Consider the following 117,948-nt stretch of genomic DNA (forward strand, 5'->3'; position numbering starts at 1 on the left):
TTTTTTAGTAGAGACAGGAGTTTCTCCATGTTGGTCAGGCCGGTCTCGAACTCCGACCTCTGGTGATCCGCCTGCCTCGGCCTCCCAAAGTGCTGGGATTACAGGCGTGAGCCACTGTGCCCAGCCAACATATCTAGATTTTAAGGTTATTTAAGCAGGGCTATATCTTCTATTTATTTTAGCATTTCTATTGTCTATTATTTCCTACCCTCCTTCCCCCCTTCACCCTTCTACCATGGCAGCATATAGAATGACCAGTTCTCTGCACATAGTAAGCACTCTTCACATGTTTGATCAATGATAATGTCACAATGGGTCTATTGTGACATCAACAGGACTGGAATATCATGGTAGCCACCAATTAGCAGCAGAGTATGCCACAACTTCTGGGAGCAGGAAAGACCTCTCCTAGCTTCCTACTGGATATCTTTATTAGCGTTTTCGTAGATTCTGTGAAAAAGAAGAAATAAAAGGATATCACCCACATCTTCGAAATGTTTTTCAAAATGAAAAATGAGATAGACGATGACCCCGAATCAGAAAAATACATCAAGGATTCCACCATCATGAGAAGAGAGCCCCAAAATGTCCTTAGTCCTTTGGTGCTCCCTAACCTTGAGATCCCATTCTCAGTAAAGGATATCATCTCTAAGATTGAGCGCGCACAGCTCCATCGAGCAAGAGAGGTAGGTAGTGAATCTGAAGTTTACAAACTGCAATTTTCTTTTCAAACTTTCTGTGACCGAATACATTTTTGTTTATTTAAGAAATCACTTTCATGATATTTGACTGTATTTAGGGTTGCTTTGACTTCAAATGACAATTTCACCTGACACCGACTGTGGATATAACAAGCTCCAATTTGACATTATATCAGGTTTAATAAAGCCATTTATTAAATCTTTATATCAGGTTTAATAAAGCCATTTAAGAAATAAATCAAGGCAGGCATGGTGGCCCATGCCTGTAATCCCAGCACTTTGGGAGGCCAAGGTGGGCGGATTGCCTGAGGTCGGGAGTTTGAGATCAGCCTGACCAACATGGAGAAACCCGTCTCTACTAAAAATACAAAAAGTTAGCTGAGCGTGATTGCACGTGCCTGTAATCCCAGGTGCTCGGGAGGCTGAGGTAGGAGAATCACTTGAACCCAGGAGGCGGAGGTTGTGGTGAGCTGAGAATGCACCATTGCACTCAAGTCTGGGCAACAAGAACGAAACTCTGTCTCAAAAAAAAAAAAAAGTTTTCATTTGTTCCCTGTGGAGGTTTTATCAAACAGCTATTAACCAGATAGAATTTAGATTGCTTTGAATTCTAGCTTCTTTTATTTTCCCTGTACACTTCAAGGAGAAATTAGGAGACATTCAAGGACAATAAGAAGAGTGTTTAAATAATGTCAGCTGGGTGCGGTGGCTTATGCCTGTAATCCCAACACTTTGGGAGGCTGAGATGGGAGGATCCCTTGAAGTCAGGAGTTAAGAGACCAGCCTGATCAATATAGAGAGACCCAATTTATATTTTTAGAAAAATAAATAAATAAATAACATAGGAATCGAATAGACCCCAAACAATTAAGGTTATGCTGCGTTTTATTCTCTTGAAGCACAACAAAGTCAGGCCAGGCACAGCGACTCATGCCTGTAATCCCAACTCTTTGGGAGGCCAAGGCAGGAGGATCTCTTGAGTCCATGAGTTCTAGACCAGCTTGGCCAACATAAGGAGACCTCCTGTCTACTAAAAATAAAAAAATTAGCCAGGCATGGTGGCTCCAGTCTGTAGTCCCAGCTCCTTGGGAGGCTGAGGCCAGAGGATTCCCTGAACCCAGGAGACTGCACTGAGCACCATGCTTGCATTACTGCACCCCACTCAGCATGAGTGACAGAGCGAGACCCTGTCTCAAAAACAAACAAACAAACAAAAATCAGTCATGTTTCAAAATGACTCAATCAGAAATTGATTAAGGGGGAGTTCTTTCCTATATTTAAGGAAAGCTAAAGTGGTCACAATGGCTCATGCCTGTAATCCCAGCACTTTAGGAGGTCATAGTGAAAGGCTCACTTGAGGCCAGGAGTTTGAGACCATCCCAGGCAACAAAGCAAGACCCTGTCTCTACAAAAAATTTAAAAATTAGCCAGGAGGTGGTGGTATGCACTTGCAGTCCCAGCTACTCGGGAGGGCAGAGGGAGACTCTATCTCAAAAAAAAAAAAAAAAAAAAAAAAAAGGCCGGGCGTGGTGGCTCATGCCTGTGATCCCAGCACTTTGGGAGGCCGAGACGGGCGGATCACGAGGTCAGGAGATCGAGACCATCCTGGCTAACACGGTGAAACCCCATCTCTACTAAAAATACAAAAAATTAGCCGGGTGCAGTGGTGGGCGCCTGTAGTCCTAGCTACTCGGGAGGCTGAGGCAGGAGAATGGCATGAACCCGGGAGGTGGAGCTTGCAGTGAGCCAAGATTGCGCCACTGCACTCCAGCCTGGGCAACAGAGTAAGACTCCGTCTCAAAAAAAAAAAAAAAAAAAAAAAAAAAAAAAAAATGGAGTGTTAGCCAGGCACAGTGGCTCACTCCTATAATCCCAGCAATTTGGAGGCCAAGACAGGAGGATTGCTTGGGCCTTGGAGTTCAAGACCAGTCTGGGCAACATAGTGAGACCCCTGTCTCTCTCTCTCCATAGACAGATAGATGATAGATAGATGACTGATTGATAGATAGATAGATAGACAGATAGATTGATCAATTTTTTTTTTTTTTTTCTGAGACAGACTCTCATGCTGTTGTTCAGGCTGAGCGCAGTGGCGCGATCTCGGCTCACTGCAACCTCCATCTCCTAGGTTAAAATGATTCTCCTGCCTCGGCCTCCCAAGTAGCTGAGATTACAGGCCTGCACCACCCCACCCAACTTATATATATATATATATATATATATATATATATATATTTTTTTTTTTTTTCTTTGAGACCGAGTCTTGCTCTGTCCCCCAGGCTGGAGTGCAATGTCACCATCTCGGCTTACTACAACCTCCACCTCCTAGGTTCAAGCGATTCTCCTGCCTCAGCCTCCCAAGTAACTGGGACTACAGGCACCAGCTACCACGCCTGGCTAATTGTTTTTGTATTTTTAGTAGAGACAGTGTTTTACCATGTTAGCCAGGATGGTCTTGATCTCCTGACCTCGTGATCCGCCCCCCTCCCAAAGTGCTGAGATTACAGGTGTGAGCCACCATGCCCAGCCCATTTTATATATTCTTTAAAAAACAAAAAACAAAACAAAACAAAAAAACACAGAGAGCTTGGCCAGGTGCGGTAGCTCACGCCTGTAATCCTAGCATCTTGGGAGGCAGAGGCAGGCGGATCACTTGAGCTCAGGATTTCAAGACCAACCTGGCCAATATAGTGAAACCCTGTCTCTACTAAAAATACAAAAGATTAGCTTGGTATGGTGGCTCCTGCCTGTAGTCCCAGCTACTCCGGAGGCTGAGGCAAGAGAATCACTTGAGCCAGAAAGGTGGAGGTTGCAGTGAGCCGAGATCATGCCAATGTACTCCAGCCTGGGTGACAGAGCAAGACTCCGCCTCACAGAAAAAAAGAGTGCTAAATATCGATAAGTTCCCACTCTCCACACACTCTCCACTCTCTCCTGTTCCAACTTCTGGCAACTAGCAACAATAACAGTGTTTTATTTTAACAGCTTTATTGAGGTACAGTTAGCATATAATAAAATGTATGCAACTTCTGCCTTCAGGGCTCAAGCCACCCTCCCACTTCAGCCTCCCAAGTAGCTGAAACTACAGGCACACACATCACCGCGCCCGGTTAATTTTTGTGTTTTTTGTAGAAATGGGGGTTCACCATATTGCCCAGGCTGGTCTTGGACCCCGAGCTAAAGCAATCTACCTGCCTCAGCCTCCCAGAGTGCTAAGATTACAGGATTGAGCCACCATGCCTGGCCTAAAATATACATTTGTTTTTGTTTTTGTTTTTGAGATAAGAGTCTGGCTCTGTGGCCCAGGCTGGAGTGCAATGACCCCACGTCAGCTCACTGCAACTTTGGGAGCTGCATGGTCCCGAATGCTCAAGCAATTCTCCTGCCTCAGCCTCCCGAGTAGCTGAGACTACAGGCACTCACCATCATGCCCGACTAAGTTTTGTATTTTAGTAGAGACAGGGTTTCACCACGTTGAAGGTGAAGGTTTTACCATGTTGGCCAGTCTGGTCTTGAACTCCTGACCTCAGGTGATCTGCCCACCTCCGAGTCGCAAAGTGCTAGGATTACAGAGGTGAGCCACCTCGCCCAGCCAAAATGTACATTTTAAAAGCATGCAAGTATTGAGCCTGGCGCGGTGGCTCACGGATGTAATCCTAGCACTTTGGGAGACCGAGGCGGGCGGATCACGAGGTCGGGAGATCGAGACCATCTTGGATAACACAGTGAAACCCCGTCTCTACTAAAAAATACAAAAAAATTAGCCAGGCATGGTGGTGGGCGCCTGTAGTCCCAGAGGCTGAGGTAGGAGAATGGTGTGAACCCGGGAGGCGGAGCTTGCAGTGAGCCAAGATTATGCCACTGCACTCCAGCCTGGGCTAAAGGGCGAGACTCCGTCTCAAAAAAAAAAAAAAAAAAAAGTATACAAGTATTGATACAGGCTGGGCGCGGTGGCTCACGCCTGTAATCCTAGAATTTGGGGAGGCTGAGGCAGGCGGATTACGAGCTCAGGAGATCGAGACCATTTTGGCTAACATGGTGAAACCCCGTCGCTACTAAAACTACCAAAAACAAAATTAGCCGGGCGTGGTGGCAGACGCCTGTAGTCCCAGCTACTCGGGAGGCTGAGGTAGGAGAATTGCTTGAACTCAGGAGGCGGAGGTTGCAGTGAGCCAAGACCGCGCCATTGTTCTCCAGCCTGGGAGCAGAGCGAGACTCCGTGTTAAAAAAAAAAAAAAAAAAAAAAAAAGTACTGGCCGGGCGCGGTGGCTCAAGCCTGTAATCCCAGCACTTTGGGAGGCCGAGACGGGCGGATCACGAGCTCAGGAGATCGAGACCATCCTGGCTAACACGGGCGAAACCCCGTCTCTACTAAAAAAAATACAAAAAAACTAGCTGGGCGAGGTAGCGGGTGCCTGTAGTCCCAGCTACTCGGGAGGCTGAGCCAGGAGAATGGCGTAAACCCGGGAGGCGGAGCTTGCAGTGAGCTGAGATCGGGCCACTGCACTCCAGCCTGGGCGACGGAGCGAGACTCCGTCTCAAAAAAAAAAAAAAAAGTACTGATATACATAAATACCTGTAAAACCGGCCGGGCGCAGTGGCTCACACCTGTAATCCCAGCACTCTGGGAGGCCAGAGGCGGGCAGATCACGAGGTCAGGAGATCAAGACCATCCTGCTAACACAGTGAAAATCCCCGTCTCCACTAAAAATACAAAAAATTAGCAGTGCGTGGTGGCAGGCTCCTGTAGTCCCAGCTACTTGGGAGGCTGAGGCAGGAGAATGGCGTGAACCCGGGAAGGTGGAGCTTGCAGGGAGCCTAGATAGTGCCACAGGACTGCAGCCTGGGCAACAGAGCAAGACTCCATCTCAAAAAACCACAACAATCCTGTGAAACCTTCACCACATCAACATGATGAATTTACCCATTTCCCCCAAAAGTTTCCTCATGCCGCTTCCTCAAGCTGTTCCCCGCCTCCCACTTCAATCCCCAACTAACCACCAATGTGCTCCTGTCACTGTATATTAATTTGCATATTTTAGATTTTATTTAAGTAGAGCCATACAGTATCTACTTTCTTCTGCCTCACGTCTTTCACTTAGCATTATTTTGAGATTCATCCACACTTTTGCATATATGAATAGTTGATTCCGTTTTATTGTTGAGTGTTTTTCCATGGCATGGCATGGCATGGGCTGTTTCTGGTTTGGGGTTATTACAAATAAGCTGCTAGAAACATTCATGTACAAGGCATTACACAGATATATGCTTTCATTTATCCAGAATAAATACCTAGGCTTGGAATGGCTAAGTCTAAAGGTAGTAAATGTTCAATTTTAAAAATAAACTACCAGGCCAGGTGCAGTGGCCCAGGCCTGTAATCCCAGCTACTTGGGAGGCTGAGGCATGAGAATCTGCCTAGGAGACAGAGGCTGCAGTGAGCTAAGATGGTGCCACTGCACTCCAGCCTAGGTGACTGGAGAGTGAGACTGCCTCAAAAAAATAAAATAGGCCAGGCGTGGTGGCTCACGCCTGTAATCTCAGCCCTTTGGGAGGCTGAGGCAGGCGGATCACAAGGTCAGGAGTTCGAGACCAGCCTGGCCAACATGGTAAAACCCTGTATCTACTAAAAAGACAAAAATTAGCCACGCATGGTGGCGGGTGCCTGTAGTCCCAGCTACTCGGGAGACTGAGGCAGGAGAATTGCTTGAACCCAGGAGGCAGAGGTTTCAGTGAGCCAAGATCGCACCACTACACTCCATCCTAGGTGACAGAGCAAGACTCCGTATCAAAAAATATGTATAAAAATAAAAAATAAAATACAAAAATAAAATAAGGCCAGGCGTGGTGGCTCATGCCTGTAATCCCAGCACTTTGGGAGGCCGACAAGGGTGGATCAGACCACCTGAGGTCAGGAGTTTGAGACCAGCCTGGCCAATATGGTGAAATCCCATCTCTACTAAAAATATAAAAATCTGCCAGGTGTAGTTACAGCTCCCAAGTAGCTGTACAAAATCTGCCAGGTGTGATTACAGCTCCCAAGTAGCTGTAATCCCAGCTACTTGGGAGGCTGAGGCAGGAAAATTGCTTGAACCTGGGAGGCGGAGCTTGCAGTGAGCCGCAATTGCACCACTACACTCCAACCCGGGTGACGGAGCAAGACTCCATCTCGGCCGGGCGCGGTGGCTCAAGCCTGTAATCCCAGCACTTTGGGAGGCCGAGGCGGGCGGATCACAAGGTCAGGAGATCGAGACCATCCTGGCTAACACGGTGAAACCCCGTCTCTACTAAAAAATACAAAAAACTAGCCGGGCGAGGTGGCGGGCGCCTGTAGTCCCAGCTACTCGAGAGGCTGAGGCAGGAGAATGGCGTGAACCCGGGAGGCGGAGGCTGCAGTGAGCTGAGATCCGGCCACTGCACTCCAGCCTGGGTGACAGAGCAAGACTCTGTCTCAAAAAAAAAAAAAAAAAAAAAAAAGACTCCATCTCAAAAAAAAAAAAAAGAGATAGGGCATGGTAGCTCATGGCTGTAATCCTAGCACTTTGGGAGTCCAAAGTGGGAGGATTGCTTGAGCTAGGAGTTTGAGACCAACCTGGGCAACATGGCGAGACCCTGCTTCTACAAAACATACAACAATTAGCCAGGTGTGGTGGCTGCCTCAGCCTCCCAAAATGCTGGGATTATAGACATGAGCCACTGTGCTGGCTTTCACCAATAGTATGAGAAAAAAATACAGCGAAGGAAGCCCCAGCATCCTTGAAGAGCTCTGTGATCACTCTTCTCTACAGTTCAGACCTTAACAGTGGGAATTGTAGTCACTGAATTTGTAAACCTAACTGGGACGCAGTGGTGGCACCCAACCATCAAAGGCAAGGTGGATATGATTCCTGTAATGGACAGCAGCATCAAAGCAGCAATCAAAATAGTCTGACTCATACTGACCTATGGCATTGGCTAGTTGATCATAGTGTTCCCAGAAATGGATAGGAAGCCTACTAAATTCTTACTTAATCTAAACAAGTAGAAAATTCCTAGATTGAATGAACATAAATATCTGAATCATGAAAACAGAGTCCCAGTCCATCAGTCAATTCTCAGACTTGAGCCAGTTGACAGACTCAGAGCTCCTTGAGTGAACAGGACTTCAAGTTCCTTGAAGAAGGGCCCTACCTTTATACTATTACTTTTTCTCCTGACCTTCCCCAAGGGGACCTATGACCTTGTATCAGAGTGTGCATTGGGAAAAAGGAAATAATCAGACCTTTTGGGGGACTGCTGGACACTGGCTCTGAGCTGACATTAATTCCAGGAGATCCAAAATGTTATTGTGGTCTACCCATTAATCAAAAGAGCTTTAGCTCAGGCCCATCTCACAGTGAACCCAGTGTGTGGGTCATCCCACACACTCATCCTGTGGTTATTTCACAAGTTCCAAAATGTATAATTGGAATATACATACTCAGCAGATGGCAGAATCCCCACACTGGCTCCCTTACCTGTGGAATGGGGGCTACTATGGTGGAAAAGGCCAAATAGGAGCCACTAGTGCCTCTACTTAGGAAAACAGTAAAAACAAAACAAATATCCCATTCCTGGAGGAATTAGTGCCATCACTAAGGACTTCAAAGATGCCTTAGTGATGATTTCAACCATATCCTCATTCAGCCTTCCTGTTTGGCCTGTAAAGAATACAGATGGATTTTGGAGAACGACAGTGGATTATTGTAAGCTTAACTAGGTATTAACTCCAGTCATAGCTTCTGTACCAGATTTGGTTTCATTGCTTGAACAAATTAACACATCCCCTGGTTCCTGGTATGCCGCTATGATCTGGCAAATGATTATTTCTTCGAATCTATCTATAAGGCCCACCAAAAGTAGTTTGCTTTCATCTGAGAAGGCCAGCAATACAGCTTCACTCTTCTATCTCAGGAGTATATTAACTTGCCAGTTGGGTAGAATTTACCTGCAAAACCATCTGGCCCAAGGAAGTTTCTTTTTTGAGATGGCGTTTCGCTCTTTCTGCCCAGGCTGGAGTTCAATGGTGCAATCTCGGCTCACCACAACCTCTGCCTCCCGGGTTCAAGTGATTCTCCTACCTCAGCCCCCCGAGTAGCTGGGATTACAGGCATGCACCACCACCCCAGCTAATTTTTGTATTTTTAGTAGAGACGGGGTTTCTCCATGTGGGTCAGGCTGGTCTTGAACTCCCGACCTCAGGTGATCCACCCACCTCGACCTCCCAAAGGGCTGGGATTGCAGGGTGAGCCACAGTGCCCAGCCTATTTTTTTGTTTTTAGTAGAGATAAGGTCTTGTTATTTTGCTCAAGCTAGTCTTAAACTCTTGAACTCAAGCATTCCTCCCACCTCAGTCTCCCAAAGTGCTGAGATCACAGGCATGAGCCATCACACCTGAATTTTTTTTTTTTTTTTTAAACGACAGAGTCTCCCTCTGCCGTTGCCCAGGCTGGAGTGTAGTGGAGCAATCTCGGGTCACGGCAACCTGCGCCTCCCAGGCCCGAGTGATCCTCGCACCTCAGCCTTCCAAGTAGCTGCGACTTCAGGCATGCGCCACGCCCAGCTAATTTTTGTATTTTTGGTAGAAATGGGGTTTCTCCGTGTTGGCCAGGCTGGTCTCAAACTCCTGATCTCAAGTGATCTGCTCGCTTCGACCTCCCAAAGTGCTAGGATTACAGGCGTGAGCCACTGTGCCCAGGCACTGAATTTTAAGAAATTAATTTTTTCTAGGGAGAAACTATTGCCCCTCCCTACGTGAGGTCTGTGAATTGTTCTCATTAATCCTTTTAGGTAACTGTCAACTGTCACTTAGTTGTTTTGGATGAGAAGATACATCTTTTTTTTTTTTTTGAGACGGAGTTTCGCCCTTGTTGCCCACGCTGGAGTGCAATGGCGCAATCTCAGCTCACCGCAACCTCCACCTCCCAGGTTCAAGCGATTCTCCTGCCTCAGTCTCCCAAGTAGCTGAGATTACGGGCGCGTGCCACCTGCCTGGCTAAATTTTGTATTTTTAGTAGAGACAGTGTTTGACTGTGTTGCCCAGGCTAGTCTCGAACTCCTGACTTCAGGCGATCCACCCGCCTCTGCCTCCCAAAGTACTGGGCTTACAGGTGTGAGCCACTGCGCCCGGCTGAGAGGATAAATCTTGACCCTGTTATTCCATTGGGATATTGTGAAATATAACAATTCTTAAAATCTTTGGAATCTCCAAAGTGATGTCTTTTTGTATGCTAATGATTGACAGATAGCTTCAGGATGGGACCGGTCATTAGAAAGTCAAAGGCCTGATTAGAGGGTTGGGACTTTCAATCCCACCCCCCAACCTTCAGGGTTGGGAAAAGCCACTGAAGGTCAAGCTGCTTATCTATGGCCAATGGTTTAATCAACTTTGCCTATGTAATCAAACCTCCATACAAAGCCAAAAGGACAGGGTTTGGAGAGCTTACAGAGAGTTGAACACGTGGAGGTTCCTGAAGAGTGGTGTTCCCAGGGAGAATATGAAAGTGATATACGAGTTAAGAAGAAACCACTTGGGCAGATAGTAAGGGTATGGGAGTCCTTGGTAAGGTTTTTCTTTTTAATGAAAAGCAGCCCCAAATCACTTTCTAACAAAGAGCAGCCTGTGAAGTCGAGCTGCAGACAGACCAGCAAGCTGGGAGCTTGCAGGGGTGAATGCCGGCAGAAACTAGGGACTAGACATGTTCAAGAGGGCGGTTCCATCTTTCCTTCTCTGCCAGCCTTGTGTACAGTAAGGAGCAGACAAGGTGGTGCTGGCCAAGGAGAGTTCACTTGCATAGTAATATTAGGGAGGAGCAACCAGCCTTCCATATGCGCTATGTAAATGTCATATCTGATTGAACCAATCTGTGAGCCCCATACACCAGCTCCTCAAGCCAGACTGTAAAATCTAGCACATCCACCACCAGCCGGTCTTTTCCTCCGGGAAGACCTCCCTCTCTTTATTGAGAGTGCTGTTTTTCTTTCTCTTCTGCCTATTAAACGTCCACTCCTAAACTCCTAGTGTGTATTCGTGTCCTAAATTTTCCTGGCACGAGACGATGAACCCCAGTATATACCGGAGACACTGTAGCTGCTTCAGAAGCTCCATTCCTCTTCCACAATACCTTGCCCTATGCATCTCTTCAATAAACCAGTTCTGTGAGCTGCTCCAGCAAATTAATCCAACCAAAAGAGGGGGTCTTAGGAACCCCAACTTGAAATTGATTGATCAGAAGTTCTGGAGGCCTGGACTTCTGACTGGTGTCTGAGTAGGGGGCATTTCTGGGGACTGAGGCTTCGACCTATGGGATCTGACACTATATCTAGGTAGATAGTGTCCGAATTGAAATAAAGGACACCCACCTGATGTCCATTGCAGAAATGGTTACCTGCTTGGTGGTGGGGAGAATCTGCTCCTCCGACCCCACATTTGGTCTGATCATGGAAGTCTTCTGTGTTGATGAGTTGATAACCGTTTTGCTGAATAGAAAAAAATAGAATAGAACACAAACTGAAAGTTTTTTCCAATATCCATCTGGGCTGAAATCATAAGTTGAATTTTTTTTTTTTTTTTTTTTTTTTTTTTGAGGCAGAGTCTCATTCTGCTGCCCAGGCTGGAGTGCAGTGGTGCAATCTCGGTTCACTGCAACCTCCCCCTACCCCCAGCCCCACCTCCACTCCCCCACCGGGTTCAAGCTATTCTCCTGCCTCAGCCTCCCAAGTAGCTGGGATTACAGGCACGCACCACCATGCCTGGCTAATTTTTGTATTTTTAGCAAAGAAGGTTTTACAATGTTGGCCAAGCTGGTCTCAAACTCCCAAACGCAGGTGACCTGCCTCAGCCTTCCAAAGTGCTGGGATTACAGGCGTGAGCCACTACATGGGCCTAGTTGAATTCTTTTTGTTAGCTTAAAAAAAATTAGAATATATAGAATGAAAATTCAAAGTGAAAAGCTCAAATAATTATCTCAAAGAATCACAGAAGCCTCTGGTTCGTCACAAAACAACCACTATTGTGACTGTTAACACTGTAGGTCAGCTTTGCCTGATAAATGGAATCATATGATATGTATTTATTAATGTCTGGCTTCTTTTGCTTCATTCTAAGTTCATGTGATTGACACACACTGTTGTACACTGCAACCTCTACCTCCCAGGTTCAAGCGATTATCCTGCCTCCCTAGTAGCTGGGATTACAGGTGGGCGCCACCATGCCCGGCTAATTGTTGTATTTTTAGTAGAGACAGGGTTTCACCATGTTGGTGAGGCTGATCTCGATCTCCTGACTTCAGGTGATCCACCCACCTTGGCCTCCCAAAGTGCTGGGATTGTAAGCATGAGCCACCATGCCCAGCCACCTCGCATTTCTTTTTGTGATGAGAACACTTAAAATCTACTCTCAGCAATCTTCAAGTATACAATGTATTGTTATTAACTATAGTTATCATGATGTATAATAATCTCTTGAACTTATTTCTCCTGTCTAACTGAAAAAAATCTCCACAATCTGCCCATCCCCAGCCTCTGCTAACCACCATTCTACACTTTCTGCTTCTATGAGTTTGACTTCTTTTTTATTTTTGAGATGGAGTCTCATTCTGTCGCCCAGACTGGAGTGCAGTGGTGTGATCTCGGCTCACTGCAAGCTCCGCCTCCCGGGTTCACACCATTCTCCTGCCTCAGCCTCCTGAGTAGCTGGGACTACAGGCGCCCACCACCACGCCCGGCTAATTTTTTGTATTTTTGGTAGAGACGGGGTTTCACCATGTTAATCAGGATGGTCTCAATCTCCTGACCTTGTGATCAGCCCGCCTCAGCCTCCAAAGTGCTGGGATTACAAGCGTGAGCCACTGTGCCTGGCAAGTTTGACTTCTTTAGATTCCACATATGAGTGAAATCATGAAGAAGCCTTTTAGTTTGATGTAACACCATTTGCCTATTTTTGCTTTTGTTGCCTGTACTTTTGGAACCATACACAAAAATCATTGTCTTTTTGTTTTTATTTTTGTTTTTGAGACGGAGTCTCGCTCTATCACCCAGGCTGGAGTGCAGTGGCACGATCTCGGCTCACTGCAAACTCTGCCTCCTGGATTCACGCCATTCTCCTGTCTCAGCCTCCTGAGTAGCTGGGACTACAGGCGCCCGCCACTACGCCCGGCTAATTTTTTGTATTTTTAGTAGAGACAGGGTTTCATCGTGTTAGCCAGGATGGTCTTGATCTCCTGACCTCATGATCTGCCTGCCTCGGCCTCCCAAAGTGCTGGGATTACAGGCGTGAGCCACTGCACCCGGCCACAAAAATCATTGTCTAGAAAAATGTCATGGAACTTTTCCCCTGTTTCCTTCTAATAGTTTTATAATTTCACCTTATTTATTTATTTATTTATTTATTTATTTTGAGACAGAGTCTCACTCTGTCGCCCAGGTTGGAGTGCTGTGGCGCAATCTCAGCTCGCTGCAACCTCTGCCTCCCGGGTTCAAGCAATTCTCCTGCCTCAGCCTCCTGAGTAGCTGAGACTACAGGTGCGCACGACCACGCCCAGCTAAATTTTGTATTTTTAGTAGAGATGAGGTTTTACCATGTTGGCCAGGTCTTGAATTGCTGACCTTGTGATCCCCCACCTCGGCCTCCCAAAGTGCTGGGATTACAGGTGTGAGCCACAGTGCCCGGCCATAATTTCACATTTTATGTTTAAATCTAATCCAGGCCGGGCATGGTGGCTCATGCCTGTAATCCCAGCACTTTGGGAGGCCAAGGTAGGTGGATCACCTGAGGTCAGGAGGTCAAGACCAGCCTAGCCAACATGGTGAAACCCCGTCTCTACTAAAAATACAAAAATTAACTGGGCATAGTGGCAGGCACTTGTAATCCCAGTTACTTGGGAGGCTGAGGCAGGAGAATCACTTGAACCTGGGAGGCAGAGGTTGCAGTGAGCCAAGATCATACCAATGCACTCCGGCCTGGGCAATAGAGCAAGACTCAGTCTCAAAAAAAAAAAAAAATCTAATCCATTTTAAGTAGATTTTTGTATATGGTATAAGTTGAGGGTCTAATTTCATTCTTCTGTATGTGGATATCCAATTTTTCTAACACCATTTATTGAAGAGACTCTCCTTTCCACATTTTTGGCATCTTTGCTGAAAATCAATTGACTGAAGTGTGTGAATTTATTTCTGGGCCCTCTACTCTGTTCCGTTGGTCTAATGTATCTGCTTTTATGCTAGTACCATGCTGTTTTGATTATTATGGCTTTGTATTGGATTTTGAAATCAGGTACGGTGATGCCTCCTGCTTTGTTCTTTTTACTCAAGATTGCTTTGGATATTCAGGGTCTGTTGTGGCTCCATACATGTTTTAGTTTATTTATTTATTTTTGTTTAGAGACATGGTCTGGCTCTGTCACCCAGGCTAAAGTGCAGTGGTGCAATAATAGCTCAATGAAACCTTGGACTCCTGGGCTCAAGGGATCCTCCAGCCTCAGCTTTCCAAGCATCTAGGACTACTACACCCAGTTAATTTTTTATTGAATTTTTGTAGAGACAGGGTCTCCTATGTTGCCCAGTCTGGTCTTGAACTCTTGGCCAAAAGTAACCTTTTCACCTCAGCTTCTCAAAATGCAGGGATTCCAGATGTGCGCCCCCACACCTGGCCTCCATACATATCTTAGGATTTCTTTCTTTCTTTCTTTCTTTCTTTTTTTTTGAGACAGAGTCTCACTTGTCGCCCAGGCTGGAATGCAGTGGCTTGATCTCGACTCACTGCAACCTCCGCATCCCGGGTTCAAGCAATTCTCTTGCCTAAGCCTCCCGAGTAGCTGGGAATACAGGCACACGTCGCCACACCTGGCTAATTTTTTGTATTTTAGTAGAGACGAGGTTTCACCATGTTGCCCAGGATGGTCTCGAACTCCTGAGCTCAGGCAATCCACCTGCCTCGGCCTCCCGAAGTGCTAGGATTACAAGCGTGAGCCACCGTGCCCGGTCTATTTCTTTCTTTTTTACATTAGGCTGGTTTATAAGTGCTGCTCTGGGCAGTTACATAGTTTGCTTACAATGAGGAGTTACCTGACTTTGAACATACTGTACATGGTAATTAGAAGTTTTCATGGCAAGAGAAAAAACACAGCCAGCCTGCTGCAGCCAACATAAAAACAATCACAGACCAGTAGGGGGAAAGTAGGGATAAAGGTGGAGTTTATTTGTTTGTTTGTTTCTTTTTTTTTTTTTTTTTTTTTGAGACAAAGTCTCACTCTGTTGCCCAGGCTGGAGTGCAGTGGCGCGATCTTGGCTCACCGCAACTTCTGCCTCCCAGGTTCCAGCGATTCTTCTGCCTCAGCCTCATGAGTTGCTGGGACTATAGCTGCGTGCCACCACGCCTAGCTAATTTTTGTGTTTTTAGTAGAGACGGGGTTTCGCCATGCTGGCCAGGTTGGTCTCAGACTCCCGACCTCATGATCCACCGGCTTCGGCCTCCCAAAGTGCTAGGATTACAGTTTGCAGGCATGAGCCACCGCTCCCAGCCATTTCTTTTCTTTCTCTCTTTTCTTTCTTTTTTTTTTTTTTGTTTTTTTGAGATGGAGTCTTGCTCTGTCACCCAAGCTGGTGTGCAGTGGCTGCAATCTCAGGTCACTGCAGCCATCACCTCCCAAGCTCAAGCGATCCTCCCGCCTTAGCCTCCAGAGTAGCGAGTAGCTGGGATCACGGGCACACGCCACCACACTGGGGGCGATTGTTTTTTGTTTCGTTGTTGTCGTTGTTTTCCTTTTTGTATTTTTGGTAGAGACAGGGTTTCTCCATGTCGTCCAGGCTGGTCTTGAGTTCCACCAGCCTTGGCCATTCATAGTTCTGGGATTACAGGCATGAGCCACCATGCCCAGCCTTGTTTCTTACTATAAAAGAAAAAAATAGGCCGGGCGCGGTGGCTCAAGCCTGTAATCCCAGCACTTTGGGAGGCCGAGACGGGCGGATCACGAGGTCAGGAGATCGAGACCATCCTGGCTAACACAATGAAACCCCGTCTCCACTAAAAATACAAAAAAATTAGCCGGGCGTGGTGGCGGCGCCTGTAGTCCCAGCTACTCGGGAGGCTGAGGCAGGAGAATGGCGGGAACCCGGGAGGCGGAGCTTGCAGTGAGCCGAGATCGCGCCACTGCACTCCAGCTTGGGCGACAGAGCGAGACTCCGCCTCAAAAAAAAAAAAAAAAAAAAAAAAAAAGAAAAAAATAACTCCTCAGCAAAAGAAAGAGATCAAAGAGAGATCAAGATACAAAATTACAAGTATTTTAAATCCAGGCCTGTCCTCATCTCCTTCAAGAGCCGAGGTATAAGGAGACAGTTGAAGCAAACAAGTAAATTCTGTAAAAATTACTTGGAAACCCTACAAATTTTATTAAAATCTAAACTTCTATTTTGCTATTTACTTATTTATTTATTTCGAGACAGAGTCTCGCTCTGTTGCCCAGGCTGGAGTGCAGTGGTGCAATCTCAGCTCACTACAACCTCTGCCTCCTGGGTTCAAGTGATTCTCCTGCCTCAGCCTCCTGCATAGCTGGGATTACAGGTGTGAGCCACCACACTTGGCTAATTTTTGTATTTTTAGTAGAGAAAGGGTTCCACCATGTTGGCCAGGCAGGTCTTGAACTCCTGGCCTCAAGTGATCTGCTCACTTCAGCCTCCCAAAGTGCTGGGATTACAGGTATGAGCCACTGTGCCTGGCTGTATTTGCTTTAAAAAAAAAAAAAATTAATATATTAAAAGGCATACTGAAGTGACATGCTATTCCCCCTAGAAAATAACCCCAATACCCCCTCTGCCAGTAACATTCTTAAGTTGACCAGCCCACTCGTATCTCTAAGCATGTGTGGACAAGCGTATGTGTCTTTTTTTTTTGAGATGGAGTTTCGCTCTTGTTGCCCAGGCTGGAGTGCAGTGGCACAATATGTGTATGTGTCTTTAAAACCAAAGCCATGGGCATCAAGTGACTGCTCATCAAGTAACATGTCATCTGTTAACTGACCAGTGTCCACCTTCTCCAGAGGGTGGGCAGAGCAGAGAAATCCTAAAGTGGTTTTTAGGGACTAACCCCAAATCACCAACTTTCCAAGCAATTCTTCCCTCACTCGCTACTCAGAAGGGGATACTTGATTTCTGTTTGCCTCAAATTTGGTGCCCTTTGACCTGGATGGTTTTCTCCTTGTCAGCCACGCTGGAGTGCAGTGGCACGATCATGGCTCATCAGGAGCCTCAACTTCCTGGGCTCAAGTGATTCTCCCACCTCAGCCCCTTCAGTAGCTCAGACTACAGGTGCAAGCCACCATGCTGTCTAATTTTTTTTTTTGTTTGTTTGTTTGTTTGTTTTTTTGAGACGGAGTCTCGCTCTGCCGCCCAGGCTGGAGTACAGTGGCCGCATCTCAGCTCACTGCAAGCTCCGCCTCTCGGGTTCATGCCATTCTGCTGCCTCAACCTCCCGAGTAGCTGGGACTACAGGCGCCCGCCACCACGCCCGGCTAGTTTTTTGTATTTTTTAGTAGAGACGGGGTTTCACCGTGTTAGCCAGGATGGTCTCGATCTCCTGACCTCGTGATCCGCCCGTCTCGGCCTCCCAAAGTTCTGGGATTACAGGTTTGAGCCACCGTGCCTGGCGCTGGCTAATTTTTTGTAGAAACAGGGTCTTGCAATATTGCCCAAGCTGGTCTCGAACTCCTGTCCTCAAGTGATCTTCCCACCTTGGCCTCCCAAAGTTCCAAGATTACAAGCATGTAATCCTTCCTGGCTCTATTAGTTTTTGACTTAAAGTTTCTGTTCTGTTATATAAGTATAGCTGCTCCTGTTCTTTTTTGGTTTCCATTTACATAGGATATCTTTCCATCTCTTCATTATATTTAATTAATTAACCAATCAATTTATTTATTTTTTTTTTGCAACGGAATCTCGCTCTGTTGCCCAGGCTGGAGTGCAGTGGTGCAACCTTGGCCCACTGCTAGCCACTGTGGGTCTCCTCTCTGTGGAGAGCCGGACATTCATTGGGATGAGCTACCTGTGGAGAGGAGCTACCCACTGAGAGTCTCCTCTGAGCTGTTCTGTCACTCAATAAAGCCCCTCTTCACCTTGCTCACCCTCCACTTGTCTGCATAGCTCATTCTTTCTGAATGCAAGACAAGAACTTGGGACCTGCCAAATGGTGGGACTGAAAGAGCCGTAACACAAACAGGGCTGAAACACGCCCCTTGCTCACCATGTTGCAGGTGATGAGAAGGAGAGTAGAGAGAAGGAAAGAAGAGAGAAACAGAGAAGAGCTGTGACCCTTCAGGGAGCCCAGACCTAGGAACTCCCTAAGTCAGGGCTGTGACTCCCTTTTTGGGGCTCTGTGGTTCCTGGTGTCTCCAAGCTTCTGGGTGCCACCACATTGCCCAGTGCTAGCTGTGGAAGCTGCTTGCAGTATGCCTGGTCCAGCTGCAGCCTCACAGGGAGCCGGCGCCCGTGCCTGTGCCTGGAGATGCCCACTCTGCTGCAGATAGCATGCCTGGCTGTGCACAGTGGCCGGGCTCCATGCTCACTTGCTCACATACCCCTCACCACTCCACACCTGGCTCACCCTTGGCAGGCATGGGATCCAAGCCAGTAGCATGAGCTGAGTGCAGCCTGCATTGCTGAATGGGCGAAATGAACCCAGTGGGCCTGAGTAAAACTTGGGCAAAAGTTGGCCACAGAGGTTTCTGGCCAGAAAAGTGACACCCCAAAGATCCCATGACACCAGTTCTTTTGTTTTTTAGACGGAGTCTTACTCTGTCGCCTAGGGTGGAGTGCAGTGGCGTGATCTCAGCTCACTGCAACCTCCACCTCCCAGGTTCAAGCGATCCTCCTGCCTCAGCCTCCTGAGTAGCTAGGATTACAGGCGCGCACCAGCATGCCCAGCTAATTTTTTTTTTTTTTTTTTTTGGTATTTTTAGTAGAGGCAGGGTTTCATCATGTTGGCCAGGCCAGTCTTGAACTCCTGACCTCAGGTGATCCACCAGCCTCGGCCTCCTAAAGTGCAGGGATTACAGATGTGAGCCACCACACCCGGCCAACACCAGTTCTTATTATATACAATATATTTATTAGTTGATTTCCAGTACACACATAATGTAATTTCAGAATTACTAATACATAAGCATATAAGAAGCACATTTACTAAGTAGTACTGCATTTACGTCCTACTGTTTTATATTTAACCTTACATTGTCCACTCAATATACTGTTTTCAAAGTTGCCACCTATTTATTTTCTTCTAAGTGAAGTTATGTTATTCATTTGTATACAATTAATTTCAGTTGTTAGTATTCGTATTCCATTTTGGGTCAGCCCAAACACAGGTTGGCTTTAACAGTTTATTATTGAGTATATGAAAGGTATGTGAAACATTACTGTGCTGCTAAAAGTCAGAGCTATATGCAGAAAAATGTCACTCCTTTCTTATCTTTGCTACCCTATTTTCATTCCTCTTTTCTTTCCACCTTTTCCCCACCTACACCCTATATGTAATCAATCTCTCTAGCCTCCGGCTTATCCTTCTTGTATTTATTTTGCACAAATGAGTAGATTCGTGCAGAGTTTTTCATATCTCATTTTTTCTTACATGAAGGGTAACATACAATAGATATATTCTTTTGTGCTTTACTTTTTTTTTTTTTTTTTGAGATGGAGTTTCACTGTGGTTGCCCAGACTGGAGTGCAATGGCGTGATCTTGGCTCACCGCAACCTCCACCTCCCAGGTTCAAGCGATTCTCCTGCCTCAGCCTCCTAAGCAGCTGGGATGACAGGCGTGCTCCACTATGCCCGGCTAATTTTCTTTTCTTTTCTTTTTTTTTTGAGATGGAGTCTCGCTTTGTCACCCAGGCTGGATTGCAGTGGCGCGATCTCGGCTCACTGCAAGCTCCGCCTCCTGGGTTCACACCATTCTCCTGCCTCAGTCTCCCGAGTAGCTGGGACTACAGGCGCCCGCCACCACACCCTGCTAATTTTTTGTATTTTTAGTACAGACGGGGTTTCACCGTGTTAGCCAGGAAGGTCTTGATCTCCTGACCTTGTGATCTGCCCGCCTCGGCCTCCCAAAGTGCAGGGATTACAGGTGTGAGCCACTGCACCTGGCTGTGCTTTACTTTTTTTTTTTTTTTTTTTTTTACTTACTGTGTGTCTTGGAGATTACTTTATATCAGTTCACAGAGATCTTTATACTTTTTGTTTTGTTTTCTTTTTTTGAGATGGAATCCCGGTCTGTCACCCAGGCTGGAGTGCAGTGGTGCGATCTCTGCACACTGCAACCTCCGCCTCCCAGGTTCAAGCGATTCTTGTGTTTCAGCTTCCCAAGCAGCTGGGATTACAGGCGTGCGCTACCATGCCCAGCTAATTTTTGTATTTTTAGTAGAAATGGGGTTTCACCATGTTGGCCAGGCTGGTCTCAAACTCGTAACCTCAGGTGATCCGCCTGCCTTGGCCTCTCAAAGTGCTGTGATTACAGGCATGAGCCACTGCACCCAGCCTTCATTATTCTTTTAAATAATCCACTGTGTAGTTATACCATAGTTAATTCAACCACTCTCCTATGTATGGACATTTAAGTTATTTCCAATACTTCATAATTACAAACAATGCTGCAGTAAGTAACCTTATACGTAGGCATTTTCATATGGTTGAAGGTGCACCCCCAGGGTATATTCCTAGAAATGGGATTGCTGGGTTAAAATGTAAGTGTACCTGAAGTTCTTTTAAACACTGACACATTTTCTTCCAGAATAATTGTGCCAATTTGTATTCCCATTAGCTATATGATTTGTAAATTTTTACTCCCAGACTGTGACTTGACTTTTCATTTTTTTAATTTAGTTTTTTGTATGTATATATTTTTGAGATGGAGTCTCACTCTGTCACCCAGGCTGGAGTGCAGTGGTGCAATCTCGGCTCACTGTATCCTCGCCCCTGGGGTTCAAATAATTCTCCTCCCTCAGCCTCCTGAGTAGCTGGGATTATAGGCGCCTGCCACTGCATCCGGCTAATTTTTGTAGTTTTGAGTAGATGCAGGGTTTCACTATCTTGGCCAGGCTAGTCTTCTGACCTTGTGATCCACCCACCTCGGCCTCCCAAAGTGTTGGGATTACAGGCGTGACCTTGCTCACCTGACTTTTCATTTTCTTTTTTTTTTTTTTTTGAGACAGAGTTTCCCTCTTGTTGCCCAGGCTGGAGTGCAATGTTGCAATCTCTGCTCACTGCAACCTCCACCTCCCGCCTCCCGGTTCAAGCGATTCTCCTACCTCAGCCTCCAGAGTAGCTGGGATTACAGGCATGTGCCACCACACTGGCTAATTTTGTATTTTTGGTATGTTGGTTTGGTATTTTTGGTTTGTAGGTTGGTCAGCCTGGTCTCAAACTCCTGACCCCAGGTGATCTACCCACCTTGGCCTCCCAAAGTGCTGGGATTACAGGCGTGAGCCACTGTGCCTGGCCCACTTTTCATTTTCTTAACAGTATCTTTCATATTGCAGAAGTCTTTTTTTTTTTTTTTTTTTTTTTTTTGAGACGGAGTCTGGCTCTGTCACCCAGGCTGGAGTGCAGTGGCGCGATCTCGGCTCACTGCAAGCTCTGCCTCCCGGGTTTACGCCATTCTCCTGCCTCAGCCTCCCGAGTAGCTGGGACTACAGGCGCCCGCCACCTCGCCCGGCTAGTTTTTTGTATTTTTTAGTAGAGACGGGGTTTCACCGTGTTAGCCAGGATGGTCTCGATCTCCTGACCTCGTGATCCGCCCGTCTCGGCCTCCCAAAGTGCTGGGATTACAGGCTTGAGCCACCGCGCCCGGCCAGAAGTCTTATGTTTTTGTGAAATCTAATATATCATGTTGTACTTTCTTTTCTTTTCTTTTTTTTTTGAGACAGAGTTTTGTTCTTTTGCCCAGGCAAAAGAAGTGGTGCGATCTTGGCTCACTGCAACCTCTGCCCCCACCGGCTTCAAGCAATTCCCTTGCCTCAGCCTCCCGAGTAGCTGGGATTATAGGTGCCTGCCACCACGCCCAGCTAATTTTTGTATTTTTAGTAGAGATGGGGTTTTGCCATGTTGGCTAGGCTAGTCTCCAACTCCTGACCTCAGGTGATTCACCTGCCTTGGCCTCCCAAAGTGCTAGGATTACAGGCGTGAGCCACCACACCTGGCCTTATGTTGTATTTTCATTGGTTGTGACTTTGTTATCATATCAAATAAATCACTGCCTTAACCCGAGGTCATAAGTATTTTCTCCTATGTTTTCTTCTAGGAGGTTTATAGTGTTAAATTTTATATTTAGCTTGTAGAATCATTTGACTAAATTTTTGAAATATTGTGCAAGACGTTAATAAAAGCTTGTTTTTCTCTTCTGGCTTGTGGATATTCAATTATTTGAATACCACTTGTTAAAAAGACTGTCCTTTCTCTACTGAGTTGCATTTGCACCTCTGTCAAAAATCAATTGACCACATATATGTGAGTCCTTTTCTAGGCACTCTAGTCTATTCCACTCATGTATTTGTCTGTCATTACACTAATAACGTACCGTCCTGGTGATTGTAGCTCTCTTTTTCCCCCCTTTTTAGTACCTAATTGCCAAATGGTGTTTCTTCCTGTCTGTGTTTCTTCCACTGCCAGAAGATTGCCCCTTTCAATTGTGCATCTTTAAACAGAGCTCTGCTGGGCACAGGGGCTCATGCCTATACTCCCAAGCTCTCAGGAAGCTGAGGTGGGAGGATCATTTGAGCCCAGGAGTTTCAGACCAGCTTGAGCAACATAGTGAGATCCCATCTCTAAAAATAAAAATAAAAAGCAAAATAATTAGCTGACCATGGTAGCACTTGTCTGTAGTCCCAGCTACTTGGGAGGTGAAGGTGGAAGGATCTCTGGAGCCCAGGAGTCCTAGGCTGCAGTGAGCTATGACTGCATCACTGAACTCCAGCCTGGGCAACAGGATAAGACCTTGTCTAAAAAAAAAAAAAAAAAAAAAAAGAGAGAGAGAGAGATTGAGAGAGACAGAAGTAAAAGGAGGTTCAACCCACAATGCCAGTTTAGGGTGGAGTCCAGGACCAGAGTGAAAGCTTCCTTGATGCCTTTCGGCCAATCAGATGGTACTTTTTCCAGGCCCACCAGGGCTGCCCATGGACCAATCAGCATGCACTTCCTCCCTTTTGAGCCCATAAAAACCCCAAACCTAGCCAGACTCAGAGCCTCCTAGGGACTACCTGCCTGAAGACAGGAGCTATCCACTTTGAGTGGCCTACACTCATCAGGCCTACCTGCCTTCGGATAGCAGCTACCCACTTCAAGTCTCCTCTACACTTGTTGGGATGACTTGACTGCAGATAGGAGCTACTCACTTCAGGTATCCTCTCTGCTGAGAGCTGTTCTGTTACTCAGTAAAGCTCCTCTCCACCTTGCTCACCCTTCAGTTGCCCATGTAACCTCATTCTTCCTAGACAGGGGTAGGAACTTGGGACTAAATGGCGGGAACTAAAGGAGCTGTCACACATCCCCAGCTGGCTCACTGAGCTACGGTTGTGACATGCCCCCGGACCGTATGAATGAAAAGTGGTGATCCTCCTGAGGGCCCAGACCTCTGAGCTTTTGGGCACCACTGAGTTTTCCTCATCCGGACACTGGTGCCTGCAGCAGAACCCGCTTGTGGTATGTCTGGTCCAGCCACAGCCTCTCCCAGAGCCAGTGCTTGTGCCAGCACCTGGAGATGCCTGCCCTGCTGCTACAGCGGGGGTGCACAGTGGCCAAACCCTGCACTTGTTTGCTCACACACCCCTCTCTGCTCCATGCCTGGCTCACCCTTGGCAGGCATAGGATTCGGGCCGGTATCATGATCTGAGGGCAGCCTGCTGGGCCTAGTAGGTGGAATGAGCCCAGCGGGCATGAGCAAAACTCAAGCAGAGGCTTCGCTGGCCGCAGAGGTTTCTGGATGGCAAAGTGACACCCATAGGCTCCTGTGACACTGTTTTATTAAATTTCAATTTCTTTTTCTTTTTTTTTTTTTGAGACGGAGTCTCTCTCTGTCGCCCAGGCTGGAGTGCAGTAGCACAGTCTCGGCTCACTGCAATCTCTGCCTCTCAGGTTCAGGCGATTCTCCTACCTCAGCCTCCTGAGTAGCTGAGGTTACAGGTATGCACCACCACACCTGGCTACTTTTTTTTTTTGGAACAGAGTTTTGCACTTGTTGCCCAGCCTGGAGTGCAATGGTGTAATCTCAGCTAGCTGTAACCTCCACTTCCCAGGTTCAAGTGATTCTTTTGCCTCAGTCTCCTGAGTAGCTGGGATTACAGGTGTGCATCAACATGTCCAGCTAATTTTTTGTGTTTTTAGTAGAGACAGGGTTTCACCATGTTGGCCATGCTGGTCTCAAACTCCTGACCTCAGGTGATTCACACGCCTCGGCCTCTCAAAGTGCTGGGATTACAGGCATGAGCCACCATGCTCGGCCAAATTTCAATTTCTAATTGTATATTGCTAGTGTAAATAAATGGTTTTTGGTTTATTTTATTTTATTTTATTTTTTTATTTTTATTTATTAATTTTTTTTTGAGATGGAGTGTCGCTCTGTGGCCCAGGCTGGAGTGCAGTGGAGTGATCTTGGCTCACTGCAACCTCTGCCTCCCGGGTTCAAGCGATTCTCCTGCGTCAGCCTCCCAAGTAGATGGGACTACAGGCACATGCCACCACGCCCGGCTAATTTTTGTATTTTTGGTAGAGAGAGAGTTGCATGATATTGGCCAGTCTGGTCCTGAACTTCTGGACTCAAGTGACCTGCCAGCCTTGGCCTCCCAAAGTGCTGGGTTTACAGGTGTGAGACGCTGCTCCTGGCCTCTTTGGTAAATTCTTTGGAAGTTTTTACATGGACAAACTTTTTTTTTTTTTTTTTTTTTTTGAGACGGAGTCTCGCTCTGTCGCCCAGGCTGGAGTGCAGTGGCGCGATCTCGGCTCACTGCAAGCTCCGCCTCCTGGGTTTACGCCATTCTCCTGCCTCAGCCTCCTGAGTAGCTGGGACTACAGGCGCCCGCCACCGCGCCCGGCTAATTTTTTGTATTTTTAGTAGAGACGGGGTTTCACCGTATTCTCGATCTCCTGACCTTGTGATCCGCCCGCCTCGGCCTCCCAAAGTGCTGGGATTACAGGCGTGAGCCACCGCGCCCAGCCCATGGACAAACTTTTTGTCGTAAATAGAAACCATGTTGCTTCTTTCTTTCCAATCCATTTTCTTGTATTTCTTTTTTTGACCTTATTGAATTGGTTAGGACATTTATCCAATGTTGAGTACAAATGATTAGAACAGAACCTTTAGAGCGCTTAAAACTTTCACCATTAAGTATGATGCTAGCTGTAAATGTTTAGTAAATGGTCTTTATCAGGTTGAGGAAATTACACTCTAGTCCTCGTTTATTATCGAGCTTCTTTTAGAAATCATGAATGAATGTTGAATTTTGTCAACTACTTTTTCTGTGTATACTGAGGCAATAAATTGTTCTTCTTTAATCCATAGACCTAGTGAGTTACATTTAGAAATTATCAAATTTTGAATCAGCCTTGCATACCACGGTAAATCCCACTTGTTCACGATACTATTTTTTTTTTTTTTTTGAGACAGAGTCTCGCTCTGCCGCCCAGGCTGGAGTGCAGTGGCGTGATCTTGGCTCACTGCAAGCTCTGCCTCCCGGGTTCACGCCATTCTCCTGCCTCAGCCTCCCGAGTAGCTGGGACTACAGGCGCCCGCCACCTCGCCCGGCTAGTTTTTTTGTATTTTTTAGTAGAGACGGGGTTTCACCGTGTCAGCCAGGATGGTCTCGATCTCCTGACCTCGTGATCCGCCCGTCTCGGCCTCCCAAAGTGCTGGGATTACAGGCTTGAGCCACCGCGCCCGGCCCACGATACTATTTTTTAAGGATATTGTTTGTTTCTATTTTCTGTTTTATTTTATTGGTCACCTATCTGTCCCAGAATTTTTGAAAATCTTATGAAGCATTTTTTGTGACTGTTTTCATGAGGTGAGGGATATTGGTTTGTAATTTTCTTCTTTTACATCTGTCTGATTTTAATATCAGGGTAATGCTGACATCAAATAATGAATTAGGAATTGCTCCTTTCTCTTCAACTTTTTGGAAAAGTTTGTGAGCAATTAGTATTATTTCTTTTTTTGTTTTGTTTTACTTTTTTGAGATGGAGCCTCACTCTGTCACCCAGGCTGGAGTGCAATGGTGTGGTCTCAGCTCACTGCAACCTCTGCCTCCCAGGTTTGAGCAATTCTCCTGCCTCAGCCTACCGAGTAGCTGGGACTGCAGGGGCATGCCACCACACCTGGCTAATTTTTGTATTTTTAGTAGAGACGGGGTTTCACGATGTTGACCAGGCTGGTCTTGAATTCCTGACCTCGTGATACGCCCGCCTCGGCCTCCCAAAGTGCTGCAATTACAGGTGTGAGCCACCACTGCCCAGCCTAGTATTATTTCTTTCTTTCTTTTTTTTCTTTTTTTCTTTTTTTTAGACAGAGTCTTGCTCTGTCACCCAGGAGGCTGGAGTGCAGTGGCACGATCTCGGCTCACAGTAACCTCCGCCTCCCAGGTTCAAGCAATTCTCTGCCTCAGCCTCCCACATACCTGGGATTACAGGCACCCACCACTATACCTGGCTAATTTTTCGTATTTTTAGTAGAGACGGGGTTTCACCATCTTGGGCAGGTTGGTCTCCAACTCCTGACCTCAAGTGATTCGCCCGCCTTGGCCTCCCAAAGTGCTAGGATTACACAAGTGTGAACTACCGTGCCTGGCCTCGTATTATCTAGTATTATTTCTTTCTTTCTTTTTTTTTTTTTGGAGACGGAGTCTCACACTGTCACCCGGGCTGGCATGCAGTGGCACAGTCTTGGCTCACTGCAACCTCTGCCTCCTAGGTTCAAGCAATTCTCCTGCATCAGCCTCCCGAGTAGCTGGCATTACAGGTGCGTGCCACCATGCCCAGCTAATTTTTTGTATTTTTAGTAGAAATGGGGTTTCACTATGTTGCCCAGGCCTGTCTCGAACGCCTGACCTCATGATCTACTTGCTTCAGCCTCCCAAAGTGCTGGGATTACGGGCTTGAGCCACCGCACCCAGCATATTTATTTTTTAACTACCATACTATGCATTAGTTATGATGTTATTCTTTATCACTCAGCTTGGCCAACTTTGTCTCCTGTCTCCTGTGTTCTTAAGTTAGATTTGTTACAACTGCATCACCTCTCTTTCTGCATCCAATATTTCCATCACTTAACATTTGATTACTCCTCTTTAAATTAAAAAAAAAATTAATTAGGCCAGGTGTGATGGCTCACTCCTGTAATCCCAACGCTTTGGGAGGCCAAGGCAGGCAGATCACTTGAGGTCAGGAGTTTGAGACCAGCCTGACCAACATGGTAAAACACCGTCTCTACTAAAAATACAAAATTAACTGGGTGTGGTGGCGCATGCCTGTAATCCCAGCTACTTGGGAGGCTGTGGCAGGATAATCGCTTGAACCTGGGAGGTCGATGTTGCAGTGAGCCAAGATCATGCCATTGTGCTCCAACCTGGGCAACAAGAGCGAAACTCCATCTCAGGAAAAAAAAAAAAAAAAAAAAAAACTGTGGTAAAATATACATAAAATTTACTGCCTTAATTATTTTTAAGTATATAGTACAATAGTTTTAAGTGTGAATATGTATTGCTATACATTATTTTGCAACCAAAGTCAGAAGTATTTCACCTTTGAAAACTGAAGTTCTGTATCCATTAAACAACAGCATCCATTTCCCTTTCTCCTTATCCCCTGAAAACCACAACTGTACTTAGTTTCTATGAATTCAGCTATTCTAGATGCCTCATTTAAGTGGAATCATAAAGTATTTGTCTTTTTATGACTGGCTTATTCACTTAGCATAGTATGTTCAAGGCTCATCCATATTGTAGTGCATGTCAAAATATCCTTCAATTTTAAGGCTGAACAACATTCTATTATGTATATTTTAAAATTAAATTAAGTCGGCCAGGCACAGTGGTTCACGCCTGTAGTCCCAGCACTTTGGGAGGCAGAGGCAGGTGGATCATGAGGTCAGGAGTTCCAGACCAGCCTGGCCAAGATAGTGAAACCCTGTCTGTACCGAAAAATGCAAAAATTAGCTGGGCGTGGTGGTGGGCACCTGTAATCCCACTACTCGGGAGGCTAAGGCAGGAGAATCACTTGAACCCAGAAGGCAGAGTTTGCAGTGAGCTGAGATCATGCCACTGCACTCTAGGCTGGGTAAAAGAGTAAGACTCTGCTTCGGCCGGGCGCGGTGGCTCAAGCCTGTAATCCCAGCACTTTGGGAGGCCGAGACGGGCGGATCACGAGGTCAGGAGATCGAGACCATCCTGGCTAACACAGTGAAACCCCGTCTCTACTAAAAATACAAAAAAAAAAAAAACTAGCCGGGCGTGGTGGCGGGCGCCTGTAGTCCCAGCTACTCGGGAGGCTGAGGCCGGAGAATGGCGTAAACCCGGGAGGCGGAGCTTGCAGTGAGCTGAGATCTGGCCACTGCACTCCAGCCTGGGCGGCAGAGCGAGACTCCGTCTCAAAAAAAAAAAAAAAAAAAAAAAAAAGAGTAAGACTCTGCCTCAAAAAAAAAAAAAAAAAAAAAAATTAAATTACATTAAATTTTTTGAGACGAAGTCTCCCTCTGTTGCTCAGGCTGGAGTGCTATGGCACAATCTTGGCTCACTGTAACCTACATCTCCCGGGTTCAAGCGATTCTCCTGCCTCAGCCTCCCAAGTAGCTGGGATTACGGGCACCCGCCTCCATGCCCGATTAATTTTTGTGTTTTTTAGTGCAACACGAGGTTTCACCATGTTGGCCAGGGTGGCCTCAAACTGCTGACCTCAAGTGACCCGCCCACCTCAGCCTCCCAAAGTGCTGGGATTACAGGCATGAGCCACTGTGCCCAGCCTCCATTGTGTATATATAAAATTATACACCACATTTTGTTTATCCATTTATCTGTTAATGGACACTTGGGTTACTTCTACCTCTTGGTTATTGTGAATAATGACATTATGAGCATGAGTGTACAGATATTTCTTAGGGATCCTGCTTATAATTCTTTTGGATGTATACACAGAGAACAATTGCTAGATCATATGGTGATTCTATTTTTAATATCTGGAGGAATTGTCATCCTTTTCTCCACAGCAGGTGCACAATATTACATTCCCACCAGCAGTGCACAGGCCTCCAATTTTGCACAGCCTCACCCACACTTGTTATTTTCTGTTTTTTTCATAGTAGCCATCTTAACGGGTATGAACTAGTATATTATTGTGATTTTGATTTACGTTTTCCTAATGACTAGTTATGTTGAACACATTTTCATATATTTTTGGGCCATTTATATACCTTTTTTGGATCCTTTGCCCATTTTAAAATTGGTTTATTTGGGTTTTTGTTTTTGTTTTTTTGGGGGTATGGAGTGTCTCTCTGTCGCCTAGGCTGAAGTGCACTGGCATAATCTCAGCTCACTGCAACCTCTACCTCCCAGGCTCAAGTGATTCCTGTGCCTCAGCCGCCCGAGTAGCTGGGATTACAGGAGTGTGCCACCATGCCTGGCTGATTTTTGCATTCTTAGTAGGTACAGGGTTTCACCATGTTGGCCAGGCTGGTCTCAAACTCCTGACTTCAACTGATCTGCCCACCTCGGCCTCCCAAAGTCCTGGGATTACAGGGGTGAGCCACCAGTGTGCAGCCTATTTGGGTTTTGTGTTTTTTTTTGACATTGATTTTGTACACATTATATGTTGTGGATATTAACCCTTACTGGATATACAATTTGCAAATATTTTCTCCCATTTCCCAGGTTGACTTTTCAATCTGTTGATTTTGTCCTTTGACAAACAAATGTTTTTAACTTTGTTACAGTTCATTTATCTTTTTTTTTTTTTTTTTTTTTTTTTGAGATGGAGTCTCGCTCTGTTGCCCAGGCTGGCGTGCAGTGGCGGGATCTCAGCTCACTGCAACCTCTGCCTCCCAAGTTCAAGTAATTCTCTTGCCTCAGCCTCCCGAGTAGCTGGGTCTATAGGCACCTGCCACCATGCCTGGCTAAATTTTTTTGTATTTTTACTAGAGATGGGGTTTCACCATGTTAGCCAGGATGGTCTTGATCTCCTGACCTTGTGATCCGCCTGCCTCAGCTTCCCAAAGTGCTGGGATTACAGGCGTGAGCCACTGTGCCCAGCCCATTTATCTATTTTTACTTTTATTGCATGTGATTTTGTGTCATGTCCAAGAAATCATTGCCAAATCCAATGCCATGAAGCCTTTCTCCTATGTTTTCTTCTAAGTGTTTTATAAGTATTAGGTCTTTAATCTATTTTGAGTTAAAATTTTTTTTTATTATACTTTAAGTTCTAGGGTACATGTGCACAATGTGCAGGTTTGTTACATATGCATACTTGTGCCATGTTGGTGTGCTGCACCCATCAAATCATCAGCACCAATCAACTCATCATTTACATCAGGTGTAACTCCCAATGCCATCCCTCTCCCCTCCCCCTTCCCCATAATGTGTGATTTCCCCTGGTGTGTGATTTCCCCCTTCCAGAATCCAAGTGATCTCATTGTTCAATTCCCACCTATGAGTGAGAACATGCAGTGTTGGGTTTTCTGTTCTTGTGATAGTTTGCTGAGAATGATGGTTTCCAGCTGCATCCATGTCCCTACAAAGGACATGAACTCATCCTTTTTTATGGCTGCATAGTATTCCATGGTGTATATGTGCCACATTTTCTTAATCCAGTCTGTCACTGGTGACATTTGGGTTGATTCTAACACTTTGCTATTGTGAATAGTGACACAATAAACATACATGTGCATGTGTCTTTATAGCAGCATGATTTATAATCCTTTGGGTATACACCCAGTAATGGGATGGCTGGGTCATATGGTATTTCTAGTTCTAGATCCTTGAGGAATTGCCATACTGTTTTCCACAATGGTTGAACCAGTTTACAATCCCACCAACGGTGTAAAAGTGTTCCTATTTCTCCACATCCTCTCCAGCACCTGTTGTTTCCTGACTTTCTAATGATTGCCATTCTAACTGGTGTGAGATGGTATCTCATTGTGGTTTTGATTTGCATTTCTCTGATGGCCAGTGATGACGAGCATTTTTTCATGTGTCTGTGGGCTGTATGCATGTCTTCTTTTGAGAAATGTCTGTTCATATCCTTTGCCCACTTTTTGATGGGGCTGTTTGTTTTTTTCTCGTAAATTTGTTTGAGTTCTTTGTAGGTTCTGGATATTAGCCCTTTGCCAGATGAGTAGATTGCAAAAATTTTCTCCCATTCTGTAGGTTGCCTGTTCACTCTGATGGTAGTTTCTTTTGCTGTGCAGAAGCTCTTTAGTTTAATTAGATCCCATTTGTCAATTTTGGCTTTTGTTGCCATTGCTTTTGGTGTTTTAGACATGAAGTCCTTGCCCATGCCTATGTCCTGAATGGTATTACCTAGGTTTTCTTCTAGGGTTTTTATGGTTTTAGGTCTAACATTTAAGTCTCTAATCCATCTTGAATTAATTTTCGTATAAGGAGTAAGGAAAGGATCCAGTTTCAGCTTTCTACTTATGGCTAGCCAATTTTCCCAGCACCATTTATTAAATAGGGAATCCTTTCCCCATTTCTTGTTTTTGTCAGGTTTGTCAAAGATCAGATGGCTGTAGATGTGTGGTATTATTTCTGAGGACTCTGTTCTGTTCCATTGATCTATATCTCTGTTTTGGTACCAGTACCATGCTGTTTTGGTTACTGTAGCCTTGTAGTATAGTTTGAAGTCAGGTAGCATGATGCCTCCAGCTTTGTTCTTTTGGCTTAGGATTGTCTTGGCAATGCAGGGTCTTTTTTGATTCCATATGAACTTTAAAGCAGTTTTTTCCAATTCTGTGAAGGAAGTCATTGGTAGCTTGATGGGAATGGCATTGAATCTATAAATTACCTTGGGCAGTATGGCCATTTTCACAATATCGATTCTTCCCATCCATGAGCATGGTATGTTCTTCCATTTGTTTGTGTCCTCGTGTCCTCTTTTATTTCACTGAGCAGTGGTTTGTAGTTCTCCTTGAAGATGTCCTTTACATCTTTTGTAAGTTGGATTGCTAGGTATTTTATTCTCTTTGAAGCAATTGTGAATGGAAGTTCATTCATGATTTGGCTCTCTGTTTGTCTGTTACTGGTGTATAAGAATGCTTGTGATTTTTGCACATTAATTTTGTATCCTGAGACTTTGCTGAAGTTGCTTATCAGCTTAAGGAGATTTTGGGCTGAGATGATGGGATTTTCTAAATATACAATCATGTCATCTGCAAACAGGGACAATTTGACTTCTTCTTTTCCTAACTGAATACCCTTTATTTCTTTCTCTTGCCTGATTGCCCTAGCCAGAACTTCCAACACTATGTTGAATAGAAGTGGTGAGAGAGGGCATCCCTGTCTTGTGCCGGTTTTCAAAGGGAATGCTTCCAGTTTTTGCCCATTCAGGATGATATTGGCTGTGGGTTTGTCATAAATAGCTCTTATTATTTTGAGATACGTTCCATCAATACCGAATTTATTGAGAGTTTTTAGCATGAAGTGCTGTTGAATTTTGTCAAAGGCCATTTCTGCATCTATTGAGATAATCATGTGGTTTTTGTCTTTGGTTTTGTTTATATGCTGGATTACGTTTATTGATTTTTGTATGTTGAACCAGCCTTGCATCCCACGGATGAGGCCCACTTGATCATGGTGGATAAGCTTTTTGATGTGCTGCTGGATTCGGATTGCTAGTATTTTACTGAGGATTTCTGCATCAATGTTCATCAGGGATATTGGTCTAAAATTATCTTTTTTTTGTTGTGTCTCTGCCAGGCTTTGGTATCAGGATGATGTTGGCCTCATAAAATGAGTTAGGGAGGATTCCCTCTTTTTCTATTGATTGGAATAGTTTCAGAAGGAATGGTCCCAGCTCCTCCTTGTACCTCTGGTAGAATTCGGCTGTGAATCCGTCTGGTCCTGGACTTTTTTTGGTTGGTAGGCTATTAATGATTGCCTCAATTTCAGAGCCTGCTATTGGTCTATTCAGGGATTCAACTTCTTCCTGGTTTAGTCTTGGGAGAGTGTAAGTGTCCAGGAAATTATCCATTTCTTCTAGGTTTTCTAGTTTATTTGTGTAGAAGTGTTTATAGTATTCTCTGATGGTAGTTTGTATTTCTGTGGGGTCGGTGGTGATATCCCCTTTATCATTTTTTATTGCGTCTATTTGATTCTTCTCTCTTTTCTTCTTTATTAGTCTTGCTAGCAGTCTATCAACTTTGTTGATCTTTTCAAAAAACTAGCTCCTGGATTCATTGATTTTTTGGAGGGTTTTTTGTATCTCTATCTCCTTCAGTTCTGCTCTGATCTTAGTTATTTCTTGCTTTCTGCTAGCTTTTGAATGTATTTGCTCTTGCTTCTCTAGTTCTTTTAATTGTGATGTTAGGGTGTCAGTTTTAGATCTTTCCAGCTTTCTCTTGTGGGCATTTAGTGCTATAAATTTCCCTCTACACACTGCTTTAAATGTGTCCCAGAGATTCTGGTATGTTGTATCTTTGTTCTCATTGGTTTCAAAGAACATCTTTATTTCTGTCTTCATTTCGTTATGTACTCAGTAGTCATTCAGGAGCAGGTTGTTCAGTTTCCATGTAGTTAAGTGGTTTTGATTGAGTTTCTTAGTCCTGAGTTCTAGTTTGATTGCACTGTGGTCTGAGAGACAGCTTGTTATAATTTCTGTTCTTTTACATTTGCTGAGGAGTGCTTTACTTCCAACTGTGTGGTCAATTTTGGAATAAGTGCGATGTGGTGCTGAGAAGAATGTATATTCTGTTGATTTGGGGTGGAGAGTTCTGTAGATGTCTATTAGGTCCCCTTGGTGCAGAGTTGAGTTCAATTCCTGGATATCCTTGTTAACTTTCTGTCTCGTTGATCTGTCTAATGTTGACAGTGGGGTGTTGAAGTCTCCCATTATTATTGTATGGGAGTCTAAGTCTCTTTGTAAGTCTCTAAGGACTTGGTTTATGAATCTGGGTGCTCCTGTATTGGGTGCATATATATTTAGGATAGTTAGCTATTCCTGTTGAATTGATCCCTTTACCATTATGTAATGGCCTTCCTTGTCTCCTTTGATCTTTGATGGTTTAAAGTCTGTTTTATCAGAGACTAGGATTGCAACCCCTGCTTTTTTTTGTTCTCCATTTGCTTGGTAGATCTTCCTCCATCCCTTTATTTTGAGCCTATGTGTGTCTCTGCATGTGAGATGGGTCTCCTGAATACAGCAAACTGATGAGTCTTCAACTAACGAGCAAAATAACCAGCTGATATCACCATGACAGGATCAAGTTCATACATAACAATATTAACCTTAAATGTAAATGGACTAAATGGTCCAATTAAAAGACACAGACTGGCAAATTAGAGTTAAATTTTTTATATAATATAAGGTAAGGATCCAACTTCATTCTTTCATATGTAGATATTCAGTTTTCCCACCAACATTTGTGTGTGTGTTTTTTTTTTTTTAGAAGACTGTCCTTTCCTCATTGGGTGGCCTTAGCAACCTTCTGGAAAATAATTTGACCTTATGCTATGAATACACTATACTATACACATACTGTTAACTTGGTGTTTATTTATGTGCTCTCTATTCTATTCTATCAGGTTATAAGTCTGTCTTTATGCCTGTACCACATTATTTTGATTAATGTAGCTTTGGAATAAGTTTGAAATCAGAAAATGTGGGATCTCCAACTTCATTTTTCTTTTTCAAGATTGTTTCAGCCATTCAGGGTCCCTTGAGATTCCATGTAAATTTTAGGATGAATTTTTGTATTGCTGCAAAAACAAAACAAAACAAAACAAAAGCCATTGGGATTTTGATAGAGGTTGTATTAATATGTAGATTGGTTTGGGTAGTATTGACATCTTAACAGCATTAAATATTCCAATCCATAAATATGGGATATCTTTCAATTTACTTGTGTTTAATTTCTCTCAGTAACATTTTGTAGTGAAAACAACAAGTATACAAGTCTTTTACCTCCTTGGATAAGTTTATTTCTAAATTTATTATTATTATTATTTTAAATTTTTATTTATTTATTTATTTTTGAGATGGAGTCTTGCTCTGCTGCCCTGGCTGGAGTGCGGTGGTGCGATCGTAGCTCACTGCAAGCTCCGCCTCCTGGGTGCAAGCATTTCTGCCTCAGCCTCCTGAGTAGCTGGGATTACAGGTGCCTGCCACCGTGCTGGCTAATTTTTGTATTTTTAGTAAAGACGGGGTTTCACCATGTTGGCCAGGCTGGTCCCGAACTTCTGACCTCAAGTGATCCACCTGTCTTGGCCTCTCAGTATTATTATTTTTGAGACAGAGTCTCTCTCTGTTACCCAGGCTGGAGTGCAGTGGCGCAATCTCAGCTCACTGCAACCTCTGCCTCCCAGGTTCAAGTGATTCTCCCACCTCAGCCTCCCAAGTAGCTGGGACTACAAGCACCCATCATCATACCTGAATAATTTTTGTATTTTTGTAGAGACAGGGTTTCACCATGTTGGCCAGACTGGTCTTAAACTCCCAACCTCAGGTGATCCACCTGTCTCGGCCTTCCAAAGTGCTGGGATTACAGGTGTGAGCTGCAATTTCTAAATACATTATTATTTTTGATGCTATTATAAATGGCATTGTTTTCTTAATTTCTTTTTCATATTGCTCAGTGTTAGTGTAGTTAGCAATGTGACTGATCTGTATTTTTTACCCTGCAACTTTGCTGAATTTATTGTTCTAGTAGTGTGTTTGTGTGTGTGTGTGTGCGTGCGCGTGCATATGAGCACAGGGGGGTAAGCCTTAGGGCTTTCTACGTATATAGAGCTTTCTACATATGTAGGGTTTCTACAATTTAAGATCATGTTATCTGTGAACAGAGATAATTTTACTTTTTCCTTTCTAAATTGTGTGCCTTTTATTTCTTTTTCTTGCCTAGTTGTGGTGTCTAGGACTTCCAGTACTAGGTTAGATAGATGGTGAAAGTGGGCCTCCTTGCCTTGTTCCTAATCTTGGAGAAAAACTTGCAGTCTTTCACTATTGAGTATATTATAATCTGTGGGCTTTTCGTATATGGCCTTTATTATGTTGAAGAAGTTTTCTTTTATTTCTAGTTTCTTTAGTGTGTGTTTTTTGTTCTTGTTAAGACAAGGGCTCACTCTGTCACCAAGGCTGGAGTGCAGTGGCACAATCATGGCTCACTGCAGCCTTGACTTCCCAGGTTCAAGCAATCCTCACACCTCAGCCTCCTGACTAGCTGTAACTATAAGCACACGCCACCATACCTGGCTGATATTTTTTATTTTTTGTGGAGCCAGGGTTTCACCATGTTGCTCAGGCTGGTCTCGAACTCCTGGACTAAAGCGAAACTTCTGCCTTGGCCTCTCAAAGTGCTGGGGTTACAGGCATGAGCTACTGTGCCCAGCCTCTTTTGTATTTTTTTCTTTTTTTATCATGAAAGGGTGTTAAATTTTGTCAAATGCTTTTTCTAAATCAATTGTGATGATCATATGTGTTTTTTTTCCTGTCATTCTGTTAATTTGGCACATTGCATTGATTGATTTACGTATATTTAACCATCCTTGCATTCTAGAAATAAATCTCACTTGATCATGGTGTATAATCCTTTTAATGTGCTGTTGAATTCTGTTTGCTAGTATTTTGGTAAGGTTTTCTGTATCAATATTCATCGGGTATGTTTGTATTTAGTTTTCTTATTTTGTAGTGCCTTTGTCTGTCTTCAGTATACATTGATCTCAAAGGATGAGTTGGGAAGTATTTTTTCCTCTTCATTTTTCTGGGAGAATTTATGAGGAGTTGGTAGTATTTTTTCCTTGATCACTGTGCTATGTGTTAGCTTGTAATGTTATTCTTCATCATTTGGCTTAGCAAACTTTGCCTTGGCTCTCCTGTGTTCCTGACTTAAATTATTATTATTATTATTATTATTTTTTTTTTTTTTTTGAGACGGAGTCTCGCTCTGTAGCCCAGGCTGGAGTGCAGTGGCCGGATCTCAGCTCACTGCAAGCTCCGCCTCCCGGGTTCACGCCATTCTCCTGCCTCAGCCTCCCGAGTAGCTGGGACTACAGGCACCCACCACCTCGCCCGGCTAGTTTTTTGTATTTCTTAGTAGAGACGGGGTTTCACCGTGTTATCCAGGATGGTCTCGATCTCCTGACCTCGTGATCCACCCGTCTCGGCCTCCCAAAGTGCTGGGATTACAGGCTTGAGCCACCGCGCCCGGCCTGACTTAAATTATTATTGGCTGTAACAGCAGATACACCTAACATCAGAATACTCATTTTGCATGATGATTTGGTTGGCAAAATCCAAATCTTACTCTTTTTTTTGGTTTTAAATTTTAATCAAAGCACGTATATAAGATTACTTTATTCCTGCATCTTCTCAATTGTTTCTTCCTTGTATTTGCTCTTTTCCTTTCCTAGTTGGTGAGATTTAGCTTTTTGTTCAAGGATCATTTTGCCGTCTTTGTCCAGTTTTAGCCTAGTGAGAACTACCTTGCTTTGGCGAGTGCCCACATGGACGGTTGTGCCATTAGCCTTTTCCCGCTGCACCCGTTCAGTGCAGATAACATATTTCTTCCTGTAAACCTGGACTACTTTGCCCATTTGCTGACCTTTATAGTGTCCTCATACAACCTGAACTTCGGATGGGCATGGATCGCACATTGTACTTCTGTCTCAGCTCTTTGGAAAGAGGGGAAGACATAATCTTCCTGCGAATGTGGGAAGGTGCATTGAAATGCCTTTTGTGATTCTTGCTTCGGTCGGAAGTCACAAAGGGATTGAACTTCATTTCGGCCACCCTGGCTTCAATGATGGCCACAAAAGGGAAGAGAACTACATGCTCATCTTACTCTTATTATAAGGAGTGTAGAGAGAGTTCAGTTTGTCTGAAGCCAAAATGAAAGAATAATAAAGTTGGAAGGGCTGAACCAGTGTCTTAACTGTCAGATTTACTATGCCTTTAAAAAATATTTTTAACATTTTTTTATTGCTGTAAGATGATATTCATAAACTACCTATACTTTAAAAATTAATATGTGTGAGAATAAGTAAAAGGAAAACAATTTATAATAACATGCATTTCAGTGTGTAAATCCTAGGTCAAACTTCACTAGAAGTAGACAGAGGCTTGCATCTATATGTAAAATTAAAATAAATATGAAAGATACAAATGGAGGCTGATACAAATTCAGCTTTATTGTACTGGCACTAAATATTCTTATCGGCTGGGCGCAGTGGCTCAAGCCTGTAATCCCAGCACTTTGGGAGGCCAAGACGGGTGGATCACGAGGTCAGAAGATCGAGACCATCCTGGCTAACACGGTGAAACCCTGTCTCTACTAAAAAATACAAAAACTAGCCGGGCGAGGTGGCGGGCGCCTGTAGTCCCAGCTACTCGGGAGGCTGAGGCAGGAAAATGGCGTAAACCCAGGAGGCGGAGCTTGCAGTGAGCTGAGATCCCGCCACTGCGCTCCAGCCTGGGCGACAGAGCGAGACTCCATCTCAAAAAAAAAAAAAAAAAAAAAAATTCTTATCACTAGTGCATTGCTGTTGGTATTGTGGTGTTCCAGAATGGTGAAAATTTCTTGGAGAAATTTTAAATAACATTTTTTTATTGATTTACATAATATTTGTATTTGTGGAAATTGCAGTGTATCATTAAATTGGGCAAAAAACACTTTGTGTTAATTTTTTTTTTTTTTTTTTGAGATGGAGTTTCACTCTTGTTGCCCAGGCTGGAGTGCAGTAGTGCGGCGATCTTGGCTCACTGCAACCTTCACCTCCTGAGTTCAAGACATTCTCCTGCCTCAGCTTCCCGAGTAGCTGGAATTACAGGCATCCTCCACCATGCCCAGCTCATTTATTGTATTTTTAGGACAGACGGGGTTTCACCATGTTGGCCAGGCTGGTCTTGAACTCCTGACCACAAGTGATCCACCCACCTCAGCCTCCCAGAGTGCTGGGATTACAGGCGTGAGCCACCATGACCCGTCAAAAAAAATTTTTTTTTCAGAGGCAGGATCTCACTTTGTCACCCAGGCTGGTTTTGAATGCATGGCCTCCAGAGATCCTCCCACTTTGGTCTCCCAAAGCACTCGGATTACAGGTGTGAGACACTGATCTTGGTCTGTGTTTAGATTTGGAGTTTGGTTTTAGGCTTGGATAATTATAAATAGATTTTTTTTTCCTACATGAATGTCCTGTGAAATATTCACAAGACACACAGGATTTGAGACAGTTCTTCATTGTGTGATACTGTCCGTTGCACTGTAGAATGGGCTAGCATTCCTTAGTACCCTCTACTAAATGCCAGTAGTCCACCCTCACAATTATTATGACAACCAAAAATGACTTCAAAAATTTCCAAATGCCGTATATGAGGTGGTCATTACATCCATAAAAAATTTCTAGGATAGAGTGAGGAAGAAAAGAGATTTGCTGATAAAATTCTTTTTCTTCCCCATATACTCAATGTACTAAGCTAATAAGTGATAAGATTCTTGAGCAAAGGAGATAATGAAAGAAAAGTATGTTTGAGGCATATTCTGATAACTGTTTTCCAGGTAAGAAAGGAAAAAAGAAGCAACTTGCATTTTTTTCTGTTTTCTTTTATTTTCTTTCTTTTCTTTTCTTTTTCTTTTTTTTTTTAGCAGTTACAGTTTATAAAGCATTTTCACAAATTTTATACACTTCACATCAACTGTGTATTTAGTATCTCCATCATTTTACAGAGGTTGCAGAGGGAGCTCAGAAATGCTGTGATTTATTAAAAGTCATTTTAATGAAAGACCTAGAGTTAAGATCCAGATATGGCTTCAAACCCAATGTTCTTTCCATTATATTATAGCATTGCTAGGATGATGAGGGCAGAAAAAGGAATTTTTTTTAAGAGGGAAAATTTGAGACTCACAATAAAGCTAGAATTAGCAAGACTTTAATTGGATAGCTTTAAATTAACTGTCACTGACATTCTGAGAAGAAAGGTGACCAAAGCTTCTTTTCAAACTGAGCATTAATACATACCCCCTTCTTATTCTTACAGGACATTGATATGCAGCTGAGTGAAATAATGAACAATGTGCATCGGATAATGACTCGCTATACTCTTGTTTTTACCTCGTCCTCTGAAAGGAATGTCTCCCTTACAGAACAAAAGAAAAAACAGAGAACCAATTTTCTTGAGAAAATGGCTACTTATGCTAAGACTCTTGAAATTAGAGAAAAGACTCTTGCCAACATTCTGATCTGGTTGGAAGAATGGAGTAAGTTTACAGAAGCGGTTCAGAGTAAAACCATAAAGTTAATGAAAAAGATAGAGAAGAGAATGTATAAGTAAATTTTGAAGGATTAATCAGACTAAAGAAGAAAAGACTAAGGAGGTTATTCAGAGAATGGTTATCCTCTATTCCAGTAGGAATAAAATAGGAAAAATATAGACTTGTTCACTAAGCGCCAGCTATGCTGGCCTCCTTTTTTTTTTAAAGCATGCCAGCAGTGTCTTTATGCATACTATTCCCTTATCTGGAGCATCTTCCACCAGATGGACACATGGCTCATTCCCTGCTTAAATTCCACTTTAAAATGAGATGTTCTCTGACCATCCCCAATCCCTACCACCTGGCACTTTTTCTTACACTTTACCTTTTTTTTTTTTTCCCCCAAGACAGGGTCTCACTCTGTCACCCAGACTGGAGTGCAGTGGTGCGATTCCGGCTCACTGCAACTCCCGCCTCCCAGGCTCAAGCGATTCTTCTGCCTCAACCTCCTTAGTAGCTGGGACCAGAGGCATGCACCACCACACCCAGCTAATTTTTGTATTTTTAGTAGAGACAGGGTTTCACCATGTTGGCCAGGCTGGTCTTGAACTCCTACCTCAAACGATCCACCTGCCTTGGCCTCCCAAAGTGCTGGGATTACAGGCATGAACCACTGCGCCCAGCCTACATTTCTTTATTTTTGTCTATAGCATTAGTATCTATATAATTAACTTTTTCTCTGTCTCCTTTCACCAGAAGGTAAGCAGTATGAAGTCAGGGAACTTGTTTTACTTAATGTTGTATCTACAGCATCTAGAATAGCACACGTCAGAGTAGACACTGGTTGAATGAAACAATGAATAAACTGGTCAGGTGTGGTGGCTAACGCTTGTAATCCTAGCACTTTGGGAGACTGAGACAGGTGGATTGCCTGAGCTCAGGAGTTCGAGACCAGCCTGGGTAACACGGTGAAACCTCGTCTCTACTAAAATACAAAAAATTAGCCAGGTGTGGCGGCATGTGCTTGTATTCCCAGCTACTATGGAGGTTGAGGCAGGAGAATTGTTTGAACCTGGGAGGTGGAGGCTGCAGTGAGCCGAGGTCGCGCCACTGTACTCCAGCCTGGGTGACAGAGTGAGACTCCATTTCCAAAAAAAAAAAAAAAAAAAGAATGAATAAACTAAGAATACCAAACAAGGGAATTAATTTTATTTTGTTGCTAGAAATTTCATGCAACGAGGGTTATAAATACTGGATAATGGCCGGGTGCGGTGGCTCATGCTGGTAATCCCAGCACTTTGGGAGGCCGAGGCTGGCAGATCACCCCAGGTCAGGAGTTTGAGATCAGCCTGGCCAACATGGTGAAACCCCATCTCTACTAAAAATTCAAAAATTAGCTGGGCGTGGTGGCTCATGCCTCTGGTCCCAGCTACTAGGGAGGTTGAGGCAGGAGAATCGCTTGAACCTGGGAGGTAGAGGTTGCACTGAGCTGAGATTGCGCCACTGCACTCCAACCTGGGTGAGAGTGAGACTCAGTCTTAAAAAAAAAAAAAAAAAAAAAACTGGATAACTTGCCAAATGAGTTAATTAGGGCTTAGATCTCCAATATTAAAACACATACACATAGGCCGGGTGTGGGGGCTCATGCCTATAATCCCAGCACTTTGGGAGGCTGAGGTGGGTGGATCACCTGAGGTCAGGAGTTCAAGACCAGCCTGGCCAACATGGTGAAACCCCGTCTTTACTAAAAATACAAAAATTAGCTGGGCATGGTGGCACATGCATGTAATCCCAGCTACTCGGGAGGCTGAGACAGGAGAATTGCTTGAACCCGGGAGGCAGAGGTTGCAGTAAGTTGAGATAGCGCCACTGCACTCCAGCCTGGACAGAGCAAGATTCTGTCTCAAAACAAAACACACACATACACACACACATAATTTTAGGTACCAAACCAGACATTTTTTAACCTGATTAATGTATTTATGTCTAAGACTTACTGTTTAGCCTTCTATTCCAAGTTTCTTCCTTTTTAATTTCTTCATAGAGAAAAGCCTCAGAATGGCAGTAAGTGTGAGATACCTATATTCCCCAATTTACTATATTGAGTAGTTACCCAATATTATAAGCCTATGTAGCTATAGATTTTTATTTTTCTGCATAAAAACGATTTTTTTTTTACTCTCTTCAAGATGCCGTTTTGTCTGAGATGACTCTAATGGATGTTGATGAACACTACCACTGGATAGCACGAATGGAGATGTTACCAGATACGTTAAAAGCTATTGAGAAAAATGTCAAGATACTAAGCAGATTTAGTACAGCTTTCCTTGATGAAAAGAAGAAACAAAAGAAAAAAATATGTAAGCATGCTTTATGATTTTGGAGTTGGAGTAGATGGAGTTGTATTTTTTTTTTTTTTTTTTTCCAGACAGTCTCGCTCTATCACTCAGGCTGGAGTGCAGTGGCCTGATCTCAGCTCAATGCAACCTCTGCCTCCAGGTTTCAAGCGATTCTCCTGCCTCCACCTCCAGAGTAGCTGGAACTACAGACATGTACTACCACGCCTGGCTAATTTTTGAATTCTAATAGAGACAGGGTTTCACCATGTTGGCCAGGCTAGTGTCAGACTCCTGACCTCAAGTTATCCACCTGACTCGGCCTTCCAAAATGCTGGGATTACAGGCATGAGCCACTGCACCTGGCCAAAAAAACCCCAGCTTTATTAAGGCATAATTTGCATACATGTTAAGTATACAATTAAATGATTTTCCATGTATTTACAGAGTTATGCAGTTATCACCACAATCTAATTTTATTTTTATTTATTTTAAATTTATTAATTTTAATTTTTTTTTTTTTTTTTTTTTTTGAGACAGGGTCTCACCCTGTCACCTAGGCTGGAGTGCAGTGGTGAGATCTTGGCTCACTGCAACCTCCGCCTCTTGGGTTCAAGCGATTCTTGTACCTCAGCCCCTGGAGTAGCTGGGATTACAGGCACTTGCCACCATGCCTGGCTAGTTTTTTTGTATTTTTAGTAGAGACAGGGGTTTTACCATGTTGGCCAGACTGATTTCAAACTCCTGACCTCAAATAATCCACCAGCCTTGGCCTCCCAAAGTGCTGGGATTACAGGTGTGAGTCACCGCACCCGGCCAACAATCTAATTTTAGAACATTTCCATTATCCCAAAAAATCCCTCATACTAATTTATAGTCAATCCTTATACCCATCGGCAGCACCAGACAGTCACTAATGTATTTTCTTTTATACTACATTTGTTTTATCTGGATATTTCACACAAACAGAATCATATTATATGTAGTATTTTCTGTTTATTTTCTTTCAACTAGTATAATGTTTTCTAAATTCAGTCATGTTATAGGACATTTTGGTAATTTCTTTTCATTGTTAGTTTACACATGTTTGGATATACCACATTTTGTTTACCCATTCACTAGTTGATGTACATTTGAATTGTTTCCACTTTGGGGCTTTTATGAATAATGCCATTATTTACCTACTTATTTTGGGTAGATAGCTAGGAATTGAATTGCTAGGACATATGGTAAGTTTATGTTTAACTTTTAAAGAAACTCATAACTATTTACCAAAGTGACTGTACCATTTTACACTCTTATCAGCAATGTATGCAGGTTCCAATTTCTCCATTTCCTCAACAACACTTGTTATTGTCTGTCTTTTTTTTTTTTTTTTTTTTTGACGGAGTTTCACTCTTGTTGCCCAGGCTGGAGTGCAATGGCGCAATCTCAGCTCACTGCAACCTCCGCCTCCTGGGTTCAAGCGATTCTCCTGCCTCAGCCTCCTGAGTAGCTGGGATTACAAGCATGTGCCACCGTGCCCTGCTAATTTTGTATGTTTAGTGGAGATGGGTTTTCTCCATGTTGGTCAGGCTGGTCTCAAACTCCTGACCTCAGGCGATCCACCCACCTCTGCCTCCCAAAGTGCTGAGATTACAGGTACCCGGCCTCTGTCTGTCTGTTTTTTTATTATGGCCATCCTAGTACATGTGAAGTGGTATCTCACTGTGGTTTTAGTTTGCATTTTCCTAATGGCAAATGATGCTGAGCGTGTTTCACGTACTTATTAAGACATTTCCATATATTTTTTGGTGAAATATCTATTCAAATACTTGCCCATTTTTAAAATTGAGTTTTAACATTTCTTTTTTTTTTTTTTTTTTTTTGATATGGAGTCTCACTCTGTCACCCAGGCTGGAGTGCAGTGGCATGATCTCAGCTCACTACAACCTCCACCTCCCGGCTTCAAGTGATTCTCCTGCCTCAGCCTCCCGAGAGCTGGGATTACAGGCGCATGCCACCACACCTGGCTGATTTTTGTATTTTTAGAAGAGATGGAGTTTCACCATCTTGGCCAGGCTGGTCTTGAACTCCTGACCTTGTGATCCACCCTCCTCGGCCTCCCAAAGTGCTGGGATTACAGGCATGAGCCACCGTGCCTGGTGGAGTTTTAACGTTTCTTTGCAGCTTCTGGATATAGGGTTTGTTTTTTTTTCTTTTTGACAGGGTCTTGCCCTGTTGCCCAAGCTGGGGTGCATTGGTATAATAATAGTACACTGCCGCCTGGAGTTCCTGGGCTCAAGGGATCCTCCTGCCTCAGTCTCCTGAGTAGCTGGGACTACAGGTGTGTGCTACCACACCCAGCTAATTTTTAAAAACTTCTTGTAGAGACAGAGTCTCATCGTATTGTCCAGGCTAGTCTCAAACTCCTGAGCTCAAATGATCCTCCTGCCTCAGCCTCCCAAAGTTCTGGGATTATAGGCATGAGTCACCACGCCTGGCTGGATATAAGTCCTTTATCAGACAAGTGATTTGCAAGTATTTTCTCCCTGCCTATGACTTGTCTTTTCATTTTCTTATGGTGTTTTTGAAGCCTAAAAATGTTTAATTTTGATGAAATACAATAAGTGTATCAATTTTTTTTTTTATGAATCATGATTTTAGTATTGTGCTAAGAACTCGTATCACTCAGGGTTCAATAAGAGAACTAGTATGACATTATATATAATCCTTACATATACGTAGATTCCATTGCAATTGGGAAACATACTTTGTATGATTTATTTTTATTTATTTATTTATTTATTTACTTTTGAGACAGTCTCACTCTGTCACCCAGGCTGGATGCAGTGGCGTGATCTCGGCTCACTGCAACGTCTGCCTCTTTGGTTCAAGCGATTCTCCTGCCTCAGCCGACAATGCCACTAGGCATGGGTTTTTCCAGGCTTTGCTCAAGTCAAATCATCCCCGTAGGCAGTAGAGTTGTCAGTCCTCACAGCCTGCCTCACTCTGGTAGAAGTTCCAGGCCATGGATCTGGCGGTTGAGGATGGACGCAACTCCAAGTTTGCAAACTTTCACCGTTTGTTACTGAGGTTCAGTAGTTTTTTGTGAATAAATGCTTCTCAATGTGTTGTATACCTTTGGTCAATTTCAAAGTCTTAAAATTGTTGTTTTGGCAGTTTTGCCCAGTTTTGTCTTTGCTTTTTGGGAAAAAAAAGATTTCAAATCTTTTCAAATGTGTGTCTCACTGTTGCCCAGGCTGAAGTGCAGTGGTGTGATCTCGGCTCACCACAACCTCTGCTTCTCAGGTTCAAGCAATTCTCCTGCCTCAGCCTCCCAAGTAGCTGGGACTACAGGCACCTGCCACCATGCCTGGCTAATTTTTGTATTTTTAGTAGAGACGGGGTTTCACCATGTTGGCCAGGCTGGTCATGAACTCCTGGCCTCAAGTGATCCACCTGCCTTGGCCTCCCAAAGTGCTTGGATTACAGGCATGAGCCATTGTGCCTGGCCAAATGTGTGTCTTTTTTATCTGTTGATTTATGACACTTTTGAAAGAACCAAGGCTAGCTTTGATTTAGAAAAAAGAGAAAAGAGACACGAATCTGAGAAAGAAAATGGAAAGCGCTAGAATAACCAAAGCCAGATAAAAGTTTTGTCTTGAATTACATCTTTTATTTTATGTACGTATGTATGTATTTTGAGACGGAGTCTCTCTCTCTCACCCAGGCTTGAGTGCAGTGGCGCAATCTTGGCTCACTGCAACCTCTGCCTCCTGGGTTCAAGCGATTCTCCTGCCTCAGCCTCTTGAGTGGCTGGGATTGCAGGCACGCACCACCACCCCGGCTAATATTTGTATTTTCAGTAGAGACAGGGTTTCACCATGTTGGCCAGGCTCGTCTTGAACTCCTGACCTCAGGTGATCTGCCTGCCCCGGCCTCCCAAAGTGCTGGGATTATGGGTGTGAACCACCAAGCCCTGGCCTTGTCTTAGATACATTATATCTAACCCCAAACTTGTAACTAAAATTAAGTTGAGGTCACAGCTGAATTCATGTCCTAAACTCTGGAGGTAGAAGTTCTAGGTGATTGCCAGGCGCTGTGGCTTGCACCTGTAACACCAGCAACTCAGGCAGGGAGGCTGAGGTGAGAGGATTGTTTGAGCCCAGGAAGTTGAGGCTGCAGTAATCATGCCACCGCACTCCAGCCTGAGAAATAAGGAGATCCCCTCTCAACAAAAAAGAAAGAAAAAGTTCTAGGTGATTGTGTGAAAAGAGTCATTCCTTTAAAAATAATACTGTTTATTTTAGAGCTAAAGTTTTCAGATTAATCTTTATCTTATATTTAATTAGTTATAGTTAATCTAGGCTAAATTCCTTAGGTTTAAACATAGATAGAACACAATGCAAAAGAAAAAAATGCAATCTCACTGTTTTATGTTTTTTTCTTCAGTATCTAGAGGTACTCTATGGAAATCTTGGAAAGAAAGAGTTATAAAACGACCTTCGACAGCCCATGCTTTAAGACCAGATCAGATGATTAGTGATCAATTTGCAACAAATACAAAGGTTTCAGAAATCCAAGGTATGCTACAGGAACTCAAAGGCACCACAATGTTCAGTACATTGGAAAACAGTGCTATTAAATATATATCATCAACAATAGTAAACCTTTCTAAAGCTTTGAGTATGCTAAATGATGAATTAAAAGGTGTTAACTTCCAAAGTTCCACTGTGTGTGTACAAGAGACAAGTGAGGCAGAAAAGGAGCTCTCTCTGAAGGTAATACAAGATCTCAGTAACGAAAATGAAATGCTTCAGCAGAAACTTCATGATGCAGAAGAAAAATGTGAACAACTTATTCGATCCAAAATTGTTACAGAACAAGCATATGCAATATTGTCCACATCATCAACCTTGAAAGTGTTACCTGGACCTTCTCCACAGTCATCCAGGGCCATTATTGGTGATATTGAGGACAATATGGACAATATTTTAGACAAGGACCTTGAAAATATTGTAGATGAAGTCCAAAGAAAAGAGACCAAGGACTCTGGGATAAAATGGAAGTCCAGTATTTCATATATAGCCCAAGCTGAAAGAACTCCAGATTTAACTGAACTGCAACAGCAACCTGTTGCTTCTGAAGATATTTCTGAAGATAGCACTAAAGATAACGTATCACTGAAGGAAGGTGATGTCTATCAGGAAGATGAGATTGACGAGTATCAGTCATGGAAAAGAAAGCACACAAAAGGCACACATGTATCTGAGACCTCTGGACCAAATCTGAGTGATAATAAAGGTGGACAGAGAGTCTCAGAGGCCAAACTTAGTCAATACTATGAGTTACAAGCACTGAAAAAGAAAAGAAAAGAAATGAAATCCTTTCCTGAAGACAAATCAAAGTCACCCACTGAAGCAAAAAGAAAACATCTCTTTTTAACTGAAACAAAGAGCCAAGGCGGCAAAAGTGGAACAAGTATGATGTTGGAGCAATTTAGGATGGTCAAACGTGAATCTCCATTTGACAAACGCCCAACTGCAGCAGAGTTTAAAGTGGAACCCACCATTGAGTCGTTGGACAAAGAGGGCGAAGGTGAAATTAGCAGCCTAGTGGAGCCACTCAATATGATCCAATTTGATGATACCGCTGAGCCACAGAAAGGAAAAATAAAAGGAAAGAAACACCGTATCTCTTCAGGAACTACCACAAGCAAAGAAGAAACAACTGAAGAGAAGGAAGTGTTGACCAAACAAGCCAAGTCTCACCGACTTGTCAAATCACTCTCAAGAGTGGCTAAAGAGACTTCAGAATCTACTAGAGTTCTAGAAAGTCCAGATGGCGAAAGTGAACAGAGTAACCTCGAAGAATTTCAGAAAGCCATAATGGCTTTCCTAAAACAGAAAATTGATAACACAGGAAAGCCTTTTGACAAAAAGACTGTTCCGAAAGAAGAGGCGTTATTAAAAAGAACAGAAGCTGAAAAATTAGGAATCATAAAGGCAAAAATGGAGGAATATTTCCAAAAAGTGGCTGAAACTGTGACTAAAATCTTGAGAAAATACAAAGAGATAAAAAAGGAAGAACGAGTTGGAGAGAAACCTATAAAACAAAAAAAGGTAGTCTCATTTATGCCAGGATTGCATTTTCAGAAGTCACCAATTAGTGCAAAGTCTGAAAGCAGCACCTTCCTCTCACATGAGAGCACAGATCCAGTAATTAACAATTTAATGCAAATGATCTTGGCTGAAATAGAAAGTGAAAGAGATATTCCAACAGTCTCAGCAGTACAGAAAGACCACAAGGAGACGGAAAAACAAAGGTGGGAGCAATATTCGCAAGAGGGTCAAGAACAAATGTCTGGCATGAGTCTCAAACAGCAGTTCCTAGAAGAAAGAAATCTCTTGAAGGAGCGCTACGAGAAGATAAGTGAGAACTGGGAAGAGAAAAAGGCGCAGCTCCAGATGAAGGAGGGAAAGCAAGAACAACAGAAACAGAAACAGTGGCAGAAAGAAGAGATGTGGAAGAAAGAGCAAAAACAGACAACTCCAAAGCAGGCTGAGCGAGAGGAGAAGCAAAAGCAAAGAGGACAGGAGGAAGAAGAGCTTTCAAAGTCAAGTCTGCAGCGACTGGAAGAAGGCACCCGAAAAATGAAAGCACAAGGGTTGCTCTTGGAAAAGGAGAATGGACAGATGAGGCAGATTGAGAAGGAAGTGAAACATCTGGGGCCAAACATGAGAAGGGAGAAAGGGAAGGAAAAGCAGAAGCCTGAGAGGGGGCTGGAGGATCTCAGAAGGCAGACCAAAACAAAGGAGCAGATGCAGATGAAGGAAACACAACCTAAAGAGCTAGAAAAACTGGTCACCCAAACTCCAATGACATTATCTCCCAGGTGGAAGAGTGTATTGAAAGATGTACCGTGGTTATATGAAGGAAAAGAGTCTCATAGGAATCTGAAGACATTAGAGAATCTTCCTGATGAAAAGGAGCCCGTATCAATCACACCTCCCCACTCCCCACAGCCCTCCTTGCCTGGAGCTCTTCCTATTTCCGGACAGCCTCTCACTAGATGCATTCATCTCACACCACAGCAGGCCCAGGAAGTGGGGATCACGCTCACCCCTCAGCAGGCCCAGGCTCAGGGGATCATGCTCACCATTCAGCAGGCCCAGGAACTAGGGATCCCTCTCACCCCTCAGCAGGCTCAGGAACTAGGGATCCGTCTCACCCCTCAGCAGGCCCAGGAATTGGGGATCCCTCTCACCCCTCAGCAGGCCCAGGAATTGGGGATCCCTCTCACCCCTCAGCAGGCTCAGGAACTAGGGATCCGTCTCACCCCTCAGCAGGCCCAGGAATTGGGGATCCCTCTCACCCCTCAGCAGGCCCAGGAATTGGGGATCACTCTCACCCCTCAGCAGGCTCAGGAATTGGGGATCCCTCTCACCCCTCAGCAGGCCCAGGCCCTGGGGATCCCTCTCACCCCTCAGCAGGCCCAGGAATTGGAGATCCCTCTCACCCCTCAGCAGGCTCAGGAATTGGGGATACCTCTCACCCGTCAGCAGACTCAGGCCCTGGGGTTCCCTCTTACCCCTCAGCAGGCCCAGGCCCTGGGGATCCCTCTCACCCCTCAGCAGGCTCAGGCCCTGGGGATCCCTCTCACCCCTCAGCAGGCCCAGGAATTGGGGATCCCTCTCACCCCTCAGCAGGCCCAGGCCCTGGGGATCCCTCTCACCCCTCAGCAGGCTCAGGCCCTGGGGATCCCTCTCACCCCTCAGCAGGCCCAGGAATTGGGGATCCCTCTCACCCGTCAGCAGACTCAGGCCCTGGGGTTCCCTCTCACCCCTCAGCAGGCTCAGGCCCTGGGGTTCCCTCTCACCCCTCAGCAGGCTCAGGAATTGGGGATCCCTCTCACCCCTCAGCAGGCTCAGGAACTGGGGATCCCTCTCACCCCTCAGCAGGCTCAGGAATTGGGGATCACTCTCACCCGTCAGCAGACTCAGGCCCTGGGGTTCCCTCTCACCCCTCAGCAGGCTCAGGCCCTGGGGTTCCCTCTCACCCCTCAGCAGGCCCAGGAATTGGGGATCCCTCTCACCCCTCAGCAGGCTCAGGAACTGGGGATCCCTCTCACCCCTCAGCAGGCTCAGGCCCTGGGGATCCCTCTCACCCCTCAGCAGGCCCAGGAATTGGGGATCCCTCTCACCCGTCAGCAGACTCAGGCCCTGGGGTTCCCTCTCACCCCTCAGCAGGCTCAGGCCCGGGGGTTCCCTCTCACCCCTCAGCAGGTCCAGGAATTGGGGATCCCTCTCACCCCTCAGCAGGCCCAGGCTCGGGGGATTCCTCTCACCCCTCAGCAGGCCCAGGCCCTGGGGATCCCTCTCACCCCTCAGCAGGCCCAGGAATTGGGGATCCCTCTCACCCCTCAGCAGGCTCAGGAACTGGGGATCCCTCTCACCCCTCAGCAGGCTCAGGCCCTGGGGATCCCTCTCACCCCTCAGCAGGTCCAGGAATTGGGGATCCCTCTCACCCCTCAGCAGGCTCAGGAATTGGGGATCCCTCTCACCCCTCAGCAGGCTCAGGAATTGGGGATCCCTCTCACCCCTCAGCAGGCCCAGACCCTGGGGATCACTCTAACCCCTCAGCAGACCCAGGAATTGGGGATCCCTCTCACCCCTCAGCAGGCTCAGGAATTGGGGATCCCTCTCACCCCTCAGCAGGCTCAGGAATTGGGGATCCCTCTCACCCCTCAGCAGGCTCAGGAATTGGGGATCCCTCTCACCCCTCAGCAGGTTCAGGAATTGGGGATCCCTCTCACCCCTCAGCAGGCTCAGGAATTGGGGATCCCTCTCACCCCTCAGCAGGCCCAGGAATTGGGGATCCCTCTCACCCCTCAGCAGGCCCAGGAATTGGGGATCCCTCTCACCCCTCAGCAGGCTCAGGAATTGGGGATCCCTCTCACCCCTCAGCAAGCTCAGGAATTGGGGATCCCTCTCACCCCTCAGCAGGCTCAGGAATTGGGGATCCCTCTCACCCCTCAGCAGGCTCAGGAATTGGGGATCACTCTCACCCCTCAGCAGGCCCAGGCCCTGGGGATACCTCTCACCCCTCAGCAGGCTCAGGAATTGGGGATCCCTCTCACCCCTCAGCAGGCTCAGGCCCTGGGGATCCCTCTTACCCCTCAGCAGGCCCAGGAATTGGGGATCCCTCTCACCCCTCAGCAGGCACAGTCTCAGGGGATCCCTCTCACCCCTCAGCAGGCTCAGGAATTGGGGATCCCTCTCTCCCCTCAGAAGGCTCAGGAATTGGGGATCCCTCTCACCCCTCAGCAGGCTCAGGAATTGGGGATCCCTCTCACCCCTCAGCAGGCCCAGGCCCTGGGGATCACTCTAACCCCTCAGCAGGCCCAGGCCCTGGGGATCCCTCTCACCCCTCAGCAGGCTCAGGAATTGGGGATCACTCTCACCCCTCAGCAGGCCCAGGCCCTGGGGATCCCTCTCACCCCTCAGCAGGCTCAGGAATTGGGGATCCCTCTCACCCCTCAGCAGGCTCAGGCCCTGGGGATCCCTCTTACCCCTCAGCAGGCCCAGGAATTGGGGATCCCTCTCACCCCTCAGCAGGCACAGTCTCAGGGGATCCCTCTCACCCCTCAGCAGGCTCAGGAATTGGGGATCCCTCTCACCCCTCAGCAGGCTCAGGAATTGGGGATCCCTCTCACCCCTCAGCAGGCCCAGGAATTGGGGATCCCTCTCACCCCTCAGCAGGCCCAGGAATTGGGGATCCCTCTCACCCCTCAGCAGGCCCAGGCCCTGGGGATCACTCTAACCCCTCAGCAGGCTCAGGCCCTGGGGATCCCTCTCACCCCTCAGCAGGCTCAGGAATTGGGGATCCCTCTCACCCCTCAGCAGGCCCAGGCCCTGGGGATCCCTCTCACCCCTCAGCAGGCTCAGGAATTGGGGATCCCTCTCACCCCTCAGCAGGCCCAGGCTCAGGGAATCACTGTCACCCCTCAGCAGGCCCAGGCCCTGGGGATCCCTCTTACTCCTCAGCAGATGCAGGCTCAGGGGATCCCTCTCACCCCTCAGCAGGCTCAGGAATTGGGGATCCCTCTTACCCCTCAGCAGGCCCAGGCCCTGGGGATCCCTCTCACCCCTCAGCAGGCTCAGGAATTGGGGATCCCTCTCACCCGTCAGCAGGCCCAGGCTCAGGGAATCACTGTCACCCCTCAGCAGGCCCAGGCCCTGGGGATCCCTCTCACCCCTCAGCAGGTGCAGGCTCAGGGGATCACTCTCACCCCTCAGCAGGCCCAGGCCCTGGGGATCCCTCTCACTCCTCAGCAGATGCAGGCTCAGGGGATCACTCTCACCCCTCAGCAGGCCCAGGCCCTGGGGATCCCTCTCACCCCTCAGCAGGTGCAGGCTCAGGGGATCACTCTCACCCCTCAGCAGGCCCAGGCACTGGGAGTCCCCATCACCCCAGTAAATGCCTGGGTGTCAGCTGTCACTCTTACCCCTGAGCAAACCCAGGTTTTGGAGTCCCCTATCAACTTAGAACAGGCTCAAGAACAGTTATCGAAGTTAGGGGTTCCTCTCACCTTAGATAAAGCCCATACCTTGGGATCGCCCCTCACCCTTAAGGAAGTCCAGTGGTCCCATAAACCATTTCAGAAACCGAAGGCTTCTCTCCCCACTGGGCAATCCATCATATCAAGATTGTCTCCAAGCCTTAGGCTGTCCCTGGCATCATCAGTTCCTACTCCTGAGAAGTCCTCTATATTGCCGATATCAAGGGTTCCCCTCAACCAAGGTCCCTTTCCCCCTGGGAAGCCCCTAGAAATGGGGATTCTTTCTGAGCCTGGGAAGCTTGGGGCACCACAGACTCTTCGTTCCTCTGGACAGACCCTGGTATACGGAGGTCAATCCACTTCTGCGCAGTTCCCGGCACCACAGGCCCCTCCCACCCCTGGGCAGCTCCCAATATTTGGGGCCCCTCCCACTCCAGGGCAGCCCTTTGAACTGGAGGCCTTTAGCTCTAGGGAGCTTTTCATAACTAGGGCCTCTCTGACTCCTCCGCCACCTCAGATGTCAAACGCCCCTCTTGCCCCCAGGCAGCGTCTTATAGCTGGAGTCCCACCCACTTCTGGACAGATTCCAAGTCTCTGGGCTCCTCTTTCTCCTGGGCAGCGCTTAGTTCCTGAAGCCTCTTCCATCCCTGGGGACCTCCTGGAATCTGGACCCTTAACCTTCTCTGAGCAGCTCCAGGAATTCCAGCCTCCTGCCACTGTTGAACAATCTCCCTATCTGCAGGCTCCTACCTCTGGGCAGCATCTGGCACCATGGACCCTTCCTGGGCTAGCTTCTTCATTATGGATCCCTCCCACCTCTAGACATCCTCCCACACTCTGGCCGTCCCCAGCCCCTGGAAAGCCCCAGAAAGGTTGGTCCCCTTCTGTTGCTAAGAAAAGATCGGCAATTATTTCTTCTCTGACATCTAAATCAGCACTGATCCATCCTCGTGCTCCAGCTTTCAAGGTAGCTCAAGTACCTTTCACCACTAAGAAGTTCCAAATGCCGGAGGTCTCTGACACTTCTGAAGAAACCCAGATACTTCGAGATCCTTTTGCTATGGAATCATTTAGAACATTTCAGTCCCATCTCACCAAATACAGGACCCCAGTATCCCAAACCCCTTACACTGGTGAAGGGGCCCTTCCCACTCTCATGAAGCCTACATCACTATCTTCTCTCACTACTCTACTCAAAACATCACAGATTTCACCTTTGGAATGGTACCAGAAATCCCGATTCCCTCCTATAGACAAGCCCTGGATACTGAGTTCAGTTTCAGGTACCAAGAAACCCAAAATAATGGTGCCCCCTTCCTCTCCTCAAGAACTTGAAGAAAAGAGGTATTTTGTTGATGTGGAGGCTCAGAAGAAGAACCTGATACTATTAAATCAGGCTATAAAAACTTGTGGGCTCCCTTCACAGCTGCACACAACGGCTAGGACTCTCATAATTGAGATACTTCATACGGACACGGTTCAGTTGGGATACCTATTCCGCAAGTACATTGCCTATAGGCTGATCCAGTATGCCAGGTAGACACAATTATTATATGTCTAGTTTTCTGGTTTAGTTCTGATTGCAAATATTTTCTGTCATTGTCCCAGAAGTATATTCATATTTGTCAGACCATATGTTCTAAAAGACTGTCTTATATAAGGTCTATGAGAAGGAAGCCTGTTTAAGATAGCAAAAGGAGATATATTTTTTGGAAAATAAGAAATGACATATAACATGATCCATTTCATCCATATATATCTCCAGCAGAGAAGCCAAGTATATTTTGTGGATCATGGTTGGTCTCCAAAATATCAACTTCAAAAGTTTAGAGATGCTTTCCACTTATTCTGAATTTCTTCCATCATTTTTGGTTCACCAGAAATGTATGATTTTTAAAATGGGAAATAGCATAAAAAAGAATGAGACCAGGAATGGTGGCTCATGCCTGTAATCCCAGCACTTTGGGAGGCTGAGGCAGGTGGATCATTTGAGGTCAGAAGTTCGAGACCAGCCTGGCCAACATGGTGAAATCCTGTCTCTGCAAAAAATACAAAAATTAGACAGGCATGGTTGCGTGCACCTGTAATCCCAGGATTACTTGGGAGGCTGGGGCAGGAGAATCACTTGAAGCCGGGAGGTGGAGGTTGCAATGAGCTGATCGTGCCACTGCACTCCAGCCTGGGTGAGAGAGTCAGATTCTGCCTCAAAATAAAAATAAAAATAATAATAATAAAAAGAGATCCTGCCATTTGCAACAACATGGATGGAACTAGAGGTCATTATGTTAAGTGAAATAAGCCGGGCACAGAAAGACAAACTTCACATGTTCTCACTTATTTGTGGGAGCTAAAAATTAAAACAATTGAACTAATGGACATAAAGAGTAGAAGGATGGAACAGGTGCAGTGACTCACATCTGTAATCCCAGCATTTTGGAAGGCTGAGGGGGGAGGATCACTTGAGCCCAGGAGTTTGAGACCAGCTTGGACAACAAATTGAGACCCTGTCTCTACAAAAAAATACAAAAAATTAGCTGGGCATGACGGTGCATGCTTGTAATCCCAGCTACTCAGGAAGCTCAGCTTGGAGGATCACTCAAGCCCCAGGAGGTCGAGACTGCAGTAAACCAAGATCGCGCCACTGCACTCCAGCCTGGGTGACAGAGTGAGACCCAGTCTCAAGAAAAAAAAAAGAGAAGGATGGTTACCAGAGGCTAGAAAGGGTAGTGGGGTTGGGGGGAAAGTAGAGATGGTTAATGGATACAAAAAAATAGAATGAATAAGATCTAGCAATTGAAAGCACAACGGGGTGACTATAGTCAATAATAATGTAATTGTACATTTAAAAATAACAAAGAATATAATTGGATTATTGGATTGTCTGTAACACAAAGGATAAATGCTTGAGGCAATGGATACCCCATTTACCCTGATGATTATTATACATTGCATGCCTGTATCAAAACATCTCCTGTACCCCCAAAATATATATACCTACTATGTACCCACAAAAAAATTTTTAATGAAAAAAAAAAAAGGCTCACATCTGTAATCCCAGCACTTTGGGAGGCCGAGGCGGGCAGATCACGAGGCCAGGAGATTGAGACCATCCTGGCTAACACGGTGAAACCCAGTCTCTACTAAAAATACGAAAATTAGTCGGGCATGGTGGCACGTGTCTGGAATCTCAGCTACTTGGGAGGCTGGGGCAAGAGAATTGCTTGAACCCAGGAGGCGGAAGTTGCAGTGAGCCATGATTGAGCCACTGAACTCCAGCCAGGGGGGCAGAGCAAGACTCCATCTCAGGAAAAAATAAAAAAAAAACAGAAAAGAAAAATTTAAAAATGCAAGTAAATACAAGCAGGGTGCAGTGGCTGATGCCTGTAATCCCAGCACTTTGGGAGGCCAAGGCAGATGGGTCACTTGAGGTCAGGAGTTCGAGACCACCCTAGCCAACACAGTGAAACCTCATCTCTATTTAAAAAAAAAAAATACAGGCCGGGCGGCTCAAGCCTGTAATCCCAGCACTTTGGGAGGCCGAGACGGGCGGATCACAAGGTCAGGAGATCGAGACCATCCTGGCTAACACGGCGAAACCCCGTCTCTACTAAAAACACAAAAAATTAGCCGGGCGAGGTGGCGGCGCCTGCGGTCCCAGCTACTCGGGAGGCTGAGGCAGGAGAATGGCGGGAACCCGGGAGGCGGAGCTTGCAGTGAGCTGAGATCCAGCCACTGCACTCCAGCCTGGGCTACAGAGCAAGACTCCGTCTCAAAAAAAAAAAACAAAAAAAACCAAAAAATCAGCCTGGCTAACATGGTGAAACCCATCTCTACTAAAAATACAAAAATTAGCTGGGCGTGGTGGTGGGTGCCTGTAATCCTAGCTACTCAGGAGGCTGAGGCAAGAGAATCGTTTGAACCCAGGAGGCGGAGGTTGCAGTGAACTGAGATCGCGCCATTGCACTCCAGCCTGGGCAACGGGGCGAGACTCCGTCTCAAAAAAAAAAAAAAAGAAAAGAAAATTACCAGGCATGGTGGCACACACATGTAGTCCCAGCTACTCAGGAGGCTGAGGCAGAAGAATTGCTTGAACCTGGGAGGCAGAGGTTGCAGTGAGGCAAGACTGTGCCTTCGTCTCAAACAAACAAACAAACAAAAACAAAATTAAAAAACAAACCAAACAAACATAAAAACAAAGGGAGATGGCAGATTATGTAGGAGGTTGTTGCCATGGCAAATTTGCTGTTGGGGTGACCTGAAGGCAGCAAGCAGCAGGTCCTGGTCCTGATTTTTTTTTTTTTTTTGAGATGGAGTCTTGCTCTGTTGCCCAGGCTAGAGTGCAGTGGTGCGATCTCAGCTCACTGCAAGCTCTGCCTCCTGGGTTTATGCCATTGTCCTGCCTCAGCCTCCCGAGTAGCTGGGACTACAGGTGCCCGCCACCTCGCCCGGCTAGTTTTTTGTATTTTTTTTTTTAGTAGAGACAGGGTTTCACTGTGTTAGCCAGGATGGTCTCGATCTCCTGACCTCATGATCCGCCCATCTCAGCCTCCCAAAGTGCTGGGATTACAGGCTTCAGCCACCGCGCCCGGCCTGGTCCTGATTTTTGAAAGTTGCAAATATCAGAAATGGATTAGGGCAAGTAACAATTTTCCCGACATTCTTAACAAATTACCAACCTATTATTTCGGGGAATTTTTTTTTTTTTTGAGATGGAGTCTCCCTGTTTTGCCCAGGCTGGAGTGCAGTGGCATGATCTTGGCTCACTGCAAACTCCGCCCTCTGGGTTCAGGCGATTATCCTGCCCTCAGCCTCCAGAGTAGCTGGAGGCATGTGCCACCATGCCCAGCTACTTTTTGTATTTTTAGTAGAGACGGGGTTTCACCATGTTGGCCAGGATGGTCTCGAACTCCTGACCTCAGGTGATCCGCCCACCTCAGCCTCCCAAAGTGCTGGGATTATAGGTGTGAGCCACCACGCCCAGCTATTATTTTCTTTCTTTTTCTTTTCTTTTTTTTTTTTTTTGAGACGGAGTCTTGCTCTGTCACCCAGGCTGGAGTGCAGTGGCACGATCTTGGCTCACTGCAAGCTCCACCTCCTGGGTTCATGCCATTCTCCTGCCTCAGCCTCCTGAGTATCTGGGACTACAGGAGCCCGCCACCACACCCAGCTAATTTTTTGTATTTTTTGTAGAGACGGGGTTTCACCGTGTTAGCCAGGATGGTCTCGATCTCCTGGCCTTGTGATCTGCCCACCTCGGCCTCCCAAAGTGCTGGGATTACAGGCACGAGCCACCGCACCTGGCCGCCCAGCTATTATTTTCTATTGATCTGCCTATTGATCACTTCCATTCTCTGTTATTTTCGTTTTATTTTTTATGATGCAGTCTTTGAGGTCATTATTAGCGCTGTTTGCCAGCACTTGTCAATGAGATGTGAGCAGAATTGATATGTTATTTCTGTGCTGAGCTTGTCATTGTTGGTTTGATGACCTACAGAGTTTCTTTTTCCTCTGGCATAATAACCCACAATGTTCAAGGTGATTGTTGTTCCTTTAAACATGTCCCTGAAAGAATACAGGGAAGTTCACTCCCTGCCAAGCCATGATGAATTCGTAGTATGAGCAACAAGTGAAGTTGTTGTTGTTGTTGTTGTTGTTGTTGTTTGAGACAGAGTTTTTTTGCTCTTTTTGCCCAGGCTGGAGTGCAATGGTGCGATCTCGGCTCACCGCAACCTCCACCTCCCGGGTTCAAGCGATTCTCCTGCCTCAGCCTCCCGAGTAGCTGGGATTACAGGCCTGTGCCACCACCCCAGCTAATTTTGTATTTTTAGTAGAGACGGGGTTTCTCCATGTTGGTCAGGCTGGTCTTGAACTCCCGACCTCAGGTGATCCACCTGCCTCGGCCTCCCAAAGTGCTGGGATTACAAGCGTGAGCCACCGCGCCCGGCAAATTTTTTGTTGTTTTAAGCCACTGAGGCTTGGGATTTTTATTAAAAAACAGCAAAACCTAGCTTATCTTCACTAATATAGTCTTCCTATCCAAGAATATGGTATCTCTCTCTCTTTTTTTTTTTTTTTTTGAGACAGAGTCTCACTCTGTCACCCAGGCCAATTATACATCTTTTTGTTGTTGTTGTTCAGGTTTATGTGTGTGTGTGTGTGTGTGTGTGTGTGTGTGTGCATGTGTGACCACATATGCACAAAATTTTGATTTTTGTATGTTTAAATAGATGTATAAAACAGATACAGGGCTGGGCATGGTGGCTCACACCTGTAATCTTACAGCATTTTAGGAGGCTGAGGTGGGCAGATCACCCAAGCTCAGGAGTTCAAGACCAACCTGGCCAACATGGTGAAACCCCGTCTCTAATAAAAATACAACAATTAGCTGGGCATGGTGGCATATGCCTGTAATCCCAGATACGTGGATGGCTGAGGCAGGAGAATTGCTTGAACCCGGGAGGCAGAGGTTGCAGTGAATTGAGATGGCGCCACCACTACACTCCGTTCTGTACGACAGCGCGAGACTCAGTCTCAAAAAAACAAACAAAAAAAAGAGCATCTTAAAGTTTTCATCTAGTTCTTGCATATTCTAAGTGTTTATTTTTGTTATTGTTGCTATTGTAAATGGAGACTCAATTTTGTATGCAGCCATCTTACTGTATTAAAGCATTACAAACATATTTTCATCTTTCTTTCTTTCTTTCTTTCTTTCTTTCTTTCTTTCTTTCTTTCTTTCTTTTTCTTTCTTTTTTTTTTTTGGCAGGGTCTGGCTTTGTCACCCAGCTGGAGTGCAGTGGTGCAATCTTGGCTCACTGCAACCGCTGCCTGCCAGACTCAAGCAATCCTTCTACCTCAGCCTCCTGAGTAGCTGGGACTATAGGCACACGCCACCACACCTGGCTTTTGTATTTTTTTTTTTTTTTGAGACAAAATCTCGCTCTTGTCCCCCAGGCTGGAGTGCCATGGCACGATATAATACTGTTCAAAGCAATCTACAGATTCAGTGATATTTCTATTAAACTATCAATGTCATTTTTCACTACATAAGAAAAAACTATTCTAAAATTCATATGGAACCAAAAAACAACCCAAATAGCCAAAGCCATCCTAAGCAAAAACAACAAAGCTGGAGGCATATCACATTATCCAACTTCAAACTATACTATAAGGCTACAGTAACCAAAACAACATTGTACTGGTACAAAAACAGACACATAGACCAATGGAACAGAATAGAGAACCCAGAAATAAAGCCCCATACCCACAACCATCTAATCATGGACAAAGTCAACAAAAATAAGCAATGAGGAAAGGACTCTCTGTCCAATAAATGATGCTGGGACAGCTGGCTGGCCATATGCAGAAGAATGAAATTGCATCCCTACCTTTCACCATATACAAAAATTAACTCAAGATGGATTAAAGATTTAAATGTAAGACCTCAAACTATACAAATCCTAGAAGAAAACCTAGGAAATACCATTCTGTTTCTTTTTTCTTTTTATTTATTTATTAGAGACAGAGTTTTTGCTCTGTTGCCCAGGTTGGAGCGCAGTGGCATGATCTTACCTCACTGCAACCTCTGCCTCCCGAGTTCAAGACATTCTCCTGCCTCAGTCTGGCTAACATTTGTTAGCGAGGCTGCAGAGCAAAGGAATGCTTATCCGCTGTTAATGGGAATGTAAATTAGCTCAGCCACTGTGGAAAGTAGTTTGAAGATTTCTTGTTTTTGTGGTGGTGGTGGTGTTTCGTTTTGTTTTGTTTTGTTTTGTTTTGTTTTGTTTTTTTGAGACGGAGTCTCGCTTTGTCGCCCAGGCTGGAGTGCAGTGGCCGGATCTCAGCTCACTGCAAGCTCCGCCTCCCGGGTTTACGCCATTCTCCTGCCTCAGCCTCCCGAGTAGCTGGGACTACAGGCGCCCACCACCTCGCCTGGCTAGTTTTTTGTATTTTTAGTAGAGACGGGGTTTCACCATATTAGCCAGGATGGTCTCGATCTCCTGACCTCGTGATCCGCCCGTCTCGGCCTCCCAAAGTGCTGGGATTACAGGCTTGAGCCACCGCGCCCGGCTGTTTTGTTTTTTAGACAAAGTTTTGCTCTTGTTGTCCACACCTGGCTAATTTTTGTATTTTTAGTAGAGACAGAGTTTCACCTTATTCGTCAGGCTGGTCTCGAACTCCTGACCTCAGGTGATCGGCCCGCCTTGGCCTCACACAGTGCTGGGATTACAGGTGTGAACCACCACGCCTGCCCTTGTTTTGTTTTTTGACATGGTCTTACTCTCTCGCCCAGCGCAATGATGGCTCACTGCAGTCTATATCTGCTGGGTTCATGCAATTTTCCCATATCAGCTTCTGAGTAGCTGGGACTACAGGGCTATGCCATCATGCCTGGCTAATTTTTTAATTTTTAATTTTTTGTAGGGATAGGGTCTTACTATGTTTCCCAGGCTAGTCTTGAACTCCTGGGTTCAAGTTATCCTCCTGCCCCAGGCTCCCAAAATGTTGGGATTATAGGCATGAGACAATATGCCCAGCTGAGATTTCTCAAAGAACTTAAAATAGAACTACCACTTGACCCAGCAATCCCATTTCTGGGTATATATTCAAAGGAAAATAAATTATTTTACCAAAAAGACACATGCACTTGTCTGTTCATTGCAGCATTATTCACAAAGACATGGAATCAACCTAGGTACACATCAGTGGTGGACTGGATAAAGAAAATGTGGCATATATACAACATATGGAATACTATGCTGCCATAAACAAGAACAAAATCATGTCCTTTGCAGCAAATGGATGCGGTTTGAGGCCATTATCCTAAACAAATTAATAGAAGAACAGAAAACCAAATACCGACATTCTTGCTTATAAATGGGAGCTAAATGTTGGGTGCACAGGCACGTAAAGATGGGAACAACAGACACTGGGGACCACTAGTAGGGGAGAGAGGAATTGGGACAAGGGTTGAAAAACTAGCTATTGGGTACTATGCTCATAACCTGCGTGATGGGATCATTTGTACCCCAAACCTCAGCATCACGCAATATAACCATGTAACAAACCTGCATATGTGCCCTTCGAATCTAAAATAAAAGTTGAACTTACTAAAATAAAAAAGAAAAATTGAATTAAACCAAATTCAATGTGATAAAAACAAAAACAAAAACAAAAAAAAAGATTGGCTGGGTGTGGTAGCTTATCCTGTAATCCCAGCACTTTGGGAGGCCAAGGTGGGTGAATCACTTGAATCTAGGAGTTCGAGACCAGCCTGGCTAACATGGTGAAACCCCATCTCTACAGGAAAAAAAAAAAAAAAAGGCCGGGTATGGTGGCTCACACCTGTAATCCCAGCACTTTGGGAGGCCAAGGCAGGCAGATCACAAGGTCAGGAGAACAAGACTATCCTGGCTAATATGGTGAAACCCTGTCTCTACTAAAAATACAAAAAATTAGCTGGGTGTGATGGTAGGCACCTGTAGTCCCAGCTACTCTGGAGGCTGAGGCAGGAGAATGGCTTGAACCCGGGAGGTGGAGGTTGTAGTGAGCCGAGATTGTACCACTGCACTCCAGCCTGGGTGATGGAGTGAGACTCCATCTCAAAAAAAAAAGAGAACACAAAAACCCATGGATTAGCTGGGTTTGCTGTAGTCCCAGCTACTCAGGAGGCTGAGGCATGAGAATTGCTTGAGCCTGGGAGACAGAGGTTGCAATGAGCCAAGATCGCACTACTGCACCACTGCACTCCAGCCTGGGCAACAGAGCGAGACTCTGTCTCAAAACAACAACAACAACAACAACAAACAAACAAAAAAACCCCTGAATGTTCAATTTTGTTAAATAATGTGATTTGAACACTTTATTTTCACATGTATTAAAGAAAATATGGGCTGGGAAGGTGGCTTATGCTTGTAATCATAGCACTTTGGGAAGCTGAGGCGAGAGGACTGCTTGAGGCCAGGAGTTTCAAGACCAGCCTGAGCAACATATGGGGGCCCCGTCTTTTTTCTCCTGAGATAGGGTCTCGCTATGTTGCCCATGCTGGAGTGCAGTGGCATGATCACAGTTCACTGCAGTCTCAGCTTCCCAGGTTTAAGCTATCCTCCCACTTCAACCTCCCCAGCAGCTGGGATGATAGGCACACACCACTACACCTGGCTAATTTTTAAATTTTTTAAGATAGGGTCTCCTGTTGCCCAGGCTGGTCTTGAATTCCTAGGCTCAAATGATTCTGCCACCTTGGCATCCCAAAGTGCTGGGATTACAGTCGTCAGCCACTGTACCCAGCCTGACTCCATCATTAAAAAAAAAAAATTATCTAGTCTTGGTGGTGTGCACCTGTAGTCCCAGCTACTTGGGCGACTGAGACAGGAGGGCTGCTTGAGCCCAGGAGTTCAAGGTTGTGGTGAGTTACGATCATGTCGCGCCACTGCACTCCACCCTGGGTGACAGAGCGAGACCTTGTCTCAAAAAAAAAAAAAAAAAGAAAAGAAAAGAAAAGAAAAAAAAGGCCGGAAGCAGTGGCTCATGCCTGTAATCCCAGTACTTTAGGAGGCTGAGACAGGCGGATCACGATCTCAGGAGATCGAGACCGTCCTGGCTAACCCATCTCTACTAAAAATACAAAACAAAACAAAACAAAACAAAAAATTAGCCGATGTGGTATCATGCACCTATAGTAGAGCTGAGGCTGGAGAATTGCTTGAACCCAGGAGGCAGAGGTTGCAATGAGCCGAGATCATGCCACTGCACTCCAGCCTGGACAACAGAGTGAGATTCTGTCTCCAAAAAAAAAAAAAAAAAAAAAAAAAAGGAGATTTTTTTCCTTAGTTCTATTAATATAATTATATTAAACCATCATTGTATTCCTGATATAAATCCTATTTGTTCTACCTGTAACCTTCTTTGTTTTGTTTTTGTTTTTGTTTTTTTTAAAACAGAGTCTCGCTCTGTTGCCCAAGCTGGAGTGCAGTGGCATGATCTCAGCTTACCGCAACCTCTGTCTCCCAGGTTCAAGCAATTCTTTTGCATCAGCCTGTTTCAGCCTCCAGAGTAGCTGGGATTACAGGCACACCGCCACAATGCCTGGCTATTTTTTTTTTTCCTTCTTTGAATATATTGTAGAATCAATATATTTTATTAAGGATTTTTCTCATTCGTATTCATTAGTTAAGTTTGGCAGGCAGTTTACTTCTTATGGTATTATCTTTGTCAAGTTTTGGTATAATTTTAAGCTTGCATCATTAAAAAATGTGGAAGTTTATCTTTTGTGCTCTGAAACAATTTAATAGTAAAATTAGCTGTTCTTAATAAGGTTTGGCAGGTTTCCCCTATGATATTATACTGGCTTAGTACTTTTTGAAGGGAATTTTTTGACAGCTTTCTCTCAATTTTTTTTTTTCTTTTTCAAGACGAAGTCTTGCTCTGTCGCCCAGGTTAGAGTGCAGTGGCACAATCTCAGCTCACTGCAACCTCCACCTCCTGGGTTCAGGGAATTCTCCTGCATCAGCCTCCTGAGTAGCTGGGATTATAGATGCACATCACTATGCCCGGCTAATTTTTGTATTTTTAGTGGAGACAGGGTTTCACCATGTTGGCCAGCCTGGTCTCGAACTCCTGACCTCATGATCTGCCCACCTCGGCCTCCCAAAGTGCTGGGATTATAGGTGTGAGCCACTGTGCCACGTCGCTTTCTCAATTTTTATGATTCGTTTAGATTTATTGAAGACTTTGAGAACCTAAGTGGCATAATCTGACCTGTCTCAGTAAAATCATTTAAAAATATGACTTTATACAATCATAACCTTAATCCCATTGAGGATTAATTCATTTTTTCAGAAACCTTTCTCTAATATTTAATGTTATAATAAAAAAATCACAGACAGATGCAACAACAAATACAATACTGACAGATTAAAAATTTTATGACAAGGATGGCTACGTCAAGAAGATTCTAATATTACATGTGAGAGAAAAATATTACAGTAATATAAACTGTTTTTGAATAAAGATTTCTGTAGAACCTCTGTAAGTGAAGAATTCTACAGTTAAGTGCTAAAATATGGTTTTAGAATTGTATTCCCACATGATCAGTGAAATATATCTAAGAAGAGATGACAGGGAAGATGTAAAATTAGAAAAGATGAGCTGGGCGCAGTGGCTCACGCCTGTAATCCCAGCATTTTGGGAGGCCAAGACAGGCGGATCACCTGAGGTAATCCATTTGAGACCAGCCTGGCCAACATGGTGAAACTCTGTCTCTACTAAAAATAAAAAAATTAGCCAGGCATGGTGGCGGGTGCCTGTAACCCTAGCTACTTGGGAGGCTGAGGCAGGAGACTTGAACCCAGGAGGCGGTGGTTGCAGTAAACTGAGATCGCGCCACTGCACTCCAGCCTGGTGACAGAGTAAGACTCTGTCTCAAAAAAAGAAACAGTCAATAAAACAGAAAAGTCAGAGAGTGTAGCAGAGTAAAGAAAGGCAGCAGGAAGAAGCTCTGTGTGTGTGTGTGTGTGTGTGTGTGTGTGTGTAAAGTACTTTGTTACTGGTACTTGGAACACAAAGAATAAGCAAGATGTAATAAGAGATGAGACTGGAAAGATAAAAGAGAGGCAAGATAAAAAAGAATCCTAAATCACATGCTAAGGAACTTGTATTTCATTCTGTACTTAATAGAGGATAACTAAAGAATTATTAGCAAGGGAAGTAAAACACCAGTAATGTGGAAGACAGATTTAAGAAGAGGAAAGCTCATACAGAGGCATAAATTAGGACTAGGTGGCATCCACCTAAACGTTTTGAAAGAATATAAGGGTGAGAGTAGAATTACTAGGAAAATATTCACAGTTGTTTTAAAAGGATTCTATGCTAAGGTGATATATCAACAGTGTAACTCCTACTAAACAAAGGCATCCATGCCAGGCAAGCTGGTGGAGTCTAAATAAAAAGTAAAATCAGCCCAGTCTGGTGGCGTACGCCTGTAATCCCAGTACTTTGGGAGGCCAAGGTGGAGGAACTGCTTGAGCCTTGGAGTTTGAGGCTAGCCTGGGCAACATAGTGAGACGTTGTCTCTACAAAAATTATAAACATTAGCCAGGCGTGGTGGTATGTATGCCTGTGGTCCCAGCTACTTGGTAGGCTGAAGTGGGAGGATCACATGAGCCTGAGAGGTTGAGGTTGCAGTGAGCCGTGGATGCACCACTACACTCCAGCCTGGGCAACACAGTGAGACCCTGTCTCAAAAAAAAAAAATTACTACAGTCTTGAAACAGTAAAAACAGATAGACTAAAGGAAACATACATTTTGTAGGAGAATCATGCTAATCTAATCTGGAATTGTTTGAGGAAACATTATATGGACAAGGAGAAACTAAATGAAAATAAATTATGTAAATTTAGTTATGTGCATACAGGGGCTTATAATGCATCTACAACAAACAGGAACTTTAGATATATTATTGCATTTAACTGGAAGAATGGGAATCAGGTTCAGAAAGTTCATCCTATTTGCCCAAATCACACAGCTAGTAAGTGGTAGAAGTGAATTTTTAAAAATCTATTTTCAAAGTCGATAGTATACTGTACTACCTATTGTACTACATTGTCTTAAAGTAATAACTGTCATGGTTTTCATATTCAAATCCTAATCATGCTTTCTCTTAAACATAGGCTTTGAAGTCGGACAGATCTTAGTTCAAATTTCCAGAACTTCTCTGAGACTTAAATGTGCTGCATGTAAAATGGATATAATAATATTTACTTCAAATAATGGTTGAGGCCAGGCATGGTAGCTCACACCTGTAATCTAAGCACTTTGGGAGGCTGAGGTGGGTGGATCACCTGAGGTCAGGAGTTCGAGACCAGCCTAGCCAACATGGTGAAACCCCGTCTCTGCTAAAAATACAAAAATTAGCTGGGCGTGGTGGTGCAGCCTGTAATGTCAGCTACTCAAGAGGCTGAGGCAGGAGAATTGCTTGAACCTGGGAGGCAGAGGTTACAGTGAGTTGGGATTGCACCATTGTACTCCAGCCTGGGCAACAAGAGAGAAACTCTGTCTCAAAATAAAATAAAATAAATTAAAACAAATAAAAGGTTGAAAGGGTTAAATAAAATAACATACGTAGTACAGTTGTAGTATTACCATAGTAGATGCTCAGTAAATGTAAAGACTCTCCATCTAAAAATCAGTGTTCCTTAGGACAGGGCAATGTTTTATCAACATAAATGGGATGGGCTAAGAGAGTGGAAACAAAATGTAAGGAGGATGAATAGCCATGATTCTAGACATAGGCTTTTAAATAGTAAGATACCCCCATGGTTACTACTGGATTGAATATTCAGATTTTTTTTTTTTTTTTTAAGACGGAGTTGGCCGGGCGCGGTGGCTCAAGCCTGTAATCCCAGCACTTTGGGAGGCCGAGACGGGCGGATCACGAGGCCAGGAGATCGAGAGACGATCCCGGCTAACACGGTGAAACCCCGTCTCTACTAAAAAATACAAAAAAACTAGCCGGGCGAGGTGGCGGGCGCCTGTAGTCCCAGCTACTCGGGAGGCTGAGGCAGGAGAACGGCGTAAACCCGGGAGGCGGAGCTTGCAGTGAGCTGAGATCCGGCCACTGCACTCCAGCCTGGGTGACAGAGCAAGACTCCGTCTCAAAAAAAAAAAAAAAAAAAAAAAAAAAAAAGACGGAGTTTTGCTCTGTTGCCAGGCTGGAGTGCAGTGGCACCATCTCGGCTCACTGCAACCTCCGCCTCCCAAGGTCAAGGAATTCTCCTGCCTCAGCCTCCCGAGTAGCTGGGACTACAGGCACTCGCCACCATGCCCAGCTAAATTTTGTATGTTTAGTAGAAACGGGGTTTCATCATGTTGGCCAGGATGGTCTTGATCTCTTGACCTTGTTATCCACCCGCCTCAGCCTCCCAAAGTGCTAGGATGACAGGCGTGAGCTACCGCGCCCAGTCTTCAGATTATTAAAAAAGAATTATCTCACCAGGCTCATGCCTATGATCCCAGAACTTTGGGAACCAAGGTGGGCGGATCACTTGGTCCCAGGAGTTAAAGACCAGCCTGGGCAACATGGTGAAACTCCATCTCTATCAAAAAAAAAAAAATTGGCAGGCCTGATGATGTGCCTCTAGTCCCAGCTACTTAGGGGGCTGAGGCAGGAGGATGACTTGAGCTCACGAAGTCAAGGCTGCAGTGAGCCAAGATCGTGCCACTGCAACCTGGGTGACAAAGAGAGACCCTGTTGGAAAAAATAATAATAATAATAATTATCTCTAAAACTACATCCAACAATAAAGTCCCTAAGTTTGAAGTTAAACTAAACTTTTCCAAGCAGTGAAATATGATTTCAGTAAGAAAAAATGATAAGGAAATCTCAAAAGCCTGTGTAATTAGACAGAAAAATGTCAGGAAATATTTGGTGTGAAGAGGCTTATTGGAAAATTAAAAAATCTAATACATTTAAATATTAAATACAAAGATAATAATTTAAGTATTAAATGATCCATATATAGTAGGTTCTAAAGTATTCATTATAACCCATAAAAGAAATCTAAGAGCTAAGAATTATTCTTTCTCTCTTCTCTCTCAATATAGATAGAGATGGATGGATAAATAAAATCTCAGGTAAATCTTACTGATTCACCCGAGGCTATATATATATATATATGCATATATATAAAATACATATATTCAGAAAAATATCTTTGATGAGTCCCCATCATCTACCAAAAAAAAAAAAAAAAAAAAAGAGAAGATCCAAACTCCTTAACATACTTTTTAAAGCCATTCATAATCCAACCATTCCAGTCTCATCCCCTACTATATCCTTTCACATATCTGTGGTCAAAAACCCCAGACTACTCATCACTCTCAAAATATAACTTTGGTTTTCTTACCTTTATTTATAGGATTTCTCCACTTGGACTTCCTCATCCCCTTCTTCTCTGTTCTGTTTGTAAGCACAATGGTTTTCAAACTTTAGTAAAGTAAGAGTTACCTGAGATTTTAAAATGCAGATTCCTGAAGCCTACCACTAAGATTTTGATTCAAAAGGTATGGAGAAGTACCTTGGAACCTGCATTTTCAACAAGCCCCCCACCCGTCTCCCCCTTATGATTCAGTCTAGGTGATCAGAGTCCGCACCTTGAGAAATATTGGCATTATGGAAGAAAGAAGATCTGGGCTTGCTTCCCAAACCTACCGTTTATCATTTATGGGACATTAGAAAAAATATTTAACTTTGCTGAGATTTCTTTTCCTCTCCTGTAGAATGAGGATGGCCAAACTCTGTTTAGGACCACCAAAATGTGGTGGAATACATTATAGGAGGGCAGTGGGGAGAGAGAGAGAAAGGGAGAATCTTTTTATGACTGTCCCTCAAAATTCTGCTTGACATCTTCCTATAAAGCTTTCTTTATTACTCTTTTTTTTTTTTTAGTCTCACTCTGTCACCCAGGCTGGAGTGCAATGATGCAATCTCTGTTCACTGCAACCTCCATCTCCCAGGTTCAAGTGATTCTCCTGACTCAGCCTCCCGAGTAGCTGGGGACTATAGATGCCCGCCATCACACCCGGCTAATTTTTGTATGTTTTAGTAGAGACAGGGTTTCACCATGTTGGCCAGGCTGGTCTCGAGCCCCTGACCTTGTGATCTGCCCACCTCGGCCTCCCAACATGCTGGGATTACAGGCGTGAGCCACTGCGCCTGGCCTTATTACTCTTACTAGAATTAATGATGCTTTCCTTTTTGCTCCTGCAGCCTGATTATATTTCTATTTAGCATTTATTCTATTTCTTTTTTTTACAAGTAACTTAGGCTCCTATTCTGGATTATAAGTGCTTTTGAAGGCAAGGACACTGTCTTTTCCCTAATTGTATTAAGTACTTTCTATGTGTCATTTTTTTTTTTTTTGAGACGGGATCTCACTCTGTTGCTCAGGCTGGAGTGCAATGGCACGATCTCCGCTCACTGCAACCTCTGTTGCCCGGGTTCAAGCGATTCTCCTGCCTCAGCCTCCCGAGTAGCTGGGATTACAGTCGCCTGCCACTGCGCCTGGCTAATTTTTGTGTTTTTAGTAGAGACGGGATTTCACCATGTTGGCCAGGCTGGTCTTGAACTCCTGACCTTGTGATCCACCTGCCTTGGCCTCCCAAACTGCTGGGATTACAGGCGTGAGACACCTTGCCTGGCCTTACCTTCTATGTGTCTTACACATATCTGGACATATGAAAAAATGATCTATCTTTTTTTTTTTTTTTTTTTTGAGACGGAGTCTCGCTCTGCCGCCCAGGCTGGAGTGCAGTGGCCGGATCTCAGCTCACTGCAAGCTCCGCCTCCCGGGTTCACGCCATTCTCCTGCCTCAGCCTCCCGAGTAGCTGGGACTACAGGCGCCCGCCACCGCGCCCGGCTAATTTTTTGTGTTTTTTTAGTAGAGACGGGGAGTTTTTTGTATTTTTTAGTAGAGACGGGGTTTCACCGTGTTAGCCAGGATGGTCTCGATCTCCTGACCTCGTGATCCGCCCGTCTCGGCCTCCCAAAGTGCTGGGATTACAGGCTTGAGCCACCGCGCCCGGCTCCCTAAGGTAATTTTTATTACAAATAACCACATTTAACTATTTTTTTAAGAGCTGGAGTCTTGCCCTTAACAAAAAGGCAAATGTAGTGGCGTGATCATAACTCACTGCAGGCTCGAACTCCCTAGGTTCAAGCAAGCCTCTCGCCTCAGCCTCCTGAGTGGCTGTGTCTACAGGTATGTGCCACCATGCCCAGCTATTTTTGTTTTGTAGAGATGGAGTCTTACTATATTGTCCAGGCTGGTTGCAGACTCCTGGCCTCAAGCGATCCTCTCACCTAAGCCTCCCAAAGTGCTGGGATTACAGGCATGAGCTACTTCACCTGGCATAACTTTTAAAATATATTAAAATAATTGTAAGCAACACTATTTTAACACTGGAAACTTGGTAAAGACTTAATGAAAATTTTGATATCATATAGATTTTTGAAGGTTCGTTCATAGGAACTGGATGAAAGTCTTATTAAGCAAGCTTCCCATCCTTCTCTGCTTACTGGGGATGATGAAAGAATTGAAAGAAACTGAGGACAGGTCGGGCATAGTGGCTCACTCCTGTAATCTCAACATTTTGGGAGGCTGTGGCAGGAGGATCGCTTGAGGTCAGGAGTTCAAGACCAGCCTGGACAACATGGCAAAACCCCATCTCTACTAAAAATACAAAAATTAGCTGGGCGTGGTGGTGCACACCTGTATTCCCAGCTACTTGGGAGGCTGAGGCATGAGAATCACTTGAACCCGTAAGGCAGAGGTTGCAGTGAGTCAAGATCATGCCACTGCACTCCAGCCTGGGCAACAGAGTTAGACTCTGTATCAGAAAAATAAAATAAAATAAAAAAGACAAGATAAGATAAAATAAAATAAAATAAAATAGACCGTGCTCAGCGGCTCACGACTGCAATCCCAGCACTTTAGGAGGCCAAGGCAGGTGGATCATGAGGTCAGGAGTTTGAGACCAGCCTGACCAACATGGAGAAACCCCATCTCTACTAAAAATACAAAAATTAGCCGGGCGCGGTGGTGCATGCCTGTAGTCCCAGCTACTTGGGAGGCTGAGGCAGGATAATTTCTTGAATCCGGGAGGCGAAGGTTGCAGTGAGCCAAGATCGCGCCATGGTACCTCCAGCCTGGGCAACAAGATCGAAACTCCGTTTCAAAAAAAAGAAACTGAGGACAAGTTTGCTGAAGTAGGGTCTGAAACTATTATCATTCTAATTCTTATTAATCTTTTCAAGGAACAACATAATGAAACGACTAAAAGCCATCCAAAATACTGGGAAAGGCTATGAGGCCAGGAACCTCCACGTGATGCTGAGCAGACTTGATGACTACGGGAAAAAGGTGATGCAGGTCTGGACTGAGAAGCAGAAGTCTCTAGGGAAGAAACGGAATCAGTGCCTGAAGAAAATGATACATGTATTCAACCAGGTAACTTGCTCTCCACTCCCTCTCTCCAGCATGTTGTAAAAACGCGAAAGTGGTAAGCTCTGTAAATGACATTTACTTGGAGACACTATGTTATATTACTTTCCTGGGCTGCTGTAACAAATCACCACAAACTTCACAGCTTAAAACAACAGAAATTTACTCTCTCACAGTTCTAGAGGCCAAAAGTTAGTGAAATCAGGGTGTCTGCCGGGTTGGTTCCTTCTAGAAGCTCTGAGAGGGCATTCTGTTGCATGCTTCTCTCCTAGATTGTGGTGGCTATGGGCAATCCTTAGCATTCCTCAGTTTGTAGCCACATAATTCCAATCTCTGCCTCCATCTTTCAAATGGCATTTTTTTTTTTTTTTTGAGACAGTCTTGCTCTGTCTCCCAGGGAGTGCAGTGGCACTATTTTGACTTGCTGCAACCTCCACCTCCTGGGTTCAAGCGATTCTCCTGATTCAGCCTCCTGAATAGATGGGATTACAGGTGCCCACCACCACACCCAGCTACATTTTATATTTTTAGTAGAGATGGTGTTTCACCATGATGGCCAGGCTGGTTTTGAATTCCTGACCTCAGGTGATCCACCCGCCTCAACCTCCCAAAGTGTTGGGATTATAGGTGTAAGCCACCATGCCTGGCCTGAATTCTAATAATAAATATTACAAGCTGTGGTTCTAGAAACATTTTATATCTGTATATCCTTCTCTCTCAGCGTCGATTAGTTTATAAGATTAGTTTACTTGCTACTTTGGAAGGTACAGAGAGGCTTCTCATCAGATTCTAATCCAAATTATCATCCAAGTCAAACATATAAATTTTCCAGAGCTGTTTTATTTTATTTTATTATTTAGTTACTTATTTTTGAGACAAGTTCTCACTGTGTCACCCAGGCTGGAGTGCAGTGGTGTGATCTGCAACCTCCGCCTCCTGGGTTCAAGTGATTCTCCTGCCTCACCCTCCTGAGTGGTTGGGATTACAGGTGCCCGCCAACATGCCTGGTTAATTTTTGTATTTTTAGTAGTGACGGGGTTTCACCATGTTGGCCAGGCTGGTCTTGGACTCCTGACCTCAAGTGATCCGCCCACGGCCGCCTCCCAAAGTGCTGGGATTACAGGCGTGAGCCACTGCGCCCGGCCCAGAACAGTTATATTTTAAATATTACAGCTCTTTGTAAAAAAAAAAATGAATATGCTCCTTTCTTTGATTTGGCAAATATGGCCAATGTACGTAGAGTAAAGCAAGATGGGTTGGCAGCAATATGCGTTGTCTAACAGGAATCACAATGCCTAGGGCATTTCAGAGGAGGAATAAGGGTCTGGGGCCAGGGAAGCCAGAATCCAGAGGATGAGGTATGGGTATCAAGGCTTGGAGAAAGGAGACAAAAAAAGCAAAAGGGATAAGAGGTTAAATATAAATGAATACTTTGCACTGAATCAGCGTGGTGCTCAAGATGGCTAGCTCCGCTACCAGATTGTCTGGGTTCAAATCAGCCTAGCTACATACTAGCTAAGTGACTTTATGCAAGCTGCTTACATTTTCTGAGCCTCAGATTCTCCTGCTGTAAGACAAGGGTAATAATAACACATACCGCATAAGGTTATTACAAATACCAAATCAGCTAATATATGGAGATGGCTTAGTTCAGTGTCTGACATTCAGTAGGTATTTAGTAAATGACGGCTATCATTACAGTTGCATACTGCTTCACAATTTATAAAGTGCTTCCATATACACTGTGTTTTACAATTCTCACAACAACTCTGTGTTATTATCCCTGTTTTAGAAATGAGGAGAAAGAAGTGTAGATAAGCAACTATCCCAAAGTCTCACAGCAAGAAAATGAGAGGACCAGGATTTGAGCTTACGTAGGACCAAGGTTTTTATGTAGCAGAGCTGCCACCTCTTGAAATGATGCATGTTGGAGGTGGGTGGAGTAGGGAAAGGATTTGCAAATCCATGGAAAAGGAGGAGTCACAGTTTAGTGTAGGGCCAGCTCTGAAGACTCTTCTAAAGATTCTGTCTCTTTTCATGGTTTCCTTTTTCTGATCTATTTTTTTATAGCTCAAAAAGATATATGAATTGAATCTTAGTCAACCTATCCCCTTAATCGTCGAAGAAAAGCAGATACCTGCTGCTACCACATTTGTTCAAAAGCCATTCTTAAAATTACTAGTGGAAGAAGACAGAACCTCTGACATATTCAAGAAATTTAGGTATGTGCTAGAAAGACTGATATTAAACTTTGTTTGGACGATATGTGGGACCTAATTTTTTTTCCCTGCCCAAGAACTTCCCTTTCTTCACAATTATCAAATGGTGCAATGGAGAGTCTAAAGGAGTATTAGGCTGGGCACGGTGGCTCATGCCTGTAATCCCAGCACTTTGGGAGGCCGAGGCAGGTGGATCATCTGAGGTTGGGAGTTCAAGACCAGCCTGACTAACATGGAGAAACCCCAGCTCTACTAAAAAAAGTACAAAATTAGCCTGGCGTGGTGGCGCATGCCTGTAATCCCAGCTAGTTGGGAGGTTGAGGCAGGAGAATCACTTGAACCTGGGTGGCCGAGGTTGCGGTGAGCCGAGATCGTGCCATTGCACTCCAGCCTGGGCAACAAGAGTGAAACTGTCTCAAAAAAAAAAAAAAAAAAAAAAGGAGTATTAATTCCCTTAGCTAAGTTGGCATATATTTCTACTTAAATATTTAACATTGGATTTTGAGTTCCTCTAAAAATAGAGTCTTTCTTACTAAAAAACTCATTCTTTTAAGAATAGTTAATAAAGAAACTTAGAAGCATTATCTTCTTTTTTTCTTCTATTTTTTTTTTAAGGAGGCAGGAGCTTTGGGAAGGAAGGGGGAAAGTTATGTGGTCTCTCTACACCATGAAGCTAAAATGGTAGTTGTAAAATGGATTACTAGGTGAAGTCATGAAAATGCAGCTTTGGTAACTCAGCAAATTCTGCTTTTTCATCCATCTCTCTGTCAGAGTGGGCATAGCTAATGCTGGTCAGTGCAAGGGGAGGGCATTACGGGATGAGGTGGTAGTGAAGAAGGGAGAATAAGATATATTTTGATGGGCTATGGAGCTCAGGAGAATTTGGCATTCCCAACTTATGCTCTCTGATTCTGTAGACAACAAGAGGACCAGACACAGCCCATCTGGAATGTTGATCTGTCCACTTCAAGCTACCCAATAGCAGAGAAGACATCTATGCATTCACTCTGGGCCCAGCTGGGTGGGTACCCAGATATTCCCAGGCTGCTTCAGTTAGAGGTGCAGTCTACCTTCCGAAAATCTCTTGCATCCCTCCAGTCACAGTAAGTTATGGACTGGAAGCACTCTGGTAGTTGGGCCTTTGATCATATACCTTTTGGTTCCCTAACTTGACTTTCTCCTGTAGCACGTACAGGAGAAACTGGTACTACATCAACCAAAAGTAATGTTTGGTATGAGGTTAGACTGACACCAGTCATAAAATAGTACAGGTAAATTCAGCATTAGTCTGTTAGTGTTTCTCATCATAGGCCTGTAGATGTCATCACTGAGTAATATAAAACAAACAAAAAACCAATTATAATACCATGAACCTAATCTAACACTAGATAGGTCCATTTTTAATTCTATCCTTAGGGATTTGCTAATAGAAGTACCAGAAAGACCACTGTAGAATGCTTTTCTCCATATTATGATTCAGTGACATGACCTTAAGTGCAATTATCATATCTAGACCCAAATTGAGTAAATTAGGTGTTTATTTCCTGGGATATACTGAAGAGATGACTCCGCATTTCCAAAATCTGTTGAACCAGATTCTCACTTACACCACTGGAAATTATTCCAGAGGAAATAAGGGCTTTGGAGTCTGCGTTAACTCTTTCAGGACAGATAATTATTTAATATTCAAAATCAGGAATTTAGAAAATTGAACTTTTGTTAATCTTAAAGACTTCACAGAAGCAGTCTGATTTATTTTGGTGAAATCTAAGTCCTGAAGTAAGAAGTAGTGTTAGGCTAGGTGCGGTGGCTCATGCCTGTAAATCCAGCACTTCGGGAGGCCAAGGCGGGTGGATCATCTGAGGTCAGGAGTTTCAGACCAGCCTGGCCAACATGGTGAAACCCTGTCTCTACTAAAATACAAGATTAGCTGGGCATGGTGGTATACGTCTGTAATCCCAGCTACTCAGAGGCTGAGACAGGATAATTGCTGGAACCCAAGAGGTGGAGGTTGCAGTGAGCCCAGATTGTGCCACTGCACTCCAGCCTGGGCAATAAAGTGAGACTCTGTCTCAAAAAAAATAAGTAGTATTAATTCACAAATTTGTCCAGGTGGCAGACACCATAAAATAAGACATTTAAAATTCTATAATACAGCAAAACATTAGGAAAAATATTACTATTTGATGTATACAGTATAAAGTCATATATCATGAGCATAAGTTTATGGAAAAAAAATTATTAAACCAAATGTAACAATTAAGTTGAATAAGCATGACTCATAGGTTATAATCAGAAAGCAACATTTTTTCTGGTCTCCCGTTTTCCCTTTTATAGTGATTAAACTAATTAATTTAGGTTATTTTGAGGGATAATATTGCTAATTTAATGATTATAGGGCCTTGGGATGAAATACATAAATTTTTAAGTTTCACTTTCCTTACATTCCATTACTAGCTTCAAGTGTCAGATATCCTTCTGACCTAACCACTTCTTACTCATGCTAAATCTCTGCAGACTCTTATTTCCAGTTTACTATTTTATTTTTATTTATTTATTTTCAAGACAGAGTCTCCCTCTGTCATCCATGCTAGAGTGCAGTGGTGCAATCTCAGCTCACTGAAATCTCTGCCTCCTGGGTTCAAGCGATTCTCCTCAGCCTCCCCAGGTAGCTGGGACTACAGGTGCATGCCACCACGCCCAGCTAATTTTGTTTGTATTTTTAGTAGAGACAAGGTTTCACCATGTTGGCCAGGCTGGTCTTGAACTCTTGACTTCAGGTGATCCACCTGCCTTGGCCTCCCAAAGGGCTGGGATTACAGGCATGAGCCACCGTGCCCGGCCTGGATATGTTTTAAAACCTACTTTGAGGCCAGGAGTGGTGGCTCATGCCTATAATCCTGAACTTTGAGAGACTGAGGCAGGTGGATCACTTGAAGCCAGGAGTTCGAGACCAGCCTGGCCAACTTGGTGAAACCCTGTATCTACTAAAAATATAAAAAATTAGCTGGGCATGGTAGCACACACTTGTAGTCCCAGCTACTCAGGAGGCTGAGGCATGAGAATGGCTTGAGTCTGGGAGGCAGAGGTTTCAGTGAGCCGAGATCACGCCACTGCACTCCAGCCTGGGCAACAAAGACTGTGTCTCAAAATAAAAAATAAAATAAAATAAAAAAAACCTACTATATGTTTCATTAAACAGTACATCTTTGAAATTTTTCTATGCTAATAAATATAGAGCTACATCATCATTTTGTTGGTTGCATGATATTCATTGTATATCTGTAGTTTTTGTTTGTTTTTAAAGATGTGGTCTTGCTCTGTCACTCAGGCTACAGTGCAGTGGCACAATCATAGCTCAGTGTAACCTCGAACTTCTGGGGTCAAGTGATCCTCCTGCTTTAGTCTCCCAAGTAGCTGGGATTACAGGCACACCTGGCCCATTGTATAGATATATCGTAATTTATTGAATTGTTCTCCTACTGATAGAAATTTGGATATTTTCCTACATTGCAAACAATGCTACACCAAATATCTTTGCAGTACTTTGTATATTTATATAATTATTTTCCTATGAAAATTCCATTAAAATAATATTCAGTTTTTTCCAATTACATAAGTAATGCATGTTCACCGAAAATTTAAAAAATACAGACGGGTCTATCCTTGGAAATAACCATCATTAATTATCAATATTTAAGCCATGTTCTAACTTTAGGTATAAGAATACTGTCTAATAAGTAATAAGGTATTGCCAAGTCCTTTTCTTCCTGATTTTGGGTCTTCGAGGCATTCTGTCACCTTTATGGTAACTTTATGTATATGGATTACAGGCCAGTCACAGTGGCTCACACCTGTAATCCCAGCACTTTGGGAGGCCAAGGAACTCCTGAACTTAGATGCTTGAGTTCAGGAGTTCAAGACCAGCCTGGGCAACATGGCAAGACCCCAGTCTGTACCAAAAGTACAAAAAAACAGCCAGGTGCGGTGGTGTGCACCTGTGGTCTTAGCTACTTGGGAGGCTGAGGTGGGAGGATTGCTTGAGCCTGGGGAGCAGAGGTTGCAGTGAGCTGAGATGGCACCACTGTACTATAGCCTGTGTGACAGTAGGAGACCCTGTCTCAAAAACAAACAAACAAACAAAAGGATTACATACAGATTTTACTAGTTTAACTTTGTGAGTTCTGGAGGCACTTTTATTTTCCCTATGACTCACCTATATTCCCACAAATGTGTTTAAAGCAATTTATAATGAGGTTAATTTTCTTGTTTCATTTCCAGGGTTAAGAAGATTCCCAAAGGACTGTAAAATTAAATACAAGCATATTGAAAGTACATTTCAATATCTTTCAGTAAAATGCCTATTTTGTTCTCTTTTGTGCGTATATATTGCTTTGTGTTTCCTTTGCTTTTATATTCTGCTTGTAGTTCTTCAGGTTGAACATCTTCATTTCTGGACTACTACTATGAAGAAAGAGTATCTTCTGCTCTAGACAACTGGAAACACAAAGCTTCAACAACCCTGAGGTAGGCTGAGTCGTGAAAGGGACATAATTATGGTCCCCTAACATGATGGCAAAGTGGCACAGTCTGCCTCCCCCAGTGTAAACCGGAAGACACCTCAGAAGGAAGAAATAAATGAGTGTAATGAAGGAAACTAAAAACCAGCAAAAACCCCAGAAGAATTAGAAGGTGGTTATGATTGGTAATGAAGGGAAATCATGTTACCACCAGAGGGTTGTGACTACAAGTTGTCCAGGTTTTTGGCATTTTGAACAAAGAATTGGGCAAAACGCCTAGCAAATCAAAGAAAGAATGAAGCAACAGAAGAAGTACACTCCACAGCGCAGGAGTGGCCCAAGCAGCTGCTCAAGGGCCCCGATACAGAATCTTCTTGGGTCCAAATACCCTCTAGAAGTTTCCTATTGATCACTTCATGCTCATCTCATGTAAATAAAGGGGCAGCTTGCAATCAGTCTGATTGGTTGCAGCAAAAAGCACCCAATCAGAGGCTAGGGTAAAGTTACAAACTTATACTTCTTCTTTTTTTATTTTATTTTATTTTATTTTTTTATTTGAGATGGAGTTTCGCTCTTCTTGCCCAGGCTGGAGTGCAATGGAGCAATCTTGGTTCTTGAACCTCCACCTCCTGGTTTCAAGCGATTCTCCTGCCTCAGCCTCCCGAGTAGCTGGGTTTACAGGCATGCATCACCACGCCTGGCTAATTTAGTATATTTAGTAGAGACAGTGTTTCTCTATGTTGGTCAGGCAGTCTCGAACTCCCGGCCTGAGGTGATCCACCTGCCTTAGCCTCCCAAAGTGCTGGGATTACAGGCATGAGCCACCACGCCCGGTCTCAAAGTTATACTTTAATGCAAACAAAGACTGGCCTGCAATCAGTCTGATTCATTGAGGACAGCCAATTTCCCATCTGCCTCACAGAAAAAGGTCAAAGGGAGTAGCCTCTGGTCCTTTTGTTTCTTATGTGTGTGGAAAGTTAGGGGTTTCCTTTCCATTTAGTTCTAGGAAGTTGGCGTGCAGCCTTTAGGTTTGCTGCCTCCAGACCCTATTGTCCTTCCTCAATAATTCTGTACAGTGGAGGTCCAGGCTTCCAACATGGGGATTGTATTAGTCAGGCTTCTCTTAGAGGGACAGAACTAATAGGATATATATAAAGGGGAGTTTATTAAGTATTAACTTACACGATCAGAAGGTTGCACAATAGGCTGTCTACAAGCTGAGGAGCAAGGAGAGCCAGTCCAAGTCCCAAAACTGAAGAACTTGGAGTCTGATATTCAAGGGCAGGAAGCATCTGGCATGGGAGAAAGGTGTACACTGGGAGGCTAGGCCCATCTCTCATCTCTCTCCTTTTCACATTTTTCTGCCTGCTTTATATTCACTGGAAGTTGATAAGATTGTGCCCACCCAGTTAAGGGTGGGTGGGCCTTCCCCAGCCCACTGACTCAAATGTTAATCTCCTTTGCAACACCCTCACAGACACATGCAGGATCAGTACTTTGCATCCTTCAATCCAATCAAGTTGACACTCAGTATTAACCATCACAAGTCCACTCCTTGTCAACTTGAACACATCTCCTGAGAGCACACATAATCTTCAAATAAAAACAATAATGTCATAATTACACTTAACATAATACGAGTATCCCTTGTACAACCGGAAAGGCACTGATCCCCAACCCAAATCCTATTACATAAAGTTAACAATACTTAAATGCTGATACGAAGTCAATAAATCTTATGTCACATGATAAAGGAAAAGGAAATAAAATGAAAATAGTTTCTTAGTACAAGTATATACACACATAAACATGTTTTTAACAAAAGAAGGAGGAAATACTTATGACAGTTATAGCCCTCATTTCTGCAGCTGGTCACATGGTTGTAGCTGGTATTGATGACTACCTTCTTTTACTACCCATTCTGTACTCCCTTTGCCTTCAGCAAACACCTCAGCAGGTCATGGCTTTTTTCCTGATGGAGTAACCTAAACCTTTATTCTTGAAGGATCTGGACCATCTGTAGTCCTGCCTGGATTGGACTATTGTAGTTTCCCATTGACCTTAATCACAGGTCATGGAAATACGAAGAGATGCCCTAATGGATCTCCTGTGTCCATGCATACTCTTCCTTATCTCCATTATGGAGTAGTAGACTGATTTCAGATTTCATCTTGATAGTCCGGGTCAGTCACCCCAGCCAACACTGTAACTCCCTGTTGACTTAAAGGTAGGAGGAGCCCAAAGTGTCCAGGTGGCAATCTTAACTTCCAGTTTAATGGAATCGTTGTTCTGTCTCCTGATGGCAGCATTCTTCCCTCTGGAACTAAGACCTCTAGGCCCAGCAGAACATAATGTCGTGGGAAGAACAGGCAAAAATTTTGCTAGTGTATCACTAGGGGTGATGGTGAGTGGTGCCACTTCCACTTCCACCTTGATTCCTGGACCTGTGAATCTTAATTATGGGAGAATCAATCCCATATATTGGACACTGATTCAGAGCATACATGGCCTTTTGGAGAATTTTGCCCCAGCCCTGCAAAGTATTATCACCTAGTTGGCAATATAATTGTGACTTCAAAAGGCCATTCCACCATGCTCTCAACCCAGCTGCTTCAGGATGATGAGGAACATGATAACACCAGTGATTTCCATGAGCATGAGCCCACTGTCACATTTCTTTTTTTTTTTTTTTTTTTGAGACGGAGTCTCGCTCTGTCGCCCAGGCTGGAGTGCAGTGGCGCGATCTCGGCTCACTGCAAGCTCCGCCTCCCGGGTTCACGCCATTCTCCTGCCTCAGCCTCCCGAGTAGCTGGGACTACAGGCGCCCACAACCGCGCCCGGCTAATTTTTTGTATTTTTAGTAGAGACGGGGTTTCACCGTGGTCTCGATCTCCTGACCTTGTGATCCGCCCGCCTCGGCCTCCCAAAGTGCTGGGATTACAGGCGTGAGCCACCGCGCCCGGCCACTGTCACATTTCTTTAGCTGTAAAGTGAGTGCCTTGGTCAGAGACAATGCTGTGTGGGATACTGTGATGGTAATAAGGCATTCTGTGAGTTCACAGATGTTAGTCTTGGCAGAAGCACTGCATGCAGGATAGGCAAACCCATATCTGAAGTAAGTGTCTATTCCAGTGAGGACAAACCTCTGCCCTTTCTATGATGGAAGCGGTCCAATATAATCAACCTGACACCAGGTAGCTGGCTGATCACCCCGAGGAATGGTGCCATATTGAGGGCTCAGTATTGGCGCCTCTGCTGCTGGCAAATTGGGCACTCAGCAGTGGCCGTAGCCAGATCAGCCTTGGTGAGTGGGAGCTCATGCATAACCTCCAGCCCTGCCACCATGGCCACTTTGTTCATGCGCCCATTGGGGGATAAGAGGGGTGCCTGGGGAAAGAGGCTGAGTGGTGTCCACAGAATGGGTCATCCTATCCACTTGATTATTTAATTCCTCCTCTCCTAAGGTCACCCATTGGTGAGCACTCACATGGGATACAAATATCTTCAGTTTGTGACCACTCAGAGAGGTCCATCCACATATCTCTTCCTCAAATTTCTTTGTCACCAATTTTCCAATCATTCTTCTCCCAAGTCCCTGACCATCCAGTCATTGGCTACAGCCCATGAATCAGTATATAATCACACACCTGGCCATTTCTCCTTCCATGCAAAGTGTACAACCAGGTGCACTGCTTGAAGTTCTGCCTGCTGGGAGGATTTCCCTTCATTGCTGTCCTTCAGGGATGTCCTAGAAAGGGGCTGTAGTGCTGCAGTTGTCCACTTTCAGGTGGTGCCTGCATATTGTGCAGAACCATCTGGAACCAGGCCCTAGTCTTCTCTTCCTCTGTCAACTGATCATAGAGAACTCCCCATGAGTCCACCAGTGCAGGCTGGGGGAGAGAAGGCAGGGTGGCAGGAATGGAGACCATGGGCATTTGAGCCACTTCCTCATGTAACTTACTTGTGCCTTCAGGACCTGCTCGAGCCCAATCATATATATACCACTTCCAATTGATGATGAAATGCTGCTGTGCATGACCCATTTTAAAGCTAGATGGGTCAGAAAGCACCCAGTTCATGATAGGCAGCTCAGGTCACATGGTGACTTGATGACCCATAGTCAAATGCTCAGTTTCCACCAAAGCCCAGTAACAGGCCAAGAGCTGTCTCTCAAAATGAAAGTAGTTATCTACAGAAGATGGCAGGACCTTGCTCCAAAATCCTAGAGACCTCTGCTGTGATTCACCCATGGGGCCTGCCAAAGGCTCCAAACAGCATCCCTATCTGCCATGGACACCTCAAGCACCATTTGATCTGCTGGGTCACATGGCTCAAGTGGCAGAGTAGCTTGCACAGCAGAATGGACCTGTTGCAGAGCCTTCTACTATTCTGGAACCCATTCAAAACTGGCAGCCTTTTGGGTCACTCAATAAATGGACCAGAGTAACACACCCAAATGAGGAATGTGTTGCCCCCAAAATCCAAATAGGCCCACTAGGCATTGTGACTCTTTCTTGGTTGTAGGAGGGGCCAAATGCAACAACTTATCCTTCACCTTAGAAGGAATATCTCAACAGGACCCACACCACTGGATCCCTAGAAATTTTACTGAGGTATAAGGTCCCCGAGGTTTAGTCAGATTTATTTCCCATCCTCTGGCACACAAATGTCTCACCAGTAAGTTCAGTGTGTTTGCTACTTCTCGCTCACCAGATCCAATCAGCATAATGTCATCAATGTAATGGACCAGTGTGATATCTTGCAGCAGTGAAAAGCGATCAAGGTCTCTATGAATAAGATTATGACACAAAGTCAGAGAGTTGATGTACCCCTGAGGTAGGACAGTAAAGCTGAAGGCAAATTGCTTCTGGTGGGCTTTATGGACAGTCAATGGCTGCATACCAGGTACTAGGAGATGTGTTAATTTGCTCAAACAATGAAACAACATCTGGTACAGCAGCTGCAATTGGAGTCACCACTTCATTAAGCTTATGATAATCCACTGTCACTCTCCATGATCCATCTGTCTTCTGCCTGTGCAAATTAACACATATCCTAGTACCTGGTATGCAGCCATTGACTTGGCAAATGCCTTTTTATCCATCCCTGTCTATAAAGCCCACCAGAAGCAATTTGCCCTCAGCTGGCAAGGCCAGTAATGATCATCTGCCCACCTCGGCCTCCCAAAGTGCTGGGATTACAGGAGCCACCCAAAGTGCTGGGATTACAGGAGCCACCACACCTGGCCAATTGTCTGTTTTTGTAATTCAAATCAGTCCTTTGTCCATTTGACCTAGAGGTTTTCTGTTTGTATAAGAGGAATGCAGTAGACTTCCTATCAATTTCACTTCTAGGAACACTGATTAATTAGCCAATGCCAGAGCTCTACATGAGTCAGACTATTCTGATTGCCACTTTTTCTCTGCTGTCCATCACAGTAGCTACGCCCACCTTGCCTTTGACGGTTGAGTGCTACCACTTGGCCCCTACCACCTTAGGATTCAATTACTCCCATCATATTTTAAATGTTGTAGTTGAGTGACTGTGGTTCCCACCATTAGATCTGATACACAGAGAAGAGCAATTACAAGCCTCTTCAAAAATGCAGGTGCTGCCCTCACAAATTTATTTTGCAAGGCATTCGTCAACGGTATATCTTCTGGACCCTCCCAGCTGGGATGCGTAGGTCTAAAGTGACTAATCCACTCCACCATCCCAATCTCCCTAAACTTTTGGGTCCCTTCCTCTACATTAAACCAAGGGAGATCAGGTATTTCCATCTCACTCACAGTGGCCATCTTTTAATCCATGTTTCAGCTAACCGAGCAAATAACCTATTAGAACCTTTTTAAACTCCCTGAGCTGCAACATTAAAAGCAGAGCCCTACTTAGTGGGCCCACATCAATAAATTCAGCCTGATCCAACTCTATGTTCCTTCCACCATTATCCCATACCCTTAATATCCATTCCCATGCCTGTTCTCTGGATTTCTTTTTATATAAATTAGAGAACTCAAACAGTTCTTTTCGAGTGTAGTGCACCTCCTCGTGGGTCACACTCTCAACCTCACCTCCAGGGGCCTGCTGGGACTTTAGTCTAGTTATAGGTCTAGAAGCAAACAGGAGTGTTGGGGATGGCTTCTGAGGAGAATCAACATTATGTTGCTTGGCAGCTTCCTCAGGGGAGGCCATCACTGTTGTCTCAGGCAGTGCAGGGTTTATCTCCTCAGACAGAGGTGGAAAAGCAGATGACAGCATGGGTCAGGGAGGGTATGTTGCCACTACTGGGAATGGGGAAGTTGTTCCTTCTGGCAAAAAAGGTTCATCAGAGTTTACAAACTCATTGTCCCCAGCTTCATTAGGGTCCTCCCACATGTCCCTAGTCCAAGTTGCAGGGTCCCATTTTTTTCCAATCAATGCCCTCACTTTAATATCAGATACCTGGCGAGGCTGTGCATGCACCTTTTGTTGCAGGTCAGTCACTAGCATATAAGATCTTGTGTCTGTTTTTCCGCAATTTTGGCTCTTTCTCTACAGAAGATAAGACTCTCACTAAGGGCAATCTTAGCAGATTTGAAGCTCAGTACCTCCTTCTGAAGCTGGGAGACAGAATCCCTGAGTTCATCATTTTCTTTCATCACTTTGTCCACTGAACTTAGGGGCAACCAACCAGCTTCATTATATTCCTTGGTTCTCCACACATGGTCAAAGGTATTACGTATAGACTCACCAAACTCCTTGCCTCTCATGAGTGGTGAATCAGGAGTGTTAAATGCATTTATTTTTAATAACTCTCTAAACAATTCATCCCAAGAACTATCAGAGTTCTCCCTACTATTAGAAATACAGTCCTTAGCATTTTGGGGTCTAATCATATTAAGCAGCTAACTCTAGAAACACCAAAACCAATTAAATAATTCCATCCGGGCTGGATGCGGTGGTGGACGCCTGTAATCCCAGCACTTTGGGAAGCCAAGGTGGGCAGATCATGAGGTCAAGAGTTCGAGACCAGCTTGGCCAACATGGTGAAACCCCATCTCTACTAAGAATACAAAAATCAAAAAAAAAAAAAAAAAATCCAGGCATGGTGGCATGTGCCTGTAATCCCAGCTACTTAGGAGGCTGAGGGAGGAGAATTGCTTGAACCTGGGAGGCAGAGGTTGCAGTGAGCCGAGATCACACCACTGCACTCCAGCCTGGGTGACAGAGAATAAAAAAAAAGAACAAAGAATTCCATCCTTAATACTCTGTTCCTCTAGAACCATGTCTGGTACCAAAATCTGTATTAATCAGGGTTCTCTTACAGGGACAGAATTAATAGAATATATAGATCTCCTATTATTATATATAATAATTATATTATTATAATATTATATTTAATTATATGATTATAATTATTATATTATATTATTTATAATTATTATATATAATAATTATATTATATATTATAATTATATATAATTATAGTTGGTTATTAGATAATTATAATTATAGATTAATTATATTTAAATTTATTATAATTTATATTATATTTAAATTTATTATAATTATATTTGTTATAATTATAATAAATTATATTTAATATTATATATAATAATAGGAGATATATATATATATATGAAGAGGAGTTTATTAAGTATTAACATACATGATCACAAGGTCCCACAATAGGCTGTCTGCAAGCTGAGGAGCAAGGAGAGCCAGTCTAAGTCCCAAAACTGAAGAACGTGGAGTCCGATGTTCAAAGGTAGGAAGCATCCAGCACAGGAGAAAGATATAGGCTTGGAGGCTAGGCCTGTCTCTCTTCTTTTTACGTTTTTCTGCCCGCTTTATATTTGCTGGCAGCTGATTAGATTGTGTCCACCCGATTAAGTGGGGCTCTACCTTTCCCAGCCCACTGACTCAGATGTTAATCTCCTTTGGCAACACCCTCACAGACACACCCAGGATCAATATTGCATCCTTCAATCCAATCAAGTTGACACTCAGTATTAACCACCACAGGGATAGATATGGGGAGAAGTTTTGACTCTTTTCTATCCACCACATTGCCCAGTGTAGATCACTGCCTTCTCCATCAGCCCTACTGCAAAACCAAAATGCAGGAATACCAAGAGGCTCATAGAAAAACACGCTTAGGATGTAGAATGAAAAAAAACCCCAAAAAACAAAAAAATCCAAAAACAAAACATAAAAAAACAATAAATGCTGGCCCAAGCAACAAGCAGCTAAAGGTATCATTCTATCTTTCCTTCTAGGCCTCCTTTTCAGCCAGAGGTCTAGACAAATACATTCTTAGAAAGGAACAAAGCCTAGGGTAAGGTATAGGAAGGGGCATAGCCCCCCGATGAGAACAACACAAATGACGATATTCAAAGTTGGACTGCAACTCACCAGGGGTGGCACAAGCTAAGGCCTAGGCTTTGATGCCTCCCACCACTTTCTCCATTCATTACCCACCAAGGTAGCTGATACCTATGAGGGAAAATGACCTCACAGGTCAAAATAACTAGACAACTAGAAAGGCGATAAAGTGAATAACCTATTTTAGATGACAAAGTTAATAAACACAAGCAAAAGTAACGTCCCCAAAGAAATAAAAGAGGATATTGGTACTAAAGCAGACACAGTTACAACAAATCAAGTACGGGCCGGGTGAGGTGGCTCACGCCTGTAATCCCCGCACTTTGGGAGGCCAAGGTGGGTGGATCACCTGAGGTCGGGAGTTTGAGATCAGCCTGACCGACATGGAGAAACCCCGTCTCTACTAAAAATACAAAAAAAAATTAGCTGGGCATGGTGGTGCGTGCCTGCAATCCCAGCTACTCGGGAGGCTGAGGTAGGATAATCGCTTGAACCTGGGAGGTGGAGGTTGCAGTGAGCCGAGATCATGCAATTGCACTCCAGCCTGGGCAATAAGAGCAAAACTCCATCTCCCCCCCCAAAAAAAAACAACAAAAAAAGAAAAGAATCAAGTATGATTATGTATATTCAAAATATAGATGAAATAAACTAATTAGATGAGATCTACAGCAAAATGCAAATGATCCAAGATCAGGTCAAGGAACTTTTCCAAAAGACTTTGGGAAGGAATAAAAGATGAAAAATATAAAATTAAGAAAAATGATAAAATTAGCTGGTTGTGGTGGTGAGCACCTGTAATCCCAGCTACCTGGGAGGCTGAGGCAGAAGAATCGCTTGAACCTGGGAGGCAGAGGTTGCAGTGAGCCGAGATCGTGCCATTGTACTCCAGCCTGCGTGACAGAGCAAGACTCTGTCTAAAAAAAAAAAAAGAAAGAAATATGGTAGATGGGCATAGAAATTACAACATTCATATAATAGGAGTTCTAACAGGAGAGAAAAAAGTAAATGGAGGGAAGCCGATATTTTTTAAAAAGCGTGAACTTCCAAAGAAATGTTGATACTGAATGGCTTATGAAGTGATACATAGGGTTGATATGAAAAAATGAATACTTAGTGACATATGTATATATACACATATATATTCATTGAGACAGAGTCTCATTCTGTCCCCCAGGCTGGAGTGCAGTGGCATGATCACTGCTCACTGCAGCCTCGACCTCCTGGGCTCAATTTCAGGACTCAAGTGATCTCCTACCTCAGCCTCCCAAGTAGCTAAGACTACAGGCATAAGCCACCATGCCAAGCTAATTTTTGTATTTTTGGTAGAGTTGGGGTCTTAATATGTCGCCCAGGCTGTTTTTGAACTCCTGGATTCAAGTAATCCTCCCTCCTTGGCCTCCAAAGTGCGGGCATTACAGGCATGAGCCACTGTGCCTGGCCTCTGAACACAAGAAAAGAAGTACACCAGAAGCACATCATAGGCCAGAATGTTGCAGATTACACGCTCTACTTAATGGAAGAAGATGAAGATGCTTACAAGAAATGGTTCTCTCAATACATAAAGAATAGCATGACTCCAGACATGATGGAGGAGATGTATAAGAAAGCTCGGCCCAGCGCAGTGGCTCATGCCTGTAATCCCGGAGTTTCACTCTTGTTGTCCAGGATGGAGTGCAATGACACAATCTCAGCTCACCGCAACCTCTGCCTCCCGGGTTCAAGCTATTCTCCTGCCTCAGCCTCCCAAATAGCTGGGATTACAGGCGTCCAGCACCATGCCCAGCTAATTTTTTGGATTTTTAGTAGAGATGGGGTTTCTCCATATTGGTCAAGCTGGTCTGGAACTCCCGACCTCAGGTCATCCTCCCGCCTTGGTCTCCCAAAGTGCTGGGATTACTTACAGGTGTGAGCCACTGTGCCCGGCAAATTTTTTAAATGACAAGGTCAAGGATATGACCAAAACGGCTAGAGGTCTAAATCACTGCAGGAGAACAGATAAAAAACCGGAAGTTAAGTGTTGGAAAGGTCTACATGAATATTGAAATTGCTAGGGATTATTACAGAAGTACTGGCTAGAATGACGGTGAGCAAGAAGGAGTTAGATGCCTGTAACAGGGAGGGGAGTGAGTGGTATGTAGTTCAGGAGATTAAAAAAGAAAAATTTGCAACACTTCCATAGTCTATGTTTCAAATATTTCATTCTCCAAACATCATCTCTTTTTTTTTTTTTTTGAACAGACTCGCGCCCTGTCACCCAGGCTGCAGTGCAATGGCACGATCTCGGCTCACTGCAACTTCTGCCTCCTGGGTTCAAGCAATTCTCCTGCCTCAGCCTCCCGAGTAGCTGGGATTACAGGTGCCTGCCGCCACACCTGGCTAATTTTTGTATTTTTAGTAAAGATAGGGTTTCACCATATTGGCCAGGCTGCTCTCAAACTCCTGACCTTGTGATCTGCCTGCCTCGGCCTCCCAAAGTGCTGGGATTACAAGCGTGAGCCACTCCTTCTAGTACCCCAATCCAACAATTCTTTCATCTTTACAAGAACATTTACATTGATTGTATCACCTTCTTATTGTCCTTCACCGCCTCCTGTCCTCACTTCCTTTGTTACCCAGCTTAAACTCCATAGTCAATAATTTAAGTCCCTTGCATATACTCTCAACTCCAACTTGCTTGATTCTCTCTTGCTTTGCTCCTTCGCTGACCAAAGCCCAGCTGAAATCCAGTTTTCTCTGCCTACTCCACACCTGCACCCTGACTGCTGAATGAGGCTCGAGGGAAACTTTCAAATTTGCTGACTCATCTTACTTTAAGTAATCATAAACTGCAAGTGGTCCCATAATTCTGCCTGGCAAATATACTATATTTTCCTAATCTACTTACTCTGACTTTCCTAAACAATTTTTTATTTTCTCCTGTCTCCTCAAATCTCAGAGACCTTTTCTTCCATCCTGATTGTTGGCTAATGACTTAGCTCCCTATTGCACTGGAAGCAATCATTACTGACTCCACACACTTCCACCATATTTCCTTAACCTGTCTGCATCTGTACCCACATATTCTTTCTCTCTTGTTACATGTGGATGAATTATCTGATTCCTATCTAATGTCAGCCCCTCCATATGTACACTAGGTCCCATCTCCTCTTTCCTAGTCAAGGACATTGCTTCAGTAATTCTCCTATCTCTCTTTTGTACCATCAGCTTTTTTCTAATATGTCTGCTTTTTTAATTGTTATTATTTTTTTGAGAAAGGGTTTCACTCTGTCGCCCAGGCTGGAGTGCAGTGGTGTGACCATGGCTCAAGGCAGCCTCCACCTCCCAGGCTTAAGTGATCCTCCCACCTCAGCCTCCCAAGTAGCTGGGACTACAGTAGTGGTGGTGCACGCCACCACACCCAGCTAATACTTTTGTGTTTTTAGTAGAGATGGGGTTTCACCATGTTGACCAGGCTGGTCTCAAACTCCTAACCTCAAGTGATCCACCCGCCTCAGCCTCCCAAAGTGCTGGGATTATAGGTGTGAGCCACCACGCCCGGCCAGTCATTTTTTTTGAAATAATTTTCAAATGGCTTCCAGAAAATCATGCTGTCCTGGTTTGTCTTCTACCTTGCTGGCCATTTCCACATCTTTTTGATGGTTCCTCCTCATCTCCTTGACCTCAAAATATTGAAGTGGACCAGAGTTTACTCCTTGGACTTCTTTTACATCCACAATCCTTTGATGGTCTCACCTAGTCTTTTTTTTTTTTTTTTTCCCCGTAGAGTCAGGGTTTTGCCATGTTGCCCAGACTGGTCTTGAACTCCTGAGCTCAGGCAATCTGCCCATCTCAGCCTCCCAAAGTGCTGGGTGTGAGTCACCACACCCAGCATCTCACCCAGTCTTATGGCTTTAAGTACCATATACATGCTGATGACGCCAAATGTATATCTCAGCTTTGACTTTGCCTCTGAGCTTTGCCCCTGAATTCTAGTCCTATATATCCAACTATCTACTTGATACCTCCACTTGGCTGAGCTCCTGATAGTCAGCACCAAGCCTATTTCTTATTCTTTGTTCCTGGTATACTTTTTGCCTTGATTTCTAGTTTGAATTTGTCTGATAGGAAATAGCTACCTGGGGCCGGGCGCGGTGGCTCAAGCCTGTAATCCCAGCACTTTGGGAGGCCGAGACGGGCGGATCACGAGGTCAGGAGATCGAGACCATCCTGGCTAACATGGTGAAACCCCGTCTCTACTAAAAAATACAAAAAACTAGCCGGGCGAGGTGGCGGGCGCCTGTAGTCCCAGCTACTTGGGAGGCTGAGGCAGGAGAATGGCGGGAACCCGGGAGGCGGAGCTTGCAGTGAGCTGAGATCCGGCCACAGCACTCCAGCCTGGGCAACAGAGCGAGACTCTGTCTCAAAAAAAAAAAAAAAAAAAAAAAGGAAATAGCTACCTGGTTTGTTCCTGGTATGTGAGTGTGTATTCATATTAGGATGAAATATCTATTTACATCTTTTTTTTTTTTTTTTTTTTGAGACGGAGTCTCGCTCTGTCACCCAGGCTGGAGTGCAGTGGCACAATCTCGGCTCACTGCAACCTCCACTTCCCAGGTTCAAGTGATTCTTCTGCCTCAGCCTCCTGAGTAGCTGTGATTACAGGCACCTGCTACCATGCCTGGCAATTTTTGTATTTTTAGTAGAGAGGGGGTTTCATCATGTTGGTCAGGCTGGTCTCGAACTCCTGACTTCGTGATCCGCCCACCTTGGCCTCCCAAAGTGCTGGGATTATTTACATCTTTTTACTTACAACTTGCCCATATACTTTCATTTCAAGGGTATCTCATAGTATAGAGATAGTGTATTGCTAGACCTCAATTTTTGAATCCAGTCTGAGATCCAACCTGAGTTTCTGCTTTCTTATTGATCAACATAATTGATTAATATTTATCGTAATTTCAGTTATATTGGGACTTATTTTTGTTATTTATAAAGATTAGTAAGATTTAAAAATCTCTAAGATTTCTTAAGAAAGAAAGATGATGGCTGGGTGCAGTGGCTCATGCCTGTAATCCCAGCACTTTGGGAGGCCAAGGCAGGAGGATCACCTGAGGTCGGGAGTTTGAGGCCAGCCTGACCAACGTGGAGAAACCCCGTCTCTACTAAAAATACAAAATTAACCGGGTGTGGTTGTGCATGCCTGTAATCCCAGCTACTCGGGAGGCTGAGGCAGCAGAATCACTTGAACCCAGGAGGCAGAGGTTGTGGTGAGCCGAGATTGCACCATTGCACTCCAGCCTGGGCAACAAGAGTGAAACTCCATCTCAAAAAAAAAAAAAAAGAAAAGAAAAAAAGGAAAAGAAGAAGAAGGAAAATAATCAAATTACGTAATGAAATTAAGAGAACTACTACAGATACAACAGAAATAGAAAACCATAGGATGGTCAATTATAGACTAATACATTTAATAATAATAAATGAATTAGATGGTTTTTGGTAAGAAGAATAAGAAGAAAAAATAAAAAATAAAAATAGATGGTTTTAGAAAATATAAAATGTCAAAATTGGGAAAATAAATTAAGTATGAACAGATAAATATCTATAAATAAATTGGTAATTAAAGACCTTATCCAAAGACAACAGCTTTAGGCATATCAGGTTTTACAGTGAGTTTTACCAAGACTTCAAAGAACAAATAATCCTTTTAACAAATAAATTGTTCTAGAAAAGAGGAAAAGCTGCTTTACTCTTTATTTCAAAATCAGATAAAGACCATATAAGAAAAGAGAATCATAAACTCAAGTTACTGGCTGGGAGCGGTGGCTCACCCCTGTTATCCCAGTACTTTGGGAGGCCCAGGCGGGTGGATCACTTGAGGCCAAAAGTTCAAGACCAGCCTGGCCAACATTGTGAAACTCCGTCTCTATGAAAAATACAAAACAAAATGAGCTGCTCAGGAGGCTGAAGCACAAAAATTGCTTGAACATGGTAGGCGGAGGTTGCAATGAGCCGAAATCACGCCACTGCACTCCAACCTGGGCGACACAGCGAGACTCTATCTAAAACAATAAATAAATAAATAAACTGAAGATACTGATGAAAATAGATTTTTTAAAAAGATGCACATAAATATCCAACTGAACTCAACACAAGGTTTTCTTCCAGGAATACAAGAATGGCTTAACATGAGAAAACTATCCAATTAACTGTATCTATGAATTAAAGGAGGAAAATCACATGATCATCCCAAGAGGTACAGAATAAAACATCTAATAAACATTTATGTTTTACAATTCTTTATAAATGGCCAACACAGTGAAATCCCATCTCTATTAAAAATACAAAAAATTAGCCAGGCATAGTGGCAGGCACCTGTAATTCTAGCTATTCGGGAGGCTGAGGCAGGAGAATCACTTGAACCTGGGAGGAGGAGGTTGCAGTGAGCCGAGATCACACAATTGCACTCCAGTCAGGGCAACAAGAGTGAAACTCCGTCTCAAAAAAAAAAAAAGAGAAAAATCTTTAGAAAAACAGAAATATTACTATATATAACACAATACCTTTATCCTGAAAATTTAACTTTGTGAAATGACACCAAAAAAACCTGAAAAAAAAAAAAAAAACAACTACAGGCCGGGCATGGTGGCTCACACCTGTAATCCCAGAACTTTGGGAGGCCGAGGCGAGTGGATCACCTGAGGTCAGGAGTTTGAGACCAGCCTGACCAATATGATGAAATCTCGTCTCTACTAAAAATACAAAAATTAGCCAGGTGTGGTGGCATGCGCCTGTAATCCCAACTACTTGGGAGGCTGAGACAGGAGAATCACTTGAACCTGGGAGGCAGAGGTTGCAGTGAGCTGAGATCGCACCATTGCACTCCAGCCTGGGCAACAGTGAAACTCCATCTCAAACACACACACACACACACACACACACACACACAAAAACTACATTCTTGGATAAGACACCTTATCTTAGTAAAGATATCGATTCTCCCCAAATTAATCTATAAATTCAAATATATTAAATATATAGAAAATGTACTTTTTTAAAAATCTTTTTTTCAGACAGACTGTCACTCTGTCACCCAGGTTGGAGTGCAGTGGTGTGATCTCGTCTCACTGCAACCTCTGCTTCCCAGGTTCAAGTGATTCTCCAGCCTTAGGCTCCTGAATAGCTGGGATTAGTGTATATTTAGTAGAGATGGGGTTTCATCATGTTGGCCAGGCCAGTCTCCAACTCCTGGCCTCAAGTGGTCAGCCCGCCTCAAACTCCCAAAGCGCTGGGGTTACAGATGTGAGCCAGAAAATGTTTTTAAATGTTAAAAATATTAGCTGGAACTTTTTCTAGCTGTGACAAACTCTTTCTAAAATGATTATGGAAAAGTAGTCAGTGAAAAGATAGTCAATTTTGAAAAAGGAGGTGGAAAGGGGGGTAAATAGGCCGGGTGTGGTGGCTCATGCATGTAATCCCAGCACTTTGGGAGGCTGAGACAGGTGGATCATGAGGTCAGGAGTTCGAGACCAGCCTGGCCAACATGGTGACTCTACTGAAAATACAAAAATTAGCCGGGCATGCTGGTGTGTGCCTGTAATCCCAGGCTACTCAGGAGGCTGAGGTTGCAGTAAACAGAGATCATGCCATTGCACTCCAGCCTGGGCAATAGAGTGAGACTCTGTCTCAAAAACAATAACAGCAACAAAAATACAGGGGGGTAATAATAACAACTATTAAGACCTAACACACTATAGAAATGTGAAAAAAACCCAGTGAGACAGACACAAGGACAAATAAACCAATGGAACAGATAGAAAGCTCTGGATAGATCCATGATACATAGAACTTCACATGAAAAAGGTGGCATCATAAAGGTGGCAAAGGCGTGTTTATGACGAAAAGTCAGATTGTTTAGAAATTATGTTTATAGACCGGGCGCAGTGGCTCATGCCTGTAATCCCAGCACTTTGGGAGGCCAAGGCAGGTGGATCACTTGAGGTCAGGAGTTCAAGACCAGCCTGGCCAACATGGTGAAACCCCATCTCCACTAAAAATACGAAAATTAGCTGGGCGTGGTGGCTCACGCCTGTAATCCCAGCTACATGAGAGGCTGAGGCTGGAGGATCCGGGAGGCGGAGGTTGCAGTGAGCCAAGATTGTGCCACTGCACTCTAGCCTGGTTGATAGAGCATGATTCTGTCACAAAAAAAAGAAAAAAAAAAAAAAAGGAAAAGAAATTATGTTGATAAAACTGGTTCATAATATGAAGAAAATTAAGTTAGAGCCTTACCTCACACTAAAGGTGAACTTCAGATGGATTAAAGATATAAAGAACACAGGCAGGCATGGTGGCTCACACCTGTAATCCCAGCAATTTGGGAGGCCGAGGCAGGCAGATCACGTGAGGTCAGGAATTGGAGACCAACCTGGCCAACATGATGAAACCCCGTCTGTACTAAAAATACAAAAAATTAGCAGTGGCAGGTGCCTGTAATCCCAGCTACTCAGGAGGCTGAGGCAGGAGAATCACTCGAACCCAGGAGGCGGAGGTTGCAGTGAGCTGACATCGTGCCATTGCACTCCAGCCTGGGCAACATGAGTGAAACTCCATCTCAAAAAAAAAAAAAAAAAGATATAAAGAAACAAGGTGGGCACAGGCGTGAGCCTATAATCCCAGCACTTTGGGAGGCTGAAGGGGGAGGATCACTTGAACCCAGGAGTTTGAGACCAGTCTGGTAAATATGGTGAGACCCTATCTCCATTAAAAAGAAAAAAATTAAATAAAAAAAACATATAAAAGAAAAAGTAAACCACAAAGCTAATGGAAGATAATGAATTCTTATCCATGGGTAAAAAAGTATAATATGTTTATGATTTAGCATGAAGAAAGGTACCAAAATACAAAATTTAAGGCTGAAAGTTAATGAATTATTTACCAGCATGGCAAATTTAAGAGGTGGGTAATACCAAATCTTAGCATGAATTTGGGAGGAGACCGACCTCTTGTGCACTGCAGAGGGAACTGTAAACTATCTTAATTGTTCTGGGAAATACTCTGGATATGCTCAGTAAAGTTAAGAGTGTGTGTGTGCGTGTGAGTGTGTGTGTGCTCTGTCACCCCAAGATCCCATCTCCTGGGTATATGTCCCAGAAAAATTGTCACGTGGCTTACCACAGTAACACATACAAGTGTTTATCCAGCTCTCCCAAGATAGCAGGGAAGTGGAAGCAACCCAGGTGTTTTGTTTGTTTGTTTGTTTGTTTGTTTTTTGAAACAGGGTCTTGCTCTGTCTCCCAGGCTAGAGTGCAGTGGCATAATTTCGGCTCACTGCAGCGTTGACCTCCTGGTGATCCTCCCACCTCAGCCTCTTGAATAGCTGGGACTACAGGCACGCACAAGCACATTCGGCTAATTTTTAAATTTTTTTGTGGAGACAGTATTTCACCATGTTGCCCAGGCTGGTCTCAAAGTCCTGGGATCAAGTGATCCACCCACCTCGGCCTCCCAAAGTGCTGGGATTACAGGTGTGAGCCACCACATCCAGCCAGCGCAAGTGTTTTAACCACAGGAATGGGTACCTAAAATAGGTGGATGTAAACTGTGAGATAAATGTAACAACTAAAAGCAACAAACTAGATGTACATATGGAGCACAGATGTAAACACAAATGCTAAATGAAAACAGGCTGGGCGCAGTGGTTCACGCCTATAATCCCGGCACTTTGGGAGGCCGCTTGAGTCCAGGAGTTCGAGACCAGCCTGGATAATGTGGCGAGATCCTGTCTTTACAAAAAATAAAAAAATAAGCTGGACATGGTGGCGCTCGCCTGAAATCCCAGCTACTCGGCAGCCTGAGGTGAAAGGATCACTTGAGCCTGGGAAGAGGGGATTGCAGTCAGCCATGATTGTACCAATGCACTCCAGCCTGGGTGACAGAGCAAAGCCCTGTCTTAAAAAAAAAAGAAGCTGCGTATGGTGGCTCATGCCTGTAATTCCAGCACTTTGGGAGGCCAAGGCGCGTGGATCACACGAGGTCAGGAGTTTGAGACCAGCCTGGCCAACATGGTGAAACCCTGTCTCTACTAAAAATACAAACATTAGCCGGGCGTGGTGGTGGGCGCCTGTAGTCCCCAGCTACTCAGGAGGCTGAGGCAGGATAATTGCTTGAACTTGGGAGGGTGAGGTTGCAGTGAGCCGAGACCGCTCCACTACACTCCAGCCTGGGTGGGAGAGAGAGACTCCATCTCAAAAAAAAAAAAAAAGGAAAAGAAAATAAAGGATATTTAAAGCACAATATTATTTATACTTATACATATTAAATAGAAAGGCCGGGTGTGGTGACTCACGCCTGTAATCCCACCACTTTGGGAAGCCGAGGCGGGCAGATCACCTGAGATCAGGAGTTCCTGGCCAGCATGACGAAAACTCATCTCTACTAAAAACACAAAATTAGCCGGGCATGGTGGGCATGCCTATAATCCCAGCTACTTGGGAGGCTGAGGCAGGAGAATGACTTGAATTTGGGAGGGGGAGGTGGCAGTGAGCTGAGATTGCGCCACTGCACTCCAGCCTGGGCAACAGAGTGAGACGACTCAGTTTAAAAAAAAAAAAAAAAAAGAAATATACCTTCTAGGTTCCGGTGACTCTTCCCAATCTCCTCCTAAAAACTATACAGAGCAAAAAGGACAGCAAATAAAATCCCTACAGCAAATATCGAATACAGAAAAAAAAAAGAAAAAAACCAAACTACAATCCCCAATATACATACAAGTTGAAAAAAATACCCTGGAAACCAGCCTGAATCCCCACAAGTGTGTAGACATCACTGGAGCTGCTTGAAAGAGCAGGGAATATGGAGGGTCTTAAACATTAATGGAACCTGATAACATCAACAAGTTTCACTCCCAGAAAAAAGTGCCCAACCCTTAGTGGGAACAGCCGAGAACTGGTCTGAAACCTGGCATATCAGCACTGGCAACAGGAGTCATAAGGCTTGGAGAATTCATACGAACAACAGTGGCAGTCTTGCGAAAGTGTGTCGTTGGGGATAAAGAGGCACTTTGGAAAATAAAATAAATGTTCCTGCTAATAAGTATCCCACTGAAAAAAACACTAGGAAAATCAGAGGAAGTTGGGCTACAAGAAAGGCATACTATGACAACAGGAGAGGGAGCTCTTGAGTTAAAAAAAAAAAAAAAAAAAAAAAAAAACAACCAACCAGGAAATACCCTCAAAACACATTCTCTTCAAAAGATCCATCTGTTAAAAGCTGTTCCAGGCCAGGTGCGGTAGCTCAAGCCTGTAATCCCAGCACTTTGGGAGGCAGAGGCTGGGAGGATCACCTGAGGATGGGAGTTCGAAACCAGCCTGACCAACATGGAGAAAACCCATCTCTACTAAAAATACAAAATTAGCTGGGTGTGATGGCACATGCCTGTAATCCCAGCTACTCTGGAGGCTGAGGCAGGAGAATCCCTTGAACCCGGGAGGCGGAGGTTGCAGTGAGTCAAGATCACGCCATTGCACTCCAGCCTGGGCAACAAGAGTGAAACTCTGTCTCAAAAAAAAAAAAAAGAAAAAAGCTGGTCCAGAAAAATCCAACATATTCAAATATGAGACCGGGCATTGTGGCATACACCTGTAATCCTAGCACTTTGGGAGGCCCAGGCAGGAGGATCACTTTGGGATGCCCAGGTGGGAGGATCACTTGAGGCCAGGAGTTTCAGACCAGCCTGGCCAACATGGTGAAACTTTGTCTCCACTAAAAATACAAAATTAGCCAAGAGGGGTGGTGGTGGGTGCCTGTAATCCCAGCTACTTGGGAGGCTGAGGCAGGAGAATCGCCTGAACCCAAGAGATGGAGGTTGCAGTAAGCCAAGATCGCCACCACTGCACTCCAGCCTGGGCGACAGAACAAGACTGTCTCACAAATAAATAAATAATAAATAAACTCAAACATTAATAATAATCACAACCAAAATTCAGTATCCTGGCCGGGTGTGGTGGCTCATGCCTCTAATCCCAGCGCTTTGGGAGGCCGAGGCCAGTGGATCACCTGAGGTCAGGAGTTCAAGACCAGCCTGGCTAACATGTTGAAACTCCATCTCTACAAAAAAATACAAAGAAATCATCCTGGTGTGGCAGTGCACACCTGTAATCCCAGCTACTCAGGAGGCTGAGGCAGGAGAATCTCTTGAACCTGGGAGGCGGAGGTTGCAGTGAGCCGAGACTGTGCCACTGCACTCCAGCCTGAGTGACAGAGCAAGACTCTGTCTCAAAAAAACAAACAAGCAAGACAAACAAACAAAAAAATTCAGTATCCATACAAAGTTACTATAAGAACAAAACCCCACAGAAACAAGAATCACAAGTTATGACAGATGAAACTATACCATAAAAAAATACTATCCCAAAGCAGAATCCAAAACTAAACTACAGGATACATAAGTGTAGTGGATGCTATGGTATGTTCCTTAAATACCCACTTCAGGACTGGAGCACTCATACTTCAAGTTGCTGGTAATGGTGGCTAAATCCTTGTCTGTGACTCCAAGAGAATCCCTTCACCCAAGGCAACACCGTCTCACGAAGATCCACCTGCATGTAGTGACAGGTCCATGCCAAGATATAGAAGCCCTTGCCTCAGGGTGAGACAACTCTGAAGGGCAATTCTGACTTGAAAGCTCCCCATGGATTGGCTGAGACCTTTGTTGCAACTGCGTCATGGTCAGTAGTGTGCTGGAACTGGCTCCTACTGGCCTGTGAGAGCCAATTGTTACAGTTTTAGGAATTTTGCAAGCAGGTTGTTAAACACAGCCACTATTAAAACTTCAATTACATATATTTAAAACTAAATAATATTAAAAACCAAGGTAATAAACACTCAATATGCATTACCTTCTGATTATTTTACTACATGTACTATTATCTATTCTTTAGAGATTATCTATAATATATCTGAATGGGTGCTACTATGCATTTTAATTTTATTTATTTATTTATTTATTCTTGCTTCGTTGCCCAGGATGGAGTGCAGTGGCACAATCATGGCTCACTGCAATCCCCTCCGCCCAGGCTCAAGCGATCCTCCCACCTCAGGCTCCCGAGTAGCTGGGACTACAGGCAGGCACTACCATACCCAGCTAATTATTTTATTTTATTTTTAAAATTTTATTTATTTATTTTTTGAGATGGAGTTCTCACTCTGATGCCCAGGCTGGAGTGCAGTGGCGCAATCTAGGCTCACTGCAACCTCTGCCTCCCAGGTTCAAGTGATCCTCCTGTCTCAGCCTCCCAAGTAGCTGGGATTACAGACGTGCACCATCATGCCCAGCTAATGTTTGTATTTTTAGTAGAGACAGGGTTTCACCGTGTTGGCCAGGCTGTTCTCAAACTCCTGACCTCAAGTGATCTGCCTGCCTTGGCCTCCCAAAGTGCTGGGATTACAGGCATGAGCCACCGTGCCAGGCCAAATTTTTTGATTTTTTGTAGAGAGAGAGGGTCTCGCCATGTTGCTCAGGCTGGTCTGAAACTCCTGAGCTCAACTGATCCACCTGCCTTGGCCTCCCAAAGTGCTGGGATTAGCTACTATGCATTTATTTCCAGCTCCATGTTCAGTAACATCATGTTGCCAACTTTCAGTTAGCCATGATAGAAATATTTACACACTGACTGGGCGAGGTGGCTCACGCCTGTAATCCCAGCCCTTTGGGAGGCCGAGGTGTGTGGAGGTCCTGAGGTCAGGAGTTCGAGATCAGCCTGGCCAACATGGTAAAACCCTGTCTCTACTAAAAATACAAAAAAATTAGCTGGGCGTGGTGGCAGGCGCCTGTATGGAGGCAGAGGCAGGAGAATCACTTGAACCCAGGGGGCAGAGGTTGCAGTGAGCCAAGATCGTGCCACTTCACTCTAGCCTGGGCAAAAGAGTGAAATGCTATCTCAAAAAAAAAAAAAAAAAAAAAGACAGACATATTTACACACTGGAAATTGTCAGATGTTACAAATCGAAGCTTTCCTCTCCTAAGAGCCAGTTGTTAACTATTTACTAGCACAGCACTGATTATGGTTCAGCTGTTCCTCTCGTCCTTCTTTCACTTTGTCACAACTGTCGATTCCAAGGGTACTCACCAATATTCATGTGTACACGTCTCTGTCTTAGAGTCTGCGTCTCAGAGAATGTGACCTTTATAAAAAGAATAGTAAGGGCCAAATATATAATTTGAGATTTAGAGTTTGGGAATAAGAAAGGCCAAGAAAAATTAGAGAGATTAAAAAGATTTAAAACAAAGTAAAATGATCAAACCAGATCCAACATACATATTTCTGGATGCCATGAAGAAGAAAACAAAAGTAATGGAATCGAATTAATATTTACAACTATAATTCAATTAACACTTTGGGTGGAGGTGGGAGAAGACATGAATCTACATATTGGAAGAGCAAACCATGTACCAAATTAAATAAACCCAAATCGGTTAACTTTAAGATATATCCTATAAAATTATTATTCTTTAGTCCTTTATTTTTTTTTTATTTTATTTTATTTTTTTTTGAGACGGAGTCTCGCTCTGTCGCGGGGGCTGGAGCGCAGTGGCCGGATCTCAGCTCACTGCAAGCTCCGCCTCCCGGGTTTACGCCATTCTCCTGCCTCAGCCTCCTGTGTAGCTGGGACTACAGGCGCCCGCCACCTCGCCCGGCTAGTTTTTTGTATTTTTTTAGTAGAGATGGGGTTTCACCGTGCTAGCCAGGATGGTCTCGATCTCCTGACCTCGTGATCCGCCCGTCTCGGCCTCCCAAAGTGCTGGGATTACAGGCTTGAGCCACCGCGCCCGGCAGTCCTTTATTTTTTTTAAGACAGGGTCTTGCTCTGTTGCCCAGGTTACAGTGCAGTGGCACAATCACAGCTCACTGCCGCCTCAACCTTCCAGGCTGAAGCAATTCTCCTACCTCAGCCTCCTAAGTAGCTGGGACTACAGGTGCATGCCACCACGCCTGGCTAATTTTTTTTTTTTGAGATGGAGTCTTGCTCTGTCACCCAGGCTGGAGTGCAGTGGTGCAATCTCGCCTCACTTCAACCTCCGCCTCCTGGTTCAAGCAATTCTCTGCCTCAGCCTCCCGAGTAGGTGGGATTACAGGCGCCTGCCACCACACCTGACTAATTTTTGTATTTTTAGGAGAGATGGGGTTTCACCATTATTGGCCAGGCTGGTCTTGAACTCCTGACCTCAAGTGATCCACCCACCTCAGCCTCCCAAAGTGCTGGGATTACAGGCATGAGCCACTGCACCCAGCCTGGCTAATTTTTTTTTTTTTTTTTTTTTTTAAGTCAGGGTCTCACTCTGTTGCTCAGGCTGGAGTGCAGTGGTTGATCATAGCTCACTGCAACCTCAAACTCCTGGGCTCAAGCCATCCTCCTGCCTCAGCCTCCCAACTAACTGGGACTACAGGCACAGGCCACCACACTCGGCTAATATTTTTTATTTTTACTCTTGCTATGTTGCCGAGGTTAGTCTTGAACTCCTGAGCTAAAGCAATCCTCCCACCTCAGCCTCTCAATGCTGGGATTACGGGCATGAGCCACAGCACTTGGCCTAATTTTTAAATTTTCTGTAGAAACAGGGTCTTCTTATGTTGCCCAGGCTGGTCTCAACCTGGGCTCAAGTGATCCTCCTGCTCCAGCTTCCCAAAGTGCTGTGATGATAGGCATGAGCCACTACACCTGGCCAACTATTATACTTTAATACAAAGAAAAAAAAATTACCTGTGCTTCCTGGCAAAAAGATTAAGTTACTTTTAAGGATATCAAACCAGTTTGTCATCAGAGCTCTCAATAATATTCAAAGCCAGAAAATAGTAAAGCAACATCTACAATTGAATCAAGGGAAAAAATGTGCTCCAGGTATTCTAAATGCCAACAAACTGTCCTACAAGTAGCAAGGCTATAGAAAAAAGTCTTCAGTATGCTAAACATCAGGGACTATTATACTCATTAGTCCTTCATGCAAACAAACTGCACCCAACTAAGAAAGGACTGAGAAAACTTCAGCGAAGAGACTAATGGCGAGTTGCATATATTTAGCTGAATATCCAAGACTAAAACACAAGTGGAGGTATGAATAGTGATGGAGTTCAGAACACTCCACCTCTTGGCATTTGAGAAAACAGTAGAAACAAGATCACTCTCACTTTTCTCTCACCCTTCTCCCCAGAAGCAGATCACAAAACCCTCATGTGAGAGGTACCCTCCCTACGCCCAGAGGAAGGGAACATCCTTATTTCTGAGGACAGAGGGACATAGGAGAGAATCTGAACAAACTGACCTTGCTGAGTTCCTCCGAGTTTTTTCCCATTAGTTCATACCCCTTTCTCCTCCAATCATATTTCCCCTTGACTGTTCATATTTCATCATACTGAGCATAAAACATACAACTTTCCCTGTTTCTTTGAGTCTTCATTTCTGAAGGCTCCTATGTCATGTAAAAACTTGTGAGATAAATTTCCTTGCCTTTCTCTTGTTAATCTGGCTTTTGTTATAGGGATCTCAGCCACATACCCAGTGACAGGTGAGAAAATAAATCTTTCTTCTCCTGCAATTGTATATAAATTTTATATGCTCTGACAATTTAGTAATTAAACAAAACAAAAAAAAAGAGAGAGAGAGAGAAAAGGAGTATAGGCTCGGTGCGGTGGCTCACACCTGTAATCCCAGCACTTTGGGAGGCTGAGGCGGGTGGATCACCTGAAGTCAGGAGTTCAAGACCAGCCTGATGAACAAGGTGAAACCCCGCTGCTACTAAAAATACAAAAATAATTAGCTGGGCATGGTGGCAGGCACCTGTAATCCCAGCTACTCTGGAGGCTGAGGTGGAGAATTGCTTGAACCCGGGAGGCAGAGGTTGCAGTGAGCTGAGACAGCATCATTGCACTCCAGCCTGGGCAACAAGAGTGAAGCTCCATCTCAAAAAAAAAAGAAAAAGAAAAAGAAAAAAAAGTAAGTCCATAAACCCCACCCATGTTCGAGGGGAGTGGCGTCTCACATTTTATAGGGAGAAGTATCAAAAAATTTGTGGGCTTTTTTTTTTTTTTGGTATACAGGTGACTGCCAGCACGCCCAGCTAATTTTTGTATTTTTAGTAGAGATAGGGTTTTGCCATGTTGGCCAGGCTGGTCTCAAACTCTTGACCTCAGGTGATCTGCCCACCTCAGCCTCCCAAAGTACTGGGATTACAGGCATGAGCCACCGCGTCTGGCAACACTAGTTTGTTAAATCACTAAAATACTTTTATACCAGTGCCTGTTAACTTTTTGAGTCTTGTTTCCACAGTAGTCACTCAACAAATGTAGAAAGGGAAGAAAGGGAATATTAAAAAGTTATAGCAAGAAATACACAAAAACTACATTTGGTCAGCATGACTCATTAATGGGAATGCTCCAAAATTATCTGACTCATTTGGAAGGTAAAGTTCCAAATGAGGACAGTGTAGTTTTCAGATTTGGACCTCGTCCTGCTTGGGCTTAAAAGGGCTTTGCCTTTATCAAAAGCCTCAGGCAGAAGACAGAACAAGAGGATAAGTCTAAAGTCTTTCTTGCAAGTATGTGGTGATTATCTCCAACTAGGATGAAAGCTACTTATAGAAGACAATATTGGGGCCAGGCACAGTGGCTCACATCTGTAATCCCAGCACTCTGGGAGGCCGAGGCGGTTTGAACACGAGGTCAGGAGATTGAAACCATCCTGGCTAACACGGTAAAACCCCGTCTCCACTAAAAAATACAAAAAAATTAGCCGGGTGTGGTGGCGGGCACCTGTAGTCCCAGTTACTCAGGAGGCTGAGGCAGGAGAATGGCGTGAACCCAGGAGGCGGAGCTTGCAGTGAGCCGAGAGCACACCACTGCACTCCAGCCCAGGCGACGGAGCAAAACTCCGTTTCAAAAAAAAAAGAAAAGAAAATAAAAGAAAAGGAAGACGATATTTTTTCTTCTTTTATCTACTTTAGCTACTCAATAAATGAACTGCCTGGCCGGGCGTGGTGGCTCATGCCTGTAATCCCAACACTTTGGGAGGCCAAGGTGGGTGAATCACTTGAAGTCAAGAGTTCGAGACCAGCCTGGCCAACACAGTGAAACCATCTCTACTAAAGATACAAAAATCAGCTTGGTGTGGTGGTACATGCCTGTAATCCTAGCTACTCAGGAGGCTGAGGCAGGAGAATTGCTTGAATCTGGGAGACGGAAGTTGCAGTGAGCCGAGATCACACCACTCTGTCTCAAAAAAAAAAAAAAAAAGAACTGCCTAACAGAAAGATTTTTAAAATATGGTCAGCCTTTATTTCAATTTATAATTACAAGAGTGCTGAAACCAAAGCCTTGGCTTCCAATTCTGCTATGTAAATGAACTAATTAGAGTTCATAGTTTTAATTCTTTTTCCAGACAGGGTCTGACGGTCACCAGGCCAGAGTGCAATGGTGGCGTGACCTCAGCTCACTGCAACCTCCATATCTAGCCTCAAATGATCCTTCTGCCTCAGCTTCCTAAGTAGCTGGGACTACAGGTACGTGCCACCATGCCTGGATACTTTTTGCATTTTTTTGTAGAGTCGGGGTTTTGCTATGTGCCCAGGCTGGTCTCAAACTCCTGGATTCAAGCAATCCACCTGCCTCAAGCTCCCAACGTGCTGGGATTACAGGTGTAAGCCACCGCGCCCAGCCGTGGTTCTAATTCTATTCACCTGCTATACAAAAACCCAGGTTTAGCAGCTCCTGACATTGTCCAATAATTATAAAAACAAAACAAATCAAGCAACCCTAAAGCACAATACTGTATTTCCCTAATAAATCTAATGAAAAAAATCTCCCAATGAAAGGAGATAAACTGAACACATCTGGGACTCCTTTCAGGGTAAAGAATCTGTGGATGACTCTTGTAGAACCAATTCCCAGAGCTCAATTATCATGAACTTCCATCACATTTAAACGATTGGAATAAACAGTTTACTTTCCAGATGAGGTCAGTTCCCACAAGGATGTGGCCTGGATGAGACTGCTGATCTTTTCTCACTCCTTGGGAAGGCGTTGTACATATTCATTCCAAAGCAGCCTTCTTTTTCTTTCTTTTTTTTTTTTTTTTTTGTGAGATGGAGCTTCAGTCTTGTTGCCCAGGCTGGAATGCAAAGGCTCAATCTTGGCTCACTACAGCCTCTACCTACCAGGTTCAAGTGATTCTCCTGCCTCAACCTTCTGAGTAGCTGGGATTACAGGCACATGCTACCATGCCTGGCTACTTTTTGTATTTTTAGTAGAGATGGGGTTTCACCATGTTGGTCAGGCTGGTTTCAAACTCCTGACCTCGGGTGATCTGACCACCTTGGCCTCCCAAAGTGCTGGGATTACAGGTGTGAGCCACCGTGCCTGGCTGCCAACTTTCTTTAACATGGTTCAGTGTTCCACATAGTCTTCTTACCCGATAGACCTAGCTCTGTGGTGTTCTTTTAATGTTAGGATCTGGAAAATGTTGACGATGTTTTTGATAACTACAATAACTAAAACTTTTAGTTATTTTCACTCTACTTTTCCCAGTTTCTTTACCAAGATAGAATATTTTGAAGCATGGTGGTGCATCACTGGAGTCCCAGCTACTTGGGAGTCTGAAGGGGGAGGATTGCTTGAGCCCAGCATGTTGAGGCTGCAGTGGGGCATGATTGTGCCATAGCACTCCAGCCTGGGTGACAGAGCACGGTCTCATTTAAAAAATAAATAAATATAAAATTGTATATTTAAGGGCCAATTTAAAACACATATGACATAATAGAGTAACAAGTCTGTTGTCTCCTACAGAGTATAGTCTTAGGTAAGTCATCTAACTTCTCTGTTTCAATTTTCCAATTTCTAAAATGGCAACAGTAATATTTAATCGGCATTATCAGGTTACATTAAGCAATTAATGATTTAATGTTGGCTGAGCTCATTTCAACAAAATCTACAGAACTCAGAGCATATGTTCTAGTGCAGGGTTTGGTAACCTGTAGCTTGTGAGTCAGTCTGGCCCATGACCTATTTTGTGTGGCCCACAAGCTAAAATAGATTTTATACTTTTAAAGGATTGTAAAGTGAAAAGATAAGGTAGAAGAGTAGAAAAAGAAAGGAAGAGGCCGGGCACGGTGGCTCACATCTGTAATCTCAGCATTTTGGTGAGGCCGAGGTGGACGGATCATGAGGTCAGGAGATCGAGACTATCTTTGCTAACACCGTGAAACCCTGTCTCTACTAAAAAACACCAAAAAATTAGCCGGGCATGGTGGCAGGCGCCTGTAGTCCCAGTTACTCGGGAGGCTGAAGCAAGAGAATGGCATGAACCCAGGAGGCAGAGCTTGCAGTGAGCCAAGATGGTGCCACCACAGCCTGGGCAACAGAGCGAGACTCTATCTCAAAAAAAAAAAAAGGAAGAGTAGGGGGTGTACAGACACTGTATGTGGCCATAAGAGTCTAAAATACTTAACAACTGGCCCATTACAGAAATAATTTGCTGACCCTTGTTCTCGTGGATTCAGCTATCATGAAAACATTTTTAGAAATAATATTTTTCAATAAATATAAATCAAAAAGTATACATTACAAAACTATATTATGGGTAGTTAAAGGAGAAAAAAAAAGAATCATGAAATTGCATTAGAAACCATTCATTTGGGCAGGGTGTGATGGCTCATGCCTGTAACTCCAGCATTTTGGGAGGCCAAGGCAGGTAGATCACCTGAGGTCGGGAGTTTAAGACCAGCCTGACCAACATGGAAAAATCCCATCTCTACTAAAAACACAAAATTAGTGGGGCATGGTGGCGCATGCCTGTAATCCCAGCTACTTGAGGGGCTGAGGCAGTAGAATCACTTGAACTGGAGAGGCAGAGGTTGCAGTGAGCCGAGATGGCGCCATTGCACTCCAGCCTGGGCAACAAAAGCGACACTCCATCTCAAAAAAATGTGTGTGTGTATGTGTGTATATAGATATATTTATAAAATAAAATAAAAATAAATATATATACTTTTTTTTAAAAAACTCCAAATCCTTCTATACACTGCTTTGTGGTGCTGTGTGTATTAGGACTTTACTATATCAGGAATTTATTTTGATATGAGATAGAGATGGTATTTTCTATTTTTCCACACGAATAGCCAATTTTCTCAACACTCTTTTACTTATTTATTTATTTAGAGACAAAGTCTCACCTGCCTCCACTCCTGGCTAATTTTTTGTAATTTTAGTAGGGACTGGGTTTCAACATGTTGGCCAGGCTGGTCTCGAACTCCTGGCCTCAAGTGATCTCCCCACCTCAGCCTCATAAAGTGCTAGGATTATAAGCGTGAGCCACTGCACCTGGAGCAATCTCGGTTCACTGCAACCTCCACCTCCTAGGTTCTAGGAATTCTCCTGCCTCAGCCTCCCGAGTAGCTAGGATTACAGGCGCACATCACCACGCCTGGCTAATTTTGTACTTTTAGTAGAGATGGAGTTTCACCATGTTGGCCAGGCTGGTCTCTAACTCTTACCTCAAGTGATCTGCCCACCTCGACCTCCCAAAGTACTGGGATTACAGGTGTGAGCCACCATGCCCGGCCTTGTATGTTCATCTTAAACCCAGCCTTGTTGTCTTTTTTTTTTTTTTAAGATGGAGTCTCGCTCTTGTCGCCTAGGCTGGAGTGCAATGGCGCAATTTCAGCTCACTGCAACCTCCACCTCCTGGGTTCAAGCAATTCTCCTGCCTCAGCCTCCCAAGTAGCTGGGATTACAGGTGCCTGCCACCACGCCCAGCTAATTTTTGTATTTTTAGTAGAGACAGGGTTTCACCATGTTGGTCAGGCTGGTCTCGAACTCCTGACCTCAGGTGATCCGCCTGCCTTGGTCTTGCAAAGTCCTGGGATTACAGGCATGAGCCACTGCGCTCGGCCTTGTATATTGATCTTAAACTCAGCCTCCTTGTTAAGTGCAATTACTATTTCTAATAATTTATGGTTATATAATTTGGAGCTTTCCACAAAAACAAGCATATTCTCTGTCAATGTTTCTTCCTTTTTAGTTCTTATCTCTCTTATTTCTTTGTATTGACTTACTACCTTGTCTAGAATTTCCTGTAAAATGCTGATAGAAGTGGTAATTATAGGGAACATCCCTATATTTTCCTAGTTTTAGATATAATTTTCTAAAGTTTAATGTTATGAATGATGTTCAATTTAAGTTTTCTGTAGATTCCCCTTAACAAATTAGCAAATTTTCCTTTTTAGTTTGCTAAGAGCTTTTATCATGAATGGGTGCTAAATTCAAATGCTTGTTCTACATATTTAGAGATGATGATACCCCCATGTGTTAATAGGTAAATTAACATTGATACTTTTTTGATTTTTGTTTTTTAATGTGAAACCACTCTTATATTCTGGATAAATCCATCTAGATCAGGCATGCATATTATCTATTTAATATACTGCTGATTCAGTTTACTATTTATTTATTTATTTTTATATTCAAGCACACTCACCATAACAATTTATTTAGAATTGATGTATCTATGATGAGTGAAATTGGCCTTTCATTTTCTTTTTCTCCCTGTTTCGTTTTGGTTTCAAGTTATCACAACTTTATAGAAAGAGCTGGAGAATATTTCTACTTTTTCTGTTCCAGAAAAGTTTATATAAGATTTAAATAATCTGATCTTTGAAAACCTGAACGAACGCCTAAATAAAGTCAGGTGCTTTAACTGCAAACAAAATTTCTTTTAATGTTGCTTTCAGTAACATATAGCAAAATATCCTTTTAACAATGGCTTAATCAATGAAGACATTTAATTATTTCCCTAACAAAAAGTCTCTCCAGAAACAGTATTAACATCTGAGTATTCTTCTACTCCCAGTAGGGCAGCACCTGCATGACACTGTAACAGAAAGTGTAAAAAAGTTTATACTACACATCTGAGCAGGCTCAAATTTGTGCCCATAAAGAAAGAGCTTTTGGAAATCAATCAATCAACGAAATATTATCTATTTATTTACTTCTATTTTTTGAGACAGGATCTTGTTCTGTCGCCCAGGCTGGAGTGCAGTGGCATAATCACACCTCACTGCAGCCTGGACCTGCCCGGCTCAATCTATCCTCTTACCTCAGCCTTCTGAGTAGCTAGGACTACAGGTGTGCATCACCATACCCAGCTAAGTTTTGTATTTTTTATAGAAATGGGTTTTCGCCATGTTGTCAAGGCTGGTCTCGAACACCTGGGTTCAAGCGATCCACCTGCTTCAGCCTCCCAAAGTGCTGGGATTACAGGCATGAGCCACCAGGCTTGGCCAATAAAATATTGTTAGGTGTTATAGTGTAAGGTGGATGTACATACATACAAATGAATATATTTTATTTATATACAATCAGAGAAAAAGTTCTGTGCATTTTTATGCTTGAGATAGATCCAATGCACTACAGGACAAAATATTTGTACATGCAAAAAAAAAAAAAAACCAGAATTAGGGGTCCGGCGCGGTGGCTCATGCCTGTAATCCCAGCACTTTGGGAGGCCAAGGCGGGTGGTGGGGGGGATCACCTGAGTTCAGGAGTTTGAGACCAGCCTGACCAACATGGTGAAACCCCGTCTCTATAAAAATACAAAAAAAGTTAGCCGAGGTGGGTGCCTGTAATCCCAGCTACTTGAGAGGCTGAGGTGGGAGAATCGCTTGAACCCGGGAAGCGGAGGTTGCAGTGAGCCAAGATCATGCCATTTGCACTCCAGCCTGGGCAACAGAGTGAGACTCCATCTCAAAACAAAACAAAACAAAACGAAAAACAGAATTAGGAACTTTAAGTTCTAACACTAGCTTGCCTTCCTTGAAACTGAGGTATAAAGTCCAAATATTGTACTTTTATATTCTTAGGGCATAAACAGTATGTAGTATATAGTGCATAAACAGTATATAAAAGTCTAATCTTCATTTTGTTCTTCAATAAAATGAGAATAGTGATACAAATATAACTATAAATTAGTACGATCAGTCCAATTGAGATTATGTTATGTTTTGGCCAATATTCTGAAAATAAAAATTGACAATTATTCTGTATAATCCCTAAAGTACATTAAGATATTTGCACACATAACTGAGAATCTGTTATTTGCTAATATGGATGTGGAGAGCTTCCCAATAAATAGCTAGGGCATTTGGAAAATGTTTTTTCTGCTTTTTGGAATAAAATTAATTGTTAAATGTCAGGTGTGCTGGGGAGACAGGAGGAACAACCAGAAACAAATTAGGCAATACCACTGTCTGTTTCACAGGATAAGGGTGGGAGGAGGTGAACACGAGAGCCCAAATCTGGTAATTTAAGGTGACAGACACTAATAACAATGGTCTTTGAATTTAAAAGCTGCAGCAAGAAAGGACATAATTAAATTACATGAGGACAAAGAAGGACAGAGAAAGACTACAAGGTGCTCTCAGGTGAGCCTTCCACTACAGCTGGGTACTGTTCTCAAAGAGTTCCCTGGAGAGTCTTCTACCATCAAGTGACATTTGAGGTATTAAACATGTACGATGGGATTGGACACCTTGAGCATATGATCCTTAAGGGGCTGACAGTGCACACTTCCTGCTGAACTAGTTTCTTATCCTAGAGTCTGATCCCTGAGCTCAGGTGTTTTCCTGTCCTCCAGTACTTTTCAAATTTCTATCGTTCTGTTACTAAAAAAGAATGAGGAAGAACCAGAGATCAACTTCTGCTGTGGGCTATGCAATTTACCTCCAGAAAACTTCTAAGCCTGGGAGAAGTGAGAAAGGGATCAGTATTTACTGAGTGTGTACTCTAGGCCAAGCAGAATACTAGATGTCATTTAATTTATTCCTCATGATAACACAGCCAGCCAAGTGTTACTATTGCAAGGGAAGAAGCTGAGGCTTAGAGAAGCTAAGAAACTTGCCCCTTGACTCATAATAAGTCAAAGAGAATGCAAATTAATTCTGACTCCAAAGCTTATGCTTATTCCACCAGGATAAGGGATCCCTGACAACAAGTGTTTACTCCTGGATGTTTCTCTCCCTTTTAGTAATGCATTTGTAACATTTCCACAACAGAAGGACTTTTTACTGAAACAATTTAACATTCTGAGCTGGGCTCAAGAATGTAATGGCTCAAGCCTGTAATCCCAGCACTTTGGAAGGCTGAAGCCAGAGGATCACTTGAGGTCGGAGTTCCAGACTAGCCTGGCCAACATGGTGAAACCTTGTCTCTACTAAAAATACAAAAATTAATCAGGCATGGTGGTGCATGCCTGTAATCCCAGCTACTCAGGAGGCTGAGGCAGGAGGATCACTTGAACCTGGGAGGCGGAGGTTGCAGTGAGCCGAGATCGCACCAGTGCACTCCAGCCTGGGCGACAGAGCAACACTCCGTCTCAAAAAAATAAAAAATAAAAAAATATGCATACTCAGAATCTGACAAAATCCCCAAAGGTTTATGAAATACAGGAATATTAGTGTACATGTGTTTAACATCCTAAAAGAGTGAAAGGAAGTACACTAATCCTGCCAACAATAAGTTTTTTAAAAAGGAAAATCACTTCCTTCTTCATTTATTAGAATTGCTTGGAAGCAGAAGTCAGGAAATCTCCTTCCTTGATTTATGGTATTTATGTGGCTAACTGTTGTTCCCAAAGAACAGAATTTATTCTGATTTAGCCTTTGAAATGTTAAATATATATTTTCATTATTCTTTAATAGAACCTGGTTTAGGTTATTTTAAAGATTTCCACATGATGAGTTTATTTTACTCCCTTTTTAATATTTGGAGAAAAATGAAGCTACAGGCAAAGAATGCCTAATTACTTCTTATGCATTAAAAAATGCACATTCAATACAATGATAACTTACTATCCTAGAAATTAGTTACAGAGAATACCTTTAATATACACGTATATTTCCGGTTAGAGTAAGAGATGTTTGGGAAGAATGCAAATTGTTCACACATATAACATTCAGCCTGGCCGGGCGTAGTGGCTCTAGCTTGAAATCCTAGCACTTTGGGAGGTTAAGGCGGGCAGATCACCTGAGGTTGGGAGTTCAAGATCAACCTGGCCAACATGGTGAAACCCCATCTTTACTAAAAATAAAAAATTAGCCAGGCATGGTGGCATGTGCCTGTAATCCCAGCTACCCGGGAGGTTGAGACAGGAAAATTGCTTGAACTCTGGAGGCAGAGGCTGCAGTAAGCCAAGATCGTGCCAGTATACTCCAAGCTGGGTGACAAAATAAGACCCTATCTCAAAAAAAAAAAAAAAAAAAAAAAAAGATTCAGCCTTTCTTCATAATACCTAAAAATAACTTGAGTTCTTTTTATCAAAGTAAAATAGTTTTCTTTATTAAAAAGATTATTATAGACATACAGTAAAATGGAATAGAACAAAATTTCCAAAAATGGACCCACACAAATATATTTATTTAACTTTCAACAAAGCAGCCAATGTAACTCAATGGGGGAAAAGATAAGGCTTTTCAATAATAGTGCTGGAACAACTGGATATTCACACGGAAACACTCTGACCCTTAACTTGCACCATGTATCAAAAAATTAATGAGGTGGGTCATAGATCTATAGGTTAGAGCTAAAACTATAAAACTTCTAAATCTGTAAAACATAGGAGAAAATATTTGGGGCCTTGGGTTAGACAAAGATTTCTGTTCTTTTCTTTTGAGACGGTCTCCCTCCATCACCCAGGTTGGAGTGCAGTGGCGCAATCCCGGCTCACCACAACTTCCACCTCCCAGGTTCCAGCGATTCTCCTGCCTCAGTCTCCCGAGTAGCTGGGACTATGTGTGTGCGCCACCACACCCAGCTATTTTTTTTTTTTTTGTATTTTTAGTAGAGATGGGGTTTCACCATGTTGGCCAGGCTGGTCTCAAATACCTGGCCTCAAGTGATCTGCCCACCTCAGCCTTCCAAAGTGCTGGGCTTATAAGCATGAGCTGCCACACTTGGACAAGAAAAAGTCTTCCTAGGTAGGATGCTGTAATCCCAGCACTTTGGGAGGCTCTACAAAAAAATACAAAAATTAGCTGGGGGTGATGGTGTGCACCAGTAGTCCCAGTTATTTGGGAGACCGAGGTAGGAGGATTGCTTGAGTCTGGGTAGTTGATGATGCAGTGAGCCGTGATCATACTACTGCACTCCAGCCTGGGCAACAGGATGAGACTATGTCTTAAAAATAGAATAAGATAGGATGCAAAAAGCACGCGCCATTAAAAAAATTGGTAAGTTGTACTTGAAAATTTTAAACTTCTGCTTTTTTTTATTTCTTATTTTTTTGAGATGGAGTCTTATTCTGTTGCCCAGGATGGAGTGCAGTGGCACAAGCTCGGCTCACCGCAACCTCCAACTCTGGGGTTCAAGTGATTCTCCTGCCTCAGCCTCCCAAGTAGCTGGGATTACAGGCATGTGCCACCATGCCCTGCTAATTTTTTGTATTTTTTTAGTAGAGACGGGGTTTTACCATGTTGGCCAGGCTGGTCTGGAACTCCTGATCTCAGGCGATCCACCTGCCTTGGCCTCCCAAAGTGCTAGGATTACAGGCGTGAGCCACCGTGCCCAGCCTAAACTGCTTTTTGAAATACACTGTTGCCGGGCACGGTGGCTCACGCCTGTAATCCCAGTACTTTGGGAGGCTGAGGCGGGTGGATCCACCTGAGGTCGGGAGTTCAAGACCAGCCTGACCAACATGGAGAAACCCCATCTCTACTAAAAATACAAAATTAGCTGGGTGTGGTGGCACATGCCTGTATTCCCAGCTACTAGGGAGGCTGAGGCAGGAGAATCACTTGAACCCAGGAGGTGGAGGTGTAGTGAGCTGAGATTGCGCTATTGCACCAGCCTGGGCAACAAGAGTGAAACTTCATCTGAAAAAAAGAAAGAAAGAAAGAAAAATTAAGAAATAAGCTCCAGATTGGGAGAAAACACTTTCAAAGCATGTATCTGATAAAAGACTTGTATCCAGATTATATGGACAATTTTTACAACTCTATAATCAGACAAACAACCCAATTAATAAAAGGGCAAAAAATTGAACAAAAACTCCACTAAATAAAATATATAAAAAGCAAATAAGCATATGAAAAGATGTACAATATCATTGGTTATTTGTGAAATGCAAATTAACCACAATGAGGTATCATGGCACCCAATAGAATGGCTGAAACTTTTTTTTTTTTTTTTTTTTTTTTTTTTTTTTGAGACGGAGTCTTGCTCTGTGCCCCAGGCTGGAGTGCAGTGGCGCGATCTCGGCTCACTGCAAGCTCCGCCCCCCCGGGTTCACGCCATTCTCCTGCCTCAGCCTCCCGAGTAGCTGGGACTACAGGCGCCCGCCACCTCGCCCGGCTAATTTTCTTGTATTTTTAGTAGAGACGGGGTTTCACCGTGTTAGCCAGGATGGTCTCGATCTCCTGACCTCGTGATCCGCCCGTCTCGGCCTCCCAAAGTGCTAGGATTACAGGCTTGAGCCACCGCGCCCGGCCTGAATGGCTGAAACTTAAAAGACCAGTAATATCAAGTACAGTGGAGGACAGAGAACAACTAGAACTCTCACGCATTGCTGGCGGGAATGCAAAATAGTACACCACCTTTGGAAAAATTTGGCAGTATTTTAAAAAGTTAAATGTACATTACTATACAACCCAGCAATCCCACTCCTAAGTAGTTATCCAAGAGAAATAAAAACACATGTCCATATGAAGACTGTTATGTAAATGTTCACAGCAGCTTTATTAATAAATAGCCTAAAACTAGAAACAACACAAATGTCCATTAACTGGTGAATCGATAAATTGTGATATGTGCCTATAATGGAATACATTACTTGGCATTAAAAAGGGATGAACTGGCTGAGCTTGGTGGCTCATGCCTATAATCTCAGTGCTTTGGGAGGCCAGGCAGGATCACTTGAGCCTAGGAATTCAAGACAGCCTGGGCAACATTCTGATACCCCATCTCTACAAAAATAAAAAAATTAACTGGGGCTGGGCACAGTGGCTCATGCCTGTAATCCCAGTACTTTGGGAGGCTGAGGCAGGTGGATTGCCTGAGGTCAGGAGTTCGAGACCAGCCTGGCCAACATGGCAAAACCCAGTCTCTACTAAAAATACAAAAATTAGCCGGGCATGGTGGCGCACTCTTGTAATCCCAGCTACTCAGGAGGCTGAGGCAGGAGAATTGCTTGAACCTGGGAGGTGGAGGTTGCAGTGAGCTGAGAGCCTTTGCACTCCAGCATGGAAGACAATCAAAATTCTGTCTCAAAAAAAAAAAAAAAAAAAAAAAAAAAGAAATTACTTGTGAGTACTGTTAAAAATATAGACTTGGGGACTTCACTTCAGTGATTTTGATTTTTAGATCTGGGGCAGAAAATAGAAATGAGCATTTTTAACCAGACCTCTAGGTGATTCTGATATAGATAGTCTTTAGCTTTAAGGCACAGGGTTAAGAGGTCCCCAGTTCTCCTAGGATAGAATTCAAACTCCTTAACATGTCTTCCAATGTCTTATAAGATCTAGTCCCTGCTTAGCTTTTCACCTTCATCCATGAGTACTACCTCCTACACCCTAGACTTAAGCTATACTGTATTTTCCCATTTTTTAAAGTAAACATAGCCCTATAATGCTTTTTCTCCCTTGTTGATCCTACTCCATCTAACTTTTCAGCAAGGCAACCAAACACTCACACACACATACAGATATACACCTCTGCCTTGCTAATACCTGTTTACCATTCAATTTAGACATCAATTCCTCTACTACGAAGACATCCTTGATTCCCAACTCTAGGATAAGTACCCCTTCTAAGGGCTACTAGCCTCCTGTATTTCCCTTACCATAACACAGTTATCTAAAGTATTCCACCTATTTAATTATTCATCCCACTGAATCACTGTCTTGTTCTCCAGTGAATCCTCAGTGCTTCACACTGTACCTGGCATATTGTATGTACTCAATAAATATTTATTGTATTTAAAAAATGAATGACTTTTCCTTATAGAAGTATGAAGTAAGGGAAGCAGAATTTAAAAATTGTACTTACTCCAGCCTGGCCAACATGGTGAAACCCTGTCTCTACTAAAAATACAAAAATTAGCCTGGCATGGTGGTGCACTCTTGTAATCCCAGCTACTCAGGAGGCTGATGCAGGAGAATCACTTAAACCTGGGAGGCGAAGGTTGCAGTGAGCCAAGATCATGCCATTGCACTGTAGCCTGGGGACAAGAGCGAGACTTCATCTCAGGAAAAAAAAAAAAAAAAAAAAAAGAAAGAAAGAAAGGAAAAAGAAAGTAATCCTATTTACAATAGCTACAAATAAAATAAAATACCCAGGAATTAACTTAACCAAAGAAATAAAAGAGCTCTATAGTGAAAATCATAAAACACCGAGGCAAGAAATTGAAGATAACATGAAAAAATGGAAATATATTCCATGTTTATGGATTGGCAGAATCAATATTGTTTAAATATCCATACTACCCAAAGCAATCTACAGACTCAATGCAATGCTATCAAAATACCAATGACATTCTTTACAAAAATAGAAAAGGCAATTCTAAAATTTATATTTTAAGACCCAGAATAGCCAAAGCTATCCTGAGCAAAAAGAAAAAAAAAAGTGGAAGAATATTACCTGACCTCAAATGATACTACAGAACTATGGTAACCAAAACAGCATGGTACTGGCATAAAATCAGGCACATAGACCAATGGAACAGAATAAAGGATCCAGAAACAAATCTATATATCTATAGAAAACTCATTTTCAACAAAGGTGCCAAGAACACATATTGGGGAAAAGATAGTCTCTTCAATAAATG

At 44.0% G+C, this 117,948-nt stretch overlaps 1 protein-coding gene and 1 pseudogene across 1 annotated transcript; one reads left to right on the plus strand and one right to left on the minus strand.

Annotated features, from left to right (window-relative positions):
• Positions 1-335: 335 nt before the first annotated feature.
• On the plus strand, positions 336-78,607 carry LOC105492848 (family with sequence similarity 186 member A). The gene is made up of 12 exons (XM_071071746.1): positions 336-686; positions 39,919-40,138; positions 42,322-42,492; positions 46,903-49,943; positions 51,132-51,707; positions 51,744-52,391; positions 52,824-53,457; positions 53,563-54,547; positions 71,825-72,017; positions 74,082-74,233; positions 75,148-75,333; positions 78,512-78,607. The coding sequence occupies exons 1-12, from the start codon at positions 495-497 to the stop codon at positions 78,537-78,539; spliced, it is 7,026 nt and encodes a 2,341-aa protein (XP_070927847.1). The 5' UTR covers positions 336-494; the 3' UTR covers positions 78,540-78,607.
• On the minus strand, positions 37,239-37,665 carry LOC105492847 (large ribosomal subunit protein uL24 pseudogene; annotated as a pseudogene).
• Positions 78,608-117,948: the final 39,341 nt, after the last annotated feature.

The sequence above is a fragment of the Macaca nemestrina genome, chromosome 10 (assembly GCF_043159975.1).
Source record: "Macaca nemestrina isolate mMacNem1 chromosome 10, mMacNem.hap1, whole genome shotgun sequence".
Classification (NCBI taxonomy): Eukaryota; Metazoa; Chordata; class Mammalia; order Primates; family Cercopithecidae; genus Macaca; species Macaca nemestrina.

Coding starts and splice junctions, on each gene's coding strand:
- LOC105492848 (XM_071071746.1), top strand. CDS start 495: ATGTTTTTCAAAATGAAAAATGAGATAGACGATGACCCCGAATCAGAA. Junction 52,392..52,823: donor TCCCTCTCACCCCTCAGCAG/GCTCAGGAATTG, acceptor ACCCCTCAGCAG/GCCCAGGCCCTGGGGATCCC. Junction 72,018..74,081: donor TGATACATGTATTCAACCAG/GTAACTTGCTCT, acceptor ATTTTTTTATAG/CTCAAAAAGATATATGAATT.